Source organism: Ochotona princeps, chromosome 7 (genome assembly GCF_030435755.1).
Source record: "Ochotona princeps isolate mOchPri1 chromosome 7, mOchPri1.hap1, whole genome shotgun sequence".
Lineage (NCBI taxonomy): Eukaryota > Metazoa > Chordata > Mammalia > Lagomorpha > Ochotonidae > Ochotona > Ochotona princeps.
The window spans coordinates 34,462,922-34,589,472 of NC_080838.1; the positions used below are offsets into that span (position 1 = coordinate 34,462,922).

At 40.7% G+C, this 126,551-nt stretch overlaps 2 protein-coding genes across 2 annotated transcripts; both read left to right on the forward strand.

Annotated features, from left to right (window-relative positions):
* Positions 1–17,824: 17,824 nt before the first annotated feature.
* On the forward strand, positions 17,825–18,151 carry LOC101527416 (26S proteasome complex subunit SEM1-like). Its single transcript, XM_036494971.2, has one exon. The coding sequence runs from the start codon at positions 17,825–17,827 to the stop codon at positions 18,035–18,037; it is 213 nt and encodes a 70-aa protein (XP_036350864.2). The 3' UTR covers positions 18,038–18,151.
* A 2,906-nt stretch (positions 18,152–21,057) lies between these two features.
* On the forward strand, positions 21,058–97,250 carry ENPEP (glutamyl aminopeptidase). Its single transcript, XM_036495117.2, has 20 exons — positions 21,058–21,808; positions 34,186–34,327; positions 36,229–36,360; positions 48,143–48,263; positions 50,856–51,010; positions 52,812–52,925; positions 56,138–56,272; positions 59,823–59,888; positions 63,231–63,296; positions 63,419–63,570; positions 70,437–70,516; positions 78,798–78,928; positions 79,052–79,107; positions 82,109–82,259; positions 83,545–83,618; positions 83,731–83,835; positions 83,923–84,093; positions 87,527–87,667; positions 95,480–95,558; positions 96,403–97,250. Exons 1-20 carry the CDS (start codon positions 21,213–21,215, stop codon positions 96,553–96,555), a joined length of 2,820 nt encoding a protein of 939 aa, XP_036351010.2. The 5' UTR covers positions 21,058–21,212; the 3' UTR covers positions 96,556–97,250.
* The last annotated feature ends 29,301 nt before the right edge of the window (positions 97,251–126,551 follow it).

Sequence of the window (126,551 nt, forward strand, 5' to 3'; positions counted from 1 at the left end):
CTGGCTGCTGGCTTAAGGGCCCAGATCCAGTCACTTTGGCCATTTGAGGAGTGAACCAGAGGAAGGAAGATCTCTCTCTCTCCCTCTCTCTTTGCAGCTTTGTCTGTCCAATAAAAATTTTAAATAAAGAAAGTAAACTCCTATTAAAAATGTGAAACATTTGCTTTATCCACTTGTGTATATGAATGCCAGATATGCTTAATAAAGCCTTAATAAGGTCTATTAGCCTATGCTGCAATCCATGAGGTAGAGAGTTCTCCAAGGAATAAAGCAATATGTAAGGCCTGGCGCGGCAACCTGGTCACTAACATCCTCACATCACAACCTCCGGGATCCCATATGGGCACTAGTGGCCCCACTTCCCATCCAGCTCCCTGCTTGTGGCTTGGGAAAGCAGTAGAGGAAGACCTACAGCCTTGGGACCCTGTACCCACGGGGGAGACCTGGATTCCTCTTTCAGGAGATTTTTGACCAAGTATAATGAGATGTGTGTGTTTATTTTTTTATGCAATTTTAAAGATATATTTGTGTAGGAAAACACTGTAAAAGCAAAATAATAGTTACTGGGCATGGCGCAGTAGCCTAGTGGCTAAAGTCCTCGCCTTGCACGGGCTGGGATCCCATATGGGCACTGCTCCATGTACCAGTTGGTCCAATTCCCATCCAGCTCCCTGCTTGTGGCCTGGGAAAGCAGTTGAAGACAGCTCAAAACCATAGGACCCGGCACTCATGTGGGATCCCTGGAAGAAGCTCCTGGCTTCAGATCGGCTCAACTCTGGCTGGTGCGGTCACTTGGGGAGTGAATCATCAGACAGAAGATCTTCCTCTCTGTCTCTCCTCCTCTCTGTATATCTGGCTTTCCAATAAAAGTAAATAAATCTTTTTTAAAAAGTTGCATGAAACAGTAAAAATTTTCCCATAACTGTGTATATTTCCAAATAAAATAATTTTAGCCTTTACATTTATACTTTTCCACCTTTTTTGCATATATGTTATTATTTTTAACTGATTTTATGTAGTGCAGGTCATTGTTATTTGCTTCTATAGGGTTATGTGTACTTTTAAGAGGATATTTTATGCAACATTTATGTAAATGGAATTAAGATATGTTTATTTAGTGTAAAGCAACTTTAAAAATCTTGACATGCAAAAAGTTTTTAAATAGTTCATGAGAAATGCATATTTTGAAAAAACCATACATGAACTTTTGCAACAAATGAGATCTATCTTTTAATTTAACTTCCCTATGAACTTTTTGAAGAATCCCCTATATTGATTTTTTTTTCTTTTTGTACAAGTCTGTACTGTTTAACTATTAAAACAATCAAACAGCACTGTAGTAAGAATCAGTTAATATAGTGGCTGGGCAGTGGCTGAATAGGCTAACCCTCCACCTTCTAGTGCCAGCATCCCATATGGATGCTTGTTCATGCTTCAGTTGCCACACTATCCATCTAGCTCCTTGTTTGGGGTCTAGGAAAGCAGCTGAAGATTCCCCAAAGCATTGGGAATCTGCGTCCATGTGAGAAACCTTGACAAAGTGCTTGCTTCCTGGCTTTGGATAGGCTCAGCTCTGGTCATTGTGGCCACTGGGGGAGTGAACCAGTAGATCGAAGAGCTTTCTCTCTATCTCTCTTTCTCTCCATATATCTGCCTTGCCAATAAAAATATACAAATCTAAAAAAATCAATAAGAGAAATTTGGTATAATATTATATAAGGGGCTGATTGGTGGCTGTTGCAGCCATATGGAGAATGAATGAGGGGGGAAAGATCTCTCTATCTCTCCTCTCTCTACCAAAAAAAAAATCTGCTTTCAGACAAAATAAATAAACATAATAAATTGTTTTTAAAAAAGATAAAATAAGTTTTCCTTTCATTTTAAAATATTGCTGAACATTTTATTTACCTATACCATCTGCATGTATCTTTTATGAATTGGACACCACAAATGCATAGTTCACTCTAAGGCTGTCCACTAGCTACCTCTAATATTGTAAGGAGTCAGATGGCTAATATGTTGTTAATAGTCATGATCCCTGGTGAAATTTTCCTTTGAAAATATAAAACCTGGGCCTCACACATAGCTCAAGGGCTAAATCCTCACCTTACAAGCACTGGGATGCATACAGATACTAATTCCTATCCTGGCTGCTCCATTTCCCATCCAATTCCCTGCTTCTGGCTTGGGAAAGCAGTGAAGGATGACCTTCTGGTACTCATGAGAGCCAGAGTGGATGTAGGACAGGCTGGACTAGGTCTCTGCACCAGTTGAATCATGTGACAGATGGGTCTGAAGGTTGACCAGATGGAGCTGGGCTGTAGTACCCACCAGTAAGATTTGGAATGTGTATGGCCCAGTCAGGCAAAGCTGCTGGACCTGTCAGTGATGAATGCAAGAGTCCAAAGGAATGCGGGATAGACTGGACCAGTCTACTGCACATACCAGCATGTGTAGATGCTGGAGCTGGGCACAGGCTTGGTAGGGGTTACTCGGGCTTGCTCCAACTAGGCACTCCTTGCTGGTCTTGGCAAAGTTTCTTTGGGGACCCACCAACTGGACCACTGGACTCAAAATTCCATCCGGGGGAAAAAAATCACAGGATGGGTGATCTGACCATGGAGTGCCTGTGTCCGACTGCATTTCCTGCGTAGTGGATGTCATGTCCAGATGCACATGAAGGGTAGAAAAGCTATATAATGCCGTGGAGGACAAAATAAACTGGACAACTCTCCTGGCCAAGGTTTGACAGCAAGCATTTGGGTGAATGGAGTCAGCCCATGGACCTTGGAAGGATTTCCTCAACCTTGGAACAATGAAATCAACAGCATCTCATAACTTTGGAACATACTTAAGCAGTACCTTCTGAACATGCTCCAATTGAAGACCCTAGGATGACATCCAATGACTATTCCACAACCTTGGGTACTAATGTGGACAGGCTGCTGGGAGCAGCCCTCGCTCATTATCTCCTCTCTGCCTTCCCCCAGATACAGAAAGAAAAATAATTGCAAGCAATTGTTTCATCCACTTTTCCCCATTCTTCAGCTCTTCCCACTCCAATTAGTGGTTCACATGGGCATACATCCTTCTCAACTATGTGAACATCATCAAATACAAAATAAATTTATTTAAAAAAAGAAAAAGTATAAAATACATTACCTTTTTGCATTGTAAATGTATGTTTTGGTGTACCTGAAATTTGAAGTGGCATATATGGCTCATTCTACATTTCTATTAATCAATACTACTGTGGTTTTAAAAACTCAGATAATGTTATGTAAGATTTCGAAGTAAAAGATGGAAGTGAATTTTCATGCAAAATGTTAGGCTGAGTAGAAGTGACTTCATGAAGTGACTTCACTGCTTTATCAAGAGAACATGCCCACCCAGCAATGTTCGGAATGCTCTGCTGGGACCATGCTGACCTCTTCAATGTGGAAGATCCGCACCTGCCATGCTGAGTATCCTGCTCTATATGTCAGTACAAACACAGCGAGAAGCTGCTGCTTCATTTTAATGGTCTCCCACCCCTCAGCCATAAGATGCGTATAGCCTCTGCATTGTATACCCTAGGCTACCATTCTCCTCTTTCAATCTCACACGTACACACACGCACCCCTCCACAGGTGGAAGTGGTCCCAGCCAGTCTTCTGTGAGGGAGCAGTCTGTCAGACTCTCTCTCTCTCTCCCTTTCTCTCTCATTATCACCGTCTCCAATAGAACTCTTTGCCTGGGCTAAGAGCCTCTTTCTCTCTCTCAAGCACGTCTGAGTTTCTCCAAATCTAACACAAGCACTTTCACTGAGCAAAGCACAATTTATTAAAGATGAAAACCGGGCCTGGCAGTGTGGCCTAGCAGCTAAAGTCCTCGACTTGAACACGCCAGGATCTCATATGGGTGCCGGTTCTAATCCCGGCAGCTCCACTTCCCATCCAGCTCTCTGCTTGTGGCCTGGGAAAGCAGTAGAGGACGGCCCAAAGCTTTGGGACCCTGCACCCGCGTGGGAGACCTGGAAGAGGTTCCTGGTTCCCAGCATCGGATTGGCGCGCACCGGCCCGTTGCAGCTCACTTGGGGAGTGAAACATCGGATGGAAGATCTTCCTCTCTGTTTCTCCTCCTCTCTGTATATCCAGCTTTCCAATAATATTAAATTAAAAAAAAGGATGAAAACCTCCTGTTACACCTTTAGAAAGCGGGGGAGGGGTGGCATAGATATGTACTTGTGAAAATGGCAGAAGCATTTGTCTTTAAATGCAGTCCCAGGTGACCAGAACACTGGCTAACAATCAACAAGAGGGTGGAAATAAAATCCACCAAAAGGTTAGAACTCTAATTCTATCTGTCTTGCTCAAGATAAAACAAAAAGCCATCAGAAGTGTGTGACTGGTAACTTCTTTTTTTAAAATTTATTTATGTTTACTGGAAAGGCAGATCAGATTTACAGAGAGAAGAAGATAGAAATATCTTCCATCCACTGGTGCACACCCCAAAATGGCCACAAGGGCTGATCCAAAACCAAGAACTTCTTCCAAGTCTTTCGCATAGGTGCAAGGTCTGTAAGCTTTGGGTCATCCTCTACTGATTTCCCAAGCCACAAGCAGGACGCTGGATGGGAAGTGCAACAGTCAATACATGAACTGATTGATATCCATATTGAATCCTGGCACTTGCAAGGGAAGAATTAGTTGAGTCATGGTACTGAGTCTTGTAACTTCTTTCTTTCTCAGAAAAAGTTAAAAACTCAGAAGGGTGGGCAGGCACTTTGTCTTGCTAAAAGTAACTTCTGGGCAGAAGCAAGTATTTTGCAAACTTTTAGAGACTCTCTTTTTCTCATTTCAACAGTGATGTGATGCCAACTATCTATCAGTCCATCTAGCTGTCATAAAATATTTGATACAAAGTGCCCAGTACTGTGAAATTACAGCTGTAGACTACGAGCAAGAGGGAGAAGTCTTGGCTGGTGCTTGGGTAGAATGACTGCAATGTTCCTGGAAAAAGAAAGCATGGAAGGGTAAGGGAAGATACCATTTTACTTTATTCTTGGGAGTGATAAATAATATGGCTATAGGTTGACTAAATTGCTGCAATTGTGAAATACCTGAAAGAACATAGATAAGCATAGATTGGACTTTGGATCTCAGGAGGCCAATTGTATTATGGATGAAATTTCAATATGTAGCTTTTGAGATCTGGGAGGCATGGTGGTTGAAGTTAGGAGACTGAGTGCTGCAAAAGTGGGAAAGAAAGAAAACTGACTTGCAGAAGCATCTCTGGAGAAGGGAAGAAGATAAGACACTAGGGAGGGCAGAATCAGGGGAGAACAACCAGGGAGAATGTGTTGTCAAAGCAAAGAGAGAAGGATGGAGGACAGGGAATGGTCATTCTCATTCCCCTTGCTCTATGTTTTATGCATATCAGCTTGGTCTTCATTCACTAAGCCTTTATCAAGCATGAATGCTATGCCAGGCATTGTGAATATGTCCGAAACTTTAGCAAAACAAAACAAAACAAAACAAAACAAAACAAAAAACCATGATATGAGCAACAGTAAGCATGACTTGAGAAGGGTGACTGCAGGAGTGGAAGAGAGTCATTGATCACTGTACTTTGCACAAAGGACCAAACTAGTGACAAAAGGTATCAATGAATGACACCACCAAAACAAGAGCAAGAATGTGTTATGCATGATCGGAGGATCATAACTAATACTTAATTACTATTTCCCAAGAGAGAAAATATGTATTAAAAAAAACCTTTCCAACCCTGCCAGCATTGACATTGACCTAGACAATGTGTGGGGAGGCTAGCCTGTGCATTGTAGAGTGTTGCATAGCATTTAGGGCCTGTACCTATAACCACCAACACCAATCCATCCCCTACTCCAGTCACTTACAATCAACAGATCTCCAAAGAGAGCCAAACATCCCCATGGAAGATATCAAACTGTGATTGACAACGCTTAGCCTATAGTAAAATTAAATCATCCATTAAAGCTAGTTCATATAGAGCACTTATCAGGGTTGGGCTTCAAGGCACAGCAGATCAAGGCATCATATCCCATATCAAAGTGTTGGTTGGGGTCCTGGCTCCTTGGATTACCAATCCAGCAGTGGGCAATTACCCAAGGACTTGGATTCCTGCCACCCATATGGAATACCAGGATAGAATACTTGGCATCTGGCTTGAGGCTACCCCAGCCTTGACTGTTACGGGCATTTAAGAAGTAAACTAATGAATGAAGAGCTCTCTCTCTCTCTTCCGCTATTCTACTTTTCAAGTACAGAAAGTAAATATACACAAAAAAGAATATTGATAAAATTATGCTAGAAGATAGTTCCTTTTGCTCATGGTAACTTAATACCATAAATATTGCATTTGTTGCTCACAAAAGGATCAGTCTGGCATGTAGAGTTGCGGATGTGTTTATTTGGAAGCTCAGCTGCCTTCTATTTGTGATTTCTTATCATGTGGCCTTCAAGATTTCCCTGGGGGTTTGGCATGATGACTCAAAGGATAAATCCTTGCCTTTCAAGTGCTGGGATTTCATATGGGAACCAGTTAGTGTCTTGATGACTGCACTTTCCATCTAGCTTCCTGAGTATGGCTTGGGAAGGCAGTAAAGGATGGCCCAAAGCCTTGGAGCCCTTTGTCCACATTGGAGACCCAAAAGAAGCTCCTCTTTCCTGGCTTTGGATTGGCTCAGCTCCAGTCGTTGCGGCCATTTGGGAAATGAACCATCAGGTGGAAGACATTTCTCTTTGTCTCTTCTTTTCTCTGTAAATCTAATCTGCCTTTCCAATAAAAGTAGCTAAATTCTTAAGAAAAGTAAAAAAAAAAATAAAGATTTCTCTGGGTGTCAACATCTAATTGCAGGCAAAGGTGAGCTTTTATGGATGAGGTCTGGAAGAGAATATATATATCACTTTTCTCCACATTCAATTAGCTGAGACATTTATAGTTTCCTAACATGAGGGACAAGAACCCTGTTCCGCTATGAGTCTAGAAGAAGAGGACAAAAACTTTGAGAACTAATAGACCATTACTGCAATGAACCAAAGTTGTCCTTATGCTCCATACGTAATTTTGTCATTGATTATCAAATTTGAACATCTATGTTAATTCAAATGGATAAGATTTCCCAGTGAATCTCCATGCTTCTTATTGCATATACAGGCATTTTTGCTTCAGAGTCAGCAGTATGAATTTTCAATTGCTACAAAAACAACATGACAAAATAGGGATTCTGTGCAAGAGGACATACATTTTTTATACAATTACTTTTTAAGCACTTTGAGGGGAATGAGTGCTGTCAACCTTAAGAGAGATGCAGAACAAATGGTTCATTATTACGACTGAAATCACAGAATTGGTTTAAAACTTAAACTTGTACCCAGAGTCACACTGGGAAAATGGCAAGGCCAATTCTCTGATCGTAAATGTGGGTGAGGTTACTTCACTGTAGCTGAAACACATGGACAAAGTCAATGATCAAGAAAGTGAAACAGCCTGGTTTAAAGTGCTCCAAAGTGATGATTCACTCAGCTTCTCAAACCTATGACTTATTTTAAAAATAAAGTAGTGATCAGTGCAACAGCGCATCCCACTTTCCAGTCTTACTCTTTGATTTTTGAACTATCCTAACATGTGTCACCGTCTATAACAGAAGTGGTACTTAACTTACCTAGATTAGAAAAGTGATTTTTGAACATCACAAGCAAATTGGGAAGCCCCCAGGATATTATGGGGATGAAACATGATGCACTATGGAGAGTGCTTGGAGAATTGCAAATAAATTTGCCATATGACCCAGCTATCATGCTCCTGGGAATATACCCAATAGAAATAAAATCTGCATATGAGAAGGGGGTCTGTAATCTTATATTTGCAGCAGCACAATCCACAATAGCAAAGACATGGAAACAATCCAGATGTGCATCCAAAGAAGAGTGGTTAAAGAAACTGTGGTTAAAGAAACATCTGCTCCATGGAATATTATTCAGCTATTAAGAAGAATGAATTTATACTATTCACAACTAGGTGGTCCCAACTAGAAACCATTATGCTCAGTGAAATGAGTCAATCACAAAAGAACAAATACCATGTGTTCTCTCTTAGATAAGGAAACCAGCATGGAAAGTGTAATTTCAATAATCCGATTCATACTGGGTTTTTTTTTTTTTTGGCTGCATCCTATGTATTTTGATGTTTTTTATTTTATCCAAATACTTTCTTTTCTCTTGTCAAATTCATTGCTGGCTCATGGATTACATGGTGGCATCATTATTCCCAAGAGACTTTTGTGTTTCCTTTTTGTCATCCATGTGTTGGTTACTCAGTGGCGCGTTTTATCATGGTGCTATAATTTATTGTTGTTGTTGAGGCTGTTGTTCTAACTCATACCAGTTGTTGACCTTATTTCATGGCTACTGAATTATGGAAATGCATAGTGATAGAGTACTGGGGTCTACCATATCCAGATGTAGGGGTATAATGCAACATGTATTCCTGATTCCAGATGAAAGATGGATTCCTAATGAAACTGTTGGACACGTGTAGACAATGGGATGTGGGATTGTCTGACATTGTCTTATCAGCAGTGTCAGGGTAAACTTAAATAAGAGACTGACGGAATTACGACTCCTTATGAAGGACTATACCACTGTAGTAAAATGGGGAAAATCTGTTAGGGGGTGGGAGTTTGGGGGGAAATCCCAGTCTATATGAAATTGTACCACATAATTCAAAAATTCAAAATTTAAAAAAAAAAAAAAAAAAAATATATATATATATATATATATATATATATATATATATATCTTTAATTTAAAAAAGAAACATAAAACAGGGTTTGTCCCAGTGGGGCATTTTTGGACAAGAAATTTTCATTTTTACATCTCAAAACATATGTGTGATATGTGTCATCTTGGAGTACTTTTGTAAGAAACAACATTATAAAAGTAATTTGTAGGCTAGGCCTTCTACAACATTCTATGTAGCCAGTAATATGGCTAATGTACGAAGCTGTTCTTGGAGGGCCCACCACTACGACTCAATAGATAAATCCTTGCTTGCATGCTCTAGGATCCCGTATGGGCACTGGTTCATGTCCTGGCTGCTCCACTTCCCATCCAGCTTCCTGCTTATGGCCTGGGAAAGCAGTAGAGGATGGCCCAAAGCCTTGGGACCCTGCACCCACGAGGGAGACCTGGAGGAGGTTCTTGGCTCCTAGCTCCTGGCTTCAGATCAGCTCAGCTTGGCTGTTGCAGCCACTTGGGGGAATAAATTAGCGGACAGAAGATCTTTCTCTCTGTCTCTCTTTCTCTTTGTGAATCTACCTTGGCAATAAAAATACATACACAATTTTTAAAACACATATACAAATTTGTTGATGGAGATGTCTGGGATAGGCCATAAACAGTAACAAATTTTTTCTATTACACTTGAAGGAAGCATAGTGTGGTAAGTGGCAGCTGGGACTCATCATGACTAACTCCAAACACTGCTGAATGCACTAAAATGACAACAAATAAAAGACATCTGGTTCTAAGTGTGTACAGGGAAGGCCAGCTCTGTTTCATGTAGTTTCCTTCCTCTTGTAAAATGAGTTACCTCTACTCACATTTGTTTCTATGTGCAAATAGAATGATCTTTTAGAAAGTAAAACACAGCATTGTCTAGAGAAGCAGTGCACTTTGTATGTTTCCCTAGTAGTAAAACAAATCTCAGGAAAAAGAAGTTATCACAAAAAACCACAGCAACCATGAAGGGATGAAGGGAGACAAGCATAAGCTTTGAGCCAGTAGCCAAATGGCTGCTTTTCAGGTGTGTCAACAGTGCAGAAATTTAGCCTTGAATACATACTTAGGCTCATATACAAATTTAAACATCAATAGGACTTATCTTAGGGTAACCTGATTCATGGCACTAAACTAGCAACATAAGTCCTAAAAGGAGTGGAAGGGGAAGGCAGTAGAAGGTAGAGATGCTAGCCAATCACCAGGCACGTGTGTTATTCTCAAAAGGTAGAATTGTTGATACCTGTGTGTTCCAGACCCCTTTCAGTTAGGAGTAATTACACAGGGGTGGGCAAATGGCCTAATGGTTAAGACCCCTGCATCCCATATTGCACATGTCTGGACCCTATTTCTGTCTTTAGCTCCTAATTCCAGCTTCCTTCTACCACAAACCCTGGGAGGCAGAAGAGATAGTTTAAGCAATGGAGTTCCTGCCATCCACATGGGAGCCATTGGTTAAGTTCCCAGCTCTGGGCTTTGGCCTGGACTGAGCCGGGCCAGGCACTTGTAGAGTGAGCCAGTAGATGCGATCTCTTTTTGTGTATCTGTTTCTCTCTGTTTCCAAAATAAATACACTGGAAAAAAAAAAGCCTGCAGACCAACATTGTGGCCTCGTGGATTAGGCTACCACCTGAGATGCCAGCATCCCAAATGGGCACTGGCTTCAGTTCTGGGTACTCTACTTCCAATCCAGCTCCCTACTAATGTCCTGGGAAAGCAGTGGAAAGTGGTCCAGTTGCTTGGATTGCTACCACACATGTGGCAGACTTATAGAGAGCTTGTTGGCTTCCATCAGGCCCAGTCCTGGATGTTGACGTCATTTGGGAAGTGAACTATCAGATGGAAGATTTCCTTTCCTGCCTCTCCCTCTTTCTCTGCCCTTTTTTTTTTTTTTTTTTTTTTTAAAGAAACTGGCGTTTATTTTCGTCAACCGTATCCCACATCTGCTTCAGAGGTGCAGGTCACTTAAGACCACCCGGTGGTTGTTCCTACCCATTCACCGACCTGAGCTGTGGGGGCTGTAGACCAGTCCTCAGTGGCAGGCTGGGTGCTCCAGTCTTCAGTGGGGGCTGGGGGGAAAACTCTGCTTTTCAAATAACACAAATGAATCTTAAAAACAAAACTAATAAAAATAAATTAGCTTTGCAGTAGAGGATGGTTCAAGGCCTTGGGATCCTGTGCTGGTTGCTCCACTTCCTATCCAGCTCCCTGCTTAATGGCTTGGGAAAGCAATGGAGGATGACCCATAGTCTTGGAAACCTGTACTCATATGGGAGACCCAGAGGAAGCTCCTGGCTTCAGATAGGATCAGTTCCAGCCATTGCAACCACTTGGGGGGGAGAACCAAGTAGATAGACGATCTTTGTTCCTGTCCCTCCTTCTCTCCATAAATCTGATCTGCCTTTCCAATAAAAATAAAATAGATCTTTAAAAATAAATAAATAAGCTTAATTTTAAAAAAGTACTCCTATGGCTAAGACTGGGCATGGGTACATGAGAGTAATGCCTGTGACCTCCAAGAAAAGTCATGACAAAGACAGTGTGAGTGCCTCCCATTTCCTTCTTCGGTGGCAATGTTGGAAGCCAAAAGTGTGGAATCTGCAAAGCATTCAAGCTTTTGTTTTGTACCCAATACATTTATCTTGTAATTCTATTTCTGCACAAACTATTTAAACTACTCTCATGCTGATACTGTCAGCCACACTGGATGCAACGAACGCCAGTAGCCCAAGTTCCTCAGGAAGGAGGCTCATGCAGGAGACTTCTCTAACAGTGAACATTGCTGAGAAGATGGCCCGACAGGGAGGCAGACTTCTCCTGTGTTCCACCACTGGCACTGCTTCTTTGGGCAGTTAGGCTATCTGTATTAATACACAGCAAAATCAGCCACATTGTGGTTGGGATGAAGATATGTGATTAAGTCCTGAGTTCAAGTGCCAATGTTTGCTGGAGTTCTAAGGAGGATTCTTGTGGGACTCCATCTGGACCAAGGCAGGTGTCCTTGACAAGGCAGGTGAGCTGGGTCCTGAGCAGTGGTTAGAAAGAGGAAGGGAAATGCCTGCAGCCGAGTGGTGGCAGCCGTGTATACTGGATGTTCACAAGACAATAAGTAGAAAGGCTAGGCTTCGGGCTAAGTTTAAAAATGGATTTTGAGTGATTAGGAAGCTTCAGGAGCGAAGGGAAGTGGGACTTTGTACATCATTTGAAGGCCTTTGAACTTGTCGATGCGTGGGACTGAGTGAAAACACTTGCAAAGTGCAAAGGTATCATGAGAGATGACTTGAAGAACCAAGGTCAGTACCTGAGAGGCAACAAATGAACCAACACAGAGATACCCTAGAGTTAAGGTGTTGCACAGGAAGGCATCTCCCTGCTAGCCACAGGTGCCTTCCCTTCCCCCAGGAACTACATGCTTAGACCATGGCTGTGCTTCGTGGAGAGTTGCAGCAGTCTCAGTGCCTGAATCATGTTCCTTTTCTGTACTCGCCAACTTTTGGCTTTGCCACCAGCTGTACTGTTCTGGGGATGAACTGGGGTCACTCAAGTGGGACGTTTCTATCACATTATCTCTACCAGTGGAAGCTCTAGCAGAAACATGAGTCACTTCCAGCCAAGAAATGTCAGGGGAAGCCTGCTGAGGGCTTCTGGGAACTTTCTGTTTTCCCTCGTTAATTAAAGAAAAAAGCTTTTTGAGAAAAAAAGTTCATTCCTTCGTTTGCTCTCCACGTGTGGATTTTGGATGTGATTCTGAAAACTGGAGCTGTGGTAACTAGCTGGACATCACACAGACTTCAGTTTCTGGAGGACACTGCTTAGAACGAGCAAAACAAAATGGGCAGCATCTTGGTTTTTTTTACTTTCCTAAGTCACTAGCAGGGAGTGGGGTCAGAAGTGGAGCAGCTTGGATCTGAATTGGTTCTCACAAGGAATGTCAGCATGGCTGGCGGAAGCTTTACTCACCACCGCACCGTAGCACCAAACCTTCTTTCACATTCTTGGAAGCCAGATGTCCTGAAAGAATATCTCTGAGTTCTAAGTCAAGGTATCTGCAGACCCACCTCCCTCTGGGTGTGGATGTTCCTCACCTCTTCCAGTTTTTGTTGGTTACCAGCATTTCCTGGCTTGTGGCTACATCATTTCTTTTTTTATTATTATTATTTTTACTTGTGATGATTTTTACATAGTTGATTAGGTTAATAAGGGCCAAGGGCTGTAGGAAGGTGGGTGAGACCATTGTTTCCACATTCTCTTTTTTTCTTTCCTGTGTCTGGGGGAAGAGGGAAGATAGGGGGAGAAGCCACATCCAGCCTTCCAAACGCCTCTGTACTCTGGGATGGAGGACAGCTGTGGCTGCATCATTTCAAACTTTGAGATCAACATCTTCAAATCCCTCTCTACTGTGTCTCCACTTTACGCCTCTGAGCGTAAAGTGTGTCTCTGCCTCCCTCTGACCAGAACACAGATTCTATTAGCACCTACTTCAATGATCCAGGGCAATCACCGATCTCAAGAATTTAACTCAATCACATCTGTAAACATTTTATTATTATTATTACATTGTGTAAGTCATCACTCACAGGTTTCAAGGAGGAGGATGTAGCTTTCCTGGGGAAACAGGGGGACATTGCTCAGGATTCTGGAAGAAAGGATTCTGTAATGAGGATCAACTGGAAGCAGAGGAGATACAAACCAGGAGCACCGAGAAGAGAAGCAATGTCCCTCTTACTCCTGTGGGTGACGCTAATCATTTCAATGCAATGAAGGTCTCTTCTGCCAAGGAAAACAAAAAAATGAGGACAACTTTATTTGCTTAAAGTTAATGGGTCATAAAGAAAATTTCAAACTAAACAGTTAGTGCTAGTAAATAAAAACTGGAGAATTACAGGCATTTCCTCTGAATGAAATATTGTTACCTGCGATGGACAAGGGATCTTTTAGGACTTTTAGGAAGCAACTTGAACTGAAATCTTCTTTGCTGGTGTAATTCACTTGCACTCTTTCTATGAAGTGAAAGAAGATTGGATGAAATCGTTTCTCTCTACCAACTGTAGTTTTACAGATTTTTGCAGATAGAAAAGAAAATATTACCAAGAATTGACGCTACAAAGACTGAAATTAAATGTTGAATGAGTTAAGCATTTTAGAAAGTTTTAAAGCTCCCTCTGAACACAGAGGTATTGTCTACTGCACTGTGAAAATACACAAAAATAATTTGGAAATTCTTAGAATAAAATTCTGGATCACATTATCACTATTAGTCTTCTTCTGCGGTTTTGATGTCTAGCCACTTTCTCCCAGTGTGTTACTGCACATTTAGGAATGCTATTACAAGGGCAATTTAAAATCATGGGACTAACAAATCATTCAGTTTTACTATGTTTGCTTTTCTAATTTTTTTCTCCTAAAATTTATATTACTGGTTTATATAAATGACTAGAAGAATAGTTTTTACGGTTTCTTTTTCTTTTTAAAAATATTTATTTTATTTAATTTGAAAGACAAAATTACAGAGAGAAAGAGGTGGAGACAGAGAATTCTTGCATATGCTGGCTCACATCCCAAATGGTCACGATATCCAGGGCTGTGCCAGGCTGTGGGCAGGAGCCAGAAGCTTCTTCTGGGTCTCCCAGATGAATGCAGGGGCCTAATCATTTGGGCCAGATATTGGCCTCTTTCTCAGGTGCACTAGCAGGAAACTGGATTAGAAGTAGAGCAGCTAAGAGATGAATCCAGGTCTATGCGGGATACTGGCCCTACAGGCAGTGGCTTAACCTGCCATGCCACAATCCTGGCCCCCTCTACTATTTTTTAAAATGGCCACATCTTAAACTTTATCCTAGAACTCCTGCCTAATTAGCACGTGTTGAAAAGTACGTACTTACTGAATTTAGAGCAATTTGATGACTGATTGAATAAATGAATGGTGGTGCAGGAACCGTTCTTTGGCATCTTTCTTTGCCTTCTACTTTTTCCTCTTTGCCCTGCCCCCTTCTTTATTTTCCTTTCCTTTGCATTCTTTACTGTGTACCTTACCATGGTGTACCAACCACTGGAGACAGACAACACCAAGCAAGATACTCAGTGTGGCATGCTAAAGATTTTCTGTCTTAAAACTGCAGGGGCCCGATGCAATGACTCAGGTGGCTGATTCTCTCTTTGCAAATGCAGGGATCTCATATGGCTGCTGGTTGTCTGCTCCACTTCCTTTCCAGCTTCCTGCTTATTGCCTGGGAAGGCAGAGGAGGATGCCCCAAAAACTTTGGGACCCTGCACCCATGTGGTAGACCTGGAAAATGTTCCTGGCACTTGGCTTCAGCTAACTCAGCTCCAGCCATTGCAGCCATTTGGGGAGTGAACCAGTGGATGGAAGCACCTACTTTTTGTCTTTTCATCTCTCCATAAATCTGTCTTTCCAATAAAAATAAACTTCAACACAAAACAAAAGATGCAAACAAACAAAAAACCCAGCGTACTCCAGGCATCTGAAGCCATTTTTTATATCTTAGAAAAGTTTCACCTACCTGACTTGGTCTTAAAACTAGATGAAGTTTTCAAAACTGTTTCTGAGGCCAAGTAAAAGATGATGATGAATAGGGTACAGTCCTTGAAAGTATAAACCAATTGGCAGGGATAGTAAAGAAACACCAGTATGGACTCAGAATTCACAGTGAAACAAACCAAAGGTAGCAGTGCAATTCTTTATCAATTCCACACCTTTGAAATTTAGAAATGCCTGAACTGACCATGAGAATTTATGAATTTCTGTATAGGCTGTAGCAAGACAGCGAGAAGCCTGATCTAAGACAGCCTAATTTGCAGGTTCTGCTTCCTTCTTTCCTTGGGCATGTAGTTGGGTGTTTTTGTGCATTTGTTATTTTGGTTGAGCCATGGGCTTAAGCTCAGAAAAAGACTGATAAAGGGAAGGACCAGACAGATAATTACAGAGTGGTTGACATTTTTGGAGAGGCTCCTAATGTACAAGTGGGCCAAATAGCCTGTGGTTTCTGTGGGACATGTGATTCCCAGCACCCCGAACCCGCAGGTGATAGAGACAGAAGTATACACTAGATATGCTGTTGGAAGGGCTGTCTTGCCTCAGTTTACCTGCTGTAAGAAGGAATTAGTCAAGAAGCCAATTTCTTTTTACTGGAGATTAGGTATGATTTCCAAGTCTTCATCTTCAGGGCATAACTTTCCAGTTTTTCATGGAACTTGAATTGATTCAATTTTATCTTGACATATCTGGGATCACATAGCCCATTCTGGGTTCTTGGTGTTCTTTTCCTTTCATTTTTAAAATATCCATTTAATTGTGAATTCAATAAGCCATCAAGACATACTGCTTGAGTGTCCAGGAAAGAACAGATTTTAGACTGTCCTTGAAATAAAAGATGATGATATACATTGTAAAAGCTTTTGTATGTGCCTTGTGGTTTAGGATTTATCATCTAATGTCTGTGCATTCATTTTGTTCACTGACTCAGTTGGACCTAAGAAATGAAATGAGCAGGCCTGACATGGTAGCTTTGTAGCTAAAGTCTTCGCCTTGCATGCGCCAGAATCCTATAGGGCACCAGTTCACATTCTGGTGACTCCACTTCCCTTCCAGCTCTCTGCCTGTGGCCTGGGAAAGCAGTTGAGGATGGCTCCAGGCCTTGGGACTCTGCACCCATGTGAAAGACCTGGAGGAAGCTCCTGGCTCCTGGCTTCTGATTGATTTAGCTCTGGCCATTGCAGCCGCTTGGAGAACCAGCAGATGAAATATATCTCTGTCTTTCCTTCGCTCTGTAAATCTGACTTTCTAATTTTAAAAAAGTGAAGTGGTCAGGCTTGGCTCTTTCAGATTACTTACATGTAAAATAGATTCATTCAAAATAGGGTTATCAAATATAAGTCCAGTTTAATTGAGGTGAGTGCCTGTGAAGTTTCATCAGTCTCCTTGTGGGAATATGATCTCTCCATTTTTTTCCCTTTCCTACTGTCCCCCACCGCTGGTTGCCCTAATTACTACTATGGGTTGAATCTGGAATGAGAGCTTCAGAAGCCAACAGCTTCCTGCCATAGACCCAGTCTTCCAGTTAACAGCGAAAGGAAGGGCAGTAAGCAATAGGACATTATGAATTCTGAAAGTTGGAGGCATTGTCTTAGGGAATGCTAATACGTTAATATGTTAGTCCTGAATGTATTCAGTGTGCGTGCTGGGCTGCTTCTTCCACTCATCTGCTTGTGTGTCTTATCTCGGTCACATTAGGAAGTCCAAGTGTGTTGATCCTGATAAGACGTAGAGTCCTTCATTGGATAGTCAGCTCTCATGGGCTGGTACTAATAAGAGACACCGTGATTAGCATTGGACATCAGATTCAAAAGTTACCCCCATCCCACTCACACACACCATATCTTGGCTTAAAATGTTTTACTTCTCCTGGCAAAAAAAAAGCATTTAAATAGATTTCCTCATGGTAGAATTTTTGGTAGGTGGCCCGTCTCAATCCTCCTTAAGTGCACCTGATTTCAAATGTCTATTATTTTCTTTGCTAAAGCTAGTCAAAGTACAGGGTCTCATGATGAGAATGCTGTCTTTTTAGGTTGAGCATTCATACATTTTTGTTTCATCATAGACTTTTAACAAATGCTTCCAGTGAGCATGACACTTGAGTTGTCATTTGGAAAGCCTCCATGCCTGGTTCAAAGTTTGAGCACTACCACTACAGATCCACCCTCCTGCTAATGGGCATCCTGGGAAGTAATGGTGGATGGTTCAAGCGTCTGAGTCCCTGTTGCTCACATAGACTCACAGAGAGTACCAAGATCCCGGCTTCAGCCTGGCCCTACCCTGGCTAGTACAGAATTTGGGAAGTGAGTCAGTGAATAGAAGAATTTCTCTCTTCATCTGATTTTCAAATAAGATAAAAATAATTTTTAAAATGCTTCCAGTGTAACATAATTAATGTACATTTTCCCAAATAATTTCCTTTTATAAATAGATCTTTTTTTTTTAAAGATTTATTTATTTTTGGTGGGTGGCCATGTCCAAGAAAAAGCAGCCGGCAGACCAGGGTCTCCTTGAGGAGGAAGAAGAGTTGGAGGAGTTCCCCGCCGAAGGCTGGGCTGGTTTAGATGAAGATGAAGATGCACATGTCTTGGAGGACAACTGGGTTGATGACAATGGGGAGGATGACTTCTCCAATCAGCTGCAAGCTGAGCTGGAGAAGCAAGCTTTTAAGATGGAGACTTCATAACCCTCAGAAGAGGTGTTGAAGTAACCTGAATGACCTGTTGACTTAACTCTAGAATGGAGATCCCAGGATGGAATACTTAAAAAAAATGTTTATTTTATTATCTACTTACATTATTTTTTTAAGCACACACAAACAAAATAAATTTTACTTGGTTTTAAAAAAGATTTATTTATTTGTATTGAAAAGTCAGATACACAGAGAGGAGGAGAGACAGAAAGATCTTCCATCCACTGATTCACTCTCCAAGTGACCGCAATAGCCGGAGCTGAGGCAATCCGAAGCCAGCAGCCAGGAGCTTCTTCCAGGTCTCCCATGCAGGTGCAGGGTCCCAAGGCTTTGGGCCGTTCTTGACTGCTTTCCCAGGCCACAAGCAGGGAGCTAGAAGGGAAGTAGGGCTGCCGGGATTAGAATCGGCACCCATATCGGATCCCGGAATGTGTAAGGAGAGAACTTTAGCTGCTAGGCTACCCCTCCAGGCCCCCCAAATAATTTTCCTTGTCATTTTTCTATATGCTGGTGTAAGTTTGACTCAAAGTTTGTTGGGAAAAACATGTCAATATTTTTAACCACCAAATAGTTAATGTCATGTCAGATGATCTTTTCAGTAAATAAATAAAAAAAAGAGGGTTTTAGTGACTGAAATCTAAGTTGATTTGCCAAATTTTAATGGACCATGAACTCAAAATGTTTAGGCTTGCTTCAGAATGCAAAACTAATAAACACAAGATGGACTTATAATTTAGAAAAGCATCTCTCTTTCTTCTTTAATTCTTTTACTACTATTTATGAGAGAAACAACAGAAATCTAACATAAAATGGACTCTTATGCTTTAAGCATTTCCCCCCTGTTTATTTGTTCAGTTTTAAATTTAGACCAGTCCAAATCAGCCTCTCCCAAGAACAAGCTCCACAGTTCACAGTGCCTCAGAAGATACCTCCCCCAAAAAGTTCTCCCTCCAACTCAATGTGGAAATTACTCTGTAGCATTTCTTTTCTGGGAGCCTTACAATGTGTGTCACCATCTGGAGGTGCTGAGAGAATGGTGGGCAGAAAAATAAAACTGTTTCCAGTTTCTCTAATGCAGCCCTGCCTGTTCTGCAAGTGTAATCTATTAATAACTGTGGACTGTGACTTGGGAAATTTGGATAAAGCTTTTCATCCTTACTTAACCTTGGGATGTTCCTGCCCCTCAGAGAAGGGATGCTATGGGTACTTTGAGGCATGAGGAATTTTGATTCTGACAATTGGGTTCCACCAGCCTCCTATTCTGCTCTTTACCAATTGTGCGACCTTGAGCAATGATATCTTCTCTATGTCAATTTCTCTGTGTCTGAAATAGGGATCATAATGTTGTGGGGTCCCCAGCTATCTTACTCTAAATTTCTGTCTCTGTGTGAGATAAAGATTCTAAACACAGATGCCAAATACAATAATGGGAGCAGGATCTGCTTCAAGTGGGGAGAGAGACAGAGATTGAGAGAGAGAGAGAACACATTCAGATGTGAGTGTGGGCAGCCCCATGGGGAGAGTTATGCACTGTGGGGAGAGAAACTTGCCATTCTTGGGTTTAGTGGTCCCTTTGATTAGGTCACCAATAGGACCTTAACTGATTATACAAATGGAGTACAATTTGGGTAGAGTTTGATGCACATGGTAGTCGCTGCAAAGGTTTTCATGGTGTTTCCACTTGGAGATCGGTTTCTATGGTCTCTCTACCTAGAGATGAAACCAGCTGGAGGTATCGCTGTAGTACCTCCACACTTGAATCTGCTCCTCCAGTGCACAGAAAACCAATCACTGAAGCCCCAACTTCTCTGTGTTGATCCAGCTTCCTGTCAATGTGGCAGGGCAGTGGAAGATGGTCCAAGTACTTGGGTGCCTACTAGGCACCTAGAAGATCAGGATGAAGTTCCTGACTCTTGTCTTTGACTTAATCCAGATCTGGTTGTGTGGCCAACTGAGGAGTAAAGAATCAGAGGAATGATCCTGTCTTTGTCTTTTTGGCTCTCTGTTCTTTCTACAAACAAATCATTTTAAACAATGAAACAAAATAATTAAGTCTCTATAAATATGGACGTCATTATGATCTGCCCCTGGCCTTGTCGTTCGGATGCAATATAATAATCCAATCACATTATATTATGATGTGATTTTATTATAACAGGCCAATTGTTGCATCTGGAATAGGTTCAAATCTGATAGATATCCCATAAGTCTTTGGAAGTTAGTCTCACTAGGAGACTGAAGAGAAAAGCAGTGCATCTTCCTTATCCCCGCCCTTTCAAGTCTTTCCTTCTGGCTGTCGCTGTCTCTCTCTTTTCTTCTTCCCCCACCCCCCCCACTCTTCAGCCTCCCCTCCCGGTCTTTTCTGCCGCAGGCCTGGAAATGACTTAGGGACCTTTGGCTTTGTTTTCTGAATTCAACAGATACCGACTGAGAGGTCCCTAAGCAGTCCTTGAGTCTCAGTCTCGCTCCCAAACATCCAGCTTAAGGATCTCATCTCTCCCCAGAGGGCAGAACTGGAATGTTTACATAACAAGAGAAAAGGGGATATTTTCCTAATAGCCTCTTCGGCCAGCAACCTGATAAAATAGCTGAAATTCAAGAGGTCTTTTCAAGCAGCCCAGCGAGTGTGAATGCAGCAGAGACATCAGAACTGGTGGCAAAGGTTGAGTTTTTCTTTGGCCAGCACACCTCTTACCCAAGGGTTTTCTTTCTGAAAGCTGCTGACAGAGCTTTGGCCACAGAACATCCTCCCCTTGGCTGATAAGCTCAACCCTGATTTATATTTAACTCACTGCAGTGCTGGAGGGGTGAGGGTGGAGACGTTTATTAAGGGGAGCTGCGACAAGTCTGCGGCCAGTCCTCTGCCTCCAGCGGAGCTCCTCTGGTGGAGCCCTTGTCCCACCCCCTTTGTTTCCCTGCTCCTCCCTGAGGAGCTGGCGGGAGCCTGCAGGGAGCAGCGAGAAGAGCCAGAGAGAGAGAGAGAGAGAGAGAGAGAGAGAGAGAGAGAGAGAGAGAGAAAGAGAGAGAGAAGAGGGAGAGTTGTGGGGAAAGCGCAAGACGGCTGCCAAACCAGGGGACTCCTCCAATTTCCTTGAAAAAGGAAATCAGCTGACCTTAGTTAAATTTAACATTCTCTTATGTGCAACAGTCGACTTCGGAAACAAACGTGATGCCTGATAAGTGCTGCATCCGAAAGACACACGTGGCCATCATCTGTGCGGTGATAGTGGCTGTGGGACTAATCGTAGGACTTTCCGTGGGCCTGACCAGACCGTGTAAATCCTCGGCTGATTCTGGGCCAAGCCCAGCTCCGTCTGCTAGCCCTTCTGTTTCTCCACCGACCCAGGAGGTGTGCCCTGCCAGTGAAAATGTCAGCGGAATGTGGAACAATTTCAGGCTGCCGGACTTCATTAACCCCACACACTATGACCTGGAGCTGAAGCCCCAGCTGGAGCAGGACACATACACGGGCAACGTGAGCATCTCCATCAACCTGACTCGGTCCACCCAGCACCTGTGGCTGCACCTGCGGGAGACCACGATCACGCAGCTGCCGCAGCTGAGGAGGTCCTCTGGCGAGCAAGTGCAAGTCAGACAGTGCTTTAAATATGAAATCCATGAATATCTGGTGATCGAGGCAGCAGAAGAGCTTTCAGCCACCACCGACAATACTTACTACATCTTGACCTTGGAGTTTGCCGGCTGGCTCAATGGCTCCCTCGTTGGGTTCTATAGAACTACGTATACGGAGAACAACCAAACCAAGTAAAGATAAAATTTTTTTTTGCTTTACTTCTCCAAAGCTCACATATCTGCTTCTGTTTCTTTTCACTGTCCACCTTTTAACTAGTTTTGGGGTCTGATCTTTATCTCTGGGCTTCAACTCTGCCTGCTCATCTGGGTAGCCACTGTTTTGGCCCTGTTGTATTTTCCAAGTATAGCAACAGACTTGAAAGCAGTGATCCAATTGCACAGAGTTATGGGAAAAGTTCTGAAAAGTCATAATCAGGAGAGACCAAAATGCACAGCATCCTATGCTTAACACTTATATAAACTACTTCAGGTTTAAAAAAAAAAAAAAAGGTATGCTTGGTGCCCATATATATAGGATGCTGGTGCTACCTGGCAGAGAATAAGTCTACAATACTACTGTACCAGGCCACTCCAACTGAAATTTTACGGTGCTGTCAGAGTAAATGAAACAAAGCCGATTAATGTCAATGATCATTTTATCCATCTTTATGGAGAAAAGACACTGAAAACTTACATGGGATGCGGGAAATGTCCTTTTTTTTTTTTTTTTTTTTTAAGGATTCATTTACTTTTATTGGAAAAGTAGTTTACAGAGAAGACAGACACACAAAGAGATCTTACATCCACTGGTTCACTCCCCAAATGTCTACAACGACTATAGCTGAGCCAATCCAAAGCTAGGAGCCAGGAGCCAGGAGCCAGGAACTTCCATCGGGTCTTCCTTACAGGCGCAGGGTCCCAAGGACTTGGGCCACCCTCTGCTGCTTGCCTAGGCCATAAGCTGGACTGTACAGCAGCTGGAATACAAACCGGCATCTATATAGGATCTTAGAGCTAACAGGTGGAGGATTAATATGTTATGCTACTGTGCTGGTCTTGGGAAATGTCTTTGCGTCTGCCTCGAGGAAGGAAGGCTGGACTGTGCCTTTTCTTGCCTCCTATAGCTAGAAATATGTTTTACACATGTGCTTTCAGGAGACACTCATTGGGTTCACACAGTGGCATCAGCCATGGATGAATTTTAGTGTCGTGCTCATTATGCAATCGTAATCATCAAACTTCTGCACCACAAAAGATGTATTAAATAGTTAGGAACATAGAAGCATTTTCCCCTACAGTCCTCCAAGTAAGAAATTCATTTCTCTCCTTCCTTTCTTCCTTCCTTCCCTCCCTAACTTCTTCCCTTCCTCTCTCTATTCCTTTCTTTTTTCATCATAACTCTTAATAAGCAGTAGCTATTACCAGAGCTATGTAAAAGACAAAATTTCCGGTCGTACTCAAAACCTTTGTCTTCATGCTGTGAAGGCAGCCTGTGCTTCAGGGAGGCAGGCTGCACCATGCCACAGGTGTCCATAGCTTTGAAACTACTTTGACCTTTGCCTGCTTAGATTCTGAAGGAGTAAATGATTAAGAAAGCCTAGTACCATTGTTTGAAAATGTGAATCTAGGACCAGCTCTCTGAATATCCTTTTCCTCTCTGTTTTAAGTATTTAAAAAAGTGAAGGACAACTTTAGTGGAAACATTTCTGTTATTTATTAGGGAGACCCAGGGACTTAAATAAACCTTTTAGTGTCTTTATGTTGACATGACAAATTGGAAAAAATACTTAGAGGAATCATGCTCCTAGAAATCCGCATCTTAATATTGTTAGGAACAAAGCAAGCTTATCAATTATTTACTTTTTCTGTTTAGAAAAATTATGTTGGGGTCTGGTACAGTAGCCTTAAGGCTAAAGTCCTCGCCTTGAGTGTCCCGGGATCCTATATGGGCGCTAGTTCTAACCCTGGCAACACTGCTTCACATCCAGCTCCCTGCCTGGGGCCTGGGAAAACAGTCAAGAACAGCCCAAAGCCTTGGGATTCTGCACCCATGTGGGAGACCCGGAAGAAGTTCCTGGCTTTGGATTGGCTCAACTCTGGCCATTGCGGCCACTTGGGAAGTAAATCAGCGAACAGATCTTCCTTTCTCTGTCTCTCCTCCTGTCTGTATATCTGACTTTCCAATAAAAAATATATAAATCTTAAAAAAAAGTATGAAAAATTACACTGTTGAAAGCATAAGCAATTACTAGGAGGGAATGTCAATAGAGAGTATTAATAAATTGTTCTATTAGTAATCCTTGTTAACATATGAAGGTATGTTCTTATATTCTTCCAGAGCAATCACAGTTGTAATAGTCCTAGGTCTGTCTGTCCCCCACCTATCTACCTTTTTACTGTAGTGTATCATGAGCATTTTCTCTCATTCTTAAATATTTTTGAGAGTCTGATTTTAAAGATTGCATGATACGTTCTTGCATGAATGCATTGTCATTTTTAAAAGTTGCTGCCATGTTGTTAGGTATTTAATTTGCTTCTAGTATTTTATTATTGCAGACAAGCCAGAGGAGAACATAGTTATAATTCATCTTCGTGTATTTATCTGTTTATTATGTTAGAGTATTATCCTAAGACAAGAATTTCTAGATGAAAAGGGAATATATACCAAGAAGTCTATAACACTTACTTTGCTTTTTAAGCATATAAATTATATGCATTCACTGCAGAAAACTTGCGAAACTGATAAAATTGTAAGAAAATCCATCCATAAGTTCATTAGTTGAGTAAATTCATTGCTAACATTCATTGCTAACATCTCCCAATTTCTTTTCTGGACACAGTTAAACGTACCTTTAGTGTGTTGTGTACAGTATTGTGTAAGATACTTTTTCAATATAGCTGCAAAGCTTGAGCATGATTTTTGCTCTTCTTCCACAAAAGAATTGATGACTAGACCATTGAATGACTATAACGTTACTCAGTATTTTAGGTTTTATTTGTTTTTTTTTTTCCACTGGAAAATCAGATATACAGAGAGGAGGAGAGGGAGGAAAAGTTCCCTCCACTGATTCAATCCTCAAGTAGCTGCAACAGCTGGAGCCAAGCTGATCTGAAGCCAGGAGCCAGGAACCTGTTCTGGGTCTTCCATGCTAGTATAGGGTCCCAAAGCCTTGGGCCATCCTCTACTGCTTTTCCAAGCCACAAACAGGAAGCTGGGTGGGAAGTGGGGCTATTGGGATACGAAATGCCACCCCTATGGGATCCTGGCATGTGCAAGGTGAAGACTTTCACCACTAGGTTACTGTGCCAGACCCTACTCAATTTTGTTTATATTATTATTATTATTTTGTTAATTTATTTTATTTTTATTGGAAAATCAGATATACAAGAGAAGGAGAGACAGATTAGAAGATCTTCTGTCCGTTAATTTACTCCCTAAGTTGCCGCAATGGCTGGAACTGTGCCGATCCAAAGCCAGGAGCCTCTTGAGGGTCTCCCACAAGGGTGCAGGGTCCCACTTGAGCCACACTTGACTGCTTTCCCAGGCCACAAGCAGGGAGTTGGATGAGAAGTAGGGCCACTGGGAATAGATCAGGTGTGTGCAATGTGAGAACTTTAGTCTCTAGGCTGCCATGTTGGGTTAAATTGTTTTTTATTATTAAATATAGATATTTAGGTTACTCGTGTTTTTCACCAATAGAGACCTAATACATTGCAATGAGCACCTTTATAAAAAAAACTCTGAACGTTTTGTAATATTTCCATTAGAAAATTCCTAGAAAATTATTCAAAACTATGTATGAATGTTTGTGTGTGTGTATATATATATATATACAAGTGTAATATCAACATGTGCGTTATGTGTAGGTGTTTGAAAATTGACTTTTCAAATATGTTCCAAGATATATTTCTGCCTACAATATATAAAAGTACCTATGTCTTTTTAAAGTGTCTGATTTGGGTAAAGGAAAACACATATTTTGAAAAATATCTACCCTTGATTAGTCTGAAGTAAAAGGAAATATGAAAACTTAAATTATTATTGCTGAAGCTTTCACTTTTAGGTTGACATGGCAACAGATATTTCATCTGAGTAAAGTCATCAGTATTTGTAAAAAGAAAAATGTATTAAACCTACAGAAAGGCCTAAACATGGAAAAAGTTTCCGTCAATGATGATGGCGCTCTGAAGTCTGTATATTTAAAGATGTATGCTGCTGTGCCTAAGATACAAGTACTGAAATCCCTGCCATTCATGTGGGAGACCGAGATGGACTTAATGGCCTCTGATTTCAGTGTGGCCCAGTCCAGCCCTTGTTGTTAAAGGCGTTTGGCGAGTGAGCCAACAGATGGAAAGTCTCTCTTATTTTCTGCCTAATAAAAAAAAAATCAAATAATGCATTATAACTCAAGTAAATAGTATTCCCTCTGATTCTTTAGATTACTTTGCTGCCCCAGTGAAGCTTGACCATGAAATATATTCCCAAAAGCTACCGTTCCGAAACTCATCTGACTTAATTTTGGACTTGAGAATATTTGTAGAAAATGAGAATGACATTGGCAAGGCCAGTGCTCAGAGTTCCATTGAGGGCTGATATTCCTGAGTTTGTTTTCATTAAGAGCAGTTAAATAAAGCTACCAGATCTGTGCTGCACACTTGGTTTTAGAAACATTCTGCAATCTGCTCAATGATTGTGCTTCAGCTAAGTAGAAGTTGTTTTTGTTTTCTTCTTTTTCATCTTATGAAATATCGCTAGTATGGAAAAAAGTTACACTGCAGTTTTCTTTCCCAAGCCTGCTGGCAATGCAGCTTCCTGGGGCTCTCACCCAAGGAGTCCATTTACGGCTTGCTGGGGTGGCTTTAGGTGAATGGCACCATTCTCTCATATTCTAGCGTGAACTTCATCAGATCTGGTATTCATAGAATTTTACAAATTACCAGAGTTAATGCATTTTTGGTACACAATTGAAATTATGCTTTCTGACCTTTCCACTTCAATGTAAAACTTAACTCCAGGACTAACATTTAAACTTCACAAAAGAAGCAACTCTGACATTCTTTCCTTTTAGATTCTTTAAAGATTTATTTATTTCTATTAAAAGGCAGAATTACAGAGAGAAGGAGAGGTAGAGAGAAGGAACTACATACTGTTTTACTTTCAAATGGTTCAACAGCCAGAGGTGAGCCGATCCAAAGTCACGAGCCTCCTCAGGGTCTCCTACATGGGCATGCAGGGTCCCAAGGACTTGGACCACCCTCCCCTGCTTTCCCAGGCTATAAGCAGGAAGCAGGATGGTAAGTGGAGCAGGTGGGACATGAACCGGCACCAATGTGGGATTCCTGAAATTGAAGGGGGAAGATTAGCCTGTTAAGCCATGGTGCCAGCCTCTACCATATGCTGTTTTATCAATGAAATTTGGCTATTGTTACAGGAATGAAGGTTCAAAACATTAAGAGATTTACACAACCTCTTCCTTTCTAGTCTTTTTGCAGGTCAGAGGGATCCCATTTAATGGGATGGGAACCTTTAGGACATTTCCCTGGTCACTCTCCCTCCATGTGTTTTGTAGGATTTCCAGTTCTCTTTCCAAAGGGTTTCCCCCTGCTCCATGCTCTAAAATACGTGTTCTTTGCTCTTCAGCCTTTCCAGCATCTGAATTGCTCTTCCACAGTAGTTCCCAAAGTATGTTTCGGGGAGTCTTAGTTGCCTGGGACTTTACAGATCTTACTACTACAACAACAACACAGGAGGAATTCTGTGAGCAAATTTTATTTAGGCAGCAATATTATGGGTTTTTTTTTTGTTGTTGTTGTTGTTCTTTGACTAATTTATTTATTTGAGTGGGAGAAAGAGGAACTTACCATTCCCTCTTTCCCTCCTCAGTTGCCCACAAGAGCACTGGTTGGGTCAGGTTGAACCCAGGGGCCAGGAATCAACCCAGGTTTCCCACATGGGTGGTAGGGATCTAGCTGCTTGGACTGTCACCTACTGCTTCCCAGGATATAAAGCTTTAGGAATCCAGAATTGGAGTTGGGATAGAATTCAAGCATTCTGGGAAGGGTTTAGGCACCCCAGCACTGCCTCAACTGCTGTACCAGATGCTCACCCTCATTCTTGCTGCAAGATGGGCCTTTCCAGAAACTTTTCTGTGATGACATTGTTTTTATTGGAAAGGCAGATATATAGAGTGGAGAGACAGAGAGAAAGATCTTCCATCCACTGGTTCACTCCCAAATGGCTGCTACAGCCAGAGCTGAGGCTGGGAGGCAGGAGCTTCTTCCAGGTCTCCCACATGAGTCCAGCGTTCCAGGCCTTGGGCCATCCCAGTCCATACACTGGATCAGAAGTGGAGCAGCTGAGATATGAAGTAGTGGAAGCAGTGCCCATGTGGCATGCTGGCACCACATGTGGAAGATTAGCCTACTATTCTACAGTGCTAGTCCCAAATATGTAGAAACACTTTAATGTTTTAACATAGATTCCTACATGGCTAGTATTCTCTGGCACATGCTGGACCAAACAACATTGCCAGAGCTCCTTATTTTATTTTATTTTATTTTTTTAAAATTTATTTATTTTATTGTAAAGTTAGATATACAGAGAGGAGGAGAGATAGAGAGAAAGATCTTCTGTCCAATGATTCACTCCCCAAGTGACTGGAATGGCCGATGCTGTGCTGATCCGAAGCCAGGAGCCTGGAGCTCTTCCAGGTCTCCCGTATGGGTGCAGGGTCCCAAGGCTTTGAGCCGTCTTCAACTGCTTTCCCAGGTCACAGGCAGGGAGCTGGATGGGAAGACACTAACCAGTACCCATGTGGGGTGCAAGTGCTTGCAGGGGAGGATTAGCCAATCGAACCATTGCATTGGTCCCTCACCTTTAATCCCTAACACTGCAAATAGAGTAGAATAAATTGGTCTTGAAGGAAAGATCACAACCTTATTGTCTGATCGATGAACCAGTCTGAATTTAGCAAGGGCTGACTAGGGGGCATTTGGCTAGCTAAGTTTCAATTACAAGGTTAGGGTTTGTGATAAAGATTTAGGAGCTGAGTGGGAACATTGGTGAGCTGGTCTCGTGTGTGTGTGTGTGTGTGTGTATTCTCAATTGCATGGGTGTATATACTCAAGCATATGTGATATTGTTCATTGTTTTACTGTTTATGAGAAAGAAATAGACAATTTCTGTTTGCTAGCTCACTCCCCCCAAATACTCCCCCAACATATGGCCAGTTGGGCTGCAGCCAGAGCCAGAAGCTGAGTGAATATCCAAGTCTCCCATGTGGATGACAGGGACCAGACTACTTGACCCATCACCCTGCTTCCCAGGATCAGCTTTAACAGGAAACCGAAGTCAGAAGTCACAGTGGAGAACTGAATGTAAATATTCAATATACTATCTTAACTGCCAAGCAAAATGCTCCTCCTCATATATATGTAGTTTTGATCTTGCAAGTTTATATGCTTCTCTGTTTATTTAGTGTTCTTATATTGCTACATTGAGCTACTATTCCATTATCAACAAAGAATGTATTTCTTTTTGTATGTCATTGGTAATTTCCTTGCATTTGGAAACAAGCAAACAAAAAGTAATGTTTCTTGACTTTGAGTAATTTTTCACATGGAAGAAAAGCAACTGTTTGATGAAATTAAACAATTAGCTGCTCCATTCAAACTACCAGAAAAACACATTGAGGTCTGAATTGTCTTGGTGGGTAGTCTGACGGAACCAGTTCCCCCTGCTTGGCTCTGGAACTTTTCGCTTTGTCTGCACAGACCCTGTGCAGTGGTGGGGCTCTTTGTTTAAGGATTTCAACCAGGCCTGCTGGTGACTTTGCTGGCTTGAGTTATGAGATTGCTGGAACAGCCTGAGTGCCTTCGCTGGAGATGGTGCAGCAGGTGGATTATGAGCTACCAGGTAGTTTTTAGGTTTGCGTTTAAAGTTGATTGGCAGCAAACCGAGCTCTTGCTTACCTGTTTGGTTTCACCTTTGTCTAAAGCCGCCTTCGTCTAACGCACTCACAAAATCAGATGACATTTGCTGCTCCTTTCTACAAGTTAATGAACTACCTAGCATAATTTTTAGTGTGTTGGGTTTAGCAAGTGACTTATTAACATGGCATCCAGCTCTTATGGAAAAATGATTGACCTCAGTACATTTTCAGGACATACCCTAGCGTCACTCCTGAACATCCTCTGTGGTTAGGCTTTTTCCATTGATTTGCTACACAGTTCATCAGATTTAACAAAGAAAAAACATTTTTAAAAATTACTTTAGAAGCAGACAAAGAAAAATACACACATGCATGTGTTCACATTTATTATTGCACTCCCCAAATGCTTGGGATCTGGGGATTCCATCCAGGTCTTCCACATAAGCGACAAGGTATACTTCCTGTGGCACAATTTAGCAGAAAGCTGGAATTCTGAGCAACAGCCAGGAGTTGAGCTCATGTATTCCAATATGGATGTGAATAACCCAAACACCTGGTTGAAGATGTTTTGATTGATGGACAAAATCTTCCCAAAGTTGTATTCTAAGATCATTTTGTATTGCTATGTCACATATCTTACTCTGAAATTCACAAATATTTAGAAAAGATTTGTGACTTGACAGAATTTTCTTTGGAAAATTCATATTATGAAAAAAGACTAAACATGGATTTAAAAGTTTTTTGGTACCAAAATAATCTTTATTTTTAAAACCCCACTGTTCTACAAACTCTTTGAAGTACTTTTATAACTAGGGAATTTTTGAACTATTGAGAAATTCATGAGAAAAATAAAAGGTTGCCATTAAAAAAATAAAATTGTCATATTCCCTGAAATATTTATATCTCCAGTAATTTTGATTTAGTTCATATTCCAGTCAAATTAGTGAATTTTAGAGATGTTAGTTACAATGTGTGAAGTGCTGTACACGAGAGAATAAAGTGCTTTCCAGACTTAGAGGAAATAGTGTGGGGTTACATTAATCCCATCATGTGAATTTTTAAGATCCATTGATTTACATTGGAAAGGCAGAGTTACAGAGGGAAGGAGAAACACAGAGAGAGAGAGCTCTTCCATCCACTGCTATACTCCCCAAATGGCTGCGATGGCAGAACTGAGCCATTCTGAAGCCAGGAACCAGGAGCTTTGCCAATCTTTCATGTGGGTACAAGGGCCCAAGGACTTAGGCCATCCTCGGCTGCTTTCTCAGTCCAGAAGCAAGAATATGGATTGGAAGGGGAGCAGCCAGTGTCCATATGGGATACTGGCACCACAGGTGGAGGCTTAGCCTACTATGCCACAGTGTCAGCCCCTTAACATGTAAATTAAGGGAGCTTCAAATATGCCAATATTATTTATGGTCTAATTCCTCTCCTTTCTCATGACCCTGAGAAGAAACCACATGTGCTGTGGGCACCATGCTCTATGGTGGAAGACACAAAGCAAAAGGTTTGTGACCCAATCGAGAACACACTGTAGCTAAAATCCAAGAATTTTTATTCTTAAAAGAGGGTTTTCTCTTATTCTTAAAAGAGGGTTTTCTCCATAAGATTTTATTGGCTCTGCAGATTTTAAGTGCAATATTTTGCAGCCCTGTTGTTGATGAATGTCAGTTCACCTACAGAAGTGTATGTCTATGTCACTGTTACTGAGATGTTAACTATGGTTGACTGTTGTCCAGGATCTCCAGCACTCTTCTGTTCCATGTGCATGGACACGCTCAGAATGCTCAAATTGCAGAAGGCGGTTCTGTGTACACTCAAACATGTTCTCTTTTTAAAAAGGACAGGGAGAGAAGGCTTGAAAATTGTCTGCTGGTTTACAGGAATCTTTACCCAGCATTTGCAGAGAGTGGTGCAGTGTCTGACAGTCTACCTGGTGGTAGGTAGGCATGTGTTGTCCCACTACCTGCTCACTCTCACCCCCACATCCAGTGGCACACAGGCACACACCCACCTACTCATCAGTCAGCTGGGGTCTATCTGAGATGCGATTAAATGGAAACATCCTTGCAGGCAGTGATTCTTTCCTTTGCCTCTGGAAGAAATTAGAAACCAAAAGAATCCAGGAGGACAAGACATGACTAAATATTCAGCTAGAGTTTGGTGGATCTTATTAGAAAATCTTAGGTTCTCTATAGACTCCTGTGTTTGCAATCTACTGCAACTTACAAGGTGTTAACTTTAGTTGACTAAGCTGTTTATATCACCAACTAATCAATAACTATTCTATTACAGAATAAAATCATAGCTGTGGTTTTTAATTATGTTTTGATACTGGAATCACTTAAAACTTACAGAAAAGTTAGCAGGGATAGTACAAGGAACCCCTGGAAATAACTTACCCACTGTTACCAACTATCTCTTCCTTCAGAGTACATTGTGACACCATTTCGCTTTACCTCTTGATATCATACTGCATTTCCTAACGATAGGAGCATTCCCTAATACAGACACACTACAGTTCTCAGCATCAGGAAATTTATCAGTGACACAACTCAATTGTTGGTTCTGTAGGTCATAGTCAATTCCTTAATTGACTCAATAATGTTCTTTGCATTGATTTTTTTTTTCCACCAGTCGGCTCTGTAGTCCCGCTAGGTTCTCCCAAACTGGAACAGTGTCCTAGCCTTTCTTTGTCCTTCTCAAGGGTTGATGCTTTTGAAAAGTACGGACAAGTTATCTGAGAATGTCCCTCAATTTTAGTCTGCCTGACTTTACTCACGATTTAAAAACGCAAGTGTAACATTGGTCAGGGACTTCACAGAATGATCCTGTATTCTTCTTAGGAAGTCACACCAGGGGACACATCCTGTTGCTTTGTGCTATTATTAGTGATGCTGGGTTCATCGTTCATTGCTTGCTTAGGGTAGTGGCCAGCAGATTTCTCCATTATCAAGTTACAATTTTTATCTTAATAAACAATTTTCTGAAGATTTTTTGTAATTAGCAAATGCCCATTTCTCATCAAATTTTTATCTTCTTGTTTTGTCATACATTGATGAGTGTTCGCAACCATGATTCTTTTTAAAATTATCAGTAAATAATCCACTGTGAGGACAAAGAGATATTCCTGAAATGCCCTTAACGGCGAGGGCTGGTCCAGGTCACCCAGAAGAAAACCTGGACGGGAGTTCTAGGCTCCTGCCTTTGGCCTAAACCAGTCCTAGTTCCTGCCTTGAACTACTGTGGCAAGTCGGAAAGTGACCCAACAAATGGAAGATCTGTGTGTCTGTGTGTGCACAAGTGTGTGTGTGTATGTGTGTTCCCACCTCTCTGTAATTCTGTTTTTTCAATAAGTAAACTCAACATCAAAAAAGGATACATTCTTAGGTTAAGTGAATGATTTAACAATTGAGCTTGGGATTCCTTTTATTATGCTTTTCTTAGTTCCTAAGAATCCTAAAGGGCAAAATATTTTCATTCAACTAATTACTAATAAATGTAAATCAATATTTATTTATCTTTCCTTTCTTTTATGCTTCTTACATTGTTGGTTTTTTAATGAGATAGTATCCAATCATACTGTCTTGCTATAATATCCTTACACTTAAAAAGTATAGGTTTATTTAAAAATGATTCAGAAAAAATATTTTCAATTTGAAATTATAGGAATATGAAATGCGAACATTTTGGTTAATGCAAGTATATGCCCAGTTAGAGAGGTAAAAGAATGATACTGTCTTTTTTCAAAAATCAGCTTTAAACCAGCAAAGATTACTTCATCTGGGGGATTACTCAGCACTGCTTCTGCATGGAAGTGAAAAGGGCAGGGCGGTCCCTAGTGTAATATAAATAAGAAAGAATGTGCAACTGAGGACCAGGACTGGAGACTGCAGTGTCCTCCTCTCCTCTGTGACAGAACACAGCTGTCGGCTTGTCCTAGGGACAGTTGGAAATAAGCCCCTGATTCTGGCTTTGTGCTGCTTGTTACTCAATGGCTTTGGTGTGGAGAGTGATAGCTCGTAAGTGGATTTGGTTTTGCTTCTTGGATTTTTAGTTTTGGGGCACAATATTTAAATCACTTAATCAAGATCTTAAGCAGTTCGCCCCAAGGTTTTCAGTATGTGTTTTAAAAATTCCTAGGATGATTTTGATGACTGTTTGGTAGCCTGCTGGATGGACCAAGCTTTAAGAAATGCCATAGTTGGAGGTGGGATTTTCGTGTAGTAGTTAAGACGCTGCTTGAAGTGACTACGTCCTGGAGCAGTGTGCCTGTGTTCCAGCCCCATCTCAGCTTCCATTCCTGCCTTCTGCCACTTCACACTCTGGATAGCAGCAGCCGCTTGGCTCCAGTGCCTGAGTCCCTGCCTTCCACCTGGGAGATCTAGATTGAGTTTCTGTTTCCTGCCCTGAGGTTGAACCAATCTTCACTATTGGACACATTTAAAAAGTGACCCAACAAACAGAAGGTCTCTGCCTCTCTCACTCTCTCTCTGCTTTCAAATAAATATACACAAAAATTTTCAAACTGTAATTATTATTTTTACACAGTGGATTTTCCCCTCCAGGAATATGAAGAAACACGGGGGCTGCCCAGAGGCAGCATACATTTTGTCTGTTTGTGTCTTTGTTTCTAAGGAGCATAGCGGCTACTGATCATGAACCGACAGATGCCAGGAAGTCCTTCCCCTGTTTCGATGAGCCCAACAAAAAGGCAACTTATACCATATCTATCATCCACCCCAAGGAATATAGTGCACTTTCAAATATGCCAGTAGAGGTGAGTATCTTTTCTTCATGTGTTTTGTTTTTAATGATAGTCTGTTGATAACATCTTATAGTTTTTATCCGATTTTTTACAGAAGGGAAACTATTCTAAAACAACATGTGCACTCATACTTTATGTAAAAGACTGAGAATGCATGTTATCAATATCTTTTTCTTTGAATCCTACAAGTTGACTTGAAATATCACAGTCTAGATCTAAAACGAAAGCCACTATGGGATTTTGAAGTAAGAGAGCATACAGATACAGACAGTCACTGGGTGCTGCCTAACAGACCAAATCCTTTAAGCATAGCAGAGTAATGGAGTTAAAGACTTATAAATATTTCAGGGGCTATTCACTGTGTTAAGCTTGGGGTTGAATATAAGCAGGGTTGTTAGGAAGGTACACTAATAAATCTGGGTTGTAGAAGCCAAGTCCAGAGAACACTATGCCCACAGATTTTCCAGTAAGCAGGAAGTATTTGTTAAATGTTAAAAAAAAGAGAGCTTATAGTAATGTCTGCCTATATTAATTTCTGCCTGTGTGATTATTAATGAGCATTCGGCTCTTTGTAAGTAGCACTCCTCATGCCCATAGTGGGCCACAAGTTAAGCCATGACCTCAGAGCCATCACCCTGGGGTGGAGCTTCATCACACTTCATCCAGAAGCATCAGTCTCATCCTTAGGTGTAAATGATACTTTTTCCCAGAAGGAAACTCATCTCTACACTCTGATTTCTAGTATGTCTGACTTATAAATGAAACATCCCTTGCAAAAATGAAAACAGACTAAAGAATAAGAAGTTTAAAGCATAAATGTTTATCAACACTCCATGCTTCAGTGTGAATTTGTTTTCTTCCACTGTAAAACATTGGAAAAATGAAGTTTTGATTGAACAACAAAGTCGAAGGGTAAACTTGTAATATAGACACATCAGCCCACAAGACCAGAGCAGAGTATAATGCCATCGGGATACTGTGGTGTAAATGAGTGGAAGCAACGCGGGTGAAGATAGACAAACCTACCAACCTCTGGTTAAGATTGCCCTTTGGACTTTTCCATTTAGCAGTTTCACCTTCTCCTAAATCCAGAAAATGTCCTGGATGAAAGTGCATGTTGCATGTCATTGGGAGATCATAAGGAATACTAATAGGTTTTATCCTAAAGTAGCTTGGCTGGATCTTCCACACTTTACTATAAGCACATGCACGTGTGTATTTGTGAGGTCTATCATGTATCAATTCTAGCCCAGCTTCTCCTACTTAATCCCCTTTCAAAGCTTCCACTTAGAAAGTGATGGAGAGAGTGTATACGGGAGATGTGGAGATGTCTAAACTATGGTAGCAAGTACTTGTAATTGATATATTAGAATTCGTAACTGGCAGGAAGGACATTAAAGCTGGCATGGACCAAGACATCCAGATGGATCACTAATTGTATCAAGCAGTGGACTGTGCATAGCAATCCAGGCTATGACTAGCAACCATAATCCGAGTCTTCAATGTGACAACATTCTGGTAAGCTTGATATGGCCATTGCCTTTCTCTGCCCAATCAAGTCAGCAAACACCTGCTTGGTTTTTTTCTCTAGGACTGCCCATGAAGACATCACAATATCCCCTAAAATATTATGATCCTTAACGTGTGTTTAGTGCAGAAAGATAAACTTATTCAGTGGCTCTCACAAATTTTATTTCTCTCTGAGGAGTCTCATACAGCATATACAATCCCTCTTTCACAGTATTAACAACAGAATGAATTTTCCTTCAGTCTTTTCAACATTGCCACTAGTAATTTTATCCCAAGCGTTTGACATGGGACTTTTGACTAGAAAGCAGACTTGGGGCAACCATTTGTTTGCCATGTCCATGATTGCTCTTTGGTAAATAAAGATTATATTTTGCTTTCAACAGAGCCAAGTGGAAGTGGATGGCAACTGGTATCGAACAACTTTTGAGAAGTCTGTCCCCATGAGCACTTACCTGGTGTGCTTTGCGGTACATCAATTCACGGCTGTAGAGAGAACATCAAAGAGAGGAATACCTGTGAGTCCCATTGTGTTTTTAAAATGTGCTACCTATCACTTTGTGATTCACTTTCTTCTGTATTGTTTTTTAAATTTATTTCTACTGGAAAGGCAGTTTATAGAGAAAGAAAAACAGAAAGCTCTTCTGTCTGCTGAATCTCTCCCCAAGTAGCCGTAACGGCCAAATCTGAGCTGATCCTAAGCCAGGAGTCAGGAGCTTCCTCCGGGTCTCCCACAAGTTCGGGGTCTCAGGGCTTTGGGCCGTCCTCTACTACTTTCCCACACCACAAGCAGGGAGCTGGAAGGGAAGTAGAGCAACTGGGACATGAACCGGTGCCCATATGAGATCCCTGCGCATGCAAGGTGAGGATTTAACCATTGATCCATCACACCAGGCCCAATTTCTTATGTTTCTGTGGGCTTTTTTTTTCTTTTCACGAAATAGGCCAGAAAGCCTATTAGTCACCAGAGTCTGTAAACTTGGTAATACATTGAACAATGTAGAAAATGTTACTCTAAAAAGGCACAGGTTAAAAATAAACAAGCACAATACACATGGAGATGCATGGCCTTAAATTACTCAAGGAGGAAAAACTCACTCTGTATCAAAAGCCAGTTTCTAAGTACACCAGCAGAAATATATTAAAAAAAAAAACCAGAATGTACCCAATTTATTGAAATGGTTGAGTGTATGCTTAGCATGAAGTTCCAGGTAAAGATCAAAGACGCAGGAGACTCAAATTAGACAAACAGCTTTTGAGTGGCCAAGTACAAAGCAACCTAAGGTGCCAATCCTTTATATAATCTAAAACAGAACAGCAACAAGGTGTCAGAAGCATTTTTTTAAACTAAGAAAACTTACATTTAAAGATTTATTTGTTTATTATTATATTATTTTGCAAATTCAGATATACAGAGAAGAGGAAATACAGAAAGAACTTCCGTCTGCTGATTCACTCCCTAGGTGGATGCAACAGCTGGAACTGAGCCAATCTATGTCCAGGAGCCTCTTCTGGGTCTCCCATGTGGGTGCAGGGTAATGGAAAGAAATGGAAATGGAAGGGAAATGGAAGAGAGGCAGGGCAGGGAAATGGAAGAGAGGCAGGGCCGTAGAGATATGATCTGGCACCCATATGGGATAATGGTGTGTGCTAGGTTACCATGCCAGTTCCTAAAAGCTACTTTTTAAATCAAGATGACTAGGTTATCTTTTTTTCCTTTGAAAAATAAAAGTATTTTCTAGTCTAATAAATGCTTTTCATTTTGGAGATCTTCAGGTGCTTATGCCTGGGATATTAGTCCATCCCTGTGCCATATATCCATATATCCATATATCTAAATATATCTCAACCTCATAATATTTGCAATATAATTTTAAAAGGAATAACTCAATACTGCAATTTCACAAATAAGATAATTGAAGCTTAAAGAATTGAAGTCACTGAAGATCCAGCTGGCAAATGATAAAGACTTAACTTCTGAAATCTTTTTCCAAATATGCTATACCTTCATAAAATAGTTTTTTGTTTGTTTTGTTTTGTAAATATCTTCACCTCTTCACAAATCTTGCGTTAGAAAAGATGGCTACTTCTCTGCTTCCCTGTGTTTCCTGTGTAACAGGCTAGCATGTAAATATGCTTTTATTTACAGTAGGGGTAGGGACTGAGGCACCCTGCTTGTGAATTTTCAGCATGTTATATAATTACCAAATACTCTCTTCTTTCCTTCCTTCTTCCTTCCTTTTCTTCCTTCCTTTTCTTTCTTTTCTTTCTTTCTCTTCTTTTCTTTCTTTCTTTCTTTCTTTCTTTCTTTCTTTCTTTCTTTCTTTCTTTCTTTCTTTCTTTCTCTTTCTTTCTTCCTTCCTTTTCTTTCTCTTTCTTTCTCTTTCTCTTTCTTTCTTTCTTTCTTTCTTTCTTTCTTTCTTTCTTTCTTTCTTTCTTTCTTTCTTTCTTTCTCTCTTTCTTTCTCTTGTTGGAAAGGCAATTACAGAGAGAAGAAAAGAAAGAAAGATCTTCTATCCACTGGTTCACTACTCAAAATGCCTGTAACAGCTAGAGCTGAGCTGATTCAAACCCTGGTGTCAGCAGCTTCTTCTAGGTCTTCCTTGTGAGTGCAGGGTTCCATGGCTCTGGGGACATCCTCTGCTACTTTCCCAGGGCACAAGCAGGGAGCTGGATTGGGAGTGGAACAGCCAGGACACAAGTCAGCACCCATGATATGTGAGCATTTGCTGGTGAAAGATTATTCAACTGGGCCATGGCACTGGCCCCCAAATCCTATTTCAAGAGATTAAATGTGATGATGACTGATCCACATTTTTCTTTCCCTTGCCACATATACTGCTTTGATATAACTTTCATGGTGGTAAATGACACTGCAGTTGCAGGATATTTCCCTTCAAGTTTGGAGGTGTTACGGTAGACCCTCAAATCTGGGTTCCCTCACTAAATGTGCACAAAGCCAGTCACTGACCTTGGGGTCATGGAAGAGAGTTAGCAAAGTACCAAGCAACGATCTCGGCAGTTATTGCTTAATTCCTGGGCTCCCCACGCATTATTAGTGGAGGTTTTAATAGACTGAAATTGGGGTTGAGAGGTGCATATTCCAGTTCGCATGCATTCCAAGGTCAGAACATATTGCTTGTTATTTTCCTATGGCCAAGGTTTGAGTCTAGTGATCCAGTTGGGGAGTCCCCGAAGAAGCCTCACCTGAGATGACCTCAGACTTGACTCTTAAGAAGTATGTCATCCGTTATAGGATCAGGTAGAGTCTGTTACCTGCACCAGCCAATGCATATACCGGTGGATGAAGCTGCCTGGTCAGTTTCATTCAGTTCCATATCTCACATGAACTGATAGGTTCTATGGCCTAGTCCAAACCAGTCTGACACAAGCTTGGTCCTCACGAACACCAGCCGGTACCACATCCTAGTTGGGGTGACATCCAATAATCCCTACCAGGCCCGACCTCCAGGCACACTCCCAGCCATGGCTTTTGCATGTGCTCGCATGTACTGTGGCCTATCCCAGTCCATCCTACATCCTACACGCTCTCATATACCAAATGGGTACTCCAGCTTAGCTCAGCTCAACTTGCCCCAAGACAGCCCACACATATGCCAATGGGTGCTGCTACCTTGTCCAGCCTGGCCCACACCCAACCCTGACTCTCATGCTCACTAGCAGGAGCTGCAGCCTGCTAGGGGAGTGCCCACAGTTCCCCTATCAGGCCAGTTCCCAGGCTTGGATCTTGCACCTGCTGGAGATACTGTTGTCCAGACTGACAGGATTCTCGCCCAGACCCAGTACTTATCGGCAGATGCTGAGGCCTAGCCCAGTTCATCTGTACCCATTTTGGCTTTCTTTGGTGCCAGAGATGTGGCAGCCTACCCAGCCTGGCCCCTCCCCAGATCAGTCACCACCCACCATCACCATCCAGTCCCAGCTCTCACAATCACCAATGGGAGCTGCAGCCCAACAAGGTCTTAAACACTAAAATAAAATTTGATAATAATGCCAAGACAAAGCAGACAAGCTATGCATTCTACTAATGATGATGCAGTTTCATAAATAAGAATACTGCACCAATTAATAGAGGACCTTAAATGTGCAGTTATTTTCTAATACTGACCATGAACTTGAATTTGCAGTAATAAATCAAGATCAAAGGGGAGATCTGGATCGTATTTCTGACTTCAACTCCAGCAGAGTCTGGAACATTGTGGATATTTGGGGATTAATTGCTACCTTTCTTCATCTCTCTGCCTGGGAAATAAGTCAGATTCCCATTTGAAACTTCCTAGAGGCCTTGGTCAAAGGAATTCACTGAAAGTGAGGCTTGAAACTGAACACTTTAAGAGCCCTTTCCTCATCCCTTACTGGCTCTTTCAAAAATCAGGCAACCAGAGCTCACAGCCTCCTTCAGAACTCTGTGGACTGTCTGCCTAAACAGTTGAAACCAAGGGTGGGCATTCTGATGCAGCAGGTGTAGCTGCTTGCTTGGAGTGCCTGCATCTCATGTTGGTGTGTTTGGGATTGAGTTCTGCTCTTAAATCCAGTTTCCTACTAATCCACACCCTGGGAAGCAGTAGATGGAGTTCTTAGCTCCTGGCTTCATGCAGATTCAGCCTAGCTATTGTAGGTGTTTCAGGAGTGAATCAGTGGAGAGAAGCTCTCCGTCATTCTGCTCTTTAGATAATAGCTAGCTAGATGATAGTTGGATAAAACTTCAAATGCAGTTGAGCAGAACCTTAGAGGGGAACTTTAAAACATCTGGTGTGAACATTAACGTTCCACAGTAAATTCCTCTTCTTTGGCATTTGGCAGCTTCTCTTCCTCATTCCCTCCTCACTCATTCTAAATTGAAATGTAATAGTTGACACCCAAGTATAAAATGCTCCCTGAAGGACTTCCCACCTTGGAGAGAGAATTACAGGAAAAGCAATCTAACTAAATCTACTGAAATGGAGCAAAGCAGAAAACCCAAACCAAGGTCTTAAGACCTACATTCTTAGAGCTGCACAGACAGCCTGAAACAACTGGGGGCTTGGGAAAACAAGTAACACAAAAGAGATAGTTCAAGACAAATGAAAATACTAGAGCAAGAAATAGTGGTAATTGGAGAGGCAAGAGAATTCCCCAAAAAGTCATAAAAAAGTCAACAGTCACATACACACACAAACTTTAATTGGTACCAGAGACGGAAGAAGATACAATCATCCTAAAAGGAAAACAAACAGCATGGGAAAACAATCAGAAATAGCAATTTAGAGCTTACAAATATGTCTGCCAAAGCTTGACCTGGGCCTAACTTCAGAAACTCATTTGTGACCAATTCCTTCCCACGCTAGAAACTAGTAAACCTATAGTTTCAGTTCTTGCCTACTGCCTTGTGTTTTTGTTGGGAAAACTAGAGCGCTTCTACTTTTTCAGTAATAATAATAATAATAATAATAATAATAATAATAAGAAGAAGAAGAAGAAGAAGAATATATACATATATAAAACTAGAATAAAAAGAGCCGAGTAGGTGCACACATCATTTTTAGCACACATTTCATGAATCAAAATGCAATTGTTATCCACTCCACTTCTTGAGAGTATTATTTTGGTACAATAATCCTGCTGTTCATAATTGGATTATACTATGCAACCCAAGAATCTATAATACCTTAATAAAATTCTCTTGGATAGGCTTACCCTTCTGACAAGAATTTCTTTGTCTCAGTAAACACAAAACCAAGACCTCAGTTTTTCGTTTCTTACTTGAAGACAACATAACAGATATTAGTATGAAATTCTTCTTTATATTTAATATATTCTTGCTGTTCATGCAAAACATTAGAATGGTTTGAAGGTCAGAAGACTTTTCACTCAATATATTATCTTTTTTGAAGACTATTTTCATTACATTTTGGTTCAATGCTAAAAAAAAGAAAAATGAAATAACTTGAGGAATTGCCTGGTGTGGTTTAACAATGCTGATGGAAGCAGTTTTCACAATTCTGTTGGCATATATAAATCTACTTTTTGAGGCTTCTTTAAGATTGAATTATTTGATTAAGTGTCTAAAATGAATAAAATCACTGAATTCCACCTGAGAAAAAAGCAGCAAACCCCTGAAATGAACAAAGTAGGCAGGGATTATCTGGTTTTTTGTTTGTGAACTATTGAGTCACTGATTTAAAAAAAAAGATGCAATCTTATTTTTAAAAAAGATTTATGTATTTTTATTGTGAAGTCAGATATATAGAGAGGAGGAGAGACAGAGAAGCAGATCTTCCATTTGATGATTCATTCCCCAAGTGACTGCAATGGCTGGTACTGTGCTGATCCGAAGCCAGGAGCCAGGAACTTTCATTCGGGTCTCCCACGTGGGTGCAGGAACCAAAGGCTTTGGGCCGTCCTTGATTATTTTCCCAGGCCACAAGCAGGGAGCTGGATGGGAAGCAGGGCTGCCTGGATTAGAACAGGCGCCCTTATGGATCCCAATGTGTTCAAGATGAGGACTTTAGCTGCTAAGCCACGGTACCAGACCCAGTGCAATCTTACTCTTATAGGAAAATATTCCAATAAACATCATACTAACTTGGTAGTTCAGCTTGTACTGTACCACTGTGGAATACAGGAATTCATTCTTACATCCAGACAGTATGTATTATAAGCATATTTTAAAACATTGAAGCTTAAATATAAACATTTAAGTATTTCAAAGAAGAATAGGAAGTAGGAAAAGAAAATTTACTCATATTATTACTACAAAAACATTTGAAGCCATTAGGTCCATGATGCTATCTGGAGGATATTTGACCTGGCTAAGATGTTGAGTTCTGAACATATATTCAAAGAATCAAATTCAGTCCAAGTGAAAGGATGATTGATCACCTTCCTGAAACACAGGGAGTCCTAATCAGACCTTGACTTTCCCTGGGACCTTTGGCCTCTGTGTTTGGAAAGGAGGATACACAAAAGGGAAGATCGCCATGTTGGAGATTATTTCATCTACAGTCCAGTTCTCCTCAGTTTTCCTGAAAGGGGAAGAAAAAAAAGGAAGACCTGCTCACTAAGAGAACGCTGCTGGGAAGTGATTACCCAGCTGGCCCGGCTGATACTGTAATGTGTTCATTCTGGTCAATAAAAGAGATTAGGTTCTGCTTTTTTTTTCTGTCAGCTTTTTAGAGTAATTCCTGAGTTATATCTGTGATAATTTCAGACTTATACCTATGAATAAATCCTTCCCTGTTGATTATGTGTTTCTTTCTGTTTCCATCTTAGAAAGTTGGATCAAGGGCAGAGGACACATCTACTGTGGCTATGCTTATATTTTTATTTATTTTACTTACTTAAGAGGCAGAGACAGAAAGAAAAAACAAAGAGATTTTTCATGTACTAGTTCATCATAATTTTTTAGAGCAATTTTAGGTTTTATGCCTTGGGTTTTAAGCCTTGGGTTTTAATTTATGCATTCCATACGTGGATTTTTCTAATAAAGAAAAATGTTTTGTTCTTTTAATACTCAGTGGTACCTCTTCAAAGTTCTTATTTTAAAATGATTTTCAATAACAGAATTGCAGATACAAAAAAATTATTCTGTAAAATCATCTTAGTTTTTATTCATCTTAACACCTTTTTTTATTTTTCATGTTGATTAGATAACTGAGAGGATTACACACCCATGTGGGTTCTTGACTGGGATGGGGAGGGTCAAAGTGTGAAGGAAGGTGGGTGAGATAAATGTTTTATTGCTTCTTTTTTTTGTCTCCTCTGTCCACCTGGAGGGTGGGCAAGCAGGGCAATACCCACTCCTTGCTGAAACTATAGAACACCCAGGGATGGAGACAGTCATTTGATGTTGCTTTAGAGACCCCAATGTGGGGGAAGGGTGTTTCAAGGGTGTTACTTGAGTGATCTTATAGTTCTGAGAAGTGGTTAGCTTTGCTGCATGAAGGCTGAGAAAATCTAAGGCCTATTGACTGGCCAGGTCTACTTCAAAGTATCCACAGACCTAGACAATTGCTGCAAAGATACGCCAGTAGGTGCTGCAGCTACTGCCCCATCTGGTATGCTCCCAGCCCCAGCTCTTGTGCTCAGCAGCAGGAGTTGAGGCCTAGCAGGAGAGTCCCCAAAATCTCCCTACCAGGTCCTCTCCCAGCCCTGGATCTTGCCCATGCCATTAGGTGCTATGGTCCAGCCTGGCATGGCCTGACCCCAGTCCTGGCACTTGCCAACGAATCTTAATATTTTAAATGGTCATTTATTATGAATCCATTAGAACTAAAATCTACACAAATTATAAACTATACAACAAGCCTGGATTTCACCAGTTTTCTGTCTGATATGTTTTCATCTTCCAAGAATCAACAGATGATACAGCTATTTTGTGCTTAGTTGTGACATTTTCCTAATTTCCTCTCATCTGTGACATTTTCTCAGCTCTTCATTAGATCTTGTGATTCTGACATTTTTGAAGAGCATGGTCAGATGTTTTCTAGAATGCACCTCTGTTGTGTGTATGTGACATCTTCTCAAGATTAGACTAGAATTTCAGGAAATACCATATTACCTGAAAAATTTTTAAGTGTTAAATAAGGCTATTAAGTAATCACAATAATTGCATTGCTGAGCATTATAACTTTGGTTTGGGAATATGCAGAAATAATCATGGGAAGAAAAGACAGTACATGACCTCACTGAGTTTTTCTAAGGGAAGTTGATCTGGTGGAGCTAGACCTGATAGTCAAGGAATATAAAATGTAGCAAGGTAATACACAAAGGGAATGGCAGCAACCAGTTAGGAATAAGTTCTCATGGACTTAACAGACCACCTCGCAAGCTCCTGGGGACACTTGAATGGAAAGGATCATATCAAGAGTTCTGGAGGGATATTTAACTTGGTGGTCAAACCATTCATTAAGATGTCTGTGTTCCATATTGGAGGCCCGGGGATTTATGCCCATTTCTGCTTCCTACATTTAGCTTCCTATAATTGCAGACCCTGGGAGGCAGCAATGATGGCTCAAACAATTAGGTTTCTGCCACCTACAGGGGAATTCTGAGTTTCAGTCTGCCCGACTCAGCCTTTGCAAGCATCTGGGGAGTGAACCAACGGATAGGAGCTCTCACTCTCCTGTCTGTCTACATCTCTGTCCTTGTGCCTTTTAAGTAAATAAGAAGTTCAAAAGTCCCCTTTATAGTGAAAGTTACAATGTGATAAAGAAAAAGGAACAGAAACAGAAATGCTAAAACAGATGTATTACACCTCCTACAATAATCTGCTGAATACAGACTCATTAGGTCCAGTGCTACGAGATATGGATCACAGTTGCTAATGGTGGTTTATCCATTGCTTAGAGAACTTGCTGTCTTTATTTTTATTTTTATTTATTCATTAAAGTGACAAATGACGTTGGCATGTTGGCAGAGTCAGTAATGTAAACATACTTTTATGTTTACATTATATTATGGCATATGATAGGACACACTCAGAGACATGCTTTGGCTAATTGCATTACAAAATTATTGGACAGTAGCTCTAAATTCTGTTAGTGCTTTGCTCAGTAGATGAAATTAGAGGTGATAGCTCTATGACCCTCCCAAGTTAGGGTTGTGGATCACAGGTGATTTACAGACTGCTGTACTGCAAAGACAGAGCATACATCTTGAGCTTCTGTTTCTCAGAGGCAGAGGAAAGGGTTGCTTTATGTTGACTGAAGTCACAGTAACACCAACCTCATTGAAAGAGCCCATATTTCCATTGCTATCACCAACAGAAATAAAGAATAAGAATAAACATGTTATATTGTCTCAAGCATGTTGTTTTAAAAAGGGAGGCGCTTTACAGGCATGAGGAAAAAGTATCAGTAGGAAAACTCCACTGAGTCTTTGTGTTTCCCATTGCTTTGGGTACTCACTGTTACCTATTCTTCCTCTCTCCTAACCCTCTTGCCTCCCCTAGACTTAGGTGCAGCGCAAAAGTAGAGTATCTAGGCAGTATTGGAGTGAGTCAAGTGAAACTGCCCTTGCTGAAGTTTGATTGATAGAGAGCAGATTTGGGAGACACTCAAAGGGAGTTTGAATGTATCATTTAGCTCCTGAAAAATCCTTGAGACTGAGTTTATGACATGGCTACTCTGGAAGAAAGTTTTGGTCTCATATGGTCAGTTACTTTTGTTGTGTCCAATGTCCATCAACTCTATCTTTTGTTTTACTTCTTGGAAAATGTATGTCAGGATTCACAGAGAGGACAGGAGGGCAGAAGGCAATGCATCATCACTCCCAGCAGTGAACAAGCCAAAGCAATCTCAGAGAAGGTAGATATGCTCAGTGCTCAGTGAGTAGATTGTATTGTCTGCAAAGCGCATTGTTATTCCTGCTGGGAAGCTCAGAATCTCAGTCACTCAGTGGACATGAGAGCAGTGAATCTGTGCTGCTGATTGAACGGATGCTGTCTTTAGGAGTATGGCCTTTGTGTAGCATCTTCCTCCTTTTCTTCATTTCTATGATATACATTTAACTGAGCAGCAGAACTAACCAGGCTCTGAGAATAATAAGTATCATCGCTTTTTTCCCTTTTTTTAAATCTTGGGTCACATGGTGGTTGGGTGGACAATCTTGGACTTCTTAGATGATTGTGTCTCTGGTCCTGCTACAAGGATTGCGAATGACTCTTCGGGAGTATATTGCATCTGAACTTCACACAAAACATTAGTGGGCACTGGGTGTTTGAAGTGCATTTTCCTCTTTGCTATACTGAGAAGTGCCTGAACACCTAAGTAATGTGTGTGTTCACCCTCCAGTGTCCAACAATCACATCTGTTTACATACTATTATGTGCCAATAATTTTGGCACAGCATCCAGACATTTTCAAAAATCGCTTTCTGTTAAAAATTTATGTTGTCTTTTTTTTATGTTGCTAATTTTTGTGAAATCCCATGCTTAAAGTTTTGAGAAAGTGTATACTCAGTTTGATTTTAAATTATGTCATCAAGGCACAAAATAATACCCTACTGGCTTGGTAACTTGATGTAGTTTACTAAGATGATCACTTAAGGAAAATTTTGCATCATTATAGTACAGGCTGTAGGAATAGAAGAGCTGAAATCACAAGAGGGTATTTGGAAGAGCTAGAAAGAATGGCACCAATGAAATATGTGTATTTAATGGTTACTTACTTACAGACATACTACACACACATGACACACATGCACAGAGATTGAGAGGAGAGTGAGAGGAAGAGGGTAGAGAAAGGGATAGATATATAGATTCATACATATGAAGAAGGCAATGTATTGGGCCTGATATGATAGCCTGGGGTAAATCCTTGCCTTGCATCCACCGGGATCCCATATGGGCACCAGTTTGTATCTTGGCAGCTCCACTTTCCATCTAGCCTCCTGCTGGTGGTCTGGGAAAGCAGGAAGAAGCTCCTGGCTCCTGGCTTCAGATCAGCTCAGCTCCAGCTGTTACAGCCACTTGGGAAATGAACCAGTGGATGGAAGACCTTTCTCTCTGTCTATCCTTCTCTCTGTATTTGTCTTTCCAATAAAAACAAATAAATCTTTTTAAAAAAGGATAACATATATTTTAATCGTATTTTTAATAGAAAATGATTTTTAAAATGTCTGGATGCTGTGCCAAAATTATTGTGCCTTATATTATTTCTAATCATTAAGATTACCCAATAAATTATGTAATTTTATTGTTCTTTTACACAAGTCTGAGACCACACAGCAGCTATGAGGGTGCTTCGAAATGTTCATGAGAGGGGCTGGCATTGCGAAGTAGCAGGTGAAGACATCACCTGCAATGCTGGCATCTCACACGGATGCTGGTTGCAGTACTGGCTGTTCCACTTCTGACTGAGCTTCCTGCTAATGCATTTCGGAAAGCATCAAAGCATGACCCACGTGCTTTGGTCCTTGCACCCACATGCGAGAGCCTGAAGAAGCTTCTGGCTCCTGACTCTGGGCTGGCCCAGCTCCAACTGTTGCAATCAGTTGGACAGTAAATTAGTGGATGGAAAATATCTTTCCTCTCTCTATCTCCCTCTTTCTCTCTGTAACACTGCCTTTCAAATCAATAAATCAATATTTTTAAAAAATCAGTCCATGAAAGATTTACATTATATTTCAATGGAACTTTGCACAAAATTTTAGAGTGCCCTTACATGCAGCAGAACAAAGATTCAAATTAGGCTTCTCTGACTCCAAGATCAACTCTTTTTCAGTTATCTTGTAAACCATAGGTTTTGTGTTTTGTCAAATGAGTAATTTCCCTTGGCTTTTTTCTGTTTTGTTTAATAGCTCAAAATTTATGTCCAGCCAGAGCAAAGTCACACAGCTGAATATGCTGCAAATGTGACCAACATTATTTTTGATTATTTTGAGGAATACTTTGGTGTGAATTACTCTCTTCCTAAATTAGGTGAGTATCCATTTTTTAATTTTCTAGTTTTAATATTGCTCTTATTTTTTAACCTCCTTTATTCCAATGTTTCACCATCAGTTAATGGCAGAAGCCCTACGAGCCTTTATTTTATGAATAAAGTATGTGCTTTTTGCTGACTCAATACTTTAAAAAATCCATTCTGAATTCTTCTAAGAATAATGCGCTTCCCTGTTTTTATCTGATAAACATGTTATCTTTGGTTTCCAAATACAATGAACCTATGTACACGTAACTACAGAGTTTAGCAGTGACAGGGCCAGAAATGGCAACCTAGATCAGTTGATTCCGGAATCAGTGCCCATCCCCACAGCTCCCATTGTCCTTATTTTTTCAGAGTTGGAAGCTAACGGGGCTAAATGATGTTGTAAGAGTCCCATGTGCTTCCAATCTTTCCATTGTTGCACAAGAGTAATTCTAAATTATCCAGCAGTTAAAATAAAATACGGATGCTATTTGAGAACTTTTTTTTTTTTTTGGCATGAGAGGGAGACTTTTTTTTTTTAACTGAAATGGATGGGCCTGGCGCAGTAGCCTAGCGACTAATGTCCTCAGCTTGCACACGCCGGGACCCCATATGGGTGCCGGTTTGAGTCCTGGCAGGCTGGCTTCCCACCCAGCTTTCTTCCTGTGGCCTGGGAAGGCAGTCAAGGGTGGTCCAGGGCTTTGGAATCCTTCACCTGGTGGGAGACCTGGAGAAACTTCCTGGCTCCTGGCTTTGGGTCTGCTCAGCACCAGCCATTATGGGCACTTGGAGGATGAGTCAGCGGACTGAGGATCTTCCTCTCTGTCTCTCCTCCTCTTTGTATATCTGACTTTCCAAGAGAAATAAATAAATCTTTCAAAAAAACAACAACCAGAAATGGAGCTGTAATCAAAATGGTATGGGAGTGAAACTTTCATCAATGGCAGAAATATTTTATCAATAAATTTGACTGGTATCAGCAGAACTTTCAATGGAGCACCCATGGAGATATTTGTAGGGATGAAGTTAATAGAAAAAGCCAAAGCAGCTGCCTACTGGCTTCCTTTCCTCCATGTCTGCTCTTACTCCAGCAAATCAACATTGTAAAACCAAAGTCTGTGTGTGAGGACAGTGGTGGCAACAAACAGGCTTGTAGTTGCCGTGTTTTTTTGTTTTGTTTTGTTTTGGTTTGGTTTGGTTTTTACCAATGAAAGCTGTTCCACTTTTTTTGATTGCTTGACAAATGTGAGAGGAGATAGAGAGGTAACTTTTTGTAGAAATTCAATCAGTATATAGTAAAATCTTAAGCACATCATTTTAAAGGGCTTCCCCCCTTATCTTACTTGGTACTGCCCAAGACAACCTGGAAAGTGAACACCCCATCAGGTTTTCTCAACTTCTCACTCATTTTTTTATTCTCGATCATGTACATTTTTATTCTTTTTAGGAAGCATGAACTCTTCTTAGGACTCCTTAGCACTGGCTTCTGTGTTTATTATACTCCAAAAGTTAAATATGCTGGTGTTGATTAAGTACAATATAAACGTTCACCAGAAAAAAAAAGAATGCCCCAAATCCCCTTTGTACACAGATTACATGTAAGTTATACTCTACAGCATTACGGAAAATATTGGCCCATGAAGGAGACACTTCCCTATTCAAGCCTAAAAAATGAAGATAACATGGAAAGGAAACTACCATCATCTTGACCTTTATGATATTTCCCTTCTCATTTTTTTAATAAAAAATGTTTATCCAGTACAGAAGTGTTGCCCCATATATTAGGTGAAAATCCAATTGATTTTCACTCCTTTGCCTTCAGTGATACATTCTATTACATTCTAACTATGGCCGATTAACCATGGAGGCAGGATGCTGTCCACTGATCAACCGAGTATTTTCTATTTTGGAATTTAGTGTAGATTTACTGAGCCATGATGCTTGAGTATAGATGCCATCAAAAAGAAACAGAGGAAACTCAGCACAGAATGCAACATTTTGGGTCTGAAAGGGAATGGAGAGAGACTATAGCCAATTCCCTGTTTCTCCAGTCTGTTCAAAACGTAGAAGTGGATGGTAGGCTATCAGACTGTTAGGGATTCTGGTTGACTTAAAACTACATGGAACTAGGGAGATGTGAGTTTCACATTCTCTTATCTCCTATCTGCATCTTCTGATGGAAGTCTTTGAGCACTTTGAAGTTCCCTATATCGAAGTCCATTGAAAACTTACCTCTCGTTTTGATCACAGTTTATCCTTCAAGCTGATGCTTTTTAATTCTCTAAATGAAAGTTATGGCAGTTAGAAATATGTACCAGACAGACAGACAAAAGGCAAAAAGTAATAAAAACCAAGAGAAGAACATTACCATGAGCATCCCACTTGGAAAAAAGGAAATGCTGAAGTTTAGAGCCAACAGGAAGAACACCATGGAAATTCTGAGTGCATTAGAACTGAAATGTTTGCACAAATGATTACTGTTTTTGACTCTCAGGAATTATTTTTAACTTAAAAAAAACATTGACTTGAAGAACTTAATTTGGTGAGAGCTGCTATGAACAAATGGAAAGAATGTGTATCTTACTGGACTCTTGCTTTTTCCCTAGATCAAATTGCTATTCCAGACTTCGGCACTGGTGCTATGGAGAACTGGGGTCTCATCACATACAGGGAAACCAACTTGCTTTACGACCCAGAGGAATCAGCCTCATCAAACCAACAAAGAGTGGCTGCTGTGGTTTCCCACGAACTTGTACATCAGGTATCAGAGCTTAACTTCCAAGGAGCTTGTTTTGAAAAGTTACTGAAGAGATGAGCATTCGGCATAGCACTTGGAAAGATGTGGTAGGGGATGCCTGTGTATCCTATGTTGGAATCCTTAAGCTGAATTCCAGCTCAGTGTCTAATTTCTGCTTTCTGCTGAAGTACATCCTAGGAGCAGCAGGTAATGGCTTAAGTAATTGTGTACCTGTACCCATGTGGAAGACCTGGACTGAATTTCAAGTTCCTGGTTTCAGCTTGGCCCAGCCCCAGATACTACAGGCATTTAGAAAGTGAACCAACAGATGAACGTTTTTCTTTGTCTTTCTGTCTCTGCCTCTCTGCCTTTCAAATAATAAAGTGAAAACAAACATTTAAGCAGATATCAAAGTGACTTAATACCACAGAGGAATCAGATGATTTACCACATAGCATATAAGAATTAAGCAACTCAGGGAAATTTTATGGAAATCTTTCTTAGCCCTAGTAAACATTTAATAGTAAAGAAATTTAAACATATTAAAAGCATATAGACACATTAAAACACATTGTTTTGCTGTTGGTAAATGCACCAGAAGCCTTCCTATAACTTTTTATACTCCTAGTAATATCTCTTTTAAAGGATTTACTTGCATATTTTCAGTCAGACTTACAGAGAGAGTGAGCAAGCGCATGCTTCTGTTTGCTGCTTTACTTCCCAGTCAGGAACAGTTGCCAGCCGTGGACCAGATCGGAGCCAGGAGGAGCTTCATCTGAATCTCCCACATGGGTGGCAGAGGCACAAACACTTGGACCATCTTCTGCTGCTTTTTCCAAGTTATTAGTAGGGGACTGGATGAAAAGTGAAGTGGGGATTTGAACTGGTATCCACATGTAATGATGGTATTGTAGGCAGCAGCTTTACCTGTTATGCCAAAATGCTGCTTCCTCTACCCAAATAATACCTAAATAAAGGGTTAAATTGAAGAGAATTTAGTAGCATTTAGCACTCCTGTAGAGATGGGCACTTTACCTAGTAGTTAAGACACTACTTAAGATATCCATGTCTCAAATTGAAGTATCTGGATTGATTCCCTAGCTCCAATCACTGACTCCAGTTCCCTGATGTTGTGGATCTTGGAAGGCAGCAGAAAATGGCTCGAGTACCTGCGTTCTTGCCACCTGTGGGGCAGATCTGGATCGTGGCCCTGACACAGCTCCAGCCATTGTGGGTGCTTGGGAAGTGAAACGGTGAATGGGAGCTCTCTCTCTTTCTGTTTCTCTATTTATGTCTCTCTTCCTGTCAAATTAATAAATACATTTTAAAATTCTTAATTGGTCTATTTGAAATGCAGAGTAACAGACACCCACACAGAGAGAACCAGATCTTCCATTCATTGGTTCAATTTCTGAATGCCTACAACAGCTGGGATGGGGCCAGGCTAAAGCCAGGAGCCAGGAATTCCACGTGGGTCTCCCACATGAGTGGCAAGAACTTAAGTCCTTGAGTTTTCATCCACTCCCTGACGTATATTCATTAGAACCTGGACTGGAAGCTGAGGCTGGACTGTATCCTAGGTACTCCACTATAGGATGTGAAAGTCTCAAGCAGTAACTTAACCTACTGTGCCATATGCCTGCTTTGAAAAGTAAAGCCTTTGTAAAAACAATAAAGCAAGAACTAAATACTTAGCATCTTGCTTATCACTTCTGTGTCATAGTAATAAAATTAACATGGACAAATACATGTTTTGCAATTTTCTAGCTCTCTGACATAAAAATAAGAATTTAATGAGCTTATATGTCATTGCTTATAATTTCAGTGGTTTGGAAATATTGTGACCATGGACTGGTGGGAAGACTTGTGGTTAAATGAAGGATTTGCTTCTTTCTTTGAGTTCCTGGGAGTGGCCCATGCAGAACCAGATTGGCAGATGGTAAGCCCTAAATATCAAAACTCCTAATTTCTATTTTCCTCATGTAAAGCAGATGGAAGCCTATGGATCTATGTTTGGGGCTGAGTGCAGTGGCAAGGTGAGAATTCAGATATGAAAAGAGTAGAGCCAACTGGTTTCCATGAAACTTGACCTTGCCTACACCTTTTGCCCAGTTTCTAGAGGGCAAACTGACACCCATGACCTGTAAATACTCTTGACAGTCATTCAAGGCAAGAAAAAAATTATTTAACATAGAAAATGACAATGCTCGATTCAAGAAAATATGGCACAAATCCTTTGAAAAATGTCTGTTTCATTAGACAGGTTGCTGAAATTATATGATAAAGAGATATAAGAACATGAAGTTGGTTACACTCAAACTTAATTTTTGAATGTGCCTTTGCTTGGGTGTACAGCCAGGAATTTGACCTTGAGCAAATTACATAATTCATCTCTGAGCCAGCTGTGTTCAAAGGACAATGTTCTCTTTCCTATAAGCTTAAAATCTCCCCATAGTAACAAATAATGACTGTTAACATATAGTGAAACGAAAGCTCCTATAAAGTTTATCTACAGATTTTTTTTTCTTCAAAAAATGAGGTTTGCTTATTACTTAGTCTGTACAGGCATTATAATCTGATTAACACATGGGGATACTTCAAAGAAAAACTTTACAAATGAGCATGGATAAAGGCAAGTGGTTTTCAGAAAAATATTTTGAAAATCCTTACATCTGAGTAAATATGTGTGTAGAAGTAGAGAATAACAAGAGGTTGCTGGCTATGCAGAACACTTCCCCCTACTGGACAAAAAGTCAAATCCTTGAAGCCCTTCTAGTTTCCTTTAGCCTATTATAAAAGGTTATAAACTGATTTGCGACACTTCCTGCTTAAAGAATTTAACCAGTCAGCCCCTAAAGTTTGGGACTTTTCCGTGGAAAGCCGTCCTGTGCCTCATAGCATGCTGTGCACCGTCCCTGGCTTCTCTCCACTTATTAGTGCTGGCAACCCTCTCAACCCAGACAGTCAACAATGTCTCTACCCATCTCCAAATGTTCAGGGGAACAAAATCACCTGCAAGAACCATTCATGTATACTTAAAATGAATGATTTCATGATACAATGGAAGTAAACCATAGACATACACAATTACTTTCTGCATTATTTTCCTAAGATAACTTGATAACAAGCTGTTTTAAGAAAATGTAATACTTTAAAATTGTCGAAGGGCTAATACAACAAACTTAGCTGGCACCTGTAGCAGCAGCATCCCATGTAAGTGCTGGCTCGAGTTCTGACTGCTCCATTTCCTATATGGGCTCACTGTTGATGACCTGGGAAAGCAACTGAAGATGGCCCACGTCCTTTTCTCACCCGTGTGGGAGAATTAGATGGAGTTCTAGGCTCCTGGTTTTGACCTGGACTGACCTAACTTTTGTAGCCATTTGGGAAAAGAATAAGTGGATAGAAGATCTCTTTTTCCCTCTTTGCTTCCATCTGTCAAATAAATATTTTAAAAAGTATTATTGTCCAATATCCAAATTTAAGTGCTTCAAAAATACCAAGTAAACTTTGGAAGAATTTGGAATGTGATTCTTGATATTTATATGAAATTTAAATACAAAGTACAACATATTCACACTTGGATGTATCTATCTATCTATCTATCTATCTATCTATCTATCTATCTATCTATCTATTTACTTATTTATTTATTTGAAAGAGTTGCAGAGAGGGAGAGAAAGAGAAAGATCTTCCATCAGTTGGTTTACTTTTCAAATGGCCACAATGGGCAGGGGTGGACCAAGCTGATGCCAGGAGCCAGGAGCTTCATCTGAGTCTCCCACATGGGATACTAAGGATGGGCCCATCCTCTGTTGCTTTCCTAGGCACATTATCAGGGAGCTGGATCGGAAGTGAAGCAGCTAGGATTTGAACATTCAGGTTGGCACGAGTATAAGATGCCACCACTGCAGGTGGCAGATTGATGTGTTGCCTTACAGCACCAACCCCTCATCTATTGAATTTTTTCTTCATTCAGCAAACAATAGAGAGGACCCAAAAATGAATCAAACACTCTTCTCATACCTTATGGAGTACTTAATTTTAAATGTTGTGGCTCAATAAATACATAAGAAATTTTGATAAGTATCAAATTTTTCTCTTGAATAATCTGAGGGCGAGGAATTGTAATATAACTTACAAAGATTGCACAGACAATTGGCAACAAAATCAGTTACTATAATCAAATTGATTGATGGTATAGTGGGGTTTTTTTCTACTTACTTAAACTTCCTGGAGGCACAAAGATCAAAATCCAAGTGAAAGTTATCTCGGTTATTAGTTATCACTTGACAGTGCAGCCTTGTCAATTATAAGCCACAAAGTTGGAAAATGTGAAGTAATACAGCATACTCTTGTTTTAGAAACATTTTAATTAGGTTAGGCCCATAAAGCTTCTTTTTAAATTACTAGGGACTTGAAAGAGCTAGACTTCAAGATTTTATTTCTTAAGAATCAAATAATTCGTTTGTTAGGCTCCCATTCTGTGCCTGGTGCAATGCCAAGTGTGTCACATGCATCAGCACATAATCCATGCATAGTTTCAAAAAGTAGCTGCCATCATTGCACCTGTTCCATGGTGAGGGGACCTTCTCAAGTTCCATATCTGGAAAGTGGCAAGGCTGAGCTTTTGAACAAAGAAGTTCGACTAGGTTACTGTACTTCTCAAATTCTCTCTGTATGAGAAAATCTAGGACTGAAACGATAGGTTATAATTTCTTAAACTAATCATGACACATTTACATTACAAATTTACAAAAAGTAAGAACTCAGCACCAAGTTTTGGCTAACTTGACACAGCACCTCACTTGATGCGCAGAACAAATCTGTTGGTGAGAGGCTGATTTAGATCTTGACAAAATCATTGTTGTGTCCTGAAGTCCCTCAGAGTCAGCAGGAACACAGTTCGTGGATGCTCTGTGTTCTTGGCCTGTCGAACAGAAGGAAAAGGAGTCATACAGAGAAGAGAAGGCAGCGGTCACTCTACAGATCAAGCAGGGCAAAAATATGACTCACGTGGAGTCTTCTTGTTTGTTTTAAATTATTTGAGCCACATAGCTTTAATTTTCTTATTTTATCATAATTGGAATGTTAAAATGTAAATTGATATTTAAAAATTACTTATTCCTTTGGCTCCTTCCATCATTCCAGCGTGACCAGATACTGAATGAAGATGTCTTACCTGTACAAGAGGATGATTCTTTAATGTCTTCACATCCAATTATTGTCACTGTGTCCACGCCTGCTGAAATAACATCTGTTTTTGATGGAATATCCTACAGCAAGGTGGGCAAGATACAACCTTCTTTTGAACAATTTCCTGATTTGTGCCTTTCCTTTGTTAAAATTTTATTTTCTTTTTAGTATTGTTTATATAATTGAAAGGGATGCATACCCATGTGAGCCTCTGGTTAGAGCGGAGAGGATCAGACATGGAGGAAGGTGGTGAAACAAATGTTTTTGGTTTTTTTTTCTATGTCCCCAGGAGAAGGGGGGGAGAGGGCTGCTCATTATTGTCAAAGTGTATCAGCACCCTGATATGGGGGATGGTCATTTGATGTGGGGAAGAGTGTTACGTGAGTGTTTTTGATAGTTCTGAGATGTTGTTGGCTTCATTGCTCAAGGGCTGAGAAAATTTTTTCAAGGTCTTTTGGCTGCCAAAGTCCATCTTGATGCATCCACAGATCCAGGAGCATGTTGCAAAGCTTGGCCAGGAAAATTGTTTAACCTGTTCTGTTTTCCCTCCTTTGATGAGGCAGCAGCATCCCCTGCTGTCCACTGCACAAGCTTCAGCAACTGAGGAGGCCCAGTGCTAATACATACACTCCAAGATCAAACCACACATCCCGTGATTTTTTTTCTGTGGTGAGGGTCTGAGTCCAGTGGTCTAGCAAGGGTGTCCCTGAGGAAACCTTGTCTGGGATGACCTCAGGCTTAATTCTTTTGTGTGTCAACCAGTGTAGGGTCAAGTTCAGTGTGCTGTCCGTATTGGTCAATGCACACACCAGTGGATGCAGCTGCCTGGTCAGTTCTGCCCTAACCCCATGTTTTACGCAAACTGATGGGTGCTGTGTGGCCCAGTGCAGCCAGTCTGCATGGACTAAGTCTTCACAAATGCCAGCAGGTGTTACGGCCTAGTCCCCACCAGATCTGCCCCCAGACCTGGTTTTTGCTTGTCCTGGCATGTGCTGTGGCCTAGTCTAGCCCAGCCCACATCCCATCAAGCTCTTCAGCACACCCATGGGTGCTGAAGCTTAGCTCAGCCTGGCCCACCCCCAGCCTGGCCCATACATATACCAACAGGTGCTACTGCCTCTCCCAGCCTGACCCACCACAGCCCTGGTTCTCATATTCAGCAACAGGAGATATGCTAAGCATGGGAGTGCTCACAGTTCCCCTGCCAAGTATGCTCCCAGCCCTAGATTTTGTGCCTGCCTGTGGGTACTAGGTCTAGCTTGACATAACTCTTACCTGGTCTTGGCACTTGTCAGTGGGTACAACAGCCTAGCCCAGCCTGGCCTAGCCCAGATGTTAGCTGATGGGTGGTACAGCTCTGCCTGTATTGGTCTGTCTCAAGTCCCAGCTCTCTTGCTCACCTGTAGAAACAGTGGCCCAACAGAGGAGTCCTGGAGGTTCCCCTGCTAGTCCAGCTTCCAGCCCTAGGTTTTTACACTTGCCAGAAGGTGCTGCATCCCTGTCTGAGATGACCCGCCCCCAGAGTTGGCATTTGCCAACGGGAGCTATAACCTGGCTCAGCTCAGCTTGCTCACAGTCCAATTTTTAAAAAAGATTGATTTATTTTTATTGGAAAGGCAGAATTACAAAGAGAAGCAGAGACATAGATAAAGATTTTCCATCCGCTGGTTCACCCCCAAGTGGCCGCAACAGCCAGAGCTGAGCTGATCCAAAGCCAAAGTCCAGGAGCTTCTTCTGGGTTTCCCATGTGGGGGAAGAGTCCCAAGGCTTCAGGCCATCCTTGGTTGCTGTGCCAGGCCACAAGCAGGGAACTGCAAAGCAAGTGAAGCAGCTGGGACACAAACCATCCTTCATGGGTTCTAGCACATTGAATGTGAGGACTTCAGTCATTAGGCTACCAGCTCAGACTCTCCCAGTCCAACTCTTACCAGCAGATAGAGCAGCCTAGCCCAATCTGACCGTCTCCCACCAGCAGCTCTCAAGTGACTGGTGCATGTTGCAGCCCAGTGCAGCCCAACCTACACCCCATTCTGCTTCTCACTGTCTGGTGACTGCTGTGAACTGAGCTCTCCAGCCTACTCCCAGCCCACAAATATGTCAATGGGCATTGCGGCTCAGCCTGGTCTGACCTGCCCCTAGCCCTTCCTCGCACATTCAGGAGCAGGAGCTGAGGTCTAGCTGAGGAGTTCCCCAAATTCTCCTACCAGACCTGCTTCAGGAAACAATCCCCACGTGCTGGCAAGTGCTGCTGCCTGGACTGATCTGCTGGAGCCCCAGTCCTGGCACTCACTGGCAAGTACTGTGGCCTAGCCTCATTGGCCCAAACCCATTCTGGTTCTCACCAATGGGTGCTACAGACTACCTCAGCTTGTCCCAATCCCAAAACTAGCTCTCATGTGAACCGGTGGGTGCTGCTGCCCAGCTTGGCCTGTCTCACACCCATCCTGGCTCTTGAGTGCCAGTGGGTGCTGCAGCTTCGTGCAATCTGGCCCGCCCACAGCCCTGGCTCTCGTGCTCATCTGTGGGAGATACAGCCCAGCAGAGCATTCCACGGAGTCCCTCTGGGCTCATTCCCAGCCCTGGGTCTCACACACACTGGCGGGTACTTTGACCCAGTCCGGTGTGTCCTGCCCACAGTCTCAGCTCTCGCTGGTGGGTATTACAACCTAGCCCAGCTGGGGTACCTAATAGTGTGAATATGGTTAGACTGTGCTATTGGGTTCTGGAATATAGGGTAGGATTTATTCTGAATGCTAAACATGCAATCGTTCATGCTTTCAGCAGAACTGGTGGTTATTGCCAATGAGATATTTCAAACAATTACTAAAATTTTTCTTTCCTTTTTTGCTTATAAATGTTTTAATCCTAACCATTGAGCATTTAGACTTTATGTATCAAATTTTAAATTGCTTTATTTGATTTTTTGAATACAGTTAATCTTTTTCTGTCATGCTTTCAACAAGATATACTGGATCTGGGTGTACCTTTTCTGGTAGAATTCTTTACTTCTAACAGTAAAGATTTAAATCTTGGAAGAAACTACTTTTAGTTATTTTTAAGTAAAATGCGATAACTTTGTTTATGTAATATACCCATTAATTTTTTTTGAAAAGTTGAAGAATTTTGTGCCTAAATTAAATACTTATATAGTATTATGTATTGATTTTTTATTATATACTTCTATCTACAAAATATATTTTTTGAAAGAAAATATATTGAGTAAATTGCACAATTCTTATCCTGACATAACTGTTTTCATTCACCAAAGAATTGTGGATTTTTTGGTATTCTTTCTATTTCATTAAGAATAGCTCCATCTGCTGGTCAGTGGCAGAAGTGCACTAGCTATTTGTGTCTGAAGTTACTAAATGATGGCCTTTTACACACATTCTTGATTTTTCAGTATTTTAGACATATATATAATACTAAAATATTAATATTTTGTAAATATACATGTATATGTTTATATATACATATAGTGGAGTGACATATAATATTTTCATCTTAAACTCATAGGTCTCTATCCACATCATTCATCAGCATTGTCTTGAAGATTATAAATAATGTAGGATCGTGAAATGCTCATCACTAGTCCCTTGTGCATTCATCGTTGTTTCAGTTTGTCTCTTTCCCATCATAGGGAGCTTCCATCCTGAGGATGCTGGAAGATTGGATCACACCAGAGAAATTTCAAGAAGGCTGTCAGGTACTGCTTTCTCTTTCTAGTGGTGTTAGAAGCCAACTGCAGTGACATGCGGCTGGTGGTGTTAAGCTATGTGCTTGCTTCATCAAGGATAATTTTCTTATCACTTTCCTTACTCAGAGCTAGATAATACAGCAAATGATGAAAGGCGACACTGTGTCCAGTAGTGTGATCACATTGTGCCTAATCGTCAAGCGAGCCCTTCCTCTGGGAGCTAGTGACCTTGGCTCCGGCTGCTGTAACAAAACACACCAGTCCCTTCGCGAGCACTAGACCTCGGCACCACATCTCTACCTCTGTACCTGCCAAAGGATGTTTCCAAATACCATTATATCAGGGGTCAGGGCTTTAGCGTGTGTGTCTGGGGCACACAACGGGACAGGAAGACTGGAATGTGTCTGTAGGGGTCTTCCCTTACCATGAACGTAAGAGTCTTCCTTCTCTTTGGGTTGGAAGATGTTTACTACCAATGCTGTCCTGATGAGAGTCAGTGCATAGAGCTGCTTCCTGTGGCAAACAGCAATGGCAGTAAACCTTGCGCTCATCCTGTTGAGTGCGCCACTCCAGCAGATGCTTCAGTTTCATTTGTTGTCTTCTCACAGACACAAACGTGATTGTCTGAGCTTGGTTTTTGTCAAAACAGCTTCGGGGGTCCCTACAAACGCTCTGTCAGCATGTTGTCCCCATTGCCTCCTAGCAATGAAAGCATCTTCCCACCCCACCTTCCGTTCCTGCTCCATCCTCCCTACTGTGATATTCCAGGCGGTTATCAAGGGCGCTGGTGAATCGCAGCCTGGAAACGGGAGACAGGTGGCTGCAGCGCCCCCAACAGCTTTTTACAAGCAGAACCAGTACTTCTTTGGGGCAGGATTCCTTGGGGATGATTCACACCTTCTAAATGTGTCATTCTGTTGTCTCTGTGCTACCCTAAAGGGAAATGGTCCTCTTGCATCCAATAGTAATATCCTCAAGTGATGATTAAAAGTAACAATACCAAGAATACTATTTAGGGGAGGCCACCATACACTTTACTACTCTGTCCATCACTATACATTGTCTGGGCATTTAGGGCAAAGGGAGAAGCTATGTGTGGTGCTTCCATGTAGGCCAGATGCCTTGCTACTTTTCCATAAGCCTTAAACTGATATTTTATCAGGTCTTTTCTATCACAAGCGCCTTTAGTGAGGGACCTGTCTTCTGTAGTTTTATATATATATATATATAGTCTACACAGGCCTCGTTGTATGCACTATACACATGACTATTAGGTAGTCCATTAAATATATGTCACATGAAAGAATGGGCGAATAGTGTGTAATAAATAATATGGAACTTTAGGGCTGCCTTGGTGGCTAATCTTCCCCCTGCAAGAGCTGGCATACACTGAGTGCCAGTTGGTGTCCTGGCTGCTCCATTTCATTCCAGCTCCCTATGTCTGGCCCGGGAAAGCAGCAGAGCGTAGCCCAAGGATTTGGGGCCCTGCACCCATGTGTGAGGCCAGGAAGTAGTGGTTGTCCATTCCTTTCTTGGGCTCATTTATTCTCTCCAAACCCAACCTCAGGTAGGTACAGAGTAGGAGGGGAAACAAGAGCCAAATCAACAGGAAGATCCTTGATCCTTCAACTATGCATAAAAAGGTATAACAGATCACAGGCCACTCATAACCATATGTGAGCACAAAATACAACTAAAAACTCTTTCCACCCTTCTGATCTGCTGCACTTTCGGGGGTATCCCTGAGACGGTGGGAATGAAAAGCGTCCTCCCCCCTTTCTGGCTCGCCGGGAACTGAGACATTCTTCTTTTCCTTGTGCACTCACCAGTGCCCCTAATTAACTACAGCCTACACGGTGACGGCGTTTTTCACGAGAATGGCTGCATCGTGATGATGCAAGGTGGTGAAGGAGGGAATTTCCCCACACAGAGAGTTCCAAAGCACTAATATCAACCAGCAGAGCAAAGTCAGCACTGTTTAACACCCCGCTTATGCAAATTTCCATCCAGCCTCTAGTTCACTAGAAGTCATGCATTGAAACAAGAATGATGACACAGACCAAAAACTTTGACCCGAGATTGGGGATTCTACTCACAGTGATCTCGGACAAATCCCTGCCCCTCTGCAGGCACTCAGACAGTAAGGCTAGGCAGGGATTTTCACCTCCACAATACGGGAGTTGCATCAGGTACTGTAAGCAGCCTTCTGGTCCCCAGACTGTAGGTTGCTCAAAACATTGCAAAATCTCTTGTAGTAAGGTAAACTCTGCCACAGTAATTTTCAGAAGCTACCATTCTGTAGAAACTGTCATTAACACATGATTATAATTATTATTATATTGAGTGCCCAATTATTTTATCAAGAGGCATTGAATGGCATGGACCCTCTGGGTTGGTCACCCAAAACTGACAGAGAATAGCAAATTTGCTTCTTCTCCCTGCCTTTGCCTGCCCTCTAGTGGCAGTGTGAAGAAGTGATTTAGTAAAAACAAATACGGAGACTCCAAGCTCACCTCAACCGTTACCCAAATTACTTAGAATAAGGATAGTCTTATTCTCTTTCTCGCTCCCACCCAACCCCCTCGGTGCTTGAAAAAAAAAAAAAGAGGAATGCAGAAGATACAAGATACTGTGACTTGGGTGTGACAATTACAGTAATTGAGAGTGAAAATAGTATGTACACAGTTAATCACTTAAGAAGGTTCTATGAGTATTTGTGCCAAAACCCTCCATGCTCGAAATGGAGCAATTCTAGAAAGTAGTAACAAGGAGACCGTGGGAACTGTGGAAACCCCAAGTGGCGTCAGGGAAATTCTGCGGATAAGTCATATCTTATCTGAAAACTCCTTAGTGAGAGGTTTGCCGGAGAGAATTACCCAAAGCAGAAAACTCCTACTTGAAAGTTTTATGTTTTCAAAATACTTGAGGAGTAAAGACTTTATTCTCTAAGGTAAATAATCTCTCAATCTGTCCATCATTGCATCATCTTTATTCAGAAGATAGTTTGTCCTTTTCTGCAGAGCAGTCCCCTACCTGCAGGCCACACGTGGCTGACTGCCCATGACTTAGGATCCAAGAAGGCAAGGTTTCCACATTTTCAAATGGTTTGGGAAAAATCAAAAGAAGAACATTTCGTAGTATAAAAATGAGGAGAGATGCAAACTCAGTGTGCACGGGTAATGGTTTATGGGCAGAGGGCTGTACCCATTCATACACACATCGTGTTGGCTGGCTTTATTCTGGGGGTGGCAGCAGAATTGAGTAGTTGTGAGTAGGCATTCAGTTCATGTTGTGGAAGCAAAAGAAAAGCTAACTTTGTTTTCTAAAATATTTGTCATCTTTTATTGTCAGAGGTACTTGAAAAATTACCATTTTCAAAATGCAAAAACTTCAGATTTTTGGAAAGCCCTGGAAGAGGTAAGGAAGTGTACATCTCTCAAATCTTCTTTGCCTAGTTTAAATATTATTTGTCATTTATCTGATTAGGCTGTTTTTTTATTTTGTTACTCTGCTCGTCTCTACCTCCTTTACAATTGTAGGCGAGTGGTCTTCCAGTGGCAGAAGTAATGAACACTTGGACCACACAGATGGGTTACCCGGTGCTCAGCGTGCGCAACGGGCGGCACATCACACAGCAGCGCTTCCTGTTGGACTCAAATGCTGACCCGTCCCAGCCAACCTCAGAACTTGGGTAAGGCTTTCTAGGATGCATTTCAAAAGGAAACATCAATGTGGCAGAAGTACTGTCCATTTGCTTGAGATGTGACTGACGGGTGGTGATGTAACTTGCAGTACCTTTATGGCACACGGGGATTCAAAAACAGCTGAAGGGGCTCCATGTTTTATAGGGTGGCTACATACACACAAACACACACACATACACACACACATACCTGTGTCCCATTTCTCCAGACATCACTGTGTACAGAAACGGGAACACTGAAAGAAATAATTCTGAGGATACCAAGAAACTAACAAGGAGAGCCACATGTATTATAGGATGCTGGAAGATAGCTCACAGATGTATGGACAGGGAACAAACATCCTGAAGAATAGCAGTAAGGGGACAAAGAATGGCAAATATTACAAGGGGACTGGGTTGGGGCCCAGTGAAGCATGAGTGTGAAGGGCCAGGTGAGGAATGAGACTGGAGCAGGGCACTTGCTAGTTTACGCGTAGGACAGCTTGCCTGTGGGCCCTTCCCCTCACACTTTCTCTCCGTCTGCTCCCAATCCCTTCTCTGTACAGAACTCTCAGAAACCTGGCCCTGACCTTGGACAAAAATCCAGAGAACTTGTCTCCTGAATCAGTTAACTTGGACAGTAGTGTGGAGCTAAGGATTTCCCTTGGGTTGGAAAGCCCAGATGTGGCATCTCTGGCATAAGTCAGTACCCTAACTAACCCAACCCTAATCCCACCCCTAACCCTGTCCCCCTCAAACATGGATGAAGTGTCCAGTCAGACCTGTTGTGTTGCATGAAAGTCTGTTCCAAAATATAGGTCCTGCCCCCATGGGAGGGAGATTACAAGAAAATCATTAAGAGTTAACTATTTAGTTTTTCCACTGTTACAATTATTTATTCATTTATTTATTTTGTCATTTATTTAAAAGGCTAAGAAAGAGAGTGAGATGGAGGCAGCCAGGCAGAGCTATGTGTCTACTGGCTCAACCCCAGGTCCCACAACAGCTAGAGACTAAACCAGGCCTCTGCGTCTCCAATCACATCTCCTGCTTGGGAAACAGTGACCCAAGTACTGACAATCTTACGTGAAAACAACAACAACAACAACAAACGCCTTGATTCTGTAAGATTCATACTTGAAGAAATAGGAAAAAAATTATGAAATACCTTCAGAGATCAAAAAAGCAATTATACTCTTTAAGAGCAGAATGTCTTAGAAAAACAAACTGAAAATGCCATAGCAGCCTGAAAGATTAAATCTCTGGTTAAAAAAATATGCCGTGTGGAAATTAATTTGAGAAATCCTCAAAAAATGTAGGACAAATACGTGTACAACTGGCAAATACAAAAGAAGATTATGGTAATACAGCACCAAAATAAAGAGGGTCCCTTGACGGAAAACAAGTGCTTGAGGAATGAATTACGCTTAAGAAATGATAAAGAGAATTCAGAAAATATGGCCTAGAGGTTAGCATGCACTAGACATTCCACAGCAACCCTGAATGTAAGAGAATTGAAAAATACCTCCTAAATATCAAATTAAGACATATTTTTCAACAGGTGTGTGTCTTTTAAAAATTAGCTCATAGTTAATTTTTTCATTTGAAAGGTAGAAGTATGGAGACATAGAGTTACCATCAATGAGTTTGTTCCCCAAACACTTGTAACAGCTGGGGCTGGGCCAGGCCCAAACCAGGAGGCAGGAACTCAATCCAGGTTTCCCACAAGGGTGGCAGAAACTCAACTAGTAGAGCCATCACCTGATACCTTGCAGGGTGCAGCTTACCAGGGAGCTGGGATTGGAAGCTCAGCTGGGTCTCCACCCTAGGCACTCAAATGTGGTATATAGGTGTCTTAATCCCTGTACCAAATACCACCCATCCCCCTCCCTGTGTTTTCAACTTAATAAATCTATACCCATTCAAACTAAACCAAGAATGAAAGAATAATTAGGAGCCTTTCAGACCTGCAGCCCCAGAAAATCCTTTCCAGTTTTGAAGTTACTTAAGGCTAGGAGAAAGATATGGGAAATGGAGGGTATGCATTATAGAAATGAAAAAGACATGGAATCCAGAATACAGGACCTCCAATGTGAAAAGCCGTTAAGGGAAATGTTCCTAATACCATGGGCACTTGTCAGGGCAGAATGGCTGGCGTTCCGGTGGGTGATCTCCAGAAAAAAGAGGAATTGCCACCCATGTCATAGAAACGGATGGAGTTCCCAGCTCCTGACTTTGGTCTTGTCCTTCATGGGCGTCTGGGGAATGAACCAGCAGATGGGAGCTCTTAACTCTATCTTTGCTTCATAAAATAATAATAATAATTTTTTTTTAAAAGAGGCGTCATTAGCTTGCAGAACTAAGCCCAGAAGCATTTGAAACGGGGTACTTGTGGGAAAAGGGCTGTGGGAAAGGTAAGTAAAGAGCCTGTGGCTCTTCAGCATCAGCTTTTTTAGATTTAATTTATTTACAAATTGTACAAACTCTCCTGGGTATGTAAGATAACATTTAGAATTTAAATTATCCTGCACATATCATTTAAAAGGATACATTTCTTCTAAGTACCACTAGTTAACATTGTATTAAATTCAAGTTCAAGTTCAGAATATGAACACCTGGAGAAGCAGATCTTTTACGTATTTTTTGACTCTGATAAATTGAAACTCGAATGTAATTTATCAGAATTCTTAGACATTGTATCATGTTGAAATCAAATATTTAATTCTGCAAACGAATTTTTCTAAGCATTAAAATTGGGATATTGCATTAGCACTTTCTAAGCCTTTCAATTAAAATTACAAAGCCAATACAAATATTTAGCCTGACGGTTTTGCCAATTGGGACATCTATGTCCTATATGAGGGCACCTGTTTGAAAACAGTCTTAAGATCTTGATTCTGACTTCCTACTGCTGCACATCCTGGGGGCAGTGATAACTCAAACCACCTGGAAGATCTAGATTGATGTCTAGGCTTCTGGCTTCAGCCTGGCCCAGCTTGGGCTGCTGTAGTCCTCTTAAATGAACAAGTGGCTTGCAATCTGGGATTTGGGAATTGAAGTCACATTACCAACACATTTAGGTGCTTTCAAAAATGAAAGCTAATGAAACACTTTCTCATCTGAGAACGCAGAGTGTTCATGATTATTAAGTTAGCTACTTTCTGGTACCTGAATTGGGGAGACACGGTGAGGACCAATTGTGGACACCTTGTGGAGGCTCATCAAGGGCCTCCCTGGACACCTCTGGGACTCAGATCCCTCACAGGAAGTTAAGCTCAGAGAAACTGGATGTCTTGCTGTAATGCAAGTTCTGAAAATGAATAGTTCACACCAAAACCAAGAAAAATCCGCATGCCTAGGCCAGACTGAGGTCTGGATGTACTTCTTTATCCTTTTCTATTTTAGAGAGGAAAAATTACAAAAGAGAAACGTACTTTGATTTTTATTGTTTCCTCTTCATGACACGTAAGTTGAAATCTGACTTTTTTTTCAGGTGATTATTCAGTTACATAAACCACTACAATAATTTCTGTAATTGTGTCCGAAACTGCACGGATTTTTTTTTATAAGGTTACTGTTTTATATTCTAGTAGATTAGGTGGGTCATATTTAATACTTTTAGAGCCTTTGGATATTAAAACTTTGTAAACGTCTCTCTTGGGGAACAAATGTCCATGGGGAGAGTTTCCTAGCAGATGTCCCTGTCTACCACATGGGTGCAGTGACTTGCGAAGTCAAAAGCCAGTCAGCACTGGTTGTAAGTCCATGAGGTCGCATTTTCTAACAATTCCTTGACTGTGAATTCCTCTCCATATGGAAAATTTTATCACCACGTGAACTAAATATATCCTCCGTCGTAAAGACCACTTTTTGTAGTAATAAATCTTTTACTTTTATTCAGTGTGACTAAGGACAAAGAACGACCTTAATATTTACACTTTTTCACATTCACATGCCATTTTCATTTTATTTAGAAGTGTAGACATGTGATCTCTCAGATAATTATTCATAAAGCTAATATACTAGTCCCACTTTAAAAAAAGTAACTTATGTACAGGAAAAGAAACAGAGAAGTTATGTTCTTCCTTGCTAAGAACATGTAAGTCAGTGATAGCTCTTGAAAAAATGACACACATTACAGCAAAAGTGATGTTTATTTTCTGCTTTGAAAACAAAAAGTAATTCTAACGCATGCCTTCATGCCTCCAGAAAAGAATGAGCCTTTGCTCTGGCCCCCATGTTCAACGATTTTCTGTTCAGACACATTCCCATTTGGTAGCCAATATGGTCAGTGAAAGTTATACTATGAGTTGAATGATTTCCTACTTTTTATTTATTATTTAAATAATAATTACTATTTATTATTATTTTTATAATCTAAGATTGGGACAATTTTACTGACCAGGATCTTTTTATAACTCATATGGCCCATGAATGCAGAAGTTATTGTTTTAACTGTGACCCCAAACCATGTCTTAAATGCACCAATTGCACCTCTCCTTCAGGTGCCTGTCTCTATCTGGCAACTTGCTTCACTGTCATACTGCAGTCAATGTACATGGGCAGAATGAAAGTAGGAGAGACTTGTTGATGCCATCAAATTCAGTTTCCTTAGAGAATGTAGGTTGGCTGTATTTAATACCATAAGATTGCTACGTGTTCTGGAGTTCTGAAGGCTGGAACTGTGGTGTAATGGTTAAAGCCACTGCTTGTGACACCAGCATCCCATATGGGTTGCCTGCTAGTGTCTCAGATGCTCCATTTACAATCCAGTTCCCTACTAGGACCTGGGAAAGCAGCAGAAGATAACCTAAGTGCTTGTGCCCATGCACCCATGTGAGAGACCTGGATGAGCTTGTGGCCCCAGCCCTAGCTGCTGTGGCCATTTGGGGAGTGAATCAGCAGATGGAAGAACTCTCTTTCTCTTTGTCTCTCTCTGTGTCCATAGGTCTGTCTTTCAAATAAATAAAATAAATCTTAAAAACAAACAAAACATTACTGATGCTCCTGAATTTTTAGATAATATGCAGGAGATTCTACGATTTTATTATTTATAATTCTTGACATTTTATACTCTCCAAGATGATATTTTGCTAAGATTAGATTAGGAACTGTGATTCTAAATTTATAAAATTGTTGCCTCAGCCTTCTATCATTTTATCTCATGAGACTCTCTCAAAAACCTTGGGACAGAATTTCTGTACATGAGTTACTCGAAATGCTTCTGCCCTTCTTTAGGTATGGTGTAGACCTAAAGACCAAGTTGGAGAGGAAATAAAGTAGGAAATCTTGACAGTGCATATGAGTTACCCAGGACACCTAAGCCCTACATCACCAGGACAGTGAAAAAGTGAACTCTGTTGGCTGAATGTGGCTTCTTCTTTTAATCCCCTTTTATCGGTCATTTGAAAAGTTGTAAGGGTTCTGAGGTTCACTTCTCAGAAGGCAGACTCTCAGCTGCTCAGTCTGATGCAAGTGGCTCACTGTGCAGTGAATCTAAGAATGCTAGCAGCCTGGAAGTGGGAGAGAGAAGAGACGAAAGCCCAACAAAGGTGCCCGGTGAGGCAGGCTCTGACAAGGGGAACTGGCTCAGTCCTGCACTAGACTGTGGAGCAGGTGTGCATCTGCTGGTCCTGACGGACAGATCACACCCGTTAGTGTTTGCAAATGGCCGCTTCCAGGAGAATGTAAATTCTCAAGAATGATCTGGCTTTCCTTACTCGGAGAGATTGAAAGCTGCCTTCTTTGACAGTGACACCTGGGTGTTAGTTATCGGGAGTGAGGTGCACTACTGGGGTGCAGGTGTACACAAATGGTAAAGGGATTCAAGGAATCAGGGGGAAGCACCAGCTAAGTCAGCTGCAGGACTCAAGAAACAATTTATGTGTTTGTTTTATGAAACTTATAGCAAAAAAAAAATTGCACTGCAATAAAACACACAACGGAGAGAGAAAAACCCCTATCCAGTAATGTACTTCAATAGTTATAAAACAAAGGATTACTTCTTTCATGTAGATAGCAAAACTATATTCACCTTGAATGACATAAAACTTATTACATTTTGAAAAGGAAAAATGTCAACCCTAATTCTGTTAGAGGATTGAATGTTGACGGATAAACTTACTTTGAGTTGCAAGCAGAACCAGCCAATGGTAGGTGAGTTCATTTTCCCTCTAGATCACCTGCATGTTCTGATATATGAAATGATACAACAAGCCTTCAGAAAGATATTTAAGATCTCTTTTATGAGATTTTGAGACTAAAATGTTAAATAAATATTAGATGAAAATACAAAGTTACCCCTGGCCCCTGCTCTGTGAAAAAATACTGAGTAGCTAAACAGAACAACTGAAAAACTAAAGCATGTGTACTCGGCGGGTTTTTCTTTGGAGCACACTGGTTCTCTTCACTGTAAATAAGATCTAGTTAGAGAAGAGCAAGAGACGCTTCAGAGGATGGCGGGGGTGTAATTTCTAACAGGTGCTGTTCTCAGAGGTTTCTAGATTGTCTTCAGAATTCTTAAAATATTTTCTGTTCCTTGATGAAAACTACATTAGACTGTTCATGTGTGTGTGTGAATACTCAGTAGTTTATTTTAGTGCTTTGTCTATGCAACTAATGCACTATCTTTCTTCCAAAGCCTCAAAAGATTTTATGCTAACAACCATGTTCCTCCTTGGCTAATGATTTGATAACAATGCTTACATAGATGTATAAAAATTGAGAATGGTTCTACAAACCATCACTTTTATCACTATTAACTGTATTAATCATATACTATTATTTATAAGGATTATATGCTATTCTATTATTCTTTACACTTTTCTTATGTTTTAGTAATAAACGTTAAACTCTCCCTTTTTTCCAAATTTTAGTTACACATGGAATATTCCTGTAAGATGGACTGAGAACACTCTATCAGGAATTACAGTCTTCAATAGATCACAAAGTGACGGTAAATATTATCTATTGATTTATTTCTTTGAATCAATCTACATTAATGTCAGTAGAAAGAAGCAACAATGAAGATGGAATTTACATAAATTTTCACTTAAATACATTTATTAAATGATTTGTGATGACTCCAAATCTTTATCTATAATGAGAGCTTTTCTACTCTGAGATATTCTTTCTAGTGATTTACCGCAAGTTATAGTAAGTGCCCATATTCAAAGAGTCGCATATGTAACCATGAAAAGACTAAAGTGGAAGTTTCCTTTTCCCCTCTCACTCCCTTTTTTTGCCTTCTTTTCTGTTTTTACTTTATGTCAGATAAATAAGTCACTAAATGTCTTAGAATGTTGTATGATGGGCCTGAGATTTTTTTGAAAGCTGCAATTAAATCAAACCAATCACTTTGTTGAGCTATGTTTCTGCATCTTAGCTCCATTAGTTTGTCTTTCCCTTACTTGTGAAATTTGGGAGTTATATACAAACAAAGAAGCCTTGTCACAAACTTCCAGGTTACTGAAACAAAAAGACCGGTGTTAACACCAAGAATTCTGCTGCTTATATTTTAACTGCGAATTACTGCTTTTTGTTTTAAAACCTTTTATTATCCAGGACAAACTAGACTGCTTCACTGAGTCACATGAGGAGTTGGTTTCCCAACAACACTTGGTGTAGACTCTCACCTAGGGTTTCTCAAGGATTAAGCAGATTATGCAGCCTTTATATGTACTCTTTATAATAATAATTAGAGATGATCTTTCCTAGCAAGTACATTTTTATCCTGATATCAGTAGATTGCTTTTTCAAAACAGTGTTATTGAGATAGAATCCATATGCCGTGCTATTTACTTCTAAGATGTTCAACCTGGATGATTCTTATTATATTCACAGACACATCAGATTATCATCACCACAGTCAGTCTTAGAGAATTTCATCACCTCAGGAAGAACTCACATACTCTTTAGGTCCCATTTCTGTATCTTCTCACACCCCCAGCCCTAGGCAACCACTAATCAGTCTAGTGTATAGATCTGCCTATTCTAGATATTTGTGTAACTCATGCATGTGATATTCTGTGATTGCCCTTCCAATTAGCATCTTCTCAATTTTCATCCATGTTACAGCATTATCAGTATTTCATTCTTCTGAATGCCAAATACCATCTTTTACTTATCTACTTTTCAGTGAATGGACGTTTAGATAATTTCCACTTGATTTCCATTATGATGAATGTTGCTCTAAGCAACTGCATTTGTGGGTAAATGTTTTTGTAGATTCAGTAGATTTTTTTTCATGTTTGGTTATTCTTTTGTGATTTTTTTTAAAAACTTCATGATAGCAAAACTGATAGAGTTTATAGTAGAGCAGGAAAAAAATTACAAAAGGGTCAGGGGAAGTTACTAAAAAAAAAAATCTGAGCCTTCTTGGTAGAATTACTATTACAACCAAACTTTCTCTTTGTCATATATGAAAACCGTTACCGTTACATCCCAGCTAACCATTCTGGATTTTTTTCAATGCCATTTCATCTTCGTATTTTATATGGGTTTATGCTGTGTTGGAGGACTAACCATTTTCTTACTTGTAAGCATGTTTGCCAAAGGAAATTGGTAAAAATGGATAAGAGACTTTTAAAAATGTATAAAAGCACTGACAAAGGCATACTGCACAGATGAGGGTTCCAGCTGGAGTTTTCAGTGCGTTAGTTTAACTCTTGTAACCTGTCCCCCCACATCCCACTGGCCACTGTGGCCAATTGAGAGTTGGAAGAATGGCTCAAGAGCTGCTGGCTTTTTTATTTACAAATTTAAAAACATGAATAATCCATTCACCTTAGCACATTACCCAATATTTTCACAGAAGAAAATGTCTACACATGTGGTTTTTCCATGTAACTAAAATTAACTCAAAGACTTCATGAGATAAATTTCAAGAGTTTATATCTAATGCAATTGTCATCATGGACTTATAAGGTAGAATAGCTGGGATAATTAATTTAATCCTTTGTGAGTACATGAATTCTTTCAAGCAGTTTTTGTAACCTAACTAATGTGCCTGGCACAGAAAGTAGGCCTAAGCATATTGCTGAAAAACAAAACACGGCACAATTTTTACGCCTTGCACAGATTATCATCTAAGGTTGGGTCGGGAGACAGATACAGTACTGTGGGCCGTGCCTTGGTAGTAGTGCTGATGGACAAGGGCACTCAACAGAAGCTCTAGGCCAGATTTGAGGGTTCAGGGAAAGTTACTAAAGAAAAAAGAATCTGCGCTGAGAAGGCAAGGGCTAAAGGCAGAGTTTAAATGGGTGATAAGATAGACCAAGTGTAGAGGACTGTGTGCTCTGGATGGGATCCTGTTATGAAAGGGACAAAACTTCCAGCTCCCTCTATCCCCAGGTCGGTGCAGTGCATCTGATAGGGTCTTTTCATTTTGTTTTCTGAACCTATTGACCTGGCTGCTTCTCCTCTTCCCGTGGAAAACTTATTCCTGGAGGAAATGGTGCTTATTTGTTGTTGTCGTTCAATATCTTCAGCAGGCTCCAAACAGTTGTCTATTGAATGAATGGATGGATAAACAAATGAATGAAGAAGCTCTGATAGCCACAGAGCTGGGATCACAAATCTCCCTTTATCTGAAGCTTCAGAATCCTGACTAGTCACCTAACCAGAAGCAAACTAGGCAGCCCTTCCTACTTCAAAGTGCCTGCTCCATTTTTAGGCTTGGCAGTAAGTTCCTGTTTCCTGTTGGAGGCCATCTCCAGCGATCCAGCCCAGATGACTAATGTGTCCTCAGTGTACTGAATGGGCAACCAGCTCAGGTTACAAGTCCTACCTCCTCCTCATGTTTTTTTTTATAATGAGTCATCAGCTAGAAATTCCCCAGGTGACTGTGGGATTTTCCCCCAGGTCTTTTATTTGAGTTTGCATTGTACATGATAATTTAAGATTTAAAATAATGACAATATGTCATTTCTAATAAGAAAGAAAAAGACCCTTTCTGGTTCTTTCCACTGATCTGAATGATCTCTCCTCCTGTATCTAGCATGTATTTTATTCTGTCAGTTTCATCAATCCGATTCCAAATATTATCACTTTTTATATTAAACAAAATCATTATTGAATTTTCAAACACACTCCTCTCTTTTGAAGTAAATTGTGAACTCCTTGAACACACAAACTACACATGATGTTTGTTGTCCCTGTCTGCCCTATTGCCAAAAGACAAACTTGCACATCCTAAGATTTTACAGTTTTTATTTAGTGAAAAATTGCCCCTAGTGCTATTTTTTCAGAAGCTGTATTTTTTGTTTTGTCCTTACATTTAGTGTTGGTTGCTATTTTGGCTTCTGTTGATGCATCTACTTTTAGTAGCATATCATCTTTCTGCACTTAAAAAAAAGTATTATTTATTTGAAGGTGAAGAAACAGAGAGTTAGACTGCTAGTTTTCCATTCTTTCGTTCACTCCCCAAATACCTGTCACAGCCAAGGATGAGCCAGGATCTGAGACTTTCTGAGTCTCCCATGCAGGTGACAGAGACCCAACTACTTGAGCTATTGCCTAATGCTACTGAGGGAGCACAGGAGCAAGCAACTGCAACTGAGAATAGAGATGAAACTACAACCCAGGCATTCTGATAGTCTATGTGGACAACCCACGCTGCATCCACATTTCTATGCCAAATAAATGCCTTTTCTTTGCTTTTAATTTTCTCCTTTCCAATATTTAGATGAATTAAAAGTTGTCATACAGCCAGTCTTACTAAAAAAGTGGGTTTCCAAGCATACTCACTATGTCTTAGGTTCTGAAGAGATTTGAAGACCTTGGGTATAGTGTAGACTTTGTAATGTTGATTTCAATTTCCAGATTTGAGGCTGCACTCTGGAGAGTTCAGATCACCAAATTCTGACTATCATAAGAATAAGAATTATTAAAAAGTAACATCCAAACTTAACACAAAAATAACAAGCATAGATTTTTGTGTATAATGACAAAGGGGTAAGGACTTTAATTTTTTTTTCAAGTTAAGCCTCATGGAATGTGCAAACTTTGATTGGATGGTGATGGATTCAGTTGTGCTGATTCATGAGTTCATCCTTGGTTAATGAAGTCTTGGAAGATTTATTCACCTTAGCCAAACATACAAGAGATTAACCAAGAATGCTAACTTGTTAATTTACACAGATAAAACATACTGACTGAGTGTACCAGAATACTCATGTCAGCCAATAAGGTATCTCTTCCAAGAAAATAGTTTACTTAGTAAGGATTAGAGGAGAGTTCAGGTGAATCAATTATTTTAAAGATGTCATCAATCTGTGATAACGTGATATATTGTGTTAGGCAGGTGAGTCTAATTATTGCACTTAGAAACTGTCAACAGTAGCTTGATGCAATAAACGTTTCTTATTCACGCAATAGTCTAAACGAGGTATTCTTGACCTGTTAACCATTCTGTACAGGTTCTCCATTAAATAATGACTTAGAAACTTTGTCTCCTTATGGTTCCTAGAGACAGTAGAATCCTTTGCTGGAACTTTTGCATCTGGGAAGAATCCAGGCAAGATAATACAAGGACCGACCTGGAAGTGCACACATTATTTCTGTCCTCATTTTATGAGCAGGTCTTAATCATATGCTAACTCAAAAGAGCATAGCTCTGCACCAGGAGGGCAAAGAACAGTGTGGTAAACAACCAGCAGGACTCTGACATGTGCACGGTCCTTCGCTTGTCTAAACTTGTGAAGAGGCCTGGGACACATGTGCTGCTGACTCAGTCGGGCGCTTGGGACACACTGTCAGATCTTGGCATTCCTACTCTTCTTTGTAATATTCGTCACAATCACCCAAACCATCATTAAGGATAATCCTTTCTCATGCGAGGCAGGTTGTATTTTTCCAGATTCCTGTTCGTTGTGTATTAAAATTACAGCTTTCTGTTCAGGCAGATTTTCTATCTCACTAAGATTTGGGAGGAATCCTATGATTATTGCCAACACAGTCACCAGTACTTTCATGAATGGGTAATCTGTTGGTGATACTACCATAAATGGGTAATTGGTTCATGTTAGCCTTAATTTCAGAGGTTGACATTTTCTTTCTTGATCCCAAACTCAGACAATGCAACCAACTTGAACTTTTTTAGCTCTATAAACATATTTTTGCATCATTAGTCAAAAAATACTGTGTGTTATCTTGAAGCTCTTTTATTGTTAACTGGCATACAAAAATTTAAAAATGTTATCCCTGTCATTTTACACTGAAAAATAATTTCCTTGAGGGATAGGGCAAGGCAGACATTATATCACCTAAGAAACATGTTTCTTTCTTGAAGAATCTCAAGCTGTCCATTCATCTAAAGTTTATTAAAATTATTTGTGTAAGATAATAACATTAAAGAAACATCATGTGTTTTGTTACTGAAATCCAGAGGGGTTGAAATTAAAGAGTCTTTTGATGAATTTTTTTTTTTTTTTTTTTTTTAAAGATTTATTTTATTTTTATTACAAAGTCAGATATACTGAGAGGAGGAGAGATAGAGAGGAAGTGGAGCTGCCGGGATTAGAACCAGCGGCCATATGGGATCAAGGCGAGGACCTTAGCCACCAGGCCACGCTGCCGAGCCCTTTTGATGAATTTTTAAAAATGCATTTCTGAGTCTTCTTAGCATCTAAATAAATAATAAGATAAACAATAAACCCCCCAAATGAAGCCTTACCTAGAGTAATTCATTCCACATTTTCATACTTAAATCAAGTAAAAACAGAATCATTTATAAGTTGAGTGAAAAAATATGATGTGGATATCAAACTTATAATTTCAAATAGATAAAATGAAATGACAAAATGTTCACAATGTAATTGCAAGTGAAAAAGGATTCTTAATCATTAAGAATAGGTTCCCATAAAGTGTGCTACATATTTGTGGTTTGTGTATTTGGAAGATACAACACACATCCATGATATAGGTTAATTGGGTGGATGGCTCTTATTGCTTTTATATTGTTCTTTATGTTGTTTTGTACTTTCTAAGTGCTCCATAAAGAGTACATATGATTGTTGTAGTTTGGAAAAGGTAGTGATAAAAGAATTAACAAAGGAAAATATACACCCTTACTTCTTACTTATAGAAACAGGCATTTGTATTTTAGTTCTACTTACTAAACAATCCAAGTGTGTTTTGCTGTTGACAACTGTTCTGAAAGTAACATGACTTGGAAAGTCCTTCCTGGAGCTCAGCTTCCTCATCTATAAAGTGAGAAAAATCACAGTAACTCTAGACAGGCTTAACTATGTACATATGAAGCACACTAAAATGCTGTAGTATTTAGATGGATTGCCAGGAACTTCTCAATGTTATTTATATTTGCTTCGCTATTTATAGAACTGGCAGCGTATCCCCTTTCATAGTAATGGGGACGGCCACCATCTGTTGGATACCTAACACATAACTAATCTGACCAACACTTTACCTGTGTTATCTTATTTAATCTTCACAACAGCCCTGTGAGGGATTTTTAGCCCTGTTTCTCTTGTGAACTGGGACCCAGAAGGGTCAAGTGATTTGGCCAAGGTTACACAGCGAGTAAGTCATAGAGCAAGGATTTTATCCCAGGTCTGTCAGACGCAAAAGTTCACGCTCTTTCTCCTGTAACATATAGCTCTATACTTAGCAGGAGACTCTCCTCCTGACACAAACATTCCAAGTGTAAGGTTGCCAAAAGATTAGCTTCCTTTCAACAACCTGTCCATGGGAGAATGACAAAGAAAGATAAATACTACATGAGTGAGGTAAGGGTTTATAATTTGTCAAGTACCTACTCTGAAAGTTCCTAAAGAAACTTATTGTCTTGTTGAAGAGCTTACTTGTATAGTATGAAAAACTACTGGATCCTGGATCTCTTCCAGCCCCTGCAAACACTTCCAAAATTTAAATCATTTTTCCTCTTGAGCTGACTTACCTTCCTCTACCTCCAATGGCAGCATCATTATTCCTCCAGCCATCTAGACTGTCTTCCCCATCTCCAGCTGTCCCCATCAAGTCAGAAGAGGGCGTCTTTTCATTTTACCTGAGAAAGTCTCCTAAATACATCACCTCCTTTTTGTTTTCATCACCTCTTACCCTAGGTATACAACCACAACACACTCTAAATGAATCTTCTTGCCTCTGGAATCTCCTCCCAAATATCTCCCATGTCACTATCAAAATGAAGTCTTCTAGAAAACAGAATTAGTTACATGGTTTCTCTACTAAAAAATTTCCTCCCAAGTTTCCACTTTTTTGAAGATGGGTTCTTTTACAAGGTGTGTGGTTCTGCACATTGAAACTCTTCATTTCCAGTCATTTGTTTCTAGCTCATCTCCCGTTTTCCATGATCACACCTTACATTGACAGGACATCAAACTATTAGATTCCTTGCGTAACCCTACTGTTGCCCAACAATTATTTAAATTGAATGTACTCAAGCAAACAGAAGAGTGAATTGAAAAGTGTAGCTATTATTTTTAACATGTATGTTTTACCTAAAGGACAAGCCACCAGTCCTTCAATGATGCTTTTCTAAAAATCTATATACTTTGGCACAATGTAAATATCAGATTCTACTTTTAAAAGAAAGCTTATGTGGCAAACCCATTGCTAAGAAGGTGTTGGTGTGATTGATTGAAAAACAAAGAATATAAAAGGGTAAATACAATTGGAAGAGCAACTACGAAATGGATTACAAAATCAAGAATGTTACATGTGGATTTCAATTGTGCTGGAAGTCTTCCTGGTATTTTAAAAGTATGACTGATTTTCAAATTTTATTTTGGTAAATAATAATGATCTCCATCAACTTTAGCATTGATTTTAAGAAAGTATAATTTTCAGTGTTTACATCTTATCCTCTCCCTACTGTTCCCTAGTGAAGATTTTTTGTGCAGTTCATTCGTTGTGAACAAGAACATGGGGACCACACCTAGAACGCAGATGTCTCTGTTTTGAAGCACCCTTTTGTTTGATTGAAAGCACAATCAGCACAGCATCATTTTAGCTTTTTGACAGGCTTTGACCAGTAAGAAGTGAAAGTCACAAATGACAGGATGTGCTTACTGTCCGGCTTACCCACTCCAGTGACATAGCAAAGTTAGGAAACGGAGTAAGAATTAGACTTTGGGTCAAGTCACCAAACTTGACTCCTGGAGTTAATATTTCTTTTCTTTTCACCCTTGGGGTCCCATTTGTCTGTATTTGCAGTATCTGGACATGTGTTTCTCACTAGTGTTTATTTACCACTACAGGAATTACTCTGAGCATTTCTGACGAAAGTGCTTTTGCCAAAATAAACCCAGATCATATTGGATTTTATCGTGTAAATTACGAAGAAGAAACTTGGAACGCAATAGCTGAGAATCTTTCCTCAGATCACTTGGTAAGAGATAGCAATTGTGAATTGATTTGTGGTCTAAGAACAATATCCTAATGATGTTATTAATTTTTCAGTACACTTTGCTTTAACAGTTGTCTCTTAGCTCTTTAATTTTTCTCTTCCCAGGTCTTCTCTTATGCCGACCGTGCAAGTTTTATTGATGATGCTTTTGCCTTGGCAAGGTTTGTTTCGGAATGATGGTAGATCACTTTAGGTACCATAAGGCTTTGTCAAAATCCTTTAAGTAATAGTAATAGCATTTACATAACAGACAATTTAAAATATTTAGAGAAACTATTGATAGCATTATCATTTTCTTAGCCCTCTTTGAAAAGTTTGTATGTGCCTAACAGCCAAAATGTGGATATCAACTGTTCACATACATGCAAAAATTCACCTGCTTTGTTGGCTGTGCGCATGGTTTGACTATATTAGAGTCCTTGAAGTTATTAAAAATGGCATTTGCAAATGCTCAGAAGTGCACCTTCATCGTTTGATTTAATAAAAAGACATCAATGGATTTAATTAATTTAATTTGGTGAGCCCAAGCTGACTGTAGAATTGTATGACTAGAACTCTCAAATCCTGTTCAGGTCACTGGGGTAAGGGAAAGGAGCCACAGTCTTCTAGGACCGATTGGAGCTAAAATACCACTTAGGAAATTTGACTTTTCTTCCCTGTGAAATGAAAGCTACCTGCACTTAGGAAAAGACAATCAGAGTAGAATGGGGAAGCAGAGGAGTAGTAACCATGGTGCTTCCAAATTCCTCTTCAGGTACTCTGAGAGCAGTAATAGAACAATGTTTATTGAGCTTCTGGAGCTCAGCTTGGCTCAAGGAGCAGGAGACCTGGATTTGTGATGGTCTCTTTCTAGATAAAGAAGACACTGGAAGTGACATGCTACTTCCTTAGGGGGCCTCCTATGGCTCCTTTGTCTGAGTCAGATGTCCTTCTTAACAACACAATATTAGATTGTTACTGTTTATTAATTACAAATTTCATGAGAATAGGCATTGAGTGCCATACTTTACTTGGTGATAGTAGTTGGTGTTCAATAGATACTGGCTGAATAGATGGCTGGCAGTGAAGCATAACAAAATTTAAAATGTGGGGAAAAGAAGATTTAAAGAAATGGGGGAATTGTTTTTGCATAGACTTTTTTTAAAGATTTATTTATTTTTATTGGAAAGCCAGATATACAGAGAGGAGGAGAGACAGAAAAGAAGATCTTCTGTCGGATAGTTCACTCCCCAAGCGGCTGCAACAGCTGGAGTTGAGTCAATCCAAAGCCAGGAGCCAGGAGTTCTAGGTCTCCCATGCAGGTGCAGGATCCCAAAGCTTTGGGCCATCCTCAACTGCTTTCCCAGGCCACAAGCAGGGAGCTGGATAGGAAGCGGGGCTGCTGGGATTAGAACTGGCACTCATATGGGATCCTGGCACGTGCAAGGCAAAGACTTTAGCCACTATTCTATCATGCCGGGCCCTGCATAGACTTCTTTAAAGATTTATTTTTATTGAGCCAGCACCCTGGCATATCAGGTTAAGCTTCTAGCTATAGTACCCATATCCCATATAGATGCCTTTTGAATCCTGACTACTCCACTTCTAGTCCAGCTTCTTGCTATTGGGTTGAGAAGTTCTTGACTTCAAACCAGTCTAGTTCAGGCCATTGCAGCCATTTGGAGAATGAGCTATGAATGGAAGATCTCTCTCTCTGTGCCTCCTTCTCTCTATGTGGCCGTGATTTTCAAATAAAAATAAGTAAATTTTTAAATTTTTTTTATTTATTTGAAAGAGTTACAGAGAAAGAGAGGAACCTGCACATGGACAGAGAAAGAGAGAGACAGAAAGAGAGAGAGATCTTCCATCCACTACTTCACTTTCCACATGTCCACAATAATGGGATTGGTCCAGGCAGAAGCAATGCTGGTATTCCATATGGGTGTGAGTTTGAATTATGGCAGTTCTACCTCTTGATGCAGCTCCCTGGCAATGGCCTGGGGAAGTAACAGAAGGGCCAAGTGCTTGCGTCCCTGCCACCCATGCAGGAGACCTGAAAGGAGCTCCTGGCTCCTGGCTTTGGCTTGTCCCAATATTGGCCGTTGCACCCATCTGGGCGCTGAAGCAGCAGGTGAAAAATCTTTCTCTGTGTTTCTTTCCCTATATATATAATTCTGTTGTTCAAATAAACACATTTTTTAAAACATGAACTCCCTCCAAAGACATTTTTCCAAAATTAGACTGAAATTTTAGTAAAACAGTATTTAGTAAAACATAATTCTAAAAGGATCTACAATTCTAAAGAGAGAAGAAATTGGATTATTTAAACTTTGAAATGGCAACAGTATCTCCAAATTGTCTAGAAAACATCCATGTTATTCATAAAAATTAATGAGGAATGTATGAAAAGCAGATATTGTAAAGAAAATATAAATTTAATTTTAATGTTTTAAGCATGTGTGACTCAAGTACTTTTATTCATGTTCCTTTATGAGCAAATTTAACTAATTTCAATAAAATAAATATAGTGGTTCATTTGCATAGGTAAAACATGATATTTGTGTTTTGGGACAGGCTTGTTTTATTAAGCATAATGGTTTTCAGTTGCATGCCTTTTATTGCAAAAGACAGGATTTAATCTTTTTTATGGTGGAGAAGCATTCCATAGTGTATATATGCTATTTTTATCCTGTCGTCAGTTGAGAAACATCTGGGTTGATTCTGCATTTTGGCTATTGTAAATTAAGCAGTAATAAACATGGTGGTACAGATAACAGTTTCATGTGCTGATTTCGTTTTATTTGGGTAAATACCCAGGAATAAGATAGCTGGATCATATGATAGATCTATTTTCAGGTTTCTAAGGAATCTCCATTACTTCCATAATGATTGTACCAGGTTACATTCCCACCAAAAGTGTATTAGCGTATTATGTGGCAAAAGTTTTTGTTTTATCTGAAATCTGGCTATAATGATTCCCAAATATATGTCTTTCTCATTACTAGTGAATATAAGAACATGCTAATAAACTAATTTGGACAAAACTTTGTGATTGGACCCCAACAACAAATGCAATTTCTTAATTATTATGAGATGCTTATTCCCACATTAGCACTTCCAGTTGAATGAAATCTGAAGTCTATGATTTTTTATTAACTGTATTTTCTTTTTCCCTTTTTTTAGAGCTCAACTTCTGAATTACACCACGGCTCTGAACCTGACCAAGTATCTCAAAACAGAAACAGAGTATATACCGTGGCAAAGAGCCATTGCAGCTGTAGACTACATCATTAGCATGTTTGAAGATGATACTGAAGTATACCCAAAGATAGAGGTGATGTTAATGCTGTGATATATTATGCATTTAAATATTTAGTCATTAGATCAGGATGATTTCTGAGAGGAGGAATACCTAGGCAACACAAACTATCTACCTGCTGAGTGAAGTCAAAAGAAACTGCCATGACATGATTATTCACAGTTAGCAGATGCCATATATATATGTATATATATATATATATATTAAAATATATTATTACTTGTGGTTCAGTTAACACTTAAAGTAATATTTTAGTGCTAAAAGAAATACAGTAGTGTTTTGAAGATTTATTTATTTTTATTGGAAAGGCAGATCAGATTTACAGAGAGAAGGAGTCAAAGAGAAAGATCTTCCATCCATTGATTCACTCCACAAATGGCCACAATGGCTGGAACTGAGCTGATCCAAAGCTAGGAGCCATGAACTTCTTCTGGGTCTCCCTTGAGGGTCCAGTATCTCAAAGCACCGGGCTGTCCTCTGTTGCTTTCCCAGGCCATGAGCAGGGAGCTGGATGGGAAATGAGCAAAGGGGGCATGAACCTGCGCAAGGTGAGGATTTAGCCATTGAGCCATCACTCTGGGTCAAGGAATACAGCTGTAGTGTTTTAATTAAAATTTAAAGTAGTTTAGTCTATAAACAGTAACTAGATCGCATTTTAAAGGTTAGGGTGAATCTATCTTTCACCAGACTATAACATTGCATTTTTTATTCCTTATGCTGAGACATAACACATTGGAATTTTACGAAAAGATAATCATTCTAACTTTTTTTTCTTGCTTTATGATTTCTGTGGCACTTCAGCAGGACACTTGCAATTAAGTTTTAGATTCAAATTTGCAGCTCTTTCATTTGCTAAATATTACAAAATGTGATATTTGTGGTTTTTATTCATCTCCTTTTTATAGTAGGAACATCAGGATTTATCTGTCTGTGGTAATGATGTAATAAATATAAAATAGTACAAAAGTGCCCTGTAAATACAAAATATCAGTTAGTTTGTTTATTTCATCTATTTGTGAGTACAAGATGTCTAATATTTATTGCCTGTTATTTAAGAAAGTGAAATCAAAAGGAGCTTGTCTGAAGTTTCATAAAACATTATTTGTACTGTCAGATGGTGCCGTATGGTCACGATTGAAGCAAAATCATCATGTGGAAAAGGCTCGTGATTGTCTTTCCTAAAAGTAGGCCCAGAGTCCTTCCATGTATAGGAAAAAAGATTGCAGTGAAAGAGTTCAGATTATAATAAATGGGAGATCGTTGCAGATAACTACTCATTGCATGTGGTATTTTATTTTAGCGCTACTTCAGAGCTCTAATCAAGCCCATTGCTGATAATCTGGGATGGGATGACACCGGAAACCATCTCACCAAGTAATTTCTCACCTTTCTAAATCTAATATTCATTTGACAATTGTTTGTGTGTTTTAAGAGCATGGAAAATGCTTAAGACTTTGGCTTTATGTTTTTTTTTTTCATCCCTAAGGTTACTGCGTACCTCTGTGTTAGGATTTGCGTGCAGGATGGGAGATGAAGAAGCCTTGAGAAATGCTTCCCAGTTATTTGAGCAGTGGGTCAGTACAGCAGTAAGGTGATTACTTGTTCATTCGGTTCTCATTTCAAGAAGTTTAACTGAGGAACGAGTAGCTGAAGTCTCTGTAACACTTTCTTCTTCCAGTCTCCCCGTCAATCTCAGACTTCTGGTGTATCGCTATGGGATGTATAGCTCTGGCAACGAGACTTCATGGAACTACACACTTGACCAATACCAAACAACTCCCTTAGCCCAAGAAAAAGAAAAGCTGCTCTATGGTTTAGCCTCAGTGAGGAATATTACTCTGTTGTCAAGGTAAGGTGCAGGTTTTGTCTCACCTGTGTGAATGAAATGTGAGTTTACATCTCACTGTCTTTAAAATTTAGGTGAAGTATGATGTCTTTGCCCCACATCCACTAAAATCACTTTTCCTGTAATAAACAGATTCTCCTGGAATATTCCATGAGACAGCAAATAAATTCAATCTTGGTGAAAAACAAAACAAACAAAAAGTCCTGGTTGTGTGCCATGGCTCCATCCTGTCCTCCATGAGCCTGCTTCCTCTCCCCCTGTTCTCGCTGTTGGCTGCAAGCATAACTGTGTGCTCTCACAAATATGTTCAGTGGAGAGGAGACAGGATCCTCTAGGTGTTCCTCCTCACAGTGCTGTTTAACCTCAAAACAATTATTTCCATTTTTCTTCATCATCCAGAATGAAGTCAACTCGGATAGTTCTGGATCCCTGCCTGCTTGGTCAACTGCTAGCTACTAGAGCTTTCAGTTCCTCTGACCGCTTAGGCCTGTCATGAGTGTCCAAGTCCTTCTGTGGAATCAGGGTTATCTAGTGACCAGGACAATAGCTGAGGGGTGTCTGCCACAATGCACGTGTACGTATTCATGTTCTGCTGGAAGGGTACAAAGGCTGCTGAAATAAGGCCCAAATAGGATTTTGCCCACTCTACACATGTGCCCTAAGTTGGCTAGCTTCTACCCTGTTTCTTTTTTGTTTGTTTATAATATCTAAATTATTTGTATCAACAGTTATGGTATCCTTTGTAAGTATAGGTGTATTGATTATAGAACAAATGGAATAAAATATGAGATTGATCCTTGAGAAACATCCTTGAGGCAAGAATGTACATTGTAAACTCTAAGTAGCTTGCTTGTCCTTGGCATGGCTAACAATAGACCTATAGCATCTTACCTAAATATTATATAGTGAGTTCTCGTGTTCTCTGCCATAAAAGAAGCTGTCAAGAACTTGATCATCTTGATAGCCCATAGAAAATTTCAGAGATCCATTACATTTTTTTTAAGTTTGTAAAGTATGATTTATTTAGGAAAGAAAAAGAAAACTCCTGCCTTAGTAACAGGAGGGGGCTCCAAGGGAGGAGGAAGAAAGAAAAACCCTGAGATCCGTTACTTTGATGTTGATTTGTCTTAAGGTCTGTACCAGTCACGGGCCCAGACTGAAGTCCATTCACTCTCCTTTGTCACATTTTCCCTACTAGAGCACTGTCTGACATGCAGAGATGAAAGCTGCAGAGATGAACATAAGCCATCTGCTTATGTTCATGAAATATCTGTGCTGGCTGGCATTTTTTGGTTCATGAAATATCTGTGACTATGTGGTATTCTGAGCATCCCTTAGTGTCCTCTGTTTTCATGTGGTACTCATAAGTATTCACTTCACCTTGCAAAGGATGTACTCACTCCCTCTGACACGCTGGGCGTAGAAAGGTAGATATTGAACTAGAGGTCTTTATTCTGGCACTGGAGAGAGTGATGTTTTCTAATTTCTCTTGTGGATGAAATTCTCCTAAACTTGTATTTTCTCCTGTGTCACACAAGGTAATATTTTATGATCAAGTACGTTAGTATGTCAGCCTGGCTCTTGATATATTAATGACAGTCTGATAAATACAGAAATATCTTTTTTCTGTGACAAAAAATGGCTCTCAGAACAATTTCATAGTTCGATTTGCATGTGATTCTTTTGTTGCAGTATTCCTCTAAAGATATTAATAAATTGAACCAGTGGGTAGGAAGTTATGGAGCAGTAAGACTTGAGAAATATGAAAATACATTACTTGATCTGCAGTAGATATACATATTTGAGATGCCCTTCTCATAATCAGTAAATTACAAGGTTATTTCAAAGTGCTCCTGGAAATTGGAATTTAAATTATGAGTTCATTTTGGTACAAGAACAATTTAGAAATATATGTATAGTTTTTACATAATATACATTTTTCTTGTATCATGCAAAAATAACCATTTATTATACTTTTCCATCAAAACTTTTAAGTATCCTTGTATGTGTTGGTCATATTTAGAAATATTTGTAATACAACATATGCTTATAAGGTCTTGGGCTAGAATGTGCAACTGTAGGTACATCTGTGGCATAAATTTAATAAAATTTATCTACTAGGTCATTTAATTCATCTTGATTTATCTGTATTAAGCCATAATTGAAGCTATGTAATCTAACTGTATACATTACATTGGAAGGCTGTTTCTTTCACTCTAAAGAAAGGCAAGCAAGTTTTAGCTGCTCTAATACAGACAATAAACACTACTCTTAAATTTACTGTTTCTTCCTTCCTTCTTTTCTTTCTTTTCTTTCTCTTTCTTTTCCTTCCTTCCTTCCTTCCTTCCTTCCTTCCTTCCTTCCTTCCTTCCTTCCTTCCTTCCTTCCTTCCTTTCTTCCTTCCTTCCTTCCTTCCTTCCTTCCTGCTATTTTACTTGAAACTCAGTTACAAAGAGACAGAGACAGGGAAAGACAGATATCTCGCACCTACTGCTTCACTCCCAAATCCCTACAATGCCAGAACTGAGCTGATCCAAAATCAGCAACCATGAGCTTCTTCTGGGTCTCTTAAATGGTTGTAGGGGCCCAAGGCTTTATCCCATCTTCTGGTGCTCTCCCAGGTAATCAACAGGGAGCTGTATTAGAAGCGGAGCGGCAGGGACATGAACTGGCATCCATATGGGATGCTGGAACTTGCAGGTGGAGGATTAGCTTGATGTGTCACCACACCAGACCCTACCAGCTCTTTTTTTTTTTTTTTGGTAAGATTTATATATTTTTATATGAAAGGCAGATTCTCACCAGGACAGAGGGTGAGACACAGAGAGAGAGGTCTTTTATCTGCTGGAATATTTCCTGAATGACCACAATAGCTGGAGCTGAGCTGATCCAAAGCCAGGAGCCGGGAGCTTATCCCTGTTCCCCTCCAAGTGGGTGTCATAGGTGCCAGAGGCCAAGGCCTTTAACCATGCTCTGTTGCTTTCCCAGGTGATAAGCAGAAAGTTACATTGGAAATGGAGCAGCTGGGACATGAACCAGTGCTTACATGTGTAGGATTAGCTCGCTACACCCGCTATTGTTCTTTTTGAAAATTCAGTGGGATAATATGCAAGTGAATAAAGGGCTTGTACGCAATAAAATCTATTATTTTTAAAATAACTAAAATTCTGTTTTTACTGTTTCTACTATTTTAATTTTAAATGTTCCTATACCCTACATTTCACCAGTCCTCAAAACCCACAGGTTATTCTTAGAAAATGGTTAAATATATAGAAAATTTTAAATTGTATTCCATTGCATATCATATTTAATTAACTTTTGGTAATTGATGTTTAAGAACTGAGCTGCTAGAATGAAAACTATGTAATAGTGATCATAGGTAATGGTGCCCATTGACAGTTCATTTCGAATTATTTTTCTGTTTGACTTCTCTTAGGTATTTGGATTTGCTCAAGGACCCAAACTTCATTCGATCTCAGGATGTGTTTACAGTCATCCGCTATATCTCCTATAATAGCTATGGGAAGAGTATGGCCTGGAATTGGATACAACTCAACTGGGACTATCTGGTTAGCAGGTGAGATGACCAGATACTGCCCTGTTTTCCTTTGTTTGATAACCTCTACGAGTTCCTTCTTTTATCTCTTTCTCTGATATCCATACAATATTGAAATGACATAATATTAGAGGTAAGGGACCATGCTATTTCCCCTTCAGGAATGAAATGCAGTAGTTACGTTTAAGTACAGTCTATTTTCTGGAAGTGTTTGTTTTCAGCTAACCTGTAGGATTCTGAAGTCTGGATAAATTACTGACTGGCACTGATTGTATGCTAGTACCATACATAATGCTAAGTGCAAGATAGTCCTCAGTATCTGGTGAAATCTAAATGAGAATTCTTGGGTCTGAGTTCAAAGTAGAGCCCTAAATCTTACTGAAGTAAGTGAATAATACTTTTATTTTCCCTGTCCTGATAATTAAACTTCCAAGAATTTCTAGTAGTTCTTAAAAGGGAGCCATGTTTTACAGACAGCAGCAATTTTTAGGTGGATAAATAGCAAGGACAAGAGATAAAAATCAATAAACAGACATTTTTTATTTCTTCAGTTCCATGTGAAGAACTGCTGCTCTTCTTGATTCGGATCTTTGGAATTTGGTGTCCAATCTCCATTAAAACGGAATTTCCTTAACATAGTATACAGTAGAATGTAGTGTATGGACATGTAAACATTGATGAGAAGATTGTTACCATCTGAAGCCCCTCATCAGGGCACCACCCCCACCACCTCCTCCCATTCTTTCTGTCAGTCTAGTGGCCCTCCTTGATTAGGGCTGCCTTACAAGAAACCGCAACAGCAACTTCTGTTTTCTCTTTTTTACCCTACAATTCACCAGAGTGCTACAGTGTCTATAAATGCATTTCTTTTTAAAACCCAGGTCATATCTCTAACTCTCTACATATTCCACCTGGCTTTTGTCTATTTGTGTTCACTTTTTCCCTTGTCTATGCTAGTGCTGTCTGGTCCTCTACGGTATTCAGTGGGTGTGTTTCTCTCTCTCTCTCTCTCTCTCTCTCTCTCTCTCTCTCTCTCTCTCTCTGTGTGTGTGTGTGTGTGAATTACTCATTTCTGTTGATAATTATTTTAATGAAATGCTGGCTTCAGAATGAATGCATCTGCAAAACATGTTGAAAGATGAGTGCCTAATGATATACACTGTGTGTTTTAATAAAAAATATTTTTTCCTTTTAGGAGATACCAGGTATATGCCACAATAAATGTATATGGAGGAAGCACAATGCTTTTTAGAAAAAGATCTTATTTTAATTTTTGTTTAATATGTAGCATATTCAATGTGATTTTTAGATTCAAATCTAAGAAAACACAATGACATTCCACTACTCTCTCCCATTCCCTTTCCTCCCTTTCTCTGTTTCTTCTGAGATGATATATTTTAGTTTTACACTCCAGTAAAAAGATTTACCACTTCACTGAATAAGAAGTCTAACAAGCAATCTGTGATTATTTTACGATTACTGTAAATGGGTGAGACAGCCATTTTCTATTCAATTATAGTCATTGCCTATATTCCCACTCATCTAAGGTCTTTTGCATTTAGTTATTAAATTTCAAATTGGTGGTGTATTAAGCCTTGTACGATTGTGTAAATCCAAAATGTGTTATCTTAAAAGTTCAAAAAAAAAGTGAGAGGAAGAACAGATGGGCAAGATAAGAAAGAGAGGGTAATGAAAGGAGCAGTGGAATGTCATTGTGTTCCTATAATTGTACCTACAAAGCACATTGGATCTGTCGCATTCTAATTAAAAATCAAAATTAAGACAACGAAGTTGGTAATCCAGGAGCCATGTGTGCACAGTATTTTGGTACTTGTTTCACCTGGGTCAGTATGAAAGGTTCCATTCAAGATCCATGAGCAGTGCGCATCTGCAACTCGTGTGTAGATTGAGGCTTTGTAAATTAAAGGATGCTTGTGCAAATAAAATTATTTGGTAGGGTCAGAGAGGCCATAAAAAAAAAAAAAGAATTTTAACAAGTAAAAAGCAAAAGAGACCTTAGCTTAGTGGGAACACAGACAACAGTTACAAATAATAATTAAATAGAAAAATTAGCATTTCACTCATATGCTTTAAATTATAAATTATAAATTATAAATCATTAAAACTGCAATAGTATCGCATTCTTTTTTTTTTTTTTTTCAAAGATTTATTTTTATTTTTATTACAAAGTCAGATATACTGAGAGGAGGAGAGATAGAGAGGAAGTGGAGCTGCCGGGATTAGAACCAGCGGCCATATGGGATCAAGGCGAGGACCTTAGCCACCAGGCCACGCTGCCTAGCCCTAGTATCGCATTCTTAATCACTGGTTCAACAAAGGTATAAAACAAAGTTTTACAAAACTGCATTGCAGCAATATGGATACACAGAATACACACAAACATTCTTCCTTTTTTCTTTTCTTTTTTTTTTGTTTGTTTTTTTAAAAGTTTAATTCCCACGAGTAAGGAGGAAAATGTGTTATTTGTCTTTTTGGGTGTAGCTTATTTTATTCAATACAATATTCTTTAGTTGTGTCCATTTTGCTACAAATGATAAAATTTCGTATCTTTTTATGGCTGAATTCTGTTCTGTCATGTGTAAAGACCACATTTTCTTTGTGATGGCCACCTCCATCAATCCCAAATTTTGGCTATCATGAATAGTGCTGTTATAAACATGGTGTACAGTTATCTCTTAAATTCATTGTGTTTAAGTCTTTTTGTTATCTACCCCACAATGGGATTACTGCATCATATGACAAGTCTATTTCTAGTTTTCGGAGAAATCTCGAAACTGTTTTCCACAATTGCTGCACTAATTTACATTTCCACCAATAATGTGTGTTTCTTTTCTTTACATCCTTACTGGTATTTGTTATTGTCTGTATTTTGGATTTTAACTGTTCTAACAGAGTGAGGTGAGAAACCATTGTGATTTTTATTTCCTAGTGGTGTTGAGCAATTTCTAAAAAGATTTATTCATGTTTATTGGAAAGACAAATCAGATTTACAGAGAGAAGGAGAGACAGAGAAAAAGAGTTTGCATCTGCTGGTTCATTCCCCAAATGGCCATGGAACTGAGTCAATCCAAAGCCAACAGCCAAGAGTTTCTTCTGGGTCTCACATGTGGGTGCAGAGTCCCAAGGTACTGAGCCATCATCTACTGCTTTCCCAGGCCACAAACAGAACTGGATGGAAAGTGCCCACATGGGATTCTGGAGCTTGCCATTGAGCCGTAAGGCCAGACCCAACTATTTTTGCATATATTCATTGCCCATTTGAATTCTTTTGAGAGTTGTATATCAAAGTCCTTTGCCCATTTCTCAACTTGGTTGACTGGTTTTTTGTTGTTAAGCTTTTTAACTTGTAGATATATAAATAATATTATCCTTTGTCAGGCAATGCTTATTTTTAAATTATTGTGAAAAGGAAAGTAACAGTATTCTTTATTTCATAATAAAATAGCCATTTCCTTATTATTTATTAAGTAGTATACTTCTTAGGCCTATTTGAATAGTTCTGAAGTGATTTATTACAAATAATGCATTTCTCATTTTAAAAAATGTGTTATTCCATTAAGAAATTAAAAAGTAGAAAAAAATGGATGTCATTTTGCCATAAAGGTAATAAATATCCAGCCTTTAAAAATGTATTAGACTTATTTAACTGAGTTTTTTCAATAAGAATAAATTGATAAACTGTTTCCAGAATGAGTCTGAAAACCCTTGCCAAGGTTGTCTAATGTTTATCCATTGTCTAATGATCTAATTTTCATATGTTACTAATTCAAGTGGTCCCAAACATAAAATTATATAATAACCACATGTCTAGCACAAAAAACAAATATTAATTGTGTTGGTAGGAATAAATAGAGTTTTCTCATGAAAATTGGATAAGACAAATGAAACAGAAATGAGCTAGCCTCATCCAAATATTTCCAGTCTTGCACATTTTTCCAAATTTTAGGATGAGTAGTCTTCCGTTCCATTTCTGGAAAATTTATTGCCACTCTAAAATAAATAAGCTAGCATTTAATGAAGCTTTGTTCCTGTCCTTTTTATGACAGCTGGTGAGCACAGGCATTAATGTACTTGCTAGCTTGAGACTTGAGCACAAGTTCCCAAAGTCATTTTGGAAATTATTCTTTGCTTTTGTTTCTTTCAGTATAGATGAAACTATGTGGTTGAATGGACCCATTAATCAATAGTTTGCTGTGATAGTCTTATTTTGATTATGATTAGAGATAAAAATAAGTGCAAGAACTGAAGTCACTTAAATGCCACTTAATAAAATAATTTAATAAGCAACTAATTCTAAACATTATGTGTAACAAAATCCTTTCTTTTGGGTAACATAACATACAAAGTCCAAGAAGATTTTATATAATTTTCAAACTAAAATACAACTAAATCAATATTTTAGTTTTAAAAATAATCGATGTGGTAAATACACAATGTTATTTCTCTGTCTTTTGCATTTTAACATTTGTTTATTTGAGAATCAGGCAAACAGAGCTTTCATGTGCTGAATTGCTCCCCAAAGGCCTGCAACAGCTTAGGCTGGTTTAGGGCTGAAACTAGAAGTCTGGAACTCAATGCAGGGCTTCCACATGAATAGTGGAAACCCAATGACATGATCCATCATTGCAGACTCTCAAGGAGCTGGGCGTGGAAAGCAGAGACTCTGACATCAGATGCAGGGCTTGTGCCCATGTTTTCCCTGCTAGGCTGAAGGTCTTTCCCACTCTATTTCTCTGCACCTGATAAAGCTACTAGCATCCAGGGACGAGCATATTTTGTTCTCACATTTTTAATAGGAGTGTAGGGGGTTGCAATTTTCATGCAGTGTATTCCCTGGTAGTTCTAAATGTATTTCTATAGTTTCAGTCTTTGTGAGAACAAAGCAGACGAGTGTTACAGAAATACTAGCCCACTGAAAAAATTATCTTACTTATAATTAGTGGCTTTTCTTTGAAGCTGTGTTAGAGCAACTTAGTTTAATTTCCTTTTAAAAAGATGTATTCATTTTACTTTAAATTCAGAGTTACAGCAAGAGAAAGGGAGAGACGGAGATCTTTCATTCACTGATTCAATTCACCAATTGGCGTTACAACCAGAACTGGGTGGCCCATAGCTGGGAGACGGGGCTCCCTCGGGCTTTCCCAGGTGGGTGCAGGGTCCCAGGGCCTTGCGCCATCCTCCGCTGCTTTCCCAGGCTATTTGAAAGTAGCTGGATCAGAAGTGGGGCAGCTGGGATGCACCAATTGTGACCATATTGGCTGCTAGCACTACAGGTAGAGGCTTAGCCTGCCACAGTGCCAGCCTCAGTGTAATTTCCTTTTTTAAATGACAGCATTATTATTTCTCAGAAAACAAAATGGAAGTAAAAACAACAATATGAAAATTACCTGACAACACAAACTTTATTAGTAGAATTACAGGGTTATTTTAAGATTTGCCTTTTGTTCTAAAACCTTTATAAGTTGCTGCATGGTTTCAAGAAAGAAAGTGAAATCATTGGTTTTACTTCAAAAACGAGGTTCTCAGGGGATAAAGTGAAGGATAGACTTGTATGGAAGCCTGGGGTGGATTTGGGAAATGCAGTTAGCTGTTGTTATAGTCCCAGTAAGAGAGATGGCTTGGACTGCTAATTCAATGCTGAACATGAAGAGGTAAGCACGACGGTAAAAACAAATGACATGGGGTAGGAGCAAGGCAGGTGTGTGTTTATACTGGTAAGCTAAAAGATACAGGAGTCATTATGTACTTTTTGCTGTCAAGTAGAAGCAAGAGCCTCTTGGGAGGGAGGGAGAAGGCTAAGAGTCAGAATGTCTGTCAGAAGGGAGTGAAAACATGTGAAAACAGGAAATTCAAAGAGTAAAAGAGGGGCTGAAAGGATGGCACAGTGGGTTAAGCCACCACATGCAACATGGCATTCCAGCCCACTTAGGTGCTAGTTTGAGACCTAACTACTCCACTTCTGCTACAGCTGCTTCTTGATGCTCCTGGGCAAAAAAGCAGCAAACGGCCCAAGTGCTTGAGCCCCTGCCGCCCACATGGTAGACCCAAATGGAGTTTTAGGCTTCTAATTTCATCCTGGCAAAGCCATGATTTTGGGGAAAACTGTTTCTCATTCTTTTTCAAAGGAAAAAAAGCAAATGTATTAATTATGTCAATTAATCGAACAAATTTAATTAATTTAAAAAGAGGTCATAGGGTCTAGTTCATGGATCATTATGGCTGATCATTAGGACATTTTATCTTTTTTCTCACTGCTTTGTTCATTCCTTTGTTCATTTCACATCAGAATGTTTCTCCCACTTTCCAATTTGTAATGCTTTTTATATAATATACATGTTTGTTCAATATCATGTGAGAAGACTTCAAAAAGTCTGTGAAAAATGGGCCCAGTGTGGTAGCCTAGCAACTAAAGTCCTCACCTTGCATGCACTGAGATCCCTGCTCCCATCCAGCGCCCTGCTTGTGGCCTGGGAAAAACGTTGAGGATGGCCCAAAGCCTTGGGACCCTGCCCCTGCGTGCAGACCCAAAGGATGCTCCTGGTTCCTGGCTTCAGATCAGCTCAGCTGTTGCGGCCATTGCGACCTCTTGGAGAGTGAATTATTGCATGGAAGATCCTTTTGTGTCTTTCCTCTAGGATATCTGACTTTCCAATAAAAATAAAATAAATCTTTTTTTTTTTTTTAAAGTCTGTGAAAAGTGAAATTAGAAGATAATTTTACTTGGATGCAAAAATGCTCAAACGCATATATAAACTTTTAAAAGATTTATTCTTTTTGTTTGCTTCTTATTTGAGAGGCAAATTTGCAGAGAGAGAAGGAGAGACAGTGAGAGATCTTTCATCTGCTGGTTCACTTTCCCGGATGACCCCTCTGGCAGTGTAGGGTCAGGCCAAGCCACTGGCCGGGAGCTTTATCCTGGTCTCCCACAGGGATGGCAGGGCCCAGACACTTAGGTTATCTTTCACTGCTTTCCCAGGACATAACTGAAGACCTGGAATGGAGGTGGGCTGGCTGGACACAAGCTGTGTCCACATGTGCCACAATGCTGACCCTACCTTTGGTATTGTTCATGGCAGGTTTCCTTTTCAGTATGAAGCTGTATGACACTAACATTGTGGGGTAGTAGATTAAGCTGCAGTCTGCAATGCTGGGATCCTGTATGGGTTCAAGTCTTGACTGCTCCACTTCAGATCCAGCTCCTTGCTAATGTCCTGGGAATGCAACATAGGATGACTCATGTGCTTGAGCACTTGTCACTCATGTGAGAGACCCAGAAGAGCCTCCTGGCTCCTGGCTTTGAAGCTATCTGGGGAGTGAACCAATGGATGAGAAACCTTTCTGTCTTTCCTCTGTGCAATGTTGTTCCTCCACTTCTGATCCAACATCCTTCTAATACATCTGGAAAAGCAGCAGACATAGCTCCAAGTGCTTGGGCCCCTGCCTCTCTTGTGGGAGATGCTAACAGAGTTTGGGAATCCTAGCTTTGGCCTGGCCTAGTCCCAATGTTATGGTCATTGGGGAATGAACCAATATAAGATGTATATGTGTGTGTGTGTGTATGTGTCCCCACTCTGTGGCTCTGCACTTCAAATAAATAAGTCTTAAAAAAAGGAAAAGAAAAAGAACTGCAGACTGTCTTGAGAATTTAAATGGAATTAGTTTAACTGTGTGTGCATTTTCTGTTTTTAGTTACTCTGAAAATTAACCTTGAAACACATGCATATTCATGAAACAAGTATCTGTATCTAAAAAAATTAAAAATGAGGCTCTAGGCACTTACATTCCCTTTTGCTCCTCTCAATTTCTCTTCAGATTCACAATCAATGACAGATACCTTGGCAGGATCGTCACCATAGCAGAGCCGTTCAACACTGAGCTGCGACTCTGGGAGGTATGCAGAGGCCTTTACACTTGTCTATGCAGAAACACGGTTGAGCTTTCTCTCAAACAGAAACAGGATATCCTCCATTCACATCACAGGCGACAATAATAAAGGAGTAATTACTGTATCTAATAAAGTAGATACCTCTTTTTTCTGGACTGAAAAAATAAATTTAGTTGATCATGAGGCAAAGCTTAAAAGTTAAAGTGTAGAGACTGTTCAGTTCATCAAAGCTCCAACATGTGTGTTTCCCTTTCCCAGAATACGTAGTTCTGGAATAAGCTAGTCAAGGCTGTAGTCCATTCAGAATGAGTTGTTTGAGAATTTCAAAAGTAGTTTCAAATCTCTCAATTTCCCAGAAGGGAAAATCTGCATTAATATTGGATACAGTGTGAAGTTTCTGGACCTAAGTGTTGGGATACTGGGAGTTTATGATCCTATATGTTAAAAACAAAACCATTTCTTAAGCAAATAAGGATATTGTTGGAGTGAAAGAATGGTCAAACCATTGCCACCCTGCCACTTTTTCCAGGGAACAGCTCAGGGGAGGTTACAGAAAGTAAGGAAAGCAGCAGGAACAGAAACGGGGATGCTGGCCTCTGGCACTCTGCCTTGCTTCCCAATGCACGCTAGCCTCTTGGAGCTGGATGTTGCCAGGAAAACAAAAGCAAGGACACTGGTGCTGCTCTGAAAAGTGGACTCTGTCTGAATGCTGTGCCAGGAGTGACTCCATGGGAGTACACAAATACTGCCTTTCTAGATGAAAAGATAAGAATGCCAGCTTATACGTGAATTTGTTGAGGAATAATTGGATTTGGAGTGACTTTCTTGATTATTTCCTATTCTTTTCTAGATGGAGAGTTTTTTTGCAAAATACCCTGAAGCAGGAGCAGGAGAAACACCAAGGCAGCAAGTGCTGGAAACAGTGAAAAACAATATTGAGTGGGTCAGACTCAATAGAGACACCATCGAACAGTGGTTTTCTGAGGTCTCTACGGATGAATAATGTGTTCAAATGCATATCTTACTTGTGTGAATCTGCTGACTCTCTTGTCAAGCTTTTGATGACCTAATGGGAAGGCAATATGGAGGAAGCCTTATATGCAGACACTGCTTTCCTAAGTACTGTATTTATGTGTCTTGCAAAGCTTTCAAATTATCCCTCTTTTTTAAGAAGGAAGATATTAATGGAGTATTAATATACTCAGGGATTTTTTTCCTAAGTGTACTTCACGGGAAACTCTTTGCAAACTGATGAGAATTTAATAGTCATTTTAATGTCTTTAAAATATTCTTTATATCTTAAATCTGTGAAAGAAGAACAATTTGGTCTTAGCTTCGCATTTCTAGTACCAAAGAAACACCACTTAATCTTCTTGTTTGATTGGTTTTTTAAAGCTTAAATACCAGTACTTGAGGGACCAATATTACCATCTTAATCTTTATTTTATCATTCAGAATTACACGGGCCTAATATCATTTTATTCACATATGTCTTACTACTTTAAATCCTACCAAAGTAAGCTGGGCTTAAATTTAACTTGATTGTATGAATTAGCTGAAGAAATGGCTGACTGTTGCCTTTACTCTGCTAAAACCAACAGAGGAACTTCTCTTTCTTCTTCTTTTTTTAATAAATCTAAATGATTATCTTTTAAAAATACTGTTACCCAGTGTCACTTTACTCTTGAATAAAAATGACTGTGGTGCTCTTCAAATAACTTTGCATGTTGCAAATATGATGGCAGAACCTGAGCTTTTTCATGCTTGGTCCTCTGTCATTTGCTTATTCCTTAGAAAGCTCCTCTGAATACACTCTGAAATCAGAAGGAACATGGTGCTTAACTTGGCTCTGTGGATTTTGGAGAGGAAGGGCAAACTGTTCAGGAAAGAAAGTGGGTTGCTACAGAAAGCTAAATGGGATTAAAACAGCTTAGATCTCACCTAGCAAACTAAGTGTGAAAGTAGAGGAACTGGTGGATTCTTCCAGCGTGACTCTGCATATGTGAGGCTGTCCTCACAGGTGTATTTCATACATAAACCTTTAGGTCCTCATCCATACAGAAGAGCACAAATTATAAGCATGGTGTGATTAAAAAAAAAAATCACTTCTGTAGAAGTTTCTGGTAAGAATATGTTTCATATAGGGCTTGATGCCTGACTCATCTATAATGTGACTCAAAAAATGTAGAAAAGATGGCAAATTGCTGTGTTTCAGTCTATCTTTGCTAGAAAGACAGTCTGTATTTGAAGTTATTACAATAGAGACAATTTAGATTTAACTTGATGCGAATCAAAGCACCTGGGAATAATTGATGTCCTAGCTTAAATCTCATTTATGCAATGATGCATCCTAGCCATGTGTTCTGAAACTGTAAAACTGTCCTACTACTGTTTCTTAGTTGTCACTTTTGTAGTCTATACACCTAACCTAGCAATTCAAATGTAGGGTGGGGGCGGGGAAGAGGAACAGAGACAAAAAAAAAAAAAAAAAAAGAAGAACTTTCCAAACATTCAAAAGCATATTACTTTATTACTTTCAGTTACTTCAGAAACACAAGCATGTTGACATCATGAATCATTAAGAAAAACCCACTTCCCTCCTGGGGTTTAACTTCCTAACTTTTGACCACAATCAGAAACAGCCTATGAAGGCAATGAGTTACTTCAAGTGGACAAATAAAAAAGTGGGGTGATTTGTCCTTATGGTTCCTGAAATCAATTTTTTTCAAGAAAAACATTTTTAAGAGGGATGTTAGTAAATAAAAGAGATTCCAGGTTGCTCATAAGTCACTTTGCCTCATCCCATTCCGTTTTGAATTCTGTTAACTCCATTTTAAGCTGAAACTTGAGAGCCAATTGTGGGGTTCATTTTACCCCATGTGAAAAATTCTGAATGGTCTCCATCATCAGTCCACTTTATATCAGGGTCTTCTCCAACAACTTATGGTTTTTAAAATATCAATATCCACAAGGTGGGTATATACAATTGCCACAGTATTCACAGGGAAACAAATTTAATACTGTATATTGTTTGCAAAATTAAACCATAGTAAAATCACCAGATTTTAAAGAATTCACTTGAGGATATACTCAACAAGGTCATGTAGCAAGAAGCAGGGCTGCTGTTATTGTGTCCCCCTAGGCAACCTAGTGCTGTGTTCCAGGTCATTGCTATGCACTCACTAAATATAAACTGGGAGTTTAAATCATAGCCCAGAAATGGAAAACCATTCAGGAAGGTTTGAGAAGAAAAGATGAGATGTACAGACAGGTGAAAGGCAATAGTGTTCTTTACTTATCCTTCAGGTTTGTGAAGTGGTATTCCGAGAACAGATAAATCCAGGTTCAGACAAAAATCTAAGCAATAATTCATAAAGAAGATTGGGAATGAAGAGCGAGTAGAAGAGAAATGATTAGAATTGTCAGGAAAGATTTCCAACAATTTTAATGGCTTAAAAACAATCATAATGATGGTAAATGATCAGCAGGGGCCCATGCTGTGGCATAGTGGGTAAAGCTGCTGCCTAGCACCAGTGTTGCATATGAGTATTGGTTTGAGTCCTGGCTGTTCTACTTTGGATCCAGCTCCCTGCTCATGTGCCTGGGAAAGCAGCAGAGCATGGCCCAAGTACTTGGCCCCCTGCTCCCACGTAGAAGGAGCAGATAAAGCTCTCAGTTCCTGACTTCAACCTGGTCTTGCTCTGGCCAAAGAGGCCCCATGAAGTATATAACATTATTATTCATATTTTATGGACAGAATAAATTGGTGAGTAAGTTACAAACCTTGTCCAAGGCATTAAAGTAGTATCTGACACCAGTCAGGAGTTGAACATGAGCAGTTTGTCACCCAGAGCCTGTGTCCATATTTTACGCTAGAGTAGTAACAGAAGCTTTATTTGAGTTCGAATTTCTGCTTCTTGGTAGTTAAGTGTTTTATTCTCTCCATTACTCAGCTTTCCTGTCTACGAAGTGGGGAGAAAAGGAACAACTGCCGTAGTGGTTGTTGCTTGGATTAAATGCAGAAATACCTGGTGAGAATGAATGTATGGGAATAAAAATCACTCAGTAAACATTAGCTGCTCTTATTAATACGAAATCTCTCAATGGTTGGTTAAGATACTCATTTGAAGAATAAGGTCAACCTAGACCCAGAGCTAATTAATCTTTTTTCAGTGTAAGACTTTGTACTGTATTTTTGTTATTATTTTCTGTGCTACAGTTGTATAGGCATAATGATTCTTCCACCTTCTACTTTTCCTCCCTCCCCATGCTTCCCCTCAACCATTTTCCCCCATATTAGGAACAGCAGTATAAGTCCTTCAGCAATAGCAATATTGCTATTTAAGTACATCTTGGAATTGTAACTGCAAGCAGTGGTAGAAAATCTAGTATCAAATTGTCAAAAAAATAATTAAAGTAACAAAAGGCAATGTGTTCAACTTTACTGTTCCCAGTTACCGCTTCTCCCTAGAAGATTCTACTATCCTCCCCATTGATGCCCAGCATAAGTATGCGACTTGCTTTGGCTGTGACATATGAGAGAAAATAATGCGTGTCTATTTTAGGCAGAAATATCTAGAGCCAAGATCGGGTGTGCCAAGCTCTCTGTTTTGCTTCTGCTACTAGATCCAGCAATGTTCCAGAGGGAGGCTGTTCTCCTGGCCTGAATTCCAGGGTGAAACCAGCAGGGTGTAGAATTTAGCCAGTGCGTAGTACTCATGTATTGTGAATGAAAAGCACACCTTTGTAATTGTCAACTATCGAGAATTTGTGATCATTTATTACTGTGGTGAAATCCAGCCTCGCCTTGCTGATGCAGACACCAAAGAAGTTACTGGGGTGTTTTGCCATAGTTGTTCATTCCTCCTTTCCCTCTGTTGAAGAGGTTAGCAAACTTTTCTAGCAGTCTGTTTTTGCAGTGCCTGCAAGCTCCAGCTAATTTTTTACACTTTTACATGGATGGTGGGGGGAAAAAAAACAAAAACAAAGAATGAGTAATCATTCATGACATGAAAATAATGTGACATTCAAATGTCAGCATCCTTGAGGTTTCCTTGGATCACAGCCACATGGACTCATGTACTGCCTATGGCTTTCCTGCAAGCACAGCAGGGAGAGTAACTACAGTAAACACAGGAGTTTTGTAAGCTTGGGAAGCTCCTCTGTCAGGACACATTTCCTAGAGGTGAGTACAAGAACCATGCTAGGGAGCAGCCTGGACCAAGCCAAGTAACGGTACCCACCGGCAAACATTTGGCTCAGGTTGGGGGCAAACTAGGCTGGGCCAGTTCATATCACCTGCTGGTGAATCTGAGCACAAGAATGGAGTGTGGGTCAGGCTGCAATTCCAGCCAGTTTGCATAAGTGCCAGGACTGAAGACCTGATGGGCTATAGCCCCCACCAGCATGAACTGGAATTGGGGGTGGGCCAGACCCACTCAGGCTATAGCACTCAAATGGCAAAAGCAGGCCATGTTAGACTGGGCCATAGTGTTCAACCAGCACACATGAGACTCAGGGGCAGAGGGGGTGAACCTGGCAAGGGAACTGAGTGGGGCTACCTGCTGGACCGCCATTCTCACTGGAGGAGCATGAGAGCTGGGATGGAGGTAGACTAGGCTGGGCAGGGCTGCAACACCTGTTGACCTCATGTGAGCTGGATCAGGGGAAAGCCAGGCTGGGTTGACTGTTCCTACTGGTGCATACACAAATTGGAGTGAATGTGGGTTAGTTGGGCTTTGCTGCAACCTCAGCTAGCAGATGCTGGCACAGGGTGAAAACTCTGTCAAGTTAAACTGTGGAACCACCTGGAAAGTGCAGGTTCAGGAGTGGGAGTGGGCCTATCAGGGAAACAGTAGGCACCTCCCTCTTGGGTTGCCACCCTGACTGGCAAGCATAAGAACCAGGACTGAGGCAGGCATGGATAGAGAGTGGCACCTGCCGGCAGGTGTGTGGGTGGGATAGCGGTGCTGGTTGGGTTGAATTAGTCTTCAGTGCTTATTGACATGTTAGAGTTAAATAATGTGGGACAAACTGGACCAGTGTGTTGTACATACTGGCAAGCACACGAACCAAGACAGGGGGCAGGCTTAGGGGTTATTGTGAGTTGCTCTTACTAGGCTACAGCTCCTACTGGTTTGCATAAGGGCCAAGTGTGTGGTGGACAGGATCGCGCTGGACTCCAACACTCATTGGGTTGCTTAAAAGACACGACTGGAGGCAGAACTGACCCAGCAATTGTAACCATCAGCATGTGCATACGCTAATTAGTGTAACAGACTGTGCCAGACCCTGTATTGGTAAGCACCAACAAGAATCAGGACTTGGAACACCTCAGATGGAGTTATCGTGGGGTTTCCCCCAACTGAATTGCTGGACTCAGAACCCCAACCGTGAAGAGAAGTGAAGTTTCCATGATCTGACCATGGAGTGCATGTGTCAGAGCTGGGCCTCCTCGGTGGCTTAGATGGAGCAGTGGACAGCATATCCAGGTGCACATGGAGGATATGGCAGTATACTGAAACCTACAGAGGACACCTGGTACCACAACAGAAGACAGAGGACAGAACAACTACCCCCAGCCAAGTGCTGGCAATGAATATCAGGGCAAACGGAGACTCTAAGATAGACTGACAACCAATGGATTCTGGAAAGATTTCATCATGCTTGGAGTGGTGAGATCAGCAGTAATTTAGAACTGTCGAACTATTAGAACCTCTTGAGCAGGACCCTTGGAGCTCACCCTACACTCAATGCCTGGGACCAAGTGGCTGTCCTCCATCCCAGGATATGGAGGCAGTTGGGAGGCTGGGTGTTGCTTCTCCCCATGTATCCATTTCCCCCCATAAGCAGGAAGGAAAAAAAAGAGAATGTGAAAAAATATAAAGAGAATATGTGCATTACTCAGGGTTCTCCAGACTATATACTATTATATAGTGGAGATTTACTTTATTTTTATACAAAAGGAGATGCAAGCTAAATGTCCCTTGTCCAAAAGTTCTTTGAATTTCAAATAATTTTTTAGATTTTGGAATATTTTCATATACATGAGATGTTTTGGGGTGGGACTCGAGTAGAAACCCACAATTCATTTATGTTTCATAAATACTTTATACTCAAAACCTGAAAAGTAATGTTACAGATAGTAGTTTAGTGTGTCTACACTTCAGCTGCATAAGGTCCTGTAAGATCATGTGTGAAAATCTCTGCTTGTGGCTTCATTATCAGTACTCAAAGACTTTCACATTCAATACCTTTTAGATTGCCAATCTTTCTGATCAGGGTCGCTCAACACATACATAATAGATAAAAGGAATGCTTATTGCAGAAGTTGGCTTGTGACACCATGGAGACTGACAAAGCTTACGCTCTGCCTTGTACAAGCTCATGCTCTGGGAGTCGGTGGTGTGATTCAGCTCAAGGAGATCTGTCTGCTGTGAATCCCAACTCAAGTGCAAGAAAAAATGAGCTATCTTCTGTGGGCAGGTAGACGGGGGGGGGGAGGAATGAAACATTTCTTCTTCTACCACTTTTTGATTCTATCGAAGTCTTAAGTGGATTGGGTGGTGCTCAGTCACATGAGAGAATATCATCTTTTTTTCTGAATCTACTGATGAAAATGTTAATTCCATCTGGAAATATCTTTATTCCATCATGGACAAACTCAGAAATAGTGTTTCATCTGGGAACCCTATGGACCAATCAAGTTGACACATAAAATCTACCATTAAAGGAAGCAGTGGCCTAAAGGCTAAAGTCCTTGCCTTGAATCTGCAGGGATCCCATATGGGCACTGGTTCTAGTCCCAGCAGCTTCACTTCCCATTCAGCTCCCTGCTTGTGGCCTGGAAAAGCAGTCGAGGATGAACCAAAGCTTTGGGACCCTGTACCCACGTGGGAGGCCTGGGGCAACTTCCTGGCTCCTGGCTTCGGATCGGTGCAGCACCAGCTGTTGTGGTCACGTTGGGAGTGAATCATCGGGTGGAAGATCTTCCTCTCTGTCTCTCCTCCTCTCTGTATATCTGACTTTGCAATAAAAAGAAATAAATCTTGAAAGAAAAAAAAAAGAACAAGGAAGCAGTGTTGTGGTGAGGCAGGCTAAGCTCCTACTTGGAACCAAAACATCACATAACAGAGTTATCCAGTTCAAGTACTGGCTACTATGCTCCTTCTGGTTTGGCTTCCAGATAATGTGCTGTGGGAAACCAGTGCATGATGCGTCAAGTACTTGGATTTCTGTCACCCACATGGGAGGGCCACATGAAAGGCCCACATGAAACTGTTGGCTTCTGGCTTCAGCCTGATCCTTTTGTGGGAATGACTTAGCAGGTGGAAGACATTTAATTTTTTCTCCTTCTCACTCTCTGTCTCTCTCTGCGTATTGTGTATGTGTGTGTATCTGCCTCTTTGTATTTCAAATAAATAAATCTTTTAAAAAACTAATAATTATATCTGAATAAAGTACTCATTAATTCATTCATCCAAATTACCAAATTGATGAAGTTTCTGTTGTGTAATAAACTCTATTCTAGGTAATGATTATCCTAGATTACTTAACATATCTAGATGACAATGAGAAAAAATTGGGAAAGAAATTGAGTTAGGGTGGTAGTGAGATAGCAATTAGTCTGCTTTTGGTTATCATAATTAAAATACTTGACAGTCTTACAGTGGAAAACTCTTCTTTTCATTCCTGGTTTTGAAAGTCCACAGTCTTAGATGGTTCTATTTGTCTGGGTCTATTGAAGGTGGTGGATGGTGGAACTGTATACACAGAAGCTTGCATAGCAAGCCAGGAAGCAGAGGAAGAATGGCTGAAATGAACCCAGTTTCTCATGAATACTGCCTTCTGAGACCAAAACCCTAGTGACCTAAACATCTCCCACCAGACCCATCTTTTAAATGGCATAATTGTATCAGTCTCCATCTTTAATCCTTTAGCTGCTAATATTAACCTATAAAGATTTAACATAAGAGCGTAAAGACCAAGTTTTCAACAAATGGACGTTTGAGAGACATCCAAACTATTATCCAACCATAACAGGTAGTGTGAGACAGACAGGTAAGGAGAATGTTGACTGACTCCAGCAATCAATATGTTGAGCTGGTCCTCCACTAGAAAGTCCTTACATATTAACATCTGACAAATATAAAATAAAATGCTTATATCCTAATGGCAATTTAGATTGCATTATTTAAAGATTATTTAAAGATACAATTGGAGGGCTAGAACAATGGCATAGCAAGCTAATCCTCCCATTGTGGTGCTAGCATCCCATTTAGGCACTGGTTCATCTCCCAGCTGACCCACTGCCCATCTAGCTCCCATTGAATGACATTGCAAAGCAGCAGATGGTCCAAGTACTGAGCCTGCTCTTTGGGATCAGCACAGCTCATGCCATTGCAGCCATTTGGGGAGTGAATCTGCCTCTCTCTGCCACTCTGCCTTTCAAATAAAAATAAACAAAATCATTTTTTAAAGGATGCAATAGATATTGTACCTGGTTGTAGTTCACACTTTGCACAACACCCTGCATTTGTGCTTTCTGCACTGGAGGGCTGGAGTGATACAAGTTCTTCTAGTGACATGCATTTGTATACCATTTGAGAGGATATGAGAGGATAGTTTTCTTTCTGTGACAGTGTATGGGGAATCAGTGAAGGTAGGAATGAGTTGGTAGCCTCTGTACTTCATGTCCCTAGGGGTTTTTTTGGTTGTTGTTGTCCTTACGATTTATTTATTTTTATATGAAAGATAGCTATTACAGAGAGAGGAGAGGCAAGAGATCTTTCACCTGCTGGATCTCTCCCCACATGCTGCAAGAGCCAAAGCTGATCCCATCTGAAGCCAGGAGCCAGCAGCTTCCTTCTGGGTCTCCAATATACATACAGAGTCCTAAATCCTTGAGCCATCCTTCACTGCCTTCCCAGGTTGTAGGGAAAAAATTGGATTGAAAATGGAGCACCCAGGACATCCTCGATGTCAGTGCTACAGGCAGAGGCTTAACCTACTATACCACAGTGCCAGCCCCTTTGTCTCTGTTTACCATCTCAGAGGTACAGGTAAGTTCTGATGTGACTTTAGATCTATTTCATTATTCATTGTCATTTTATTTCAAAGGGGGAGAGAAAGAGAGAAAGAGATCTTCCATTCACTGGTTCATTGCCCATCTGTACACAGTAGCTGGAGCTGGGTCTGCCAGAAACCAGGATTCTGGATTTCAGTTTGAGTCTGCCATGAGGATGACAGGGACACAAGTACTGAAAACATCTCCTGCTGCCTGCCAGTGTATGCAATAGCAGGAAACTGTCCTTTGAAGTGGGGCCAGAACCCAAAGCTAGACCCCCTCTGATGGACCGTGAAGGTGTCTCCTGTGGCTTCTGATCCACTGTCCCAAATGAGCCTCCTTGTAATCACTGTTTTTTAATCTCTAGATCAGAAACATAGTGAAAGGCAGTTTTAAAACCAGAATTCTGGCACTGGCACTCTAATTTCTACTCTTGAAGCCTCTTTAAGGAGGTGTGTAAACTTAATTCTGTGCATTAAATTCTTTGTTGCTTAGACTACCTGGAGTATTTCCTGAACTGATCCCTGGCTGATATTGAGTTAAAGTAGGTTTACATTATATAAATACTTCATATTTATTTAACTCTACATTTAATCCAGTTCTCTTTTCACATCCATTGTGCTTAATATATAAATTTAGCGCATATTGATGGAACAAAATGATCCTCAGCAAGTCCACTCTAGCCCTTAATCGTATGACCTAGAGACATCACGACAGGCAGCATTTGGAATGGATTACTTCCTGTGGTAAAGCAGAAAGAGCTGAGGCATGTCTTGTTCTTTGTATTCAGATGTGGAATCATATCAAAATGCACCACCAGTAAAGTCATCGAAGTTGACTTCTCTTATTTGTCATCTGTTCAATGTACTTACCAAATAGCACAGCAGTTCCACTCCTACGGATATATCCCACGGTATTAAAAGCATGTCCACATAAAAACTTGCACAATAATGTTCAAGCACACAGTATCCATAAAAAACAGGAGGGAAAGTAATCCAGATGCCTATCTAATGAGCAGATAAATAAAAAATGGTGTAGTTAGAGAATGGAATATTATTTAGCCATAAAAAGAACAGAGTGGTGTTCCATAAGTTAACATGCAAGAACTTTGGAAACATTACGCTAACTAAACAGAAGGCCATATATTATATGTGTCTATTATTAGACATTGGTAATGGCTCTGGAACTCTGTTAATATATGAACAATCCTGAAGTATATAATTTAAGAGGATAACTGTATTGCATACAAATTATCTCACAGTAAAGCTGTATCTTAAAAAGCTGCTTTTTTAGGACCCAACCTGATAGCTTAGTGGCTAACGTCCTCATCTTGCATGTGCTGGGATCCCTTATGGGCACCACTTCATATCCCTGCTGCTCCCTTCCCATCCAGTTCCCTGCTTGTGGCCTAGGAAAGCAGTCAAGGACAGCCCAAAGCCTTGGGACCCTGCACCCATGTGACAGACCTGGAAGAGGCTGCTGGTTTCAGATCAGCTCAGCTCACCATTGCAGCTACTGGGGCAGTGAATCAGTGGATGGAAAATCTGTGTCTCCTCTCTGTGAATCTAACTTTACAATAAAAATAAGTAAATCTTTAGAACAAAAGCTGCCTTTTGTCATGATACACTTAAATAAAAGAATGGTGGGCTTGTGATTGTTTCTGGAGGAGTATATGATTGTAATAATATAGGGGAAAACAGTTGGTGTGGAGGGAAGTGGGTGGAAGGGGAAATCCCTAAGCCTATGGGACTATATGAAGGGGAGAAAAAGCTGCCTCTCCTCCTTAGGGCATCAATAAACTAAGTTACAGGGTTACACCGGCTTATGAGAAAGCCTAGTCTCTTGCAATGCAAGTGACAATGTTCCTCTGACAAGATGCCGCAAAGCAGATCTCCTCCACATTGTCTCTGCTTCTACACGCAAGGACTTTGTCCCTAACTGCAAAAGACCCTTCTGTGTTGATTCAAAGATTAGACTCTTACATTGCTTTCTTCCTCTGCAAGACTCCAGGCGATCTTGTTTAAACTGAAATCATAGCATTCCATCTCACCCACTAAATATTCCAGTGTCCCCTCCCTCCATGACAAGGATAAATTCAGGGGTGACTACTAGACTGAAGCAGAGCAAATTAATGTGTCCAGAGTTGTAGTCTATGGACATTAGGGTGGGGGCTTTCATCTGACTGCTGGGGTTACTAAGCCAGGAGCTGCTTGGGATTGTTTTTGACCCTCTTACCGCCGCATGCACAGAAGTCAGGCAAAATCAAACAAAACTGAAAAAGATTTAGCCTCCAGTTCTTGCTTCCTGTATACAGACATCCTTGGCCTAGATCTTCGAAATAATTGGCTTTCTTTCACTGTCAAGGAAAAAATACTCTCAATGCAATATTCTAAAATGAAAAAGTACCAATGAAATGGCTATATATGTATACCATTCTTCAAAAATATATATATTCCTCCAAAAATATATAATTTCCAAATATATATACTTATGCATATATTCTTCCAAAAATATAATACATATATTATATATGTAGTTATATTCTGCAAAAATACTTACACTTTGAGGAAAATATTGTGGAAGAACGTTGTTAAGGTTAAGAAGTAGAGCTAGTGACTGTTATTGACACAAAGGAAAGAAGAAAGGAGGGAAGAAAGGACATACGTGAGCCAAGGAGAAAGGGAATGTAGGAAAAGGGAAAAAATGAAAATGAAAGGCAGATAATAAAATTGTCAAATTATTACCATTTAACAACTTGTGAATAAAAGAAATCTTCCCATTTGTTTTCTAGTAATTCGTTTTCCAAAGAAAAAAATGACAGGAAACTGGTTTTTTTTTCTATTTAAAAATTGAGGTATTAGAAAAAATACGTAAATCCCTTACAGTAACAGATAGATGTTGTATTCATTATTACTAAAACAAAGGCAACTAATTATTGAAGTTGCAGAACCATGTGAAAATTAAAGAAGCCTCCTCTCCTGCGACCAACAAAATGAGAATAGAATTGAGAAGACAAACTACCTGAAGGCAAAAATAAAAACAAAATGAAACAGGATGAACCACATGGCTAAGGGTTGTTGATTTCTTATTTAAACATGTGTCTTACTAAGTTCTGTACTTTAAATCCTAGAGAAAATTTTAACTTTTATAATGGGTATCATTTAAAATAACTTTTTACTTTCATGTTATTTTCCAAGAGAGGGAAAAAGGCTGGAGAGAGTAAAGCCTTTTTTTAGACCCTTGAATCCTCACCCTTTCTTGGAATGTGCATAGTTATTTAATTCAAAGAACAGGAACGTGACCTCACAATGTATCCTAAGGGTTCAGAGTTGGTGATAAAGGCAAAATAATGACAACCGTTGTCTTGCTGACAATGTACAGAACATATAAACAACATTTCTCTCAACAAGAGCATGGTTGTCTTTACTTTCCTGTCTACTATGCCTTTTCCTACATCAAAATCTTGCGTGAGTCTAGCTGACAGATGTGGAACGCTGTACCCCACAGCAAGCCAGTGCTCATTCTCGGGTGCACAGTGTCTTCTCCACTGTGTTCTCAGTCCCGGCCTCTTCCGGCTTCACACAGACTTGCACTGACAGGTGTACCTTCTCATCCCCACCACCACTGTTTCCTTCTCTTCTGTTTCTTCACATCAGTAAAGAAAATGCTGTCACCCTTCACCCCTCCATTTCTCTTTCTAGATCGTTCCTAATTGGTACTACAAAATTTACATCAAAAAGTTATTTATGCCTATGTAAAATTTCATCCATGAGTCATGCCATTCCAACTTTTATCACTGCTGTCCCACTAAAATTACACTGGTTAAGGTCCCTTTTCTAAATCCAATTGTTAATTCCCAAAACAATCCCAGAAAAGGCCAAATTACCAGCATCAAGCACAGAATTCATTGACAACTGACTTCATCTAGATTTCAGTAATGTCTTAACTGTTGAAATTTCGTTCCCGTAATGAAGTGCCTAAGGCAACCAACTTTACAAGGGGAAAAGATTTACTTGGCTCCCAGTCTTGAAGGTTCAAGTACAAGATCAGGCAGCTCCACTGGTTTGACTTCTATTAAGGATCAGGGATGGCAGTGACAGGGTGTGGCCAGAGGAAGAGTTACACGCAGTCAGGAAGCACAGAGAGAGGTTTATATAACAACTTTCCTCTGTCAACTGCCTTCCAAGGGCACACCCTCAGTGCCCATAGGGCTCCCAGCAGGCTCCACCTCCTGCAGTTTCCATCACCTCCTCATAAGGCCACCCAGGAGATCCAAATACAGGCCTTTTGGAGTGCAGGTTTCAATATCCAAACCATAGCAAACTATCTTCTTCAGGAAATCTCACCAATACCCTTTTCCACTGAGTTCTGATATGTTTTGTCAAGGCAGTGGTGAGTTTCCGTGCACATTTCCTCTCTTGCATCTTTAACACTTGGATGAACTGAGGGAACTGTTAACACATTCTCATAAAAATCAAAAAGCAATTGTCTCAATAGAATGCATTGTACAAAGGTGAAATTTCCCTACATAAATAAGTTTACATTCATCTTTTCTAGCATAGATGCCAATTATTAACACACCCTCAGACTCAGAATGTAGTCTGGAAAATGCTTTTGGTTTTTTAGAATTTATTTATTTTCATTTCAAAGATTTTTTTATATACGAAGAAGGAGAGACATAAAAAGAGATATTCCATTTAGTGATTCATTCTCCAAATGGTCACATAGGCCAAAGCTGAGTTGATAAAAACTCTTTTAGGGTCCCCTATGTGGGTGTTGTGACCCAAAGACTTCAGCCATCCTCTGCTACTTTGCCAGGTCATACACAGGGAGCTAGATCAGAAGCGGAGCAGCTGGAACATGAATAGACACCCACAAGAGATGCTGGCTCCACAGGCCCTGGATTAGCACCAGCCCCTGTAAAATGTTTTAAGAAAATACTACCATGACTTTTCCTCAGACATTTTTTGGAGGAGTGGGTGGACAAAAACAAAAACTAGAACAACTGATTAGAGTAGCATAAAATTTATAACTTAAATCATTGTACTTTGTGATTAACACTTAAAGATAATTTAAACAAGTATTTTGACTGGAAGGATTTATGTTGAAATTATAACAGTGATGGTGCCTGAGTGATGTGATCAATTCTTGCCCAAGAAATTAAAAGTCTTAGGACAAATAAAAGCTCCAATAAGCGTATGCCCTTCATAAAACATTTATCCACAATGCTAGAGCAAGGAGAATATGTTTCTGATTGTTCAGAAAAGTTCACATTTGATTAAGAAGGAAGACATCCAAATTTAAACCGAATGCCTAGTTATTTTATAAAGCCATAATTAAGTGAAATTTACTTTTCCCCAAAAAATAAAATGACAAACTTTACTCTGGATCTCACTAAGCGTATTCATTGGCTGTATATAAGGCATAAAACTTTAGCTTAAACTTTGAAATCAAACATATAGTCATACCATGAGTGGAAAAGAGCAGCATGAGATCTATAGCATTAAGAGCAGTTGGCCTTATTTTGTCAACTGGGATCCCATTTTTGAAGCTCACTCACCAAAAGCATATTTCAAGTAGCTATTGCTTAGAATCTACTTTAAGTTCTTGTCCTAATGCCATCCTTAAGTTTTTTTTTTTTTTACCTATATCTCTTTTTCATGTTGGCATTTTAATTTTATTTTTTTAAAGATTTATTCTATTTTCATTAGAAAGTCAAATATACAGAGAGGAGGAGAGACAGAGAAGATCTGTCCAATGATTCACTCTCCAAGTGGCCACAATGCCCAGAGCTGAGTCAATCCTAAGCCAGGAGCCAGGAGTCAGGAGCCAGGAGCTTCTTCCAAGTCTCCCACACAGGTGCAGGGTCTCAAGGCTTTAGGTCATTCTCGATTGCTTTCCAGGCCACAAACAGGGAACTGGATGAGAAACGGGGCTGCTGGGATTAGAACCGGCACCCACATGGGATCCTGGCCTGTGCAAGGTGAAGACCTTAGCCACTAGGCTACCTAGCCCTCATGTTGGTATTAAGGAGAAGTGGACAGTTCAGTTTGAGGCAATAAGGAGTAAGAAAGTCTTCAGTATGGCAAGAGCTGCTGTGACTGCTTCAGTTTCAGATAGTACTTCACACAAATGGCCCTCCTTGTCTAGTTAACTGCCAGCCTTATTCAAACCAGACATTGTCTGAAACAGGAAATCATGATTATTAACTCGAAGACTTGGCTCTGCACAAAGTAAGCACCAGAATTCAGGTACTGTTTGGGCTGTTTTAGAGACAGCAGAGGAAAAAAATGTGTTCTTAAAGTTTTTTTCCAGAATATGAACCCAAGTCATATGCGCTCCTGGAAACCTGCTGTGGCAGAAGCCTTTGCTTTTCTTTCTGTCCAAATGTTGGGAGTGAACCTCTTCTTAATACACTATGGGCTCTGTAACATGAAGGTGTCTCCCAAGACAGCAAAAATGCTGGCCTTTCTGTGGCCCACTCACTGCTCCCCTCTTCCGTAAAAGCAGGAACTTGGGCATACATAAGTCTGAGTTCTGTTCACTTAGCATGTGTTTTCATGTGCATCCAGCAATGAAGCAAACTAAGCAAGGAGATTCCTTCTGGTGTAGAAATGGGGCTGAAGATGCCCAGGGATGCTGTGACAGAGATAAATCTATCAAATTTGGTGGTGGTGGGGTCTCCATTATTACCATACATAAAATATCTCCTTCCACTTAATCCTAATCATGAATAATTCCTTATTTATCTCGTGTTGATAAAAGTCAGATTGTTATGACTAGCATTATTCAGAAATAGTCCATGTTTTCCTCTATTATTGTATCTTTAAATGTGTATTTCTCAATTAAAAAAATAGTTAGCTTTCAACTAACTTGGGAGTTGGTCTTAATTAGTAATTAGAAAAATTACCAAAATCCTTAACAGACCTAGGGTTAAAATTTTATCTTCAGGCACAGTAGCATATAGCTAAAGAGAAATATTAAAGGGAAAAAAGAGACTAGGACCTTTCACTGAAAACTGATGTGTGTGGAGTGGGAGGCTAGGATTATAACACAGACAGGTGAACATGAATTGGTGCAATAGGTCCAGAATGCATGAAGTCTTGAAAGCTAATTTTAAACCTTTATCTTACAAGCAGTCAAGAAATCACTAAAAACCTTGGAACAAAGAAAGAACATACTGATAGAATTAGAAAGACTAATTAGAAAGAGGTAGCAAAAGTTGAGCACAAGTCTGAAATGGGAGCCAGCCTTTCTTTCCACACTTCACCAAGATTATTTAAAGTCTAAGGTCAACATTAACTTTGTCTCCCACAACTCACTCCTCAACCCATCACATGATTTTTGCATCTGAAATCATTCTTGCTAACAGACCACTGAACTATTAATAACTCCCTCATAGGGCATTTTTTCACCTTTCTTATCTAAACTGAACAATCATTAACAGCCAAGATAGCTAATTCTTCCCTCTCGTTTTTTTGCCAGGGTTCACAGGGACTTGAACAAGAGCAATGAATCACCATGTGGTTCTAGAGGCCAACCGTTCAAACACAATGTGTTGGCAGGGCTGGTTCTCAGTGAGGGCTGTGAGGCAAGGACTTGTTTCCAGCCAATCTCCTTGGCCTGTGGATGCCCATGTTTATGTTTCTTTGGTATTCTCTCTGTATGTGCATCTTTGTGTAAGGAGACAAGTCATATTGGATTCGAGCCTGCCCTAATGATCTCACTGAGCTTTCCTTATATCTGTAAAGACCCCTTCCCCTTATAAGCTCACATTCTGAGACATTGATGGTTACAAGTTTAAATATGTGACTATTTTGAAGGTCAAAATTCTACCTTTGAAAATCTCCAACTTGAAACTTTCACTTACATGAGACACCTGGGCTGGGCTACACAGCATCACCTACCATCCACTAGCACTCAAAAAAGCTGGATTTGGAGGGCATGCCTTGGCTGGGCTAGGCCTTGGCAACCACTGACAAGCATGAGAGCTAGGACAGGGTGTGGGCCACACTCAGCTAGGCTGGGCTTCAACATCCACCAGTGGCAGCTAAAACTGCAAGTGGGACATGACAGTCTGAGTTGAATCACCTGCCAGTACACCCAAGACAAGTGTCTGGGAATGTGCCTTGTGGGGCAATTTTGGGGACTCCTCTACTGGGCTACAGCTCCCACTGGGAAATACAAGAGCTGGGGTTGTGGGTAGACCAAACTAGACAAGACTGCAGTATCCATTGGCATGCATGTGGGCTAGGTCTGGGGGCAGACCAAACTAGGCTGGACTTCATCACTCATTGATGCTCACAAGTGCCAGAATGGGTGTGGAACAGGCCAGGCTAGGCTGTGGCACCTGCCAAGTCACAAGACAGCGGGTCTGTGGGTGGGCCAGGTTGGGCTAAGCTGAAACACACATCAGTGAGAGCTAAAATGGGTACAGGCCAGTTGGACTTGGCCAGAGTATGTACAGCTAAGTGCCGGGACTGGAAGTTAGCCATGTCAGTGTAGGTAACAGCACCTGACAGCACACATGGGATCCAGGCCTGGGAGCAGGCCTGGTAGAGGAACTTGGAGAACTCCCCTGCTAGGTACAGCTCCCACTGGTGAGTACAAGAGCCAAAGTTGGGAGCAGACTAGGTCAGACTGGGCTGAAGCAACCATCGGCACACGTATGAGCTGTTTCTTGGGTGAGTTAGGCAGGGTCAGTTCACAGTACACACTGGTACGAGTGTGAGACAGGATGGAATGCTGGCCAGGTAAGTTGGGCTGGGATAGCCTGCTGCACCCACCAGCAAGAGCTGAGGCTAGGGGTGGGCTAGGCTAAGCAAGACTATAGCAGCTGATGCTAAATGCTGAAACTAGGGTTGGGTCATTTTAGATTGGGCCATGGCACCTGATGACACATGTATTGGGAACTGGAACTGAGAGCAGACTTGGTTGGAAGAACTCAGTGTACTCCCTTGTTGGGCTGCTACTTCCATTGATGAGTGTGAGAGCTGGGACAAGGGGTAGGCTGGTCTGGGAGTGGGCCAGACTGGACTAGGCTGCTGGGTCATCTGGTAAGCATGAGAGCTGGAATGGGTGTGGACCAATCAAACTAGGCTGCAGCACCAGCTGGCAAGTGCCCAGATTGGGTGCAAGTCATGTTAGGATGGATCACAGTACCTCCAGCAGGCACAATATTCAGGGCTAGAAAATGCCTGGTGGGGAAACTGTGGAAACTTTTCTGCTGGGCTGTACCTATTGCTGGTGAACACAAGAACCAGGGTGGGAGTGGGTCAGGTTGAACAAGATGGTGATGCCAGTTGGCATACAGAAAGGCTCATTCTGGGGGTAGATAAGGCGGAGATAAGTCACAGCATCCATAGATGTGCATAAGAGCTGATTGAGATACAGGCTGGGCAAGGTTAAGTTGCAGCAGAGGTTGGAACATGGAAAAACCAGGTCTGGGGCAGACATGGTGGGGGTTGTTGAGGTCGCCCCTGTTAGGCTGTGGCACCTGCTGGTATGCCTGAGTACCAGGTCTGTGAAAGGCTGGGTTGGGCCATAGCACTTGTTGGCTTGTATGAGATACGGGACAGGGTGAAACTGACCAGGGAGCTGCAACCACCAGTATGTGTGTTGGCTAGTGCAGGTGACAGACTGAACCTGACCCTGCATGTGCTAGCATACACAAGAGTCAAATCTGAGGTTACCCCCGTTAAAGTTTCTTGGAGAATTTCCTCACTAGATTGCTGAACTCAGACCCTGATCACAGGGAGAATCATAAAATGTGTGATGCCTGTGCAGTGGACAGCATGCCCAAGTGCACAGTGATGGCCAGCTCATCTAGGCTAACAGGGATATTAACTGTCGTATCGGAAGATGGTAAGCAGAACAGGTTGGACAAGTCTCCTGACCAAGCTTTGCAGCATGTTCCTGAGTCTATGGATACAATAAAGTGGACTTTGTCAATCAGTAGACCTTGGAAAGACATTCTCAACCTTGGTACAATGAATCTGACAATGGCTCAGAACTAGACGACTCAAGTAACACCCTCAGAACAACCTTCCTCACATCAGGGTCTATAAACCTCAGCAAAGAACCATTTCCTATGCCCGGGTGCTGATGTAGTTTGAAAGCAAGGAGTGGCCATCTCTCCTTCCACCCCTGTAGACACAGAAGGAAAAAGACTGAAACATGTGTCCCACCCACCTTCCTCTATACTTGACTCTTTCCAACATAATCACAGGCTCACAGGGTTATCAATTCCTGGGAACTATGTAAACAATATTAAAAGTAAAATAAAAGAAATAAAAAAGAGGGAAAAAAAGAACAATGACCATGTCTGTTTCACCTTTGTAGACCCTTCATCTGTACCATAACATGAATACAGCTACAAGTCTGTTGGTTCAGACTTCAAAACTCTGGGAAAAGAAACAAAGGAATATCTAAATAAATGGGGATCACTTGGGTTCCTACCACCAAGGCTGTAGACCCAGATAGGTTCTGGGCTCTTGGCTTCAGTCTGGCCTAGCCTCACATGTTTTGGGTATTTGGGGTGTGGACCAACATTTGGGAGATCTCAGTCTGCTTATCTAATCCTGTATCTCTCTTTGAATCTCAAACAAATACTAAAATAATAATAATAATAATAATAATAATTGCACACAGCAAAATAGTGTAGCTTTAAATAAAATATAAAACTTGAGTTTGATACTGAATTTTTGAATACAACACCAAAAGCACAACCCATGAAAAAAATCTCTGTGAAAGGAATTGTTAGGCAAATGAAAAGATCCCCAGCTATGCCTTGGTTATCCCCAGACAACTGCCTTGGTTGCCTTGTACCTAGGCAAGTGTCACACTGCTGGGAGAAAACCAGTCAGTAGCTGGCAGTCATTCTATACTTGGTTAATACTAAATTTGTGTTAACTCTAGCAGAGTGCCAGCACAGTTGCTCATTCCTTTTTTTAAAAAAAATAGATAGGAGGGAGGCAGATGCTAGTACACCAGTAGATGGGGTCTGGGAACCTGCGCCTGAGCATGTATGGGCCACGAGCATGTGGGCAGGGCCTCAGGGCAGCAATACACACCACCAGAGCACATGTTTTGGGATCTGCACCCTTGCAGGCATGGAGAACTGTGGATTGCACAAGAAAGGGGGTCTGGGGATGTGTGGGAGGGAACTATTGAGGGAGAATGTGACAAGTGAGGCGTGACTTCTGGGGGACTTCCACCAACCAGGCTGCTGCACTTGCAGGTAAATGAGGAGGCTGAGACTGGGTAGTTTGGAAGAGGGAAACCAGAGGACCTTTCAAGGCCAAACCAATACACCCATCCCTGTGGGAGATCTGAGATAGGTTTGTTGCTATCAACCACCATATACTTGGACACATAAAAAACATGGCTGGGGACACGTATCTGGCAGGGTTTGACCACAGTACATGACAGTGAGTGTTGGAGCAGGGGTTGAACCACATCAGGGTGGGCCATGACACCAACTAGCATACGAGAGACCTGGGTCTGGGAACAGAGCCCAGATTTATGGGCTCACCCTTGTGGGACTGCCAGACCAGCTGGTTTGCTCAAGGCCGGTCATGGTGATGGGTTGAGCTAGGCATGACCATGACACTCACCAACATTCATGGGTATGGGAGTTGGGAACGGGCTGGGCTGGTCAAAGCTATAGCACCCATAGGTGCACCCAAGAGTAGAATGTAGGGTGGGCCAGGCGTAACATCCACCAGCACACACAAAGGCCAAGACTGGGGGAATACTGTGCCAGGTAAGTGCCTAACACCAGCTGGCATGCAAGAGATCTGGGTCTTAGAGTGGGTCTGATTGGGGATCTTGGGGAACTGCCCGGATGAACCATAGCTCCCACTGGTGAGCATGTGAGTTGGTTGAGTGTTGGTAAGAATGGACAGGGCAACGTCACTTGTCAGCAGGTGTGTGGGTTGAGTCTGGGGGGACATACCAGCAGGGCCAGGCCAAATGTAGCACACTGGCATTCACAGGAGCCAGGATGGAGGGTAGACCAGGCTAGCCTAGACTAGGCTATCAAACCTACCAGTTTAAATGAAAGCCAGGAATGGAGGCAGGGTGGGCAGGGCTAGGCTAGAGCACCCAGCATTGAAAGTTGGGACTGAGGGCATGTCAGGCCAGAACAAGCCAGGCTGCAGCATCCAAAGGCAAAGGCATAGACAGGGGATGAGTTATGCCATGCTAGGTTGGAGCAAACACCAGATAAGTAAAATCTGTGGCTGGCAGCAGGCCTGGTCAGGGAGATAAGAGGACACACTGCTTGGGCTGCAGTTCCCATTAGTGAGTGCGAAAGCTGGAATAGGGGCAGAGAATTGGGCTGGACATGGCTGCAACATTATTCAACATGGATGTGTACTGGGTCTGGGTGTGTCAGACTTGGGCAGGCTGCAATACCTGCTCGTTCTCGCAGGAGCCAAGGTTGGCATAACATGGATTGGGCTAGGTCTTGGCACCCACTGAACTACGTGACAGCTGGGTCGGGGGTGGGCTAGGCAGGTTGGATTTTAGCACTCAACAGTAAGAGCTGAAATAGGGGGTGGGGGTTGGCTGGGCAAGGCTGCTGTACCTACCAGGACAGGAGGTGGGCCAAGTCAGGTTATGCCAAGAATCCACCAATGTGTGCAAGATCTGTGACTGGGAGGTGACCTGCTAGAAGAGCTTGGAGAACTCCTCTGACAGAATGCAGTCCCTACAGGTGAGCACAAAAAACAGCCCAAACCAGGCCAGGTTATGGTACCTGCTGGCATATGTTGGGGGTCAGATCTGGGAATGGACCAGGTTGGGCCAGTTTATAATACCCACTGGTAGATGTGAGAACCAGAATAGGGTGCAGAACAGGCTGACATGGGCTGCAACACCAGTGAGTTCACATTAGGGCCACAGCTAGAGGCAGATTAGGCTGGGTTAGGCTGTAGCACTCACCAGCATGAGCTGGGACTAAGCACAGACTGGGCTGAGCCAAGCTGCAGCACCTGCCAGTGAATGCCAAGGTAGGCAAGACATACCAGATTGGGTTGCAGCAACCACTAGCACAAGTAAGACCCAGAGGGGACTGGCAAACCTGGTAGGGGTGGCTACAGGAGTCCCTGCTGGGCCACTGCTCCCACTGGTGAGCTTGAGAACTGGGACTGGGGGTAAATCAGGCCGGGCAGGGCTACAAAATCCACTGAGCTTGTTTAGGGGGAGAGCCAGGCTGAACTAAGTGACTGTGTCTACTGGTGCATGTATGAGCCAGAGTAAGATAAGTATTTTGCAACAGTATCAGCTGGCAGGTGCTGGGACTAAGGGCAAGTTCTGTCAGGCTAGACTACAGAGCCACCTGGAAAGTGAAAGATCTGGAGCTGGGAATGGGCCTAGTAGGGAAATTGTGGGCTCCCCTCTGATGGGCTACAACTCCCACCAATGAGCATGGGAACTAGGGCTGTGAGCCAGCTGGAGTGGGCAGACAGTGGCACCCACTGGCATGAGCGTGGGATGAATAGTGCGGTGGTTGGGCTGAGCTACGTTCCAACACCAATTGATGTGTATGAGAGCCAAGTGGGATGGAGGAAAGACTAGACCAGTCTGCTGCACAGACTATTATGCTCAGGAACCAGGGCTGGAGGTGGGCCTGGTGAGAATTTTAGGGAGTCACTCCAACAAAGTTGCAGTTCCCAGTACTGTACCTGAGTGCCAAGTGTGCAGTGGGCAGGGATGGGATGGGTCACAGAAGCCATTGGTTTGCCAAAGAGGTGGAGTAGGAAACAGAACTGACCAGAAGACTGCAGTCACCAGTGTGTGTAGGCTGATGTGGGTGATGGACTAAGCTGGATGCTGTACTGGCTGGCACACACAGGAATCATGTCTGGGGTCACCTCTGGTGAGATTTCTCTAGGAAACCCCAACTGGACCACTGAACTAAGAACTCCAACCTTGGGGAAAGTCACAGGATTTTGGTCTGACTGTAGAGTGCATGTGTCAGAACTGGGTATCCTCAGTTATTGAAGTCTGTGCAGTGGACGACATGCTCAGATGCACATAGGGGCCATGACAACCAGTTCACTGAAGCCTGCAGGGAACATCCAGTACTATGGAGGGCAAAAAAATTGGGTAGCTCTCCCGGCCATTGAGTATCTGCACATGTTGAGACCATGTAAGCCAATGGACCTTGGAAGGATTTCCTCAACCTTGGAGCAATGAAATCAACATCTCAGAACTATCGAAACCACTTAAGCAGTACTCTCAGAATATACTCCACATGGGAACCTGGGATGACAGGATGGCAGTCCCCCATCCCTAAGTACTGCTGTGGTTGGACTGCTAAGGGCAGTCCTCTCCCTTTCTCTCCCGACTTTTTCCAGATACAGGAAAGAAAAAGAAAATTAGATACAGTTTTCTCATCATCTTTCCCCCATTCCTCGATCCTTCCCATCCTAGCCAGTGATATACATGCACATACATTCTTTTTAACTCTGTAAACAGCATCAAAATACAAATAAATTTATTATTTAGAAAAGAAAATGAAAAGACAAAACACAGACTGGGAGAAAATGTTCGCAAAATGCACATCTCATGAAAGTCTTCAAATCCAAACACATAAAGAATTTAGCAAGGAGAAAAAAATACTTAGTAATGGGCGAAAATACTTCGTGTGCTTTACCACAATGAAAAAGTATGAATGTTTTATGCATTTATGCTTTTGTATCTTTATTGAGATTTAATGTCTCATCATTCTCCCTTTTTTGGATCCATGATACTTCTGTGGTCATCCTCCCTAAACCCCAAACTTAGACTAATCTTTATAAACACCTCAAACAAATGATGATTGAGGGATGGATATTCTGTAAAATACCTGACCATTACTCAAAACTGTCAGGATCAACCAAAGCAATGAAAATGGGGTGGACATTTTGATGCAGTGGTTTAGGCCCCAGTTTAAGATGCCTGTATCCCATTTTAGAGTGCCTGGGATTGAGTCCCACCTCTGTCTTCTCCCAAAGCACCAAGAGGTGGTAGATGATGGCTCGAGTACTTTGGTTCCTGCCACCCTTGTGGGGGACCCAGATAGAGTTCTTGGCTCCTGGATTTGACTAGACTCAGCTCTAGCTATGTGGCCATTTAGAGAGTGAACCAGTGGATAAACGATCTTCCCTCTCCTCCCCCACTTCCTCTTTCCTCCCTCTCCTGCTCTTCCACTCTGTTTTCCAAATAAATAAATCATTAAAAATTTCTAACTGAGAAAGAAAAACTGAGAAATTGTTACAATCAGAAGCCTAAGGAGACATAATAACTACTATAATGTGATATCCTGACGTGGTGTGGGATCCTGGAGCAGATGGACATTTGATGAAAATCGAGGAACTCTACATAAAGCAGGGATTTCACTAGGCAAAAATAAAATCCGGGAACTGTCTACAAACGAATAAATGCTCCCTTAACAGCACACTTGCCCTTGCCAGTTCCCTAGAGTGAGGAATTAGAGAGAATGGGCTTTGTATCACCCCAGTCACATCTGAGCTCAGCTTATCTGAGCTCCCTTATCTGGATCAAAAATACACTACTTTTAATATCACAAAGCTCGTTACTTCATTTTAAAAACATGATAATTTTGACTTCTTAAAACCGTTGTATAAATTAAATAACAAAACATAAAACACTCACCAGTGTAATTGGCATGTAGCAGGGCCTCAATAAATCTTAGAATCTGCAAGTTCCTGTAAGAAGCGGAAGTCACAAAAGGTAGGTCTTTGCCTGTGTCAGACCTGGGCCTCCTCAGTGGCTCAGATGGAGCAGTGGACAGCATATCCAGGTACACATGGAGGAAATGGCAGTCCATCAGAACCTGCAAAGGACACCTGGTACCACAACAAAGGATGGAGGACAGAACAAATTGATCAACTACCCAAGCCAAGTGTTGGCAGTGAATATCTGGGCAAATGGAGACTCTAAGATGGACTATATCAACCAGTGGATTCTGGAGAGATTTCACCGTGCTTGGAGTAGCGAGATCGGTTGTAAGTTAAAACTGTTGAACTATCAAAACTTCTTGAGCAGTACCTTGGGAGCATGCCCCTCATTGGGGACGCTGGGGTGGTTTTGGGTGGCTGCCCTCCATCCCGGGGTGCAGAGTCATTTGGGAAGCTGGGTGTGGCTTCTCCCTTTATCTCCCTCCTTCCTGCAGATACAGGAAGGAAAAAAAGAGAATGTGGAAATAATGGTTTCACCCATCTTCCTTTAGCCCTTTACCCTTCACACCCTAATCAAATATGTAAAAATTAGCAAAAATAAAAAGAATTATCAGAAATAAAGGCAGGTCCTGTACATTGCGTAGAAGGCTAAATGTTGATGCAGTCTCATGTCATGGATTAATACTTTGCCATCTGACACTAAGAGATGTGCATACTTGCCATAAATTCAAAATTTTTGAATGCAGTATGCCTTTGATAAGAGATAAATCCTCCATCAACTATTAGAACTTTTCATACATCTTTACTTTGTACTCATACTGTTTTTGCTTACTTGAAACCTAATTATATCCTTTCTATTTGAAAATCCCTTTCTGAATATTCCTCAATTTATTAAGAAGAGAATGGGGAAAAGAGAACGATCATTTAATTCACCAAAGCGGTGAGAAAGGGATAGAAGAAGACAAATGCATTTTGAGCATGAATAGTATCTTAATAAAAAAGGTGAGTTTTCTTTGTAATCACACACACAAAAAGTTTGAACAGTGACCAAAAGCAGCCCAGGGCAGCACACTGTACTGGAATACTAAAGCATAAGCCATAATAGTTTTTATATTTCATTTGACCATCAACAAAAATCAAACAACTGCTAAAAGACAAAGCAGAGTGAAGGAAAGGAGTAAGTGGAAAGGGTGAGAAATGGGAACTGTTCACGGGAGAGACACCAAACTGTAAATGCAAATAATTCAACTTCCAAAAGTGATCTTCTTTTTCTCCCTGGCTGGGGAAAAAATTAAAAGGCTCTTTTCACTAGATTAGTCCTCACATATTAAGAATTAAGAGCAACCTCTAGTGGCAAATTAAAGAGTTCACCCAGTGGCCTCACAGAAACTAAAATGCTTTCCATTGTTTTTACCACTTGCTATGAGCAGGCTGAAAAACAAATTTACTGATCACCTGTGGCAATTAGGCACCATTTCACCTGACTATGAGTGTCCTTAAAACTTAGATTCTATTTGTATTCTTTCTTTATAGGTAGCTTCAAACGCTGCCCTAAATGCTTTGTAGACAGACATGGGCTATTAACCGAATGGGCTGTTGTGTAAATCATAATGGGGTGGGGTAATATTTTATTTTTAAAGAACAAAGGAGCAACTAAAACCTAAATGCAGACAAATGGGTTAGACAAATTAAAGCCCAATTTTCACTCAGCGTTTTCTGTATCCTTAAGTGAATGATCTAAAGTAGAAACCAAGGAAAACAGCGGCATCTGGGAAACAGTGAACGTCCTGCATGTCATCCTTCCCAGGAAGCGCTTTCTCTAATCATTTGAAGAGGTCAAACCAGTGTCTTCTCATTTTCCACACTGGCCGTTCTGTTGCCTCTGAACTGTACCATCCAAACCCTTGGTTCCTCACTGATCACGGAATTTAAAAAGCATGAATAAACAACACATTCTTCCTCAGCAAATATTGCTATAAAAGACACGGGTGTTAACTTGTGCAGAAAACCCAGTAGGAGTTGCTAGGCTCTCAGGACTGCCCATCAGAGCAGCCCGACTACTGTGGTGCAAACACCGGTCCACTCTGCACGCCCTGCGCAGAACCACCACAAAGCTTCAGCAATGCCCTGGGGCACGGTGCCAGGCAGCTGAGAAGCTGTCACCGCCAAAAGCTGGGACACAGTGGAGCCCAGAAGTGTCACCCATCCCCGCCTTCTTGGACTCTTCGCCAGGGTCCACCTCCTGGACCGCGCGGGCTGGAAAGATCCTACAAAACTCTCATGTTTGCCCGACTCTGCCAAGACAGCCCTGGTTCTGCCCGGTGAGGGTCGCCACGCGCCCCCTGCCAGAGCGCAGTGGGACTTGGGTTGGGGCGTCAGGGGAGGAGGGCGACCCGGGGCACGGTGCCGGCCTTCTCTGGGGACAGACCGGCCTGCGGGCGTCTGGGGTGTTCCTCCTTCTTTTTAGTGTTGCTGTGTCCTGGGAATGAACACACAGCAATGCACGCAGAGAGGCCCAGGGTTCGGTGGTGCGTTTGCTGGGCCCTGGGGCGAAGGAGGGGGCTCAGGAAAGCGTGCAGAAAAGCACAACCTCTAGGAGCTCTCCTTTGGGTCCAGAGGGTGGGTGGGTGGGGGGACTGCGATCTTCGCCTCAGGCAGCTGGGCAACTGGCAGAGGGGATCATGCCAAGCATTTGGGGTGGAGGGTGAGGCTTCTGCTCCAGGGGGCTTGTGAACCCCAAGAAAGGCAGATTTGGGTCTGGGCTGGGCACAGGGCACGTAGGGCAAGGGTTGTTCTTTACCTAGGATTCAGTCACCCCCCCACCCACCCACCTACTCCTTCCCCTGCAATGGAAATATTACAAACTGTCCCCTCACTTGAAAAATCACAGTGGAAAACAAGTGCCTGAACCTCTACTGACCCCTCACCCCCCTGGATTCCTCCTGAAATTACTGCAGGGAGAATTAACTATAAAACAATATTATGTCCCTTCATATAATTAATATGATCATTTAATTTTTTAGTTTGCTGCTTGAATTACATAGGTGCTTTCAAGTATATTCATTTAACTTGTATTTCATTATATTTTATTTATTAAGAATCCCTGCCTCCTCACAGGAGTGTAACATGAAGAATTAATATCTACTTGAAAGGTGAAAACTACATAAAACCTGGCAGAATCACTCTGTTATTATTAATGCTAAAAAACAATAACTTGATGAGGTTGGAAACCAGAGTCATCTGCTATATTAACTGAATTTATATTGTAAAAAGACTTTGCTTGGGCCCAGCGCCAGAGGCTAACGTACTCGCCTTGAATGCGCCAGGATCCCATATGAGCACTGGCTCTAATCACAGCAGCTCCACTTCCCATCCAGCTCCCTGTTTGTTGGTGGCCTGGAAAGCAGTCAAGGATGGCCCAAAGCCTTGGGACCCTGCACCTGCGTGGGAGAGCTGGAGGAACTTCCTGGCTCCTGGCTTCGGATTGGCGCAGCATCGGCCATTGCGGTCACTTGGGGAGTGAATCATCAGACAGAAGATCTTTCTGTCTGTCTCTCCTCCTCTCTGTATATCTGACTTCGCAATAAAAATAAAATAAATTTTTTTTTAAAAAAGGCTTTGTTTATTCAAGCAAAGTAGTGAGTTTAGAAATGACTATCTAGGTAATTCAGTTCCCCCAGAAAATGGGATCCTACTCTGAAGCAAAAATTAGTCTATTTGCCTGATTTCATTTTGTTTTACTCTCTTTTTATTGCCACATTTAAACAATTCACTTCCATATATGAAATAACTTAATAATTTTTCTATTTTAATTTCTTTTCTATAATTTCAACTTTTTAAAGGCCAGATTATTTGCATTAGCAGGTTGAGAATTAAATAATATTCTTTCTTCTGTAACAGCCCCTCTGATTTATAGTTAGGTATGGTAAACACTAGAGAACTTAAATACTTAGCGTCTGTACCGTTGGTTGCACAGGCAGATAAGGTCTGAGGATGTCTGGATTTTACTGAGAGAGATGGCCAAGGAAAGCATTATGTTTAGAAATAGATTTCCAGTTAAACTTACTTCTGCTAGAACAGTCTTATGATTATCGGGAGAGTGCATTAATTCTCCCTCTTTTGCTAATGTCAACTTGGCTACCACTCTCAAAATAACGTGTTAGCAGTTGTGTTTCAGAAGTAATCTCAAGAGGTTTAAAAATAAATTCTCTTTTCAACACAGAGTTCTTCAATGTAATATTCTAAAATATCTGGCAAGCATCTCTAATCAATTACTATTATGAAACTTTGCTCTATTCAAAGCATTAACATTGAATAATATCACGCAAGTCAGCCAGACCACTATCATCAACACAAACATCATCATCACTTATACCGTTTATTAAGTTAGTGCAAGAGTGCCAAAATGTGAAGTAATACTGTGAATTCACTAGAGGGAGCAATTCTTGTTAGTAAATTGGAATGCCTTAATTCCAGAGATTTTGTCTTCTTAGAGTGGACTTAGACATTTAACATAATCTGTGAATTAAATATGCAGAATTCAAGATAATGGTCTGAGTGAAGAGGTACTGGCATTTCAAGAGTTGTTCAGGGATTTTCTGAAAACGTTTGAAGGGAAAATGAGTATGGCAGCAGATGAAAGGTAAGTCCAGGACATTGATACCTCAGCTGAATATGTCAATATTTCCATTTCCCTTTAATTTCCACACATATGTACTTTTATTTAAGAAATTAGTATCCACTAAAATTGGCCCAGCATCTAATCCATTACAAATTAAACAACCATCACAAACAGTGGCTGGGTTCTGTTCAGGACAAATAGTACCACCTGCATTAGTTAAAGGACATTCGATTGAATAAGGAGACTAGTTAGCAACTTCAGAAACAGCTCTTCAGACCTAGTCACATTTCTGTTATTATTCTCTGTTTTTAGCTGTTTGTGACTGCACCTCAACAACTGGTTTAGTTTTATGTTCTGTTCGACATGTTTTATTACTCACCATTTTTGCCAGGAAAGCATTTATTAAACAAAAGTTATAAGGTACAGACAAACTGTATGGTTACAATTATGCTGTACTGCATTGTTTTCATTATCAGTTAAATATCAATGTTTAGTTATATTCATTTGCTACTTGAAAATAGAATGTGACTTAATTAATTGTCATTGTATTAATGTCAAATTTAATTACAGAAAATGCTAATTTTTAAAATTCTGGCTTTATTTTCAAACAGTTCCTTTCTATG

Coding starts and splice junctions, on each gene's coding strand:
- LOC101527416 (XM_036494971.2), top strand. CDS start 17,825: ATGTCCAAGAAAAAGCAGCCGGCAGACCAGGGTCTCCTTGAGGAGGAA.
- ENPEP (XM_036495117.2), top strand. CDS start 21,213: ATGCCTGATAAGTGCTGCATCCGAAAGACACACGTGGCCATCATCTGT. Junction 21,809..34,185: donor ACGGAGAACAACCAAACCAA/GTAAAGATAAAA, acceptor TTTGTTTCTAAG/GAGCATAGCGGCTACTGATC. Junction 36,361..48,142: donor CATCAAAGAGAGGAATACCT/GTGAGTCCCATT, acceptor TTTGTTTAATAG/CTCAAAATTTATGTCCAGCC.